General features: G+C 30.1%; 3 protein-coding genes across 3 annotated transcripts; all 3 read right to left on the bottom strand.

Moving 5' to 3' along the window:
• Positions 1-7500: 7500 nt before the first annotated feature.
• On the bottom strand, positions 7501-78893 carry LOC118202387 (cell adhesion molecule Dscam1-like). Its single transcript, XM_085819697.1, has 25 exons — positions 78632-78893; positions 73258-73536; positions 69897-70013; positions 67966-68136; positions 66138-66419; positions 64201-64320; positions 63313-63485; positions 62829-63102; positions 58344-58628; positions 58071-58190; positions 55579-55725; positions 54932-55138; positions 52483-52767; positions 47527-47802; positions 45601-45748; positions 38841-38989; positions 33724-33855; positions 32589-32759; positions 30289-30359; positions 26407-26647; positions 23176-23271; positions 20900-21082; positions 17902-18069; positions 16590-16795; positions 7501-14033 (listed from the first exon to the last, which is right to left on the bottom strand). Exons 1-25 carry the CDS (start codon positions 78720-78722, stop codon positions 13953-13955), a joined length of 4473 nt encoding a protein of 1490 aa, XP_085675823.1. The 5' UTR covers positions 78723-78893; the 3' UTR covers positions 7501-13952.
• A 7365-nt stretch (positions 78894-86258) lies between these two features.
• LOC118202390 (cell adhesion molecule Dscam2-like) lies at positions 86259-91385 on the bottom strand. Its single transcript, XM_035374567.2, has 4 exons — positions 91137-91385; positions 90283-90564; positions 89300-89416; positions 86259-86446 (listed from the first exon to the last, which is right to left on the bottom strand). The coding sequence occupies exons 1-4, from the start codon at positions 91222-91224 to the stop codon at positions 86259-86261; spliced, it is 675 nt and encodes a 224-aa protein (XP_035230458.2). The 5' UTR covers positions 91225-91385.
• Positions 91386-97860: 6475 nt separating this feature from the next.
• LOC118202391 (cell adhesion molecule Dscam2-like) lies at positions 97861-104251 on the bottom strand. Its single transcript, XM_035374568.2, has 3 exons — positions 103794-104251; positions 100090-100206; positions 97861-99093 (listed from the first exon to the last, which is right to left on the bottom strand). Exons 1-3 carry the CDS (start codon positions 104086-104088, stop codon positions 98921-98923), a joined length of 585 nt encoding a protein of 194 aa, XP_035230459.2. The 5' UTR covers positions 104089-104251; the 3' UTR covers positions 97861-98920.
• Positions 104252-121067: the final 16816 nt, after the last annotated feature.

Raw genomic sequence — 121067 nt, 5'->3', positions numbered from 1 at the left:
TAGAAAATAATAGAATGCTGTGCTCTTGCGTATGAAGATACAGGTAAGGATATTTCCAAAGGTAGCACGAGGCAAGATCAATGCGTTTCGGATTCAGAATTGTTTCAGGTTCAACAAATGATGATCTATCTTTAAAAACACGCTGGCAAGATGCTGAGAGCGGAAGTAATTACGTTACTGTTATCAACAACTTTTTGTATCATAAAGATAAAATTTTAGGAGTAAGAGTTCGCCAATTAGTTGTTCCTAAAGAAAGAAGAAAACAAATTTTGGATTTAGCACATTCTAGCCTTATGGGGAAGTCACCTGAGAACCAAGAAGACAGCCGAACGATTGAGATATTTCTTTTATTAGTCTGAAATTAAGAAAGATGTAAATGAATATTGTTGTACTTCTTGTCAACTTCAAGCTAAAAAGCGTCCCTTTGATGAAGTTCCGATTACGCCAGTAACACGTCCTAACGAACCATTCCAGGTAATTAATGTGGATATTATAGGACCTCTAGAACCAAGCTGTCGAGGGTATAAATATGTCCTGTGCGCTCTTGATCAATGTACAAGATGGCCTGAAGCGGTACCATTGAACAATCTCAACGCCAAATCAACATGCGAGGCGTTGTTGCAAATTTTTACACGTACTGGAATCCCTCAGATTGTTGCTTCGGATCAAGGAACTAATTTTACTGTTTCGTTGGCTCAAGAATTTTTGAAAAGGATCGGATCATCTCCAAGGTTCTCAACCCCTCACCATCCGGGTTCAAATGGCCTTGCAGAAAGGTAATGATACATCATACCATCAGAGAATATTCAAAAGATTGGAAGAAACACTTACCATACTTACTTTGAGCCTATCGAGAAGTTCGTAATGCTACGACTGGTGTTAGTCCTTTCCAGATGCTTTATGGAAGACGCCCTAATGGCCCTTTGTCTATCTTGACGACGTCATGGACTGATGTAACTCTTGTTTCTCATGGACAATTAAGCTCAGTTACCCATTATCTGAATGATTTGAGGATAAAGTTAGAAAAAGCTGCTGAATACGCAGGACTTACAGCTGTTGGAAAGCAACAAGCTTATGCATTCTACCATAGTCGTGAGACTCGTCATAAAGAATTCAAGAAAGTTGACAGGTTTATAGTCTTAATACGTGATAGTCAAAACAAAGTTTATTCCAGATGGACGAGACTTGCTACGATCATCACAAAGCATGCTAATTACAGTTATACAGGCATTTGTACTGACAATTCTTCGAAGCACGTTCACGCAAACAAGATGCGAGAGTTCAAGACTGTGAATAATGTCAGTGTGATATATGATACAGACATTGATTTCGGTTCAAGAATTGTTGTTCCAATTAAAGCAGAAGAACACTACTCAGATGAAGAATGTGGTCTTACGCACCTTGAACCGTATATGAGGAAGGAACTTATTTAAATTTTAAGAAGGTATAAGAACCTAAGATCTGGTATTCCAAAAATTGCTAATGTTAGAGAACATAACATCAAACTAAAGCCTGGAAGTGTGACAAGGAAACCGTATCGGATACCCGAAGTTCTAAAAAATGAAGTTGTTAGCCAAATAGATGAGCTATTACTCCTAAAGCTAATCGTTGAATCAAAAAGTGAATATGTGCATCCAGTAGTTTGTGTGTCAACAAAATTGAAAGGTAACATGTGTAGGCTAAAAGACTATGCTGAGTTTTATACTGATGACGTGACTTAATGACGTGATTATATTTTCCAATTAGTCTGATTGAAAATCGATAATTTTTGAAACGTTATGAACTATGAGCTAGGAAACATGCTGACTATTTAAGTCTGAACATTTTTTTAGAAATAAAATGCTAAGCTTTTGTATTTTTTCTTCTAACGTTATGTAATATGTTTAATAATTTAGCCAGGGTTTACTAAAGTATTATGTTTAATTTTAACGATTGATTTGTATTGATTTGTTTATATGATTATGATTATATGAAAGATTTAGGTTTAAAGATATAAGTGTGAAAAGTTAATTGAACGATACATCTTGTAAATGATTAAGATTACTGAATTTATGTTGAAGTAACTTTAGTGTAAAATGGTAAGAATTGATTAATTAAGTTCGAAAATTTCATGAATGCTTGCTTTTTTTTTTTTTTTTTTTTTCAAGAAATGTTTATATGTGGATTTGACAGGTCATTAAAAGACGCAATCAAATCTTTTAGAAGGGAGGTATCATGATGTGATGACCATGCATGCGCAATTTAGCCGAACGGCGGGCAACGCCTCTCTCTCACGTGACTTAAATTAGAAAAGAAGAGACTGATAGCTGTGAAGTAAGGAAGGTAGCCCGCTGTACGCCAGCGTAATAATGATATACGTGGTTTCTTATTTTGTGTTAACTACTCGTTTTGTTTGTGTATTAATAAAGTGTTGGTGTCGTTAAATGTCTGGTTTTGTGTAATGCCCACATTACGCTAACATCTGCATTAAGAAGGACGAATATATCTAGAATCCACGCACGAATTAAAATGTATGGCAATATATTTTATAAAAAAAATTGAACTAATTGAATAGCCATTATTTGCTTGATGCGGAATGGTTTTAATGTAAAATTAAAGTTAGACTTTTTAGTTCGTAATATAAAAAAGTCTAATAGTGATAACAGTAAATAATTTCTTTTGTGATTTAACAGTGTTTTAATTTATAATTTTATGATGCTTGATAAGCTGAAAGATCTGTTATCGATTCTGTTAAACCTTCTCTAACTCCACCTTACACTGGTCCTCATGCCGTGGTTAAACGAATGGACAAAAATTTTATTATTGAGGTAACTAACAAAAAGATTGCAGTTTCAATCCATCGTTTAAAACCAGCATATATGTTGTAAGAACGTATAGATTCACCTGTAATTCTTCAGTTTCCACAGGAAGTCTGCGAAGATTCAAAAATTGCTCTAAAACAAGTAGTTACCCCAGTGAACGTAGTATTAATTTTCCTGAAAAACTAATCATTGTAATACGATTAAAGTTTTCTCTTTTGGTTTGCTGAAAGTCATAGTATATAAATACTTGATTATTTTTTTTTGCATATGTATTGGGAGTTACATAAAATTCTTATTAAATTTCCATTATTTCTGTTTAACTAAGTTATTCATTGTATGGGTATATATTTCAATTAGAATTTAAGTGCATCATTACTATTTATATATTTTGTATTTCTTTTCTTGTACGTACATTTTTAAGTATAACTTTTATGTGAATGTGTATATCTGGGGATATACTCTGCGGCAGTCTGATGTTCGGCTGCGTGCGCCGCCAGACCACGTCGTGTTGTGTACGTAAAAACTGCCAGCGCGACGGTGAACTTGCCCACTTCGCGTTTAGCTCGAGTGTAGGATGTACGAATTTTTTTGTAGAAGTTTTCTGTTATGTTCTGATAGTTGTGTTAAAATATGATGTGTGTGAATAAAGATATGTTTAGCGAAGCGGAATCATGTCTTTGAAGGATATACATCAAGCCATAACCCATGCACCATAAATCCATTAAATCTTAAGAAGTACGATATTGAAATTTTCTTTATATCTCCATGGGTAGACAGGTGACTAGCCGTTTCTTCCACCCATTTTATTGGTGCTGTTAGATGCTAGCTACGAAATCCTTCCCAAAATCTCAGACCGCATCCCAGCCAGTTTATCTCCACTGGTCCCTAGAGTTGGAAATGCAGCTGTTCTCCTTTTTCAACAACTGAATATGAATTGTGTTAGAGCTGGTATCTGCTAGCTACGGAATCCTTCCCAAAGTACCTGAGCTCATCCGCGCCGGCTTATCTCTACTGGTCCCCAAGAGTTAGAAATGCAACTGTTCTCTTCTTTAACAACTTTGGATATGAATTTTGTTGGAGCTTTTCTGAGTGGTTCCTGGTAGACCTGCTTTTTTTTTTTTGTTTTGTTTTCAACCAGTAGTAACAGATAAGGGATCGTTTGGCGCTTCTTTCTCTTCCCGCACCCTGGTTGGAGCCAGCCGACACCATGCATTTTCCCGTTGTATAGATAAATTATGTTTTCTTTATTAGGACTAAAAATATTATAATAGTCGAGTAAGAAAGTTGTTTCTTTAAATGGCTAGTTCATAGCTACTGGCTAATGTTTGTAATAGCTCATAATCGTTAGTTCAGATTAAAAGTGTGCAATAATTTCCTTGTTGGAATTGACTGGTAAATGATAAAGCAGCTATTTTGAAGTAATTGTAAATCATTTTGTTTATGATAATTAACCGAATTATCAGCCCAGAGAATGATATTTTCTTTACATTATTTAGAGTTGAAGTGCTTTTTAGTAAATAAACTACGTGGCTGATTTAAACTAATGAGTTAGTCTTATTATTTTTGTTCATTGCCACCATTCACGTTTACTGACCAGGGCTGTTTCAGCGGCTTTATGACACAACGCAAATATTTAGTTATGATACTTGCTTGTCTAAGTTATTTCAGTTTAATCTCTTTTGTAGGCTCTGTTGATAGGATTCTTGATATAAAAACTAGAATTTCATTTAAAAATAGAACTTTGTGAAAAAAGTAATAGTATAATTATATCTTTTTGTTTTACAGGTTTTATATTTAGAAAACTAAACTTTGGTACCGAAAGAAAACAGTGGTACCACAAAACATTAGTGTGAGAAAACAATACCTGTAAAATCTCATAATGAATAGTGAAGTTCTGGTGTCCACCACGCTATCATCTATCACCTGTTTTATTTGCAGTGATGCTTTGCAAGACTCTTGTTTTTTCTCAGAGATCATTTGCGGCAAACGATGTATCATGTTGAATGTGCTTATAGTGTCATTTGGTGTCTGTGCGGCTTCTTAAGGCGGAAGTAGGTAAATCTGAGGACCTGGTTGTTAGCAAACTTGTATAAAACTCAGTATTTGTCAATATCATTCCAGCTTTGTACCTTGACTTTCATGATAATTTTTTTCTCGACTACTAGCTCCTTACCTATATGATTGTAAAACAGCTGTTGGAAAATTCAATCGTATTCCCTCTTCAACATACGGCATGGTGCTTTCCATTTGTTATGCTGTGCATGAAGATACTTGCTCCTCTAGTTAACATTATTTTAAAGTATGGATTATTTCTTCATATTGCATATTTTTTCATAGCAGTTGCCTTGTGAATGCATCTAGAGCTTCGCCAGTTGTGTCTGTTTGTACAACTGGTGTGATTGTAATAATATGTCTCTGTTGATGATGCTACTTTTACTAGCTGGGCGTTTATAGTAATTAACCGAATTGCTGGGGCTATTGCTGGGGAGGAGATGCAATTTAATGTGAAGTTTATGTAATTGTGATCGGAGAGATTTCATTTTTCGTCTATTATATAGTTTTGAATGAGTTTGTTCACTTGGTGTATTTAAATGGTAAAATCTGTCCCTAGGTAAACCTATAAATGCTTTCAAAACATTTATCCAAAGGCAACGGAATTTGCATATCAAAATAATGAAAATATAGCAAAACCTGAACTCCCTGGGCCGAGATCTTTAAAATATTGTCATAATTCTCCAAATCTGCAAATGAATACAGCAATATCTAGCACCAAATCAGCAAAAGAAAATTATCATTATTCAGTTCCAAGAAGATCTATAACCTCAATATATCAAAATATTCAACCTAACCTCTCTGAAGTATGAGCTGTTGATCCGAACTATGAACAGAGGATTGGAACTATGAACTTCAGCTCAATACAGATAATGAAATTTCTTGATGTAACCCAGTCCGTTAATCTCGTTAGACTCTAAACAAGACTCAATATATAGCAAAGTTTTACATCTAGAATAAAGTAATGCGCAAATATTTATATGGCTAATGTAATTTAATTGTTAATATTTTATTAATTGTATATACTATGTTGTTACTTATAAGTTATATATCGTAGTCGTATTTATTATGTACTGCACTATTTGTTAATCCAACTTTGTATCCATTATAGGCTTTATTATACCTCAAATTTATGAAAGAAATTTCAATCATTTCCCTGCAATTTCCCACGAGATAAGTTAAGTATCCGCGAATAAGTCTGTTTTTATTGTGACTCATCTCACTTGTCTGACAGTAACATCAGAACAAGCCCACGAAATTCAGCGTGATAAGGAGTGAAAGATAGCGTCTGTCCTTGTCAGAAGCTTTGATCACCATGCATGTGACTCTGCGACTTTGCTCAGTACCGCCTCCAGTTTTGATGGCGAACACCCCGGGGGGGGGACTAATTAGTTTCATCCGGCTGATTATATCTAATCCTATGCAATTATCCCAAATATTTGGTACTATTACCTACCGATAACCAGTGATACTGCCACCAGTAAAAACACGCACTCATGAAAACTTTCACCTACTTTATCTTTTTCACATACTGTTGTACATTTAATTCCCATATCGGCTGTTCATAACGGATGAAACTGACTGCGTATAAATTGCAGATTTGGCAACAATTATAACCTAATAATCGAGTTGTTCGTAAGGCATTGTCTGCATACATTCTCGACAGTATCGATAATGAGGATCAATTTCTTCAGAAAATCGTACATCTATTATTCGACTGCCCATGTATATGATTTCCTTGATGAAACATTCCCACATACTTGGAATAGTAAAAGTGAATTAGTGACATCCCCACGCCGTTCTCCGGACGTCATAACGCTAGGCTTTCTTTTCTGGGGATATTTGACGAATCTAGTTTATGCTACAGAGATTCTCAGTATCGAAGATTTAAAAATTCCAATAACCATAGAAGTAGCTACTGCGACTCCTAAAATGATTAATAACGTCTGGAAGTAAATAGAAAACAGACTTTATATTCTCTGAGGAACTAATGATGGCCATGTTGAAGTTTATTAATGTAAAATTCTTTGAAATAATAAAATGTTTTGACAGTCCTTTTTCCCTATCTCTTATTCCGTATTGTTTAAAACATATTTTATCCAGCCAATAAATTGTAGACATCCTGTACATACATAAGCATAGTTTTACAATATAACGCAATAACATATCAGTTTTCAGTTTTCTATATTATATGAAAATTTAATTTGAAAAAAAAAAAAAAACTTAGGAGAATGATCGTCTGACAAATGGTGAGGGATAATGGTTTATTTAATTATGGCAAAACACACTAGATCAATCTACCTAAGGGGAGGGATGCCTTCGTGGAGTACTTTCTAAGGGGAACTGTATCGTATACACATAAGGAAAACCACGAGAACGCCCATGCAGCCAGCCCGTTCGCGGGATTCGGACCGAACTACCAGTGCTCAGCGACTTTACCGCTCAGCCGCTGGTGGGCGAGGGATAATGGAGAAGAATAGTTTGAAGAAACGATGAAAGTAACAAGATAATATATTGTGACAATGAAAATCAATTTGAATAATATAATAGAGTTTTTTTATAAAAACTTGCTTTATTTCTCAATGTTTTAAATTCATTGCATTGTTAAATGTGTGAGGATTAATGTATACTTACGAAGAGACATACGACAAGAAAAAATCGTATTTATTTTACAAAACAACTGAAAGTTTACAAGCTCAGAAGGACTATATAATGCACTTATTTACAATATCCTCACAAGCATTATGCCAACACCAACTGAACCAATTTGAGCATTTTCAAAGCGATTACTTTTCTAGAGTGATATGTTATGAAAAAAAAATTATATAATACGTGCAAGTTATACAGAAAATAAATCAACTATTCAATAAAATTCTAGTACTTGGAATATTTCATGCATCTGAACCTAGATAACGTTTTTCCTTTCAGCAAAAAATATGAATAGTTCACATACATTTTTCTATTTCTGATAAGATAAACTCATATTTATAGTAGTATCATATCTTTTTAATTCAATGCAGAGTTATTATCCTAAAAAATAAACGCGCTTGCAGTTATGTATTTAAAACAGTGTTCAATATTCTAACAGATAGTCCTGAGATATTGAAATGAAATAAACGCTCCTAGAAAAATCGAAAATTTTAAATTAAAATTCTGAAAGAATGATTGGTTTAAAATGTGTATGCTCAAGTATCCTCATCGGTATGAGTAGAAGGGGAAGGAAAAAATAATCTTCTATGCACAAAAAGATTATTAATTGCAATAAATAGAGGTAATATATTTAATCACTTTTGAATAACGTACTATAGTTGCAAAAATTACTTTTAAATATTCTTATAGTCAGCTTAGCCACCATGATTCTTATTGTAACTTATCGGACAAATTTAGAAAGTAATATAGAAGATGATAATTGAATAAAAAGTATTTTATAATGTTTGCAGTAATTGTATTTGGATAGCAAATATTGAAACAAAATATCTTGATGTTTGAAATAATATAATATTTTAATATTGCAAATAATGAAACATAATGCTTTAATGTAAAAAAATAAAATTGGTTTTGAAAACTGTAGCATGACACATAAAAAATAAACACAATCAAATCATATTTAACTCATATTTTACAAAACGATACGCATATCATTTACAGTAGAAATATGGAAGCGAAATATTAATACATAAAATCCATGTTGTTTTACCGTTTTATTCCTTTCGAGAGCTCCGAACAGCTACTTTTGATATTAATGTAGAAATCCATGGTTATTCTCATACATCTTTTGTAAAAGAATTGCCTTTCTTTAGTATAAAATAGTAAGTGCATTTACATGTATTTTTTAATTTAAAAACTACATAAAAATTGAAAGAAGCTAATAAAATATTTGCAAAATTAAAATAATTTTTGGATATTCAGAAGCAAGACAGTTTGATGAATAATGTATAGTATCACATACTTAAAAATTACAAGATAATTTACTCTCGACTGTTTCAAATCGAAAGGCGTTAACCTTTTCCTGGGGGCTGGGACATATATTTCCCTCTCAATCATTACTTTAAACATATCGCAAGAAATTTCAGTAAACTATGGAGATTTAAAATTTACTCCCTCATAAGTGTAAGACCCTGTCGATTGGTTTTTTGCTCTTTCCTCTTAAAACAGATGATTAAATGGATACATAAATACATAAAATAATAAAATACATAAAACATTGGTCTTCATAGCCCACGGGAAAATGTTTTATATACAAATTTTAGAAATAATTCTTTTATTAACTGCCTTTCAATTAATTAACTATTTTCAGTTCTCATAACAACATTAATTATGTCTAATATAAAGCTGCAATCATATTTCAATTATCCTCATCTATTTGCATCAATCGTACCTAGAGACATACAAATAAGTACATATTTAATGTTTTCTTTGAAAGTTTCATGTTCTCGTTTAGTAAACAAATATACTCAGTTGAAATACAAATTATATTCACTCTATAATCATAAACATAACATAATTATATTGATCAATATTTAGGAAAACTATGAATTAATTAGTCACGCTAAATTCCCTTTCATCCTTAAGTAATACAGAATTAAAAGCCGAACTACCAGTGATTATATAATTATGACATTTACTATTTCATATAAATATAAATTACATAATAAGTAATGAAATAGTATTTTTACTTAGCTGCTCTCCTAATTAATTGCTAGTATTTCTATTATTATCTCTGTAGTTTGATACACATCATGATGCAAATTCTGCTAAAAATCCAATGAAAACATGGAATACATGTAACTAAAAATTATGTGATGGATGATAAAGGCTAATTATTATCATAAAAACATATCAATATTGTAATTTAAAATTTTGTTTTCCTTCCTCAGCTAAAATGGAGAAATATATTTATGAACACCTTTATAAAACAGCTATGATTCCACAAATTTTCTCAGTTGACTTTGTTTGATGTATAGGAATAAGATAAAATGACATGTTACCGTCGTTGAAAATCTACAATAATGTTACTTTTCAATTTATTACATTTACAAAAATATAAATCACTTAAATACTAGAATTTATCAAAGTATTTCAGCTTTATGATTTGTTCAAATTTTATTGCTTTTAATTATTAAATTAACTGCATTTTTACATAGCATACGCATTCAGTTATTTCGAAGTTTAAAAAAAAATATTACTATATTTCAAGTAATTTTTTTCCAGGCATATTAACAAACTGAAGTTCAATTTCAAAACATCACCACGTAGCACATTCCACAAAATTTCACCTAATTTTAAGTACGTTGATTGGGAAATATTAACATAGGTAAAATTCTTTTTAAATCACAAATAATTTCACAACTTTTGTAATCAGATATCCAAGATTGAGCAAGCATAATTAAATTAACATTAATCATTTAAAATCCTTATAAAAATATGGAAAACATTAAAATGCACCAGTTACTTATGAGCAATATATAAGAGTTCAAAACACAACTATATGAGTATATTAAAATAGTTTTGATAATAACTAATAACATTTAAATATATTTAATAGACATAAATATGATTTTCAATAAAAGATTTATAGAATAATGATCGCAATGTTTTAAAGCATATTTTTGTCTTATTTTAAAATAGAAAAGCTTAACTTCTTAGAACTGGAAAAAATATAAATTTTTTTATGATAAATAAATAATCTTTCTTTACAGCGGAACAATTATTTTTGCTATAATTTCATTGTGACTATGTATGCCAATGATGCATACACTGTAACAGCTTGTTTTAGAAAGAAATATTCTATAAGTACTTTAAATTTATTGAATTAGTATCTTAGAAGTTGCATATTGCAGAAACATTTCATATGTATACTGCCATAAGGTGCACATCTAAGTGATTTGCAGTAAGACTTTATCATTCACTTCAAAAGATTGTGTGGATGTGAATGCTTCCTGTTCTTGATAACGAAATATAATGCGAATGAAAATATTAATAGCGTACCTTACACGCGTAATCATAAAATATACGAAAATTATATAAACACATAATCATAATATAAGTTAACAAAATCATTTCAACATTTACGGTGTAACTGCTCTTCCACAATACCTTTTTATACATTTTTAACGAAGTATATCCATGGGCAGATTTCAATCTTTTTGATTACAGATTAAAATCAGTTATCTAACTTATTTTATGTCATAATTGCTTCATTTCTATCAGTTTCAATTGTTACTCAGTTTACGCCTTAGAGATCCTATTATTAGGAGTAATGTAGTAATTACAGTGAATAAACTTCGTAATATGATATTCTATTGCAGATTACATTCCTTAACATTAAAAAATGATTGTGATTCGTATTACGTTTCGTAACATTAAAATGTAAATTCCATCTCTTGTTACCATTATACATCTCTATATTCACCAGTCTACAAAAATGAAAACATTAAATATTCTTGTTGTGATTATATGCAATATAATAATGCTTCACTGTGTAGGTACAATTGTACTAGATATTACTTTTTTATTCTGTGTGACTGATGATCTCATCTATTTACAAAAGATGAAATTTAGTTTCCAAATCACATATCATGGCGCTGATTTTTATCACTTCTTGTTGACACAATCCTCAGATTGTCAACGCAAGTTTTAAAGTTATTTGGTCTCAATATACATAACATGCAGAAAATTTTCCGTAACACAAGTTAAACATCGGGTAAATTTTTCATTTTTTTCTGTTTCAGTACAGAATTTGGCGAATGTAATAAATCCATTCTACTACATTATTGTTTCATTTTCAAAAATCTCTAGTATGGCGCACATGCATGGGCAGCATCTATTCAAATTGCATAGGTAACAGACACACTTAACACAGTTGCTCTCTTTATAAGGAAACCAGACTCATCAGATAAAAGTGTGGGGGCTCATACTGATAATAGCTTTTATAGAAATATATCTGTATAAATTTCGGACTTCAATAACTATACGAAGAAAATAAAAATCGCGTCTGGAAAATAGGATATACTGAACATGATTTATATAACAAAACGTATTTCATTGCAAAATTACATAAAAAAGCTTCTGAATTTTAGTGTTAGTATACTGAATAAAAAAATCACGGAATTCAAGTTACATTTTTAAAATTTCTAGAGTAATATTAGTGTAAACGAATCTAACTAAGAAGACTTTAAAAACACCCGTTAATAGAAACGTTCTGACGGGAGAAAGGTTAGATATTTAAAACAGCATTAGGATAGCTCATATGAATCATTGAGGTAAATTAATGTTATTTTAGATAAGTGAAACAAATTTTTTAAAAATATTCTTTTTGTGTTTATTTCGAAAACAGTTGAAATGAAAAGAACTTTGGTTTAATAACATTGTTCTCGAGAACTCTGAGCTTGGTTTTCAACTGTTAACTGTTCAAATAATTAGACAGATTTACTCACATAGCATATCAATAATTTTTTGTAAGTGCTCGCTCATATGAATGAAACTCGTTCTATATACCTTCTGTAAAGTGAATAAATTTTTCTGGAATGCTTCATAGTTAATCACAATGCCTGATACTCCGATATTAAAATAAAACAATTTCAAACTCGGTGACGGATAAACTGTTATACTCCAAAAAAAATGCGAAAACAAGACAGGCATTAACTCATAAGCAAATTAAAGAAAATTGTCTGTTCTAATACTTACAGACGGTACAGTAGTTAGGAGAGCCTACTGCGATACAGAAAGGCCCGAGTTCGAATTCCGGAGAAGGCATGGCTGTAATTGTCCGTCCCTTCACAGAAGGTAACGGTGCACCTATTAGATGCTTCCGCTATAAAGTGGCCACCACTTCCGGCCTTAGTAGTGTCCAAGCCTCATCCGGCTAAGTGCCCGCCAATGGGAAGAAAAATTCTAATACTTAAGGAATTTTATTCTGTATTCCTTTTTTCAATTTCTGTTATTAGTTTAATAAAAAATACTGTTCATTATCGTATCATATAATCCCATTTATGTTTCATATTTACTAGCATATTAAGTGTTTTAAATTTAAATATTAAATGAGGTGGCATGCTTAATATTTTGCAAAGCTTAGTTTTATTCTTATTTAATTACTCTAATTTTTATATTTTTTATATTAACCTCATTTCAGTTCATTCATTTTTGTATTTATTTGCACTTTAGCAGATCGTGTTATTCTTTTATTGGACAAATTCATTAATACATATAAAGTATTTGTTTAATCAATCAGTTATTTTTATGTAAATTCGCATCTGCACTTTCTAGCTTTCGTTACTAGAATGCAATTTAGCTTAAGATTAAAATTCTGAATGCAAACGGTATTTAGAAAGCATAGATTGACAACATCTGAGCTCTGTTGACCACAATAACTCTCTCGATACATTATATCATAAGCTGCTCTCCAGCCAATTTCATTTACAATTCAGTGTTAGAGAAAATATATTTTAGTGGAGTCTGAGTTTGGTAAATATTATTTTTTTGTCACTTACATAAGTTTTGTTACTTTAAAACTTCATAAGTATAGGAGGGCAGTTTGTTGAGTTTTAGTTTGTAGAGCAAATAATTCTTCAACCGCTGTTTATCCGTATATGTTCGTTAATTCAGTACATAAATTAATTTCTAATGACGATAATTCGTGCACGCAAGTTTAGGCACTGTAAAGAAGCTAAGTTAATTATTACACATGTGTCTAGCAAGTATTTGACTTAGAAATATAAAAAGTGAAATATCTACATAAATTGCAAAACGTTTTCCACCAGAATTAAAAAATAAAAATAAAAATTATGTACCTCCTTTAAATTCAGTCTGATTTAAATGTATCTGTCATTTAATGGCTCACAGGAAAATATAACCAGCCTGCCTTTGAAATGTCAGTAAAAGCTATTATCAGCATGGTATATTCCAAACGCGAGCATCATTTATAATAGCTATTAGTTCCTTACAATTTATTGTAAAGTTTACTCGTTATCGAAGTTCTCAGCAACTGACAACGATGGCGGGAAAAGAATCACGCATAATTTTTATAAGGTTTTTCAGTGATTTCTTGTCCTTAGAGGAAGCACCAAAAGTATCAAAAACTAATGATGATTCCCACATTTTTCACTGAGGACTGTCATAGATATGAGATTCTCGCTGCTTTTTTAGGGATCCCGGCTTCGGTAATGGTCTGTCTTTCATATTCTGCAATATAAATTAGTATGTTAAATATAATTAGTATGATAAATACATTGCTGTTTATATTTCGGAACATACATGCTTATTTTATGCAATGGTTATGAATATTACATCTATCAAACTATCACTTAAAAGATCAATGGAAAACTGGTACAATAAATCTCTGTTTAACTGAGTTACGTGTAGTAGAAGTATGACTTGATCGAAAAGGTGTAGTAAACTAAAAGTCGCGGAAATAAGTAAACAGTCATCAATAGCCTTTTAAGAGAATTTTTCTACGGCCTAATTGTTTAGAAATAAAGAAACAATCTCAGCATATTTTGTGCAAAAATAGTGAAGATGGCTTTCAAATATGTATCTTTATTGGTTAATTAGATTAATTAAAATTTACCTGAACTATGATTTCTAAGTAACGATCCAAGATGGTAGTATTAAAGATTTTAATAAATTTTTAAGTATGCTTTTGAGGAAATACCCTAAAGTGAATTTTTGCAGTTCACAAATCACTGTTGCTAATGATATTTTACAAAGAGGATTCCTAAGAGAAAGACGTCTGGTTATTAATAGCATAATAATAGTTTTTCTTTGATTTTATGGTTTTGTAATACGTAGACGTCTTTTGGAAATATTCAAGCATTTAAAATACGGTACAATTAATTTTCCTCATATTTATGTTCAACTTTATTAATAGAAAGCAAGTTTAATACTTAAAAATTTATTATTGTAAATTATAATAATATAAACATAAACTATATTAAAAAGTTATGGTAATAAAAAATTAAAATAAATTATAATAAATATTAATATTTATTTTTTAATTAAGTATAGCTGCATATGCTTTACATAATTTAAATGAAAATAAAAAGCTTAAAAGAGACATTTTGAATTACATAAATGCATTCAAACAGAATATTGCTCTCGTGAATGATGTATGCAAAGATGAGTTTCTTCTGTTCTACCCTTTTCGAAGTGGAAAGATTCCAACCATGAATTATCCAGGGAAATATGGATGCTTTTCTCTTATAGGGAGCGGATTCAGGAAGGTATGTTTGTATGTATGTGTATATACGTGAGCTTGTACACTCATATATACATATTTACGTACATATAATATTGTGAAAGAATGGTATCACGACGTCTTAACGACGCCTAAATGTTCGCAAAATTCCACTATTTTGCAACAATTGTGAAAATATCGTTATTATCTATGAGCTTGTGTTACATATTGATTTATGCAAAAGAATAAGCTTTATAATTAATATATTTTCCTTCTTTTTTTTAAAATTTTGTATTCCTTGTATTTTTCTAAAGTTTAAATATTTTATCATTTCCTGAAAACCAGAAGATAATACAGTTTTTTCTCTTTAGACTAAATATGCATAATTAATAATAGCCTTAATTATTTTAAGTACTTTAAACTATATTTTTTGAATAACTTAAATTCTAAGTTACGATTATTTAAGTATTAAAACTCAATTAGACACTAAAAGTAAAGATATGTGGGTAAAAAAGAGCGTTTCTGATAATAGCATTATCACATTTATTTCTGTTAAATCTCAGAGACATTGAAAATTACCGCTGTCATGATAAATTAGGAAGCGGTTCTTAAGGTAACATAATCAGTATTTTGCCTGAACTCAATAAATTTATTCGCGTTTCACAGTAAAAAATATAACCATTAACTTCTATATCTCCAAGATATGCAAATGAAAGCCTGTATAAAGTAGTTAATAAATATGATCAAAAATATTTCATACAAAAATATACTTAAATCTAATAACTTCCCTTGTTCATATCTAAAATGAAATAATAACCTAACAAACAACATACATGACAGCACTATTTAAGAAGAAACATGAACTAGCAGTGTTTGAATGTATTAATAGTAGAAGGAAGGTAACAGAACTAAAATTTCTAATTAATAAAAAAATATTTGCCCTTTTTAAATAGTAAGCATTTAAAAGTGCAATAATTATGGATTGCTGTATTTGCTAGTGATGCTGATGTTTCTTAACACCATTTCTTTCGATCATATGTAAATGAATTTACTTACTATTAGTTTCTACATTTTAGAATAGTGATAGATTACAGTGATCATTTCATGCACTTTTTATAATCAATAACTTTTCTTTTGATACTGTACATAAATAATTAAAGCTGTAATTTAAGCAGAAATAATTATGCTTTAATGTTATGTTTCAACACGTGGTTTGAAAAGAAAATTACTTTAGTTCACGTCATAATCATTTTTTGTTCGTTTATGAACTTTTAATTTTTTCTTTTCTTCTTTACCCCATTTTCGTTTAGAAATATGAGAAATCATTTGTAATTATGAGAAATGTATTATTATCCTTATCGAGAAATTTACATCGTTTACATCTGATAAGAAACATATTAAACAAGATTTAAATTACCCTGCATTTCTATACCATATTTTTTAATTCTTCAGCCTTAAATTAATATTTTACAAACAGATAATTCCCGAAGCTTGTCTTTGTTGTTGAATTATAAATAATTATATATATGTATATGGGTGTGTAAGTATGTATAATACATATATACCTGTGGTAAGAAAGACTTCATCTCCTGATTGGGGTCGTCCTTGCCCCCTCCTTCTGAGATATCATCTCCCATGGGCACAGTCGCATACGGCGTGGGGAAGTTTATTAAGGCGGGATCATGATAGGCTGGCAGAGACCGCGTCTTGTCGATGTCCACGTATCGCTGCGTTGCTGCGGCATAGATGTACCGCTTATCCTCTTGAATGGCTAAAAACGTTTAATGTAATATATAGAAATATGTTAATCTATTTTTGTAAGCAAATGAACGAGCAGTTTATAAATAATATTAAAACTAGTAGGAAAACTAGACCAAAAGGTTAAATATGCAAGCTACTGGAACTATACTTTATTCTAGTTAAATGCGAAATTTATTTAAATGTGATGTTCATACTTACGATACTGATTTTATAAGATTATACGAAATTTATTCTATAGGCTTCAATGCAATAAAAGGAAAGAAAATTTATTTCATTAAAATATTGCTGTCTTCACTTTAAAAGAAACGACTTAATATTGACGAATCATTCAATTTGTAAATCGAAACACTGAAATAATCGCATAGTTTCTTTACACCAATGGTTGCGATAAAGCGCTTATTTCCATCATGAGATCAAAAAGGCCACTACTCAGACGGATCATGCTATAATGAGAGCCTGCCGAAGAAACCTACTTCGCTGTCAGTCATTCTCTTCGAAGGTATAACCGCATCACCTAGATCTATACTATCATTGGCCCAAGAAAGGGGATTCCTCTCTCGGTGTCCCTAAGACCTCACTCTTCTCTCGGAGTCCCTATCATCCTCTTCATCGATAGATAATACATACCTCCAGCGGAGAAAGTTGGAAAGAGTATCTAGGAAAGTTGTTTTTTCTTTATGCATTGGATTAGAGCATATCCTATTCAATAATGAACCACGGTTTCTCTTGTTTGCAATGACTTGAGAATTCACGTTTGTAGAATTTGTCAGTGCTTTCCGTTACTTAGCAGAATTTTGTATCATTATCAATTACTTGCTCTAAACAGATGATTTCGATTCCATTTTTAATTCACGTTTATTATTCGCGTACTAACAGTTTCCTGAAAGTTCATATCACATAAAAATTTCACATAAACGGAGAAAGAAAAACATAAAAGATCATATACGATAAACTAAATCTTTATATAAATTTAAATAATCTCAAAAGGAAACAATTTTGATGAAATAAAATTGTAATCATAGTGCTGAATGTTCAATATGTACAGAATACATATGAAATAGGGTGATGTTTGATACATAACAACATTAAGGAAGAGCATTATAAAAAATGGCTAACCTCTTTCTAGATTTCTTCTAGATTTCGCTTTAAGAACCCATATACAGACTGCAACAATAACAACCGTCACAGCCAAAAGTGACGCAGCCACTGGTATAAGTAAGGACATATCCAACATCAAAGGATCTTCTTTTGCGCCAGCAAGCAAAACTACATTATCGGTGCCAGCTTCGGAAAAGCATAATAAATAAAATGTTATTTATCATATATAAATAAACATGATAAAGATATAAATGAAGGCATAAACTATTTGTGAATAATTCCTTTTGCGCAAAAAAATGAGCGGCGGTAATACAATATTTAATTAGATAGCAAAATAATAGAATTCAAATGTTTATCTTTCAATACTTGGTTTCGTTGTTTAAATCCGCAGGCGAAAATTGCAATTAAAAATCTCTAACTCGAATAATTGTATGAATAATATAGTATGTATGAGAGCACTAGATAATGAGGTAAAATACATCATCTTAAACATAAATTGGAATACATTACAAATTAATTGTCAATTTATAAAATAATTTTGATTTTCGTTCAAATGAATATTTTTAATAATCTAATTAGCAATGAAGTTAACAGACGTTATTAAAAAGTAAAATCATGTTTTTATCAAAATTAATCATAAAATATAAATATTAAAGTTATAAACTTCAGCTGAATATTTAATGAAAACTGATTCGAACATTTAAATTAACTAAAAATACAATAAGCATTTCAAGTAAAAATGTTCTAAACGTTATGATATTGCAAAATGTTAAGCATTCAAAAGATATAAAGATATTACAAAAGTATATTATTCAATTTTAGATTACTACAAAGTTAACATGAACTGTTCTACATTTGAATTTCACTAACATAAAATTTCACTTTCATTCTATATATGAATTCTATGGAATAGCATTATTAAAATTGGTCAGAACCGTATAATTAAAAATCAGATATAGAAGAAGGCGATTGATTCATAACAAACTAGAAACACACAAATGCTGTTAAGATAAACATTTAAACTACAGCCTTACTCTCTATTACAGTGTATACTAGATATCTAAATGCATAAGAAGGTTTGCAGTTATCAATAGATCATCTGTGCTATCAGGATCATACAATAGAAATTTATCATTCCAAAATAAATCTACTGATTCAATCCAAATCGCTGAGTATCAGCTACTTCAAAAACCTGAAGAAGGACGAAAAAGACACAGCGTTGTTCTTAGTAGCGATATGTAAATATAATGCATTGCTTAGTTTTAAAATTAGCTAAGACTGTATCACATGCAGAGTATGGAAATTAAATTGTGATACTCTATTTTTAAACCTTTTATAAGATTATGGATATTTTGAAAATTCATTTATCAGGTAGATGATAAAAAATTAATCAGATTATTTTCAATGCTGCATTTTATATAATTCTGTCGAAAACAGCTCATCACTCTATGATAGCGCAATTTCACATGTGTTAGAGGCTAACCAAAGTTTCTGTCTCGAATGCAATCATTTTCCCAATTTTTAAATTTGTTCCCTCTAACTTCATTCTCAAATAAGAATTGTCTCCCAGATGCAAATACTTTTCCTAAACTGAAGAATTCGAAAGAATTATAAAAATCAGGTCCAGAAATATATCAGAAGTAAATTATTTTAAGTTCTTTCCTTTTGTTATTGGATCCACCGTTTTCAGGAGAATCGCATTTTAAATAATAATTGTGTGTGTAAATTGTATGAAATTTTTCTTCTAATCGTTTAAGTGCTTATTGTATATTTCACAGAATATAGCTCAATATTATAGACTACTGGTATACTTTTGTACTATATTAGAAGGCCGTTTTTCTTGACACTTCCTCCATTTATGATAAAATTTTTAACCTATATCGGAGAAACTCATTTAGCTTTGGGGTGAATTAATTCGTGTTTAATACTGGTCTGCCCTTAAAAAACAAACAACTACATGGTTTAAACATACAAAAGATGCTTACTCTTAATATAAGAGTAGATGCTAATAACAGATGGAGTCCTGAAATTGTATTGTATTCTATTATTGTATTCAGGTTAATAATATCCATTTACTTAATCTATATTTTTATGTATTTGTTTTGCATTCATAAATTTTGGTATTGTTCATACTGAAATGTCAAATGCAAATGTTTGGACGAATTGTCCTTTAAAAGCGTTTTTGGACATTAAATGATAATAATTCATTCTCTTGCATATATAATTCTTCTATCATAAAAGGCTATCATTTTTATATATAAGTATCATTTTTATATGCAAAGTTATTATTTTTACTATATACAAGTTCGATTCCAGGCATGGGCGACACAAATTGCCTACGGCGCCGATTTTTACAGGAGGCTTGTTGAAACAATCTTCAAAATGGAATAACTAAGTTAAGGTTTTGTTTTGCTTTGAAGTATTATTTTATATGCATTACTTCTGTAAAATTAAGACACATATGGCATCCAAACCCATGGCATTCATCCAAAGCCATTCTATAAAAACATTAAAACTTAAAAAAATATTTTGGTGATTAAATTCTTAAAAGTGCAAAAATTAGTATTCAAAAAGGTACTTAAAAAAGGAAAACTCTTAAATTCTTTACATAGATTTAAAAATAGCAAACTCTCTATTCTTTTTTACTGCCAAAAAAGCATTTAAAGTTCGAATGTATTAAGGAAAACTATTAATGTTTCATGTCTGAAAAAAATAATTAAATCCGTTTACTAAAAATGCAATATATATTGCCAAATGCCATACATGTTTATCAATGATAGCACGAAAAATCATCGCCATAAAAGCTAACCTATACTGTTTACAAATTTAACAAATGAAGAGCTATTTTAATAAAATCTTCCAAGAAGAAATATAATTGATGATGGCGTTGGCCTCGTCTCACAGAATTTGCTGCAATATCGTCATTATAATCGTAACATTTATTCGTATGTTAATAGAATTTCATAACGTATCAGTGAAAATAATGGCACAAAAACGCGACAACGAGTTAATTTACCGTAAGTCTTTACAGTGACGACGTCACTAGGATCTCCCTCACCGTAGTCGCTATTGGCTGTTACATACAGCTGATAGAAGGCACCTCCATGTAGGCCTGTCAATGTGTACGAATTCTCGTTGGCTGACGTCACTGCCACGCGTTGCCACCCTTCACCCTTTTTCCGGTAGTGAATGGCATGACCTGTGTGGGGAGAGAGGAAATTAAAAAATGAAACTTTGCACAGATCGGGTGGACTAATTGAGAGCATCCCCAAACGGATCGCTGACACCACAATGACAGTAACTGTATAGTACTCTTTTTTATCATTCAACGACCTTCAACTAAGAATAATATTTTCATGCAACAAAATTGTGTCTAGAAGATTCAGAAATATTATATGGTCACGTCTTTCGAAGGGATTAATTAAAGTAATCATTAAATATATAATATACAATTTTCTGTAAAAAAATAACAATAAGTTATTCTGTTTTCGTAATCAATGACACAATTAAATCCTTATATTTAATTATTAAAGTCAATAATCCTAACTGCAGTCATGAAAAAAAGAAAATACATTTCACATGCAAAATGTTAGGTAATAAAATTCAGATTTTTTTTCCATACAGATTAGTTTTCTATTCTGATAGACCAGAATTCAGTCAGTAAAATAATCTAATACATAAAAATTGAATGCTATGTTCTTGCTTTCTAAGATATGAATAACAGTAATTTATATGAGAAGATTTTCAGGGAATTTGTCATAGAGTTATTTGTTTAACTGGATATTCATTTTAATCTCAAAATTCAATTAAATGCATACAGTACCATCTGAATCAAAACTTGTTAGAATTTTATAGAACCAAAAAAAATCATATAACTCTTTCAATACTGAAATTCTTAACTGGCAATTAAGTAATATTGTAATTTACGTATTACATGATATTTGAATCGAAAAGATCTTCTACAGCTACAGAAAAAACTACGGTACCTATCAACACTCACTAATGTAAAACGAAGTTGAAGAATGTATAAATTCATTTAACTCTTACGAACTATTTAGTTCAAAAAGTAAAAGCTTAGTACTGAAATTTTCTTCTTAACACTACAGTTTTCCTGAAACATATTGCTTATTTTTTTGTTAAACTATGTTAAGATTAACTTAAAACTTGCTATAGAAAAGACTGAATACGTCAGTTAAATTTTAACATTTCTTGCATTCTTCTACTTCTATTTTTATTTCTGTCATTCTGCAAGTGGAAATTTCTGATAATGAACAATGAAGCATAGCTTTCGCTTTACACATATAAAAAAATTGCCACTGTACACAAATTGCAGCCAACATTACTATTGCAGGTAACTTCATTGGTTCAAAAACTATACGTTACTCAGTTAAGCGTTAATTTCTGCAGCTTCAACTGTCGAAGCATAAATGAGCTACATCGAATCTATTCACAAAAATGAGAGGTAAAAGATAAAATTCTCTGAGTTCTAAACTGAGAAGTGTTTAGAAAACAATCCGTTTTGAAATTTTTCCTAAAATCATTCATAAATCAATGTTCATAAAAATTGCATTTTATCTAAATCTTATTGGATGTAATAAATAAGCTAGATTGGGAAAAGAGCAACTGACTCCACATTGTATAGCTATGTTCCTTTATGGAGAGTTGCTATAATTCATTTTCATATCTAGCGATTTAGAAATTTCTCTGTGAAGTCTAACTATTCCGTATCAAACTGAACATTTCAGATATGCAGGAGAGCCCATTGTTATAATCCGTTACTTTAAAACAGGCATTTAAAGGTCGTTGTCACCCTCTCTACATTTGAGATAGTAATGCCTGTCGTCATCAGCTTACAGTATTGATCTTTTGCACCTCATTTGAATCTGTAGTTCAAGTCAACCTTCATTCGCGCTTTTTTTACGAAGCGAAACATAGTAAAGAAAAAAATGGGCCATTCAAATTATCAGTTGTAGTTGTTCCCATGGTTACGAGGCAAGACAGGAAAATAACCTTAAAGTTCCTATTTTAAAGTAAACGAATATAGTACTTAAATTTTTTTCACATTATCATTTAAAACATAAAATTTTTTGAATTTCTAATTAAACATAAAAAGGTAGAGCAAAATAAAAAATATGAAACAAACATTCTTAAGTTTTATGGAAGCAGAATTAAAAAACATTTTCACAACCTTGATAGAAATCTTCAGACATAATTTTCTCGATTTGTACTGATTTATAAATATTTGATTGATTTGATTGATTTCTAATTTATAAATATTTAAAGTCTACTAACCTGATATCGGACTCTTAGTGTCAGCTGACCGCCACTGTATTTTGATAGATGTCTCTGATGTTGCTACCACAAAAACTATTGGTGCTGGTGGAAGGTCTGAAAGTAAAGACACGTGATTAGTGCTGCGAATAATGAATATTGTAACATTTCATGTAACATGGATTTCATGGTTTCATCCCGACTGCCTCTTGCCGACTGTGAAGCAAGTGGGTGGCGCCATTATGGTTTGGGGTGCGATATCTTAGCACAGTCTTGGGCCACTTGTTATTATGCATGGGAGGATCACATCCAATCACTGTCTAAGCCTTCTAGGGGAACACGTCCAGACTGTATTCCCTGGTGAGCGGACGCTTTTTCAAGACGCCAACGCCCCTTATGCATATTTAAGAATGGTTCGAAGAGAATTACGATGCAATTGAACATTTCGCTTGGCCCCCTCAGTCTCCGGACATGAATATTATTGAACATTTATGGGCATATTTGGAGTCCAAACTTCGTTCCCATTTTCCACCTCCATCCGGACTTTGCGAATTAGAGACCGCTCTGCAAGAGGAATGGCTTAATATTTCTTTAAATTTTGTCCAAGACCTTTATGCAACTATCCCACGTCGCATTCAATCTGTACTTCAGTCAAAGGGTGGTCTAACCCCCTATTAATAAAGATTTTCCATTATTTCACAGGTGTTCGTATTATTTTGTCCTCCATCTGTATTTCCATTTCGCTCAGCTCCGTGATTGGAAACCATTTTAGCGGCGCACTCACTCATAATAATGTCATTTTATTCTATTAGAGCGAATATCCAGACGCATGAAAATCGGTTATAACGAACTATATGAGTAGTTCAAACTATATGAGTAGTACAAACTATATGAGTTCAAACTATATGAGTAGTACAAAAACGTTCAGTAGAACGTTTTTGTATTTTTCGTTTTATTTCCAGAATTTCGGCAAGTTTTAAGAAAAACATTCTTAACCCTTAAAATCATCCACTTTTAAGATGTTAAAATCCACATTCCATTTGTAAAAAAAAACACCACCCACACCTTTACACTGGTTTTCTTTATGTTGAACTCTATTTTTTTTTTTTTTTTTGTATTTTAAAAAAACATTATGTGAAACACTATTCTAAACTAACACTAGTCTAGGAGAACGTGAATGCAATACGCCAATCCTAGGGAACCATACGGCGTTCTCTGTATGTGGTGCATTTGACCATTAATCCAAAGGTCATAAGTAGGTTTGTAGAGACATTAGATATTTTTTGGAAGCAAGAGAGATGAAAATTAGCAACCGCCTTTCCAGGGAATCGAACCACGCACCTCTGGAATACCAGCCCAGCGTGCAGACCACCACACCACGAAGGCTCGCTAAGAAGGCGGGAGAAATACCTTATAGGTTCTTCGATTTCCTTCAAATTCTTTGACTGACTTATCAAACAAACCTCTGTTCAAGACTCGATACTGTGATGGTAATTTTTAATTCTTCGCTATTCAAGAAGAAAGAAGAAATAGTGATTATTAAGAGTTCGAGACTGAATATAAATGTTATTCAAGTTCTTTCCTCCGAATGGTGGTTTTGATTTGACAGACATAGGATAGTCTTTGTTATTGAATCTTTCCTTTGCAAGCATACATATCTCAAGTAAAACTTAAAGGTAAATTCATCAATAATTTTTGTTATTCGTTTACATACAAATATAAAAACACTTTTTTATAATTTTGTGACATAGTCTACTTATCAAAATGGATACAGCGAAGAACCGAATATAACGAATCAAACTTCCAGTTCCAAGTTCGTTATAGCGGGGTTCGACTGTAAGTCTCACATCACTGCTGTTTGGCAAACAGCTGAATAAATTGGACTATTTAAAAGCTATAATGCATATTTAATAGTTTAAACATTATTAAATTTTTAAATAATATGTCTAATTTGTATAAAATGATAAAAATTAAGCTTTATTGTAATTTCTGAAAAAAGTTTCTAATCCCATAATTTATGCACCTGCTCCAGAATTGTTACGTTTTATAATGAAATTTTGAATATTTTCATTTGTTTTAACACTGTTGCGAAAGTAATGCGACGTTAATTCTCATGCCTTCTTTATTAAACCAGTAAAATATTTTAAGCAATTTCAGGCTTTAAGCTGTAAAAAAAAATCTGTGAATTATCAAGAGATTTCATCAGCACAGAAAGGATATTATTATTAGAACCTCAGACTTAATTGTTTTGTTTCAAAAGTGCATAAAAAGTTCTTGAACTGAATAAATTATCAAGTCAAATAACGTTTTGGTTGAGCTCAGTCTTTAGTTAGAATTTTAACTTCATAATCGTAATTAAACGATATTTTTGTGTAAATGTTTAGCATTTAATTCAGTAAATTAATCCCACAAAATATAGTGTTGCACAGATTGATTAAAAACATAATAGAATGAGTTACTGTAAGCTTCTCACCACTTGCTTTATTACTTTCATGTTATTATTCATGTTACCGCGGAGTTAAAGCATGGCTTAGTTAAAAAATTACTTAAACAAGTTCAAAGTGTTTTAGGTGGTATATTTATTTGCTTATATGCATTATTTGATTTGTAATGTATAAAAATTAGTAACAGTTAATTATCTCTATAAAAATTTGAAACAGTTAGTTATTTCTATATACTATTCATATAAGATGCCAGCGTACTTTCCTTCAGCTAGATAAAATTGTTCTTAACATCCAGGAATTTCAGACTAATTATAAAACTTCAGCCATTAGCACTTTAATACTGATGCTAACAAATTATTAATTTGATGAAAAAAGTGTTCAATAAAAAGTCTTTCATATATATATATATATATACTGCTGGAATGTGAAAAGTGTGCTGTGTATTTGGCGGGATTCGAACGTCGTATCTCTCGAATAGGCGTCGAGTGTGCTATGAACAATGAAGTTACACAATGAAGGCATGCGGAAAGGAGGAAGAAAATATCGTATAAAATATTCCATATACCCTGTTTTACCGGTCTATTCCATATACCCTGTTTTACTAAGATGACATCAGAAACGCATTCATGATTTAATATTTTTCCTTCTGGCCCTAAACTACTACATTAGTATTTGTAAACTGCAATCTTACATTTTCAGTTACATTTATTCACAAATTTAAAATTACATTTAATAACCTGCTCCAAAGTTCATATTTTGGGTTCTTAAAATGTTCAGTAAAGTAAAATGTTAGATATTTAACACTTACCTCCTCCAAGCGTTCTAACGATAACATCTTGAGAAGGTGGTCCACTTCCCGCAGAGTTAAATGCTTTTACAATGATACTATATTCCGTGTCTTTACGAAGACTAGTGATCATATGCTCCTGAACTCCACCAGGAATGTAATCAACTGTCTTGAAAGAATAAGGGTGGTTTGAATCGTGCATAATTTTATAGCCCACATAGTAGCCTTTCAATTTACCATTCCATTCGCTTTTCGGAGGAGCCTTCAATAAAATCAAAGGTAATCAAAAACTTTAAATCTTTCAGAAGAAAAATAAATAAAACATAGGGTTTAACTGAATAGAAAGAACAAGTGGGATGGGTATTCAAAAATTTTATTTTAACCATTACAAGCTTATAATCTGTATGAGACATCGCAAATGAGTAACAGCGTAAGTCGTTGTATGTAAACTTTGATGTAGCATTGCTGAAAAATGATACAGAAAAAATGCCCATGCTTCGGTCGGAATAGCGGTGGGAAGAGAACACTGAGGGAGCCTTGCTTACTACAGTTCCCTATAGCACAAGCAAATTCTGAAATTTATAAAGAATTCATTTCTTAAATACTCAACAAAACATTAATCAAAAAGTAATGAATAATTGAAATCACGATACGGGAAGGCGCAAGATTATAACATGACGAGATAGTCATGGACATAGCAAAGTCAGGAAAAGTAGCAGAAATGACGAAACGTGGGTTACTATGCATACAAGTTTCGGTTAGTTTCCTGAATTCTTAGTCTAAAATGTTGCAAGGTTTTCTCTAACTAACTAACTTTCTCTTCTAAGAGTTTTCTCAAAAATACATCAGCCATCAAAATATGATATGCCCATGTATAACCGTTTTGCATAATTTCAAATATTGACTTGGATTATTAAGCGATCATATTAAGCGGTGGTTATTGTATTTCAGTTTTGAAATCCTACAATAAAAAATTACTAATTTTTAGCTTAAAATGATTTTATTTCAGATTATAATATCATTATTTACTGAAAACAAACATCAAATTTATTTAGATATATATCAAAATTACTTTTCAAAACACTGAAAAATTTGTAAATACAAATTTTATAAAACAGGGAACAAAATTTAGATAATTATTAATGACCTGGATTATTGATTAGGGCAAGAAATGAGGGCTGTTTCGTGAAAGTTTGGTTTTATGTGATTGCGGCAAAGCCTCGAGGGCTATCTGCCTAAAGGAAGGGATGCCTTCGTGGAGAATTCCCTCAGGGAAAATAGCTCGAATGTACGTTACACAGAAGGAAAACCACGAAAATGCACATATAGACAGACCGTTCATACGATTCGAAACTTGCACTGAACTAACAGTGTTCAGCGACTTTACCGTTCGGCTACTGGTGGGACGTCTCATGAAGGATACTCTAAGACGTTTTAGCGTTACATCTGAAAACAAATCGTGTAAATATTCATACAGTCCCTTTTTGCCTAAATTAGAATCCGGGCTGAGCTATCGCTGTTGAGTGGTTTTATCCAGGTAGCCAATGGAGGATTTGATTTTTATGAAATACTTTTAATAGATGAGATCAGATGCTCATAAAATATTTCTCCTTCATTTAATTTTTTATTAATTAATAAAATACAAACGAATAATATCCTTTATACAAAAGGATTCATTTTGTGTTCACAAGAGGATACAAAACAATGCACAATAAAATACAAAAATATTAAATAAAAATACAAAAGAATTTTAATTCACAATAAAATACAAAAGAATCCATTTTGTGTTCACAAGAAGCTCTCAGCTTCAAAGAAACTACTGGAAAGAGCAAATTTAATAAATTCTATACAAATTTACCTTTCTCTTGTTTCTTTCTCCAAAATTTATTCTATTTTGGCTAATGAAATTTGAAATTTCTATTATAAAAATGGGAGCAACATAGAATGTCTGAATATTTTAGAATATATATTTGATTTCATGTTAACATATACAAGGTTTAGCTTATGCCAATTTTTGAAGAGTTTGAATTCTTACTAGTAATAAAAAATTTGGGCTTAGTTGTCGTATGAAACATAGCCAAATATTTATAGTTGTGAAACTGAATGTATACCGCAATTATCGCCACTTAATGTTATCTTACTGATAATTTCTAGAAATAATTATGCACTAACAATTATAACATGAAATAAAAAGCTTGTCTAACAACTCAGTTGTTCATATAACTATGTATATGAAGTCGTAATTATTTCTCTACTTAAAACTATATTCATCATAGACTGATCTGTATTTTTCTAAGCATATTTTTGATTAATTTATCGTATTCATACTGCATTTTCAAGCCGGGCAATTGAAGATGAATTCACTATAAAAAATGTTTAAAGCGTTGCATATTCAATAACTTGTCAGATTGTCGACTCGACACTTTGTAATTTCTTCTTTAGTTTGATTACTTACTAGAATAAGACGAATCGAGGACTATCAATGTCAGGAAAGGGATCATTGAGAATTCGTTAAGGGAAACTAGCTAGCAGTCACATTACACAGAGGGAAACCCTCAAATTTTTATACAGTCAGCTCGTTCACAGATTTCAATCCATTTACTTAATCCAGTGTTTGATAAACCAGACAAAATCACAGGAAATGAATTTATTCAAATGAATTGAATGCATGAATTCATTCAAATGAATTCATGCAAATAATTCTGCACCATTTCTCATGCATCGCTATTGAGACTCACCATTATACCGAAACTTCATTTTACTCATTTTACGACATCGTTTTCTCAACTCTAGTGATGATACGCTGCAGAATTGCTTCTTTATCAGCATCATACCAATTGAGAAGCCATGTATCGATACATACTCGTACTTCTTTCATTTCAGATATCAGATGGCTGTGTATTCTTTTGCACATGTTGTGTCAACTGCAGTTCGTCATGAATAGTGTTATTGGACTAATCTAACATTAATATCTTGTACCACTGCCACCTTTTTTACTATGATGCACCGCTCTCCCAGTATTACGTTCTCTGTAACTGGCATGTGAGCTTAGTTCGAACTACTTACTTAGTTACTTGGCTAGTCTGAGCTACTTGGAGACTATCGTGTCTCTTCCGCTTTGGAAATTATCTACTACTTTTCTAGGCAGCTGAGCAGAAATCAAGTCTTTCTCTGTTCGTTAGTAATCGGCATGTCTTAATCAGTTAGCATCCATAAATCGTGTGTTATTCTGACATCTAAATTATCAATCTATGGCAACAATCTTTACATATCTTTCAAAATTTTAAGTCTTTTTCTTTTTGATACCTTATTTGGTTATTACGTGCACACTTTTTATCACGGGCATTAGCAAACAGGCGTTTTAAAGTTATTTAACTTCTGAATCTTCCTGAGTATATAATCATTTTGCAATTCCCCTTTTCAAACTGATAACAAAAAGCTAATAAAACATTACAGTAACTGATTTTCTAACTATGCAATAGCAGCGTTACGTATTCTCTCATTCTGATAACTTTAATGGCGATCATATTAAGCGGTGGTTATTGTATTTCAGTTTTGAAATCCTACAATAAAAAATTACTAATTTTTAGCTTAAAATGATTTTATTTCAGATTATAATATCATTATTTACTGAAAACAAACATCAAATTTATTTAGATATATATCAAAATTACTTTTCAAAACACTGAAAAATTTGTAAATACAAATTTTATAAAACAGGGAACAAAATTTAGATAATTATTAATCCAAAATCAGTATTTAATTCAAAATTTAATTTAACTTGCGTTTAATAATTAATATTTTTAAGCATACAGTTTTGTTATATATAGTAGGAAGAATGTCAGCCAACATATTACTCAGATATTAGCATTTAAAATGAAGCAAAGAACTAGATTTACATACCTTCCATGTGACAAGCAAAGAAGCAGCTCCTTTGACATCTACATTCACATCCATTGGTGCACCTGAGGGTTCTGCAAAACATATCAGAAACTGTGTACGCGGCTATAATATATTTATTATTTAGGCTAAGTATTTCCATAATCTATATTTTACCTAGAAAAATTTGTACGCAAATAGATGCAAGGTACGTTTCAATCTCACAAGTGAACACTGCTTAAATATGAATCAAAATCTTGATTAAATATATTTATTTAAATGAACTAATGTTGTTTAATAGTTATACTTCTCGTTAGTATATTTAATAAAATAACTAGTATAACAACATTCCAAATAATTATAAGCCGCATAAATCAATGGCATGTATTTAAATTATATGGCAAATATATACCTTTTATCCTCAGAATTTGACACTAATTTGTTATTTAAACTGATGCCCGAAAATAGATGTTAACGCTCTTGCAGAGCACATAAGTATAAAATAATACTTTACATATGATAAAGTATAAGTTGGTACTCAAAGAAAGTATATCGGAGTTTAAATACTTTAAAATTTGAACTTAGCTATGTATTTCTCAATTCCAAAGTTCCTTGAAATAAACTAAAGTGTTTTATAGACACAGTTTCAATTCAGTATATGAAACGATTTCTTAAACCTGAGTTCATTAGGAATCTGGAATTTCCTCACAGGAAAAATTTTTATTGCAAACACTGCAATAATTATATCCTTGTTGAACAGTCCTCTCCTGGTTTCATGTATTTACTTATCTAGTGCTTGATAAGCCAGTAGATACTGTGGGAAATGAATTCATTCTAATGCATAGCAACTACCTCTGCATCACAGCCATGCATTGCTAATCCAGACTTATCATTACCCCATCATTATCCATAAATTTAATTTTACTCAAAATGGTACAGATCTCTCAACTGCGTGAAAAAATGCTTATTTCTCGAAATTATGCCAATGGAGAAGCTTTTCGCAAGCATTGGTGCATCTTTCTTTCCTTTAAGTTATCAAATACTTACTTGTTTTCGTGCACATGCTTTTTCAAACTAATGAATAAGGTGATTAGCCTTAATCCAACATTAATTTCCAGTACAAGTGCTATCATTTTAACTGTGATGCATCGCTTTCTTAATATCACGCTCATCATAACTTCAGGGCAGTCTTTTATGATTGTTGATATGATGAATGAGGATAATTGTCCATACTTAGTAACAGCGGCTTTCTCCGTAATTTCATATATTTATGTGCAACTTACATGACTATAGTCGTATTAAATTCTCATCCGAGATGAAGCTACATTGGTTTAAAAATTTTTAAAGCGAAACTTTCGCAGTATTTAATTGCTTGTTGTTTGATGCGTTGTTGGAAGAGCACTTATCTTGTTAAAATATATTCCAACTTTATTTACTATTCACCATGTTCCTATGCGTACCTACACCTTTTATTAGTACACCAGCACCACTGGCTTGCGTACCTGATAATGATATCAGTAATACATATGATTTTTAATGCAACATTTTCGATTATCTGCTGAACTAAAATCTAATTTTTATATGACTCATGTATAGTTAAGTTTTATCTCTTAGCAAGCTATTCACATAATGAGTCAAAAGCAAGTAGTTTAATGCCATTATGTGTAACATTCGTAAAAATATTCAAAAGCAAATTTACTGGCTTAGGTAATTTTTATTCAATTAAAATTCAATTAAATTAAAAATTAATTGAATTGAAACAATTAAAATGTTTAGATGATTATGGCAAAGCACACTACAGCTATCTGCTTAAGGGAAGGGATGCCTTCGTGAAGGACTTTTTAAAGCGATACCCGCTCATATACATATTTCACATGGAGATAACCACGAAAAAACCCATTCAACTAGCCCGTTCGTCTTGAATCGAACCCAGGTCGGAAATACCAGTAATCAGCGATTTTACCGCTCGGTTGCTGGTGGGCCAAATAAAATAAATTGCTCATTTTGGTAGTTAAAATTTTGTATTCTAAATTTTTTATTAAATGTGTAACTAGTTGTGCGTCTATTCAGCTTTTCATGGAAAGGTATGAAAATGTTTTCACTGAACACTCTGAAATCTGAAGTGCTTATCTTGAATAAATATTAAAGTAAATAAAAGTAGGTGCTATCTTTATTTCCAAAAATTCCTTTATATGGAAACATGCGAAATAGGCAAATTGAAAAGGCGTTTGATAGGGTATTTACCTATGAAAACCTTAATCTACTTTCGACTCTCTGTGGACATTCATAAATGATTATAACCAGAATTATAAAGGCATATTCACCTTCTTCTCCAGTGGAAAAGGAAACCGTATCCGATGGTTCTCCCCTCCCTACCGTATTCTCAGCTACGATTGCCAAACCATAATTTGTTCCTGGATGAAGATCCTTTATCAAGGCTGAAGTCTGAGCACTTGTTACAACTTTTTCCTCAAGTCGATGTCGACCACCAGAGGCTAATGGAAAAAAAATCGATTAAAAACCAAACATATTTCTTTTGCAACATTTTATAAATATCTCAAAGATTCAATATAAAGCTAAGGCCCGAAACGTTGTTAAAGGTTATTAATAGCATAAGCTTTAAAATAAATATTTTTCCACAAGTGGCACTAAATTAATCATGTTTGATGATTTGCGTTTTAACTTAACCCGCTATCTACCTAGGCGCGAAATTTCATTTCACTCTGTCAGTTGACAGGTAGCTATGCTTTTAAGTATCCAATAAACAAACTTAAGTTAATATTTCACTTATAACTAAAATGTTTTGTTATACATATTATCAGTATTATATTCTTCAAATATTTTTACTTATTAAAGAAGAGAGTCCGGATGTTTATAAAAACCATCGTAGATTAGTATCTTGTCAGCCTAGCCTAATGCTTAAGTTTTCAATAACTGTAAATTAGTATCTCGTATTATGAAGATTGCTTATCATGGAATACAATATCTTTTTCAAATAGTCTTAATATAGATATCATTACAACAAATGCTTAAAATGCGACTTTGTTTAATTATTACAGTCAAGAAAGGATTAATATAAGATAAAAATAAACTGATTGTAAATATTATTTATTAAACAGAAAGAACAACAGAACACTGGTTTTAAGCACGCAAGTGAACAACAGAAAATTTTGCTTAGCAAGGGGGAGAAAAATATATATTTTCCAGAAACGTATTGTGATATAAACGAAAAAGAAGACTGGGATAAATTGCCTTTATATGTTACCCATTTTGAAATCTCTTAAAAATGGAAATAAATATATTACCGTAAGAAGACAATTCATTAAATTAATGTGCTTCTTTAATACCAAATATTATATTTTTTTATAAATACGAAAATGAAATAATTTTAGATAAAATTACATTTCTTTGAACACTCTAAATGTTAAAATACTTATATACACATACATACAAACTTACCTGCATCTCTCCAGTACTGCAAGACATACTTCGTGATGGGACTGTTTCCTGTGTAAGGTGGAGACCAAGATACACTGACGCTTCGACTCCACACTTCTTGTACTTTCAAGTCTAGAGGGGTGGCTGGAACCTCTGTTGATTAAAGTTTAATTGCAAAATAAGTGAGAGATTATTATAAAAATTTCATTATCAAACGGAAACATTATTATTTATCTGGAATTTTATCATTAATATATCATAAATTAATATCTCATATATTATAAATTTCATTGTAAAAGCATTATAGAAAATTGCTTACATTGGCCATAAATCCTCTCATAAATTAGTTATTCAAATATCATTCATATACCTAGGCGTAATAAATTTAAAATTCATTAAGAGAGATTTTCATTTGTTAAATATAAGTGAAATAAATTTTTATATGTAGTATTTATTTTCTAAATACTACTTTACACCGTTAAGGGGAATTTACTGATTTTCTCAAAACATGTTTTAATCTGCAAAATGAGTTTAAAAATTTAATGTCCAGTCTTTATACACAAAAATTATACAAATTTGCTTTTCGATTTGATGTATTTAAGAAATAAAACTTAAGTGTATATGAATAATGAAATGCCCATATAAATATGAAGAAGTGAAAAAAAAAAGTAAGAGCTATAAAAAAAAAGAAAGAAAGAAATAAGAAAAGAAAAGAAAAAGAAATCGGTATGATAATTGAAAGTAGTATAGTATCGACCAATTTTACTTTTTGAAATCTGATGTCATTGATTCTCCGATGCATTTAATTCACTGACAAACGCCTTCATGATTGTTTTTCTTTATCTCTCTTCACAATGTCTGTTACCTGTATCTTTAGAAAAAATAAATTTATACAAAATTAAATTTATAATTGTACACAGCTCCAGAATAACTGATGACATCACAGAATAACTGATGATATATCTAACATTTGGCTTTGAAAACGTTTTGGAAATAAGAAATATATGATTGATTCTTTAACGAACGTTTAAGAAAATAACCCGCAAATCATCCTTAAAGCGACTGCTCCAGATTATATACCATTTTAACCTTGTGTGAATGTGGTCATCTTACATAAGGAATGAAATGTATGATTATTTCTGTTATCAGAAGCACTGGTCGTCTTAGGGAGATACCAGTGTTTCTGAAAGGGTTCACTGCAATTATATATTATTTCTAAAAGACAAAATTTGCGTTTAAATTTTCTGGATGTAATTTTCAATTTGAATCTTCCAATGACTGATGTTAAAAGAACTAGTTTCCGTTAATATTCCTCTGCTGAACTGGCCACCAAAGCCTGAGCGGTAAACTCGCTGAACATTGATATTTGACAAGGCGAACGAGCTGACTACATGAGATTCTCGTGATTTTCCTAATGTATAACATGGATATGAACCAGTTCCCGATAAAGTACTCCACAAAGGTGTTTCTTCCTTTAAGGAGATAGGCCAAATGTGCTTTCGTATAATTCAATAAATTCAAATTCTCTGAAGTATTATGTAGCTGATCTTCATCATAATTAACAAATTGACTTTCAAATAATTGACTACACGCTGTACATTAAAATGTTAACAGCTTTTTAAGAATAAACGGAACTTCAAAACATATAATTTTCACTAAAAGAATGTAATATTAACAAACTTGAAAGAAAATTATTGGACAACTAATAAAACCATTTTTAAAGAGATAATCTCATACAGTACAGAGCTTCCTTTTTCTAAACTTTTTTAGAATATATTTTTCATTAAAATTATCAATAAAACTTTATAAAATAATATTAATTTATTTATGACCTTTATTAGTTAACTATGTAAGTTTAAAACTTCTTCTAAGTGCTATAAGTTACATTCATTTTCTACTCATTTTCAGTTTTCCAAATGTTCAAGTTTCCTACTCACTTTTTCAGAAAAAATGCATTAACGAATTCAAAAATATGAATTATAAAAATTCATCTTTCCTTCTTGAGCTCACAAACCATTATGCGAATATGCACTTATATATTTGAAAGCCTAAAAAACGTATGCCTACGATTTTATCGTCATTTGTAGGAACATTTTCGACGACGATGTTTTTAAACTGCGAAAAAAAAGTTATTGAATCGCATTTTTTTCCGACGACGAAATTTTGTACCAGGATGTTTTAGAACTGGGAAGTTTGCTTTTTGCTTTCTTTTCTCTCAAGATGTTTTCTATCACAACGTTTTCGCCTTGCGACATTTTCGTCCGCAATGTTTTTGCTGTGGTGTTTTCTGCTTTAACCAATTACACGACTAAAATGCACTAGTTTCTTTTAATACTGATAAAAACAATAAAAAAATAATCTTAATTAAATTAGTTAAGCTGACCTGAGTGGTTAAAAATGGTAATGATCGCAAAGGGTATTAAAACATCGAATAGCAAACTATCTGCAAAAATAAAATGCCCTTGAAACGGCTGTTGCGTAATTTGCTACAATATTGCAGCTTGTAGTTGTATTAGTAGTAAGTTGCTATTTTTATATAATTGCGGAATATATGGCTCTGTTTTTGATTTACATGCTAAAATGCTCTGCGGTAACTGCAACGTTAGTTAGGAACCAAATGTGGTATAAATAAGTACGAAAATTTTTGAGCTAAATTAATATTAGGTTATCTAAAATGCAAAGAAACCTCTAATGGCAGTCATTTCCCGTAGACGACCATCTCTTACCACTATTACTTATTTCTTAAAATGCGTATAAAAGCAAGAAAGACGATGTTGAATACTCATCTTAATAAGGTGATCACCTTATAAGGTATTTCTCCCGCCTTCTTAGCTAGACTTCGTGGTGTAGTGGTCTGCACGCTCAGGGCGTAATTAAGAGAACTGCGGTTCGATTCCCGGCGAAGGCGTTGCTAATTTTTGCAACTTGCCTGCTTCCAAAAATACCTAATGTCTATACAACCTTCTGAGAAGTCTGTCATGAAAAAGTTTTCATCTTCGCAGAATTTTACTTGTTGCCTGCATATTGTTACTATATATTGTGCCTGTTAATGGTATTGTGCGCAGGGATCCGTATTTATTAAATGGTATTGTGAGCAGGGATCCGTATTTATTAAATGGTATTGTGAGCAGGGAACCGTATTTATTAAATGGTCTTTTTTGTAGTGGAATTAAGATTATCAAAGAAAAATAAGAATAAACAGCGTTTCGACCAGCCACATTTTTTCATTTCTTAATAATTTTATGTTTGTTTAATTTTATCTTATTAACTGTCTCTCAGTTGAGAGATATTACATATATTATGAATACATACTTAAGACTAGCATCATACAAGGCTTGCTGCTGATCATATATATTTCTGTCTTTTAAATTTTATTTTTCCATGCACAGTTTTCATATTTGACCCAAATTTTTGCCACATTTATTATATTTTAATAAAAATATTTACTAAGGTATTTTTATTTTATTTTATTTTCAATCTTTGGCAGTCTAGGGACAGAATGTATTATTAAATTTGTAAATATATACAGGTAATTTAACTTACTCTTTTTTTTTTATTGATAATAACATAAATACGTTTGATCTCTTAAATTCTCTTACAGAGGTAAGAAAGAAAGGCAGGCTATAAAGCTTAATAAAACTACTCTTAATGCTCAAGTTAGAGGAAATCGCTTAACATTTTAAAACAAATAACAGTGAAACTAAAATTTGGCTTTATAAAATTGAAACAATTCATCCTGTTTTTAATTACGGTTCAGGATGAAAATCACCAAAGTTAAAAATAATATCTTGACCAGCGTTCTCGTAGAATAATCCGAATTTAGAAAACATGAACATTTAATTCTACAGTCAAAGCAGAAAAATGTTATAAAATTGAGGACATTAAGATATATTTAAAAATGGCAATAACTACCTTAATTCATTATAAAACGCAGTTTATAGGTATCCTGAACAAATTGCTGTCACAATTATACTTTCTAGAGACGCCCAATGAAACTAAAAAATAAATTACAATAGTTTATTTAAATGATTTGATAAATTATCGTGTGTATGGGAAATGGTATAATGGGTTTTATTTCTGACAGAAACGAATTATTTCGACTTAATTTTGTAAGTTATAGATTACTTTGACGATAAGAAAATGGTTTTTAATCCCATTCAAAACTTAAACAGCAGTATATACACAAAATAGAAATGAAGCTGAAATTAAAAATTGAAAATTAAGTCACCGTTTTGCTTGATGACAAAATTTACAGAGCTCTTCTTAGTAAATATTTTCAAGAAGCACTTTAAAAGTTCAGTAATAAATGCGGTTTTAGCCATTACTGAATCAATAAGTGCTAAAAACAGCCACTCATTTTCACAATTGTTCTCTAAATTTTTTTTTAGATGGCTTGAACTGCCTCAGTAATAGGCAGGGAAAAGTGACTTAAATTAGTAAATTCGATTTTGAACATCTGCAAATTTTATGTCTAAAAAAATCTGAATTTTAATATTTATTGAAGCATAAGAAATATATTAATAATTAGAATTTACACTGTTCGGGAGCAATCTAAAAAGATTTTATTTATATAAAATGTTTCCACCTACAATATTGACATTAGTTTATAAGATATTTCTCCCGCCTTCTTAGCATGCCATCATAGTGTAGTGGTCTGCACGATGGGCGTGTATTCCAGAGGTCCGTGGTTCGATTCCCGGCGAGGGCGTTGCTCATTTTTCACATCACCTGCTTCCAAAAAAATATACCTAATGCCTCTATGAGTTATATAAAATTTTCTACCTTATTGTAAGAAAATATACCTAATGCCTCTATGAGTTATATAAAATTTTCTACCTTATTGTAAGAAAATTTTCAGTTCGTGGTACATATCTAGTATAAAAATTTAAGAAAATAAAGCCTTCAATCACTTTTTTGAACGCAGTTTGGAAGAAAAATTTTAAAAATAATGTGAAAGAGTTAATAATAATAAATAAATATAATTCAATAAAATCTAGTTATTTTAAAATATAGAATGTACTTGTAAATAATCCGTCAGATTCAGAATTTTTATTAGACACAATAACATATACTATGTTACACGGCAGTTTCATTTTATTAAGATCAAGTATTTAAAAGAAATTGAAGTCTATACATACCCATAACTAAAAGTTTGATGCTTCTTTCATCTTTACCGTATGGATTCTCCGTCAAACAAGTGTATAATTGACCATCAGTCCGATCTGCTTCCCGAAGGACCAGTTCTGATTTTAAACCCTTCGGCGTTAATGTTTCAAATATTTCGTATCTGAAATCAACAAAAAATAGAATGCAAAACCTTTTGCTTAATAAAACAAAAGGAAAAAGCTTTTATCTGCGCAGATTTTACAACTACGTCATGAAAGCTATATGAAAATTAAACAAAATTTTCCAATAAACCAGGAGTTATTAAGTACACCTTTGGGCACCATGAATCTAAAAATTAAAAGTAAAAAGTTTTAATATATCTGTGGGATGGCATCGTTCATTATAATCAGATGACGCGACAAGCTGTGAAAATAAATCTTTTACTTTTTCGATGATGGAAGTCAGACGATTCCGTCATTAAGACGATGACGCGATTCAAAGATGTTTGCTTATAAAATACGATTCCTTCTCTTCATTTATAAATAGTCTCATCTATTTCCTTCTCCGTATGTAATTACTTTGTAGTTTGTAGCAAGTATTCATGTTTCATTAAATATTCAAGTTTTACATAAATCGGACTAGTTTATTAGCCCCTAGACAGCCACCTAAGAAGTAAGTTTACAAACATCATATTCCTAGACAGTAAGTACCAATTCTACAGATTTGGATGCTCAGGCCGCGATGAGCCTAGGAAGAAGCATTATGAATATTACAAAATAAGAGATGTAAGTCTTGTTTCGATTATTTCCACATTGTTACTTCTAAGAATAGTGTTCTTTGATACTGTGAATTAAGATGACTCACCTTAAATTATATTCCTAGAATTTCAAATTCTTTAAAGACTGGGCCTACTAAGTCAATTAAACTTTTACATCAAACTGTGTTTGGAACTTTGGGTGATTGAAAAAATAGAGCTAGATTGCGTAACTTTTGTGGTTTTCCATCTGATTTTAATATTGAAGAAACAAAACAAAAATTACTTAAAACTCTTACTGCAAATGATTTTATTTCTGTGTGTAATTTGTTACATCTTAATTATGATTCAAATCCTGATAAAAACTGTGATTTAATATTGAATAGTCTTTGTGATTTTAAGCTTTTAAAATCCGAAAGTGATGACGATGAGGAGTTATCTGAAAACGAAAGTGTTTATGATTCTGATAGAAATGATGATATTAAGTCTGTTCGGTCAGAATCACCTCCCATAAATAACTCAGCGGATGAAAACATTATAATGCCTAGCAATTTTTCCCTACATTTTCGTGATATCTTAGAAACTGTTTCTGAATTTAATGGCACTGATACATATCCAGTTGAATCCTTCATTGGTGATTTAGAAGAATCTTTTAAATTATTTAAGTTATCGGAATTACAGAAAATTGTGTTTGCTAAAAAATTGCTTACTGGTTCTGCTAAAGTATTTATTAGGTAGGGTATAATATCATGGGACAAATTAAAAGAAAATCTTTTATCTGAATTTAGTTCTAAAATAAACAGTGCACAACTTCATAATTTGTTACAAAAACGACACTTGAAACCTGGTGAATCACTTTCCGAATATTTAATTGCCATGCGTGAAATAGCCAGTCTCGGTTCTGTTAACGATTCATCAATTCTTGATTATGTAATCAATGGGATACCAGATCAGAGTAGTAACAAAATTGTTTTGTACGGTTGTAAAACTATTTCTGAATTCAAAGAGAAATTAAAAATTTATGAGAAAATTTGCGTTCCAGATACGAAGAATAAGGGTTATTCAAGTAATAAGACACAAAAGAATACACGCGCTATACCTAGTAAGATTAAAGAGCCAAGGTGTTATAATTGCGGAAGTTTAGGTCATAAATCGAATTCGTGTCACAATAAGAGTAAAGGATTTAAGTGTTTTAAATGCGATTTGTTTGGACACAAAGCCGTAAATTGTTCGAAAACATCATCTAAAAATATCCAAGATGCCAAAGCTGTTACTCCAATAACTCAGACTTGTCAGAAAGAAATGCATAGAACTGTTAATTTGGGTAATTTGCAGATTGATGCTTTAATAGATACTGGTAGTCAAGTAACGCTAATCCGAGAAGATATACATAAGAAGATAAGTTGTCCTGAACTTAAGTCGGCAGAGCTACAGTTAACGGAATTTGGCAACAAACCTATAGAGAGATTTGAAGGTGAATTCCAAATTGATGGTTCTTCATTTAGATCAAATATTTGTTTTATCGCAGAAAGCATCTGAGAATGATTCTGAAGAGCAAAAAAAAATACTTATTGCAATGGAAATGGTTCTGAAGAAAGATTTGAAAAAGTTGTTAATTATGGTTTTTTACTTCCAAACCCAGAAACTGATCCTGTTAGTATAGTTCCTGTTACAGTACAGAATGTGACCAAACTGGATACCTCATCCACAGTTAAAGCAAGTGGCATTGATTTCCTGATTGTGAATTCTGACGACGTCCCGAGTGATGCAGATTCTGATGTAAGTGAAAATGATGCTATTAAAGATAAATTTGAATTAGTGCAAAAACGAAACTCAAGCACAATACAATTAGCTTCGAAGCCAACGAGGAGAAACGCCACTGCAGAAGGAGATTCTGAAGAGAAGAATTTCCGCGAAGAAAAGTTATTTGCTAAAGGTAATGAATCAAATGCGAATTCTACTAGAACAATTTCAGTAAAATACCTTGGAATAGAGAAGCAAAAGAAGCCACCGGAGACGAAGAAACTACAGAGACCACCGAAGAAGAGAAGATTGAAAAGCAGAAGTCAGGCAGAAAACCTGATTACAACGACGCTGATATGGAAAGCAGAGACGAAACAAAAGAAATTAAAGAAGGTAAGAAAAAAGAAGCGAAAAAAACAGATTCAGAAGATATAGGAAGAAACCCGAAAGGCTTTGACAATGAAATACCGATTTTGATGATTTCTGATTATAGACTTTTTCCCAAGTTGACAAATTTCTCACGATTTGACTAATGGACTAATATTTTAAAGACGTGAACTAATTTAAGAAGACTGAAGATGATGTCTAAGGATGAAATATATGAAGGAAGACGGCTTAAAGAAGATGATTTTGAAAAGACACATTAGAATGACGGATCTTGAAGATATCTAAGACGCATTCAGAAGACGTATCCAGACGGTATCTAAGAAGACGCATTCAGAAGACGTATCCAGACGGTATCTAACAAGACCCATTCAGAAGACGTATTCAGACGATGTTTAAGAAGACGTAAATACGAAGACGAATCCAGATGAATTGTTCCAGACAACATCAAAGGAAGACGTGTTTGTGAAATGTATGTATGTATTCAGATAGACTGTTAAAGATGAACGAGCACTGAAAGAGCGTTTAAGAAGAGCTAACGCCGTTATTTCTGAAGATGTTAAGATGATGAGAAAAGATGGCTGAAATAAACCATTTAAGACGACTTTTCTCTCAATAGTAACTAAAAACTTTTTTTTTTGTTTTTGTTTTTTAATTTTATTTTTCAGATCCCTAGATGAGATGGTGGTGCTACGAGAATGCGAGGCCGCATTCCATCAGGATGGACAAGCAGTTGTGGGATGGCATCGTTCATTATAATCAGATGACGCGACAAGCTGTGAAAATAAATCTTTTACTTTTTCGATGATGGAAGTCAGACGATTACGTCATTAAGACGATGACGCGATTCAAAGATGTTTGCTTATAAAATACGATTCCTTCTCTTCATTTGTAAATAGTCTCATCTATTTCCTTCTCCGTATGTAATTACTTTGTAGTTTGTAGCAACTATTCATGTTTCATTAAATATTCAAGTTTTACATAAATCGGACTAGTTTATTAGCCCCTAGGCAGCCACTTAAGAAGTAAGTTTACAAACATCATATTCCTAGACAGTAAGTGCCAATTCTACATATCTGACTTTAAAACAATCTGGTGAATTCAATAAGACTTATCTGCTAATAATACTTTTTTCAGTAAGATAATTTCAAAACCTGACCATCTGAACCTTTATAAAACTAAAACCCTGAAAGAAATAACTGAAAAAAAATTCGCATCAAATTAATAGAATGTATATTACTTTTGTGTTTACGCCTTTATTTGTATAAACTTTGGGCTCATAGAGTGTTATAACATGTTGGAGAATAAAGTTAGAGCAAGATTATTAAACTTTTATTCAGATGTTTAGTTACAGTTAAACTACTTGGAAAGTAGTCCCTCCAGTGCTGTTTCCTCAATGTTTGTTAATGTAGTGAAAAAAACTTAAATTAAAAAGAAATTCAAAATTACCGCTCAGCTTGTGCTTGATTAAAAGACTACATATATAATTAATATTCTGCATAAGTAATTGACGGTGTTATACGATGATATACAGAACAATCCGAAGTGGAGGCAAAATGAAGCACAGTCACAAGCTACTATGAGAAAAACAAAATTCTTTCAGAATGGCTATTTATATTTAAAAAATAGACATGAAGGAATTTTAAATTAGTTTATTTAATGTACATGCATATTTACTTACATACTGTCTCGAAATATGCGTGAAGATTATAAATGCCTTATTTTTATCATTTTCAGAAAATATTCAAAATCGTGAAAAAGGTTGGCAGAATGTATTCATTTTAATATTGCTCATATATTCCTTTTTACATATTTATTACAATTAGTTATAATTAACGAATAGCTTAATATGAAAATATTTGGTTTTGAATAGGATTACATTAAAATTCTTCAATATTGAATACAAAGTTAAATTTTAGAAAAAGCCCTTAAATTGCATTGAGCTTACTATTCGTTCTCCATTTATGGTTGTTAGTCATGTAATGTTTAAGCTTCGGAACATTTGTAATTATATTTTGTGTCCGATTTCGCCAAGAAAAGTTCTTTGCTTTATTCCCCTATGATATACAGTAAATATCAGCAGAGCTGGATTTAACCTTTAAGCAAAATAAGCACGTGCTTAGGTCATCAAGGAAAGGAGGCACAACAAAAAATTTCCATTACCGGTTTTACACGGAATGGTGTTAAAATTAAAACTTACAGGAAAGAAATGGGGGGGAAACAGGTGTAAATGTACATGGGGGCACCAAAATCTTTTAAGTGCTTTGGGCCACTAAAAGTCTTAATCGGGCCTTGAATATGAGTGAATAATCCTACATGGAGATAATTCATTTTCCCAGACAGCGATGCGTTTCTTTTCAATTTGAGAGTTGAAACGTTTTCGCATAATTAATTTCCCATGCTTTATAAAAAACATTTCAGTTTACTTATTTTTTCTTAACTAAGCTTTTTCTTTATAACTTTTCTTTTTCCCCTTTTCAGGAATTCGAGGTAAAGTGTATTTCATTATTTTCATGGATTGTATAGTCATTGTTATTATCATATGGTTGCCACCAACCTAGTAGAGCCCTTCATTTCTCAGTGATTTGTTGATGAGCGAGAAAGAGTGTTTAATAGAAAGTGGTTTCTCTTGCCCCTTCCCTGTAATATTTAAAGTAATTTGCTCAATTCGCAGTTTTTTCAAAACTCGATTCATTTGATTTTTTTTATCGTATAGTGCTTGCAGACATATGACTTTAAGGAATGATTAGATCGGATTCCTAAATCAAATAAATGTTCAAATGAATTAAATAGAATCTCACATAAAAACGTTATAAAGATTCTTATGTTCTTATGTTCATTTTCTTATGTTCAAAGACCATGATTTTCTTTCTTTGTAAATTTTTACGCATTCCGTAGAACAAAAATTATAAAATAATATTTATAATAAAACTGCTCTGAGCCCTACAATTTTAATAAAATGCAATAAAAAAAGAAAATTTCTTTTCTTTTTTTATGATAATATCTTTGATCATATGCTACTAAAATAAAATCAGAGGGCTCCAACATACAAATTATACTATAACTTTAAAACAAATTTCAAGAGCAATGGAAGCATGATGTATGATAATGATTTCGGTAAAGTCACTTATATTTATCTTTGACAGTTTGTTGTCAGTAATCCTAGATTTCTTCCATATTTTATTGCAGTCTGAAGCAACTGCGTCTTTATTTAATTTGTAGCTTACCTGAACATCTGTCACTATTTATAAATACATATTTGAACAACTTCATATCAGTTACTACATTACATTGTATTTCTAGAAAGCTAAACGCCCACCAGCGGCCGAGCGGTAAAGACGCTGAACACTGGTAGTTCGGTCCGAGGTTCGAATCCCGCGAACGGGCTGGCTGCATGGGCGTTTTCGTGGTTTTCCCCATGTGTAACGTGTATACGAGCCAGTTTCCCTTAGAAAGTCCTCCACGAAAGGCATCCCTCCTCTTAGGCAGATAGCCCTCGTGTGCTTTGCCATAATTAAATACACCAACACCTAGAAAGCTAAACCTGCAAATTTACCCAGATAAAAATTTAAAAAAACAGTGCTTGTTCATACGTGGTTCATACGTGGTTACAGTGCTTGTTCATACGTGGATAATGCAAAAGTTGGAAATTTGGTCAAATATTTGTTTATCTGTTTCTTAAAGTTCATTAAAGCGTGATTCTTTATGGAAAACATGTATACAGATACTCAAACGACATACTGAGATTTTCTATACTTTACTTCGAGAACTTATAAAGATCAAAACCTATGGACGAAAACATATCGAGGTACAAATGAAAAGCCAAACTATGCAGTGTTTTTCCTACCGTAAATAACATAAAGAAAAGGAAAGTAATATCCTTACAAGAATTGTAATATAAAGCCCGTTACCTGCCACCGTTAATTTTTCTTAGTTCTTTGCCATCTCTTTTCCAGATAACAGATAATGGTTGATCTCCTACAGCTTCGCAACGTAGACTGGCGCTATCGCCTTTCTTTACTGTAACTACTGTGAATTTCTCATCAAAGCGAGCGGGAACTGGAATAAAAAAAAACATAATTAGAATTACGTATTTCCTTTTCCTCTTTCAATTTATTTAATCAAGCAACAGCTAACTATTACGATCTAATGTACGTTATCACAGTCCTCTTATTGCATTTAGAAAAATTTGAATTATTATTATCTTTATTAATTTGTACACGTATGTGTCAATTGCAACATAATTTCATACGATGCATTGTCCTATGACAAGAACAAATGGTTAGAAGTTATTGAGCCTTTTTGAACTATCTATAATTTTTAAAATTATTTAAATAAAACTTTTTTATTGAATTTATGCTGCGAGAAATGAAAATTTATTTTCTATTTGTTTTTCTTAGAGACCGAAAGGTTTTGATTGATTCACAAAAGAAATTAGATGTTTATGGACATAAAAAAATTGCTTAGATATATTTTATGCTATATACGTCAACAAATATTTTTTGAAACTATAAAATACTTCAACATTTTATAAAGAAAAACTATATCATTTTTCCTTGATTTTATGATTTAAATATAATGCTTTTTATACTCTTATATATTGAGTGAAATTATTTAGTCGCTATTACAATGCAAAGAAGAAATGCAAAAAATCGATTTTGTATGAAGAATGAAACTGATAATCATAAACCTTAAAAATATATTAGAGAAAAAAGAAACTTCAAAATAACGCTTAAGTGTGAAAAGCACGAAATATAACAAGGAAACCAACTTTAAGCAATGCATATTGCAAACCTTAAAAGGAAAATTTACTCAGTTATTACAAGATATTTCATTATTACAAGAACTTAGAAAAAGTGGAAATGTTTTAACTTGACCTATCAGTTATGAAGCATGCAAACGCGCTAACTAAGCTTTGACAAAAAATAAAGAAAGATTTAAGACACAAATTCAAATCCTGAAAGAAAACTGTATGTCAGATATAAAAAAAAACATTTAATATTATTTTAATATTTTATATACCAATTCATTACAGCACCTGAAAACCAATAAAATAAATAATGAATCAATTTTGATACAACATATTATATATAAATAATTAATAAATTGCTTTAATAAATATAATTTTCATATTACTTAAATAATATTAGAAATTATCAAAGCAGAGGAAAGATGTATCAAACATTTTACGAGAATATTTCAGTAGTATTCAAAGACAGAATTTATTAATTTAAAAATAATTATCAATCAAATAATTATTAATGTATCATTTATAATTAAATGATTTTAATGCATCTTTTATAATCAAACAATAAATTAAATAAATATAATTTGCTTCTTCAGCATTCCTTTTATTAGATTTTTTCCTTTTGTGGCACAATATTTTTCGTACTGGATCTAAGTGTGTAAGATTTTATATATCGATACATATTCATTAAAATGCGTATTCCATGAATGTTGTTACAAATCTACTAAACAGTTCTATTATAAGCATATACGAGCTTAAAACGGCTAACAAATCTCTCAAGATCGCAAACGGCTGATCACAAAATTATTTCAATTTGTAGCATGATTCGGTTAAAAATCACGTCTGTATCTACATGGATGATATATTTGAATGCAAAGCACACGGTTTAATTTCATATCGTGTGAGACGAGAGCGGAAAATTATTTCTGGCAAAAGAAAAACTATTTTATTTTCATCAAATGGTATTCTGTTTTCCTGAGAGCATGTGAGTGCAGTTTTCGACACTCCCTTTCCATGAAGACGGCAATCACCATTTATAATGCTAAGAAAGAAGACGGCCGCGAAATGAATGGAGACCACATGGTTTTACCATTAACGATCATTTTTATTTCTTTCATAAGAGTTTCTCCAACTCCGTTCTGTGCCGTGCATCTGTACGATCCTACGTCCGCTTCATTCAGGATGTTGATGCTGAGAGTGCCGTTGCCCCGAACGACCACTCGTCCCGCGTCACTATGAATGACGTCACTGCCCTTATACCATGTAATCTGAGGAGGGGGTAAGCCAGCAGCTGAGCACGGTAGACTCACGCTTGAACCGTAGACACCTGTAATATCATTGGGTATATTCAACCAGGAAGGAGGTGCTGAAAAGATATTTAAAAATTACACAATACCCCAACACACACAATATAAAGTTTAATATACAAAAGTGACTTTACATGTACTTCGCACCCATGGATTTTTAATTTTGACAAGCAGAAATGAAACATAAAATAAAATTTAAAGTCATACATCATATATTTTAAAAATGAATCAACTTCTTAGAATAATTGGTATAAAACAATTCTTTTAATCGAAAAAATATTAAATTACCTATGGTCCAGAAAAATGCTAAAAAAATCTACATTCCAATCTTCTGTTTCATATCAGATTTAACCTCAGATTTATTTTCCTCCTATGAGGATATATCAAGGATGCTGTGAGGATGCCACTTATCTCAAAATTTACCCAGGTTACAAGCAAATACTCAAATACTCAACCATCTGTGCGATTTTTATTCCAACATCAGGTTTAAAATTATATGTATTATGATAGAGTACTCATGGGCTTTATCCCTAAACGGAAGGATGCGTTCGTTGAAGATGTTGTATGGAAACTGGCTCATATCCCCGTTACACATGAGAAAAAACAAAAACAAAAAAAAACTTCCTTTCAGCCAACATTTCCTCCAGTATTTGAACTTAAGTCGCACTATCACTGTTCAGCAATTTCACTTCTTGATCACTGAAAATGCAAAGTCTGTAGAATCAGTTAGAAACCTGTTTATCATTACTATATAAAGCTAATAAAAAGTAATTTTATTTCTCGCAATACGCAAATAAAATGACTGATAGTTGTTGATTGACTACTGTAGTCAATAAAGTAAATTATTATTGATTTTGGGCCCTTCAAACACCTAGCTGTATAGTTGCTGAACACTGGTAGTTCCGCTCGAGCTCGAATCCCTACTCATATGCAGACGGCATTCCAGTTGTTTTGCTTAAATCAATTAAACTCAACCTTATTGATTTTCTAAGTTTCTCATCCAAGCAAAATTATTATTTTCCTAGTGTAACTACTTGCATTGCTAAATATTTCTTTGTATTTTTTAGACTAAATTATCCTTTTTTAATAAATAATTACATCCTTTTTTGACTTACAGCTAATATGATCAAGATATTTCTTCATAAGAAACTAATTAATGTTTCACGAAGCAAATCACAGAGAGATAAATAGGATTAGAAAGATAATCTCAATAATTTCGCTTTCCTGTTATAAGGTATTTCTTTCACCTTCCTATCGTGCCTTCGTGGTGTAGTAGGCAGCACACTGAACCGGTATTTCAGAGGTCTGCGGTTCGATTCCCGGCGAAGGCGGTTGCTAATTTTTGACCTTTCCTTCTCCAAAAAATATCTAATGTCTCTACACTGCAATTCATATATTCCTGCGCTTAATACATGAAAGGTGAAATTTGTAGAGCCATTCGGCTTATTTCGGAGTAGAAACATGATGATGAAGTCAATGATGTCCTAGCAGGAATTCGAACCAAGATCTTCCGAATGCCAGCCGGACAGGCTTTCTAATTGCACCACAAAGATTTGCTGTGAGGAAGGAGAAATTTAAGAAATACTAAATTAGCGTCCATTACATTTTTTAGTTCAAGAGCAGAGTTTATTAGGCTTTCCGATGCAGAAACTGAAAAGTCTGTAATGTCCTCACCAGAACTCCGGAACGTCCGACCGCTAGTCACGCAGTAAGGAAGCAAAAAATTCCTTACAAAATGTGAATATGAGTTTTTTTTTTTTTTTTTTTTTTTTTTTTGTACTTTAGAAAATCTTGCAGGAAGGCATACATTTTAAGGCTGAGTTCCCTCGCGTAGTTGCATGTAATTTACCAACTAAACAACCAAATCTGGAATAACGACATGCACGAGTACTTTAAAACAATTTAGAACAGTTTGTTTTCAAGTATAAAAAAGGGCTGTATATAAAAAATGAAAAAGAGATTTTTTATTTAGCTTTCATATTTATTTTATTAGAAAAAACACCGCTTTAATAGAATTATAAATACTCTTCATGTATGTTATGACGCATAATGCAAGTGTAAAGGTAAATAACATTAAACAATTATTAAGTAAGATTTAATAATTATTAATTTAACAATTATTAAGTAAGACTAACATATTTTAAACTTTTAATTCAGTACGTTTATGATATAATTCCATGAATGAAAAGTTTTTCATACAAGCTGTGGTTACATAACGGCTAAATATTTGGATATTATACAGATAGCCTTTTGACTAATTTGTATCTAGAAATACTAAGGAGTACAGAATATAAAAGCAATTACTATATAAAGCTATGTGCATGAGCGTATTATTTAAAATTTAGATAAGGAATTTTCTAAAGGACATTGGCAAAATAGTTAAAATTATACTTTATTATTTATTATATATTTTTAACTAATAAACACTTATGCAGAAAGTTCTCTCTTCTCAGCTTTTTCATTTGTTTCTGATGCATCGTTCATATTATGCATTATACCTTAAATAATGATTTTACGTGCTTAGTTGCATAACGCTTCTCTAAATACTTACTAGACATTTATAGTTATATAAAAGGAGAAGTTAGATCCCCATCTAATATCGTTTCACGACTTGTTTTTAAAACAATAATAGGAAACGTTTTGAAACACTTTTTATGGAATTAAAATAAAAATTAAACTACATCTGAGATTAATGTTTTACTATTCTATTGATAAAAGTTTCTCTTTTATCTATATTCCTCCCCATAGTAAGACATGTTTCTTGAAATCTCCATTATTTTATAAATGTAATATAATTTACATTATTGTTTTCCTTAAGAACGTCTGTAATGAACAGGTAAATAAAAATGCTTATACTATGGTTCGCTTACTTGCTTATTCTTTATAATGATCTTACAAAAGATCCACGAAATTGCAATCGACTCGACATTCTTTTGAATCATAAGAAATCAAGATACACATCAAAAGTCGCGAATCAACTTTTCGGATTGAATTAAACTCATACCAATATATCAATTATTGCCCTTAAAAGGTTTTAATATACACACACAATATTATATCAGAAACCTAACTGATAAATATAACTTTTTTCTCTGCCAATGATTATGACTTTCACTAAATTGTAAATGAAAGTTATTATTACTATTTTCAAAATTCTATACATAATCAGAAACTACCCTCGACAGTATACTGATTAATGGAGAGCGGCTGCTAATTCGATCGTGAATTCGACTCCAAAGAAAAATACTTTTGTGTTGTTTTCTCTATCTCGAGGATACAATATCGGCTTCTGCCATCCCCGACATATGTTCTTCTTCGGCAAATATTCGTCCTCTAGGGAAGGATTAATAAAACATTAGAATGCAAAAGGACGGCATAAATCAATCACAACCCTCAAATTTTTCTGAAATATTTAAATAAATAATTATCAACTATCAAAATAATTAAAAACTAATTAAATGTTGTTTTTAGAGATTACATCGAAATGACAAATTTATTTTGCTGTTATAATTTAAAAACAATATTCTTTGGCAATGAATGAGAAATATTTTCATACAGGCCATACAAGTACACAACATGTATTTTTAGGCAAATGTAGCAGAACTGATACATATGTATCAGTTGCATGCATGGGGTTTTAAAATTGAAAAGATAAAACCTAAATTTATTTTTAAAAAATTAAAAAATACGCATTGCAATAATTAGAAATAAACTTTCGATTATAGGAAGACTTTCTAGCGCGAATGTTTTAAAATTCTCGTACTTTTTATTAAAGCATTGTATTTATTTAGGAATAATTTTTGCATATACTTCTAAACTAATTTTAAAAATAAGAGAAATTTTTCATTTTATTTTATCAAAATGTTGTTATGATACAATTCAAATATTCATTAGGGAAATTTCGCTCGTGATATACTTTTAAGTTTAAATCTAAAAATGCTAATTTTAACATCATTTTCAATAATAATTCAATATTAAGACAGTCTTCAATAACAATAACAACAACAAAATTACAGCTTAATTCAATAAATAATAGATGTAGTTATTAAACGCTCTTAAATCTGCAACTTTTCCTCTTTTCATGAAGTTATGGTATGGTGTAAATAAAACAATTTAAATTTTTGCCGCAACATTTCTTTGCTATGAATTAATATTTCTTAAACTAACTATACGTTCTTGTATTATAACAGTTTATAGGTCTTCCTATTGCCTAGTCAGTTAATATTCTTTGCTTAAGCAATCACTCCTTGTGAAAATAGGAATTTTCTTCCATTTGATTTATGCTTAATAGAGTGTGTTCAGTATCGCCAAGGTACCAAAGTGTAAAATGACAAAGATATTCTAACATTTTTTTCAATGTTGTTGCGCTCGTTCGTATTGTTATTCTGTAATATTTGCTGATTACTGAGAACCTGTAAAAGTTGCTTAATTATCACTGTTAATAGCTTCCATGGGAATTTTTATAGGTATTAATTATACACAAATATTAATTCTTATTAAAAAGCTAAACTGTGAATCTACTTCATGTATATCTTTGTATTAATGGGTGAATTATACGAATGGCATATCCTTTCATGTCATACATACTATATATACTATGACAGACAAATCCATCCTTAACAATGGCATCATCATTGACACGGTCAGCAATGTCGCAACCGGAATGAGCACATGATTTTTTGAAAAGCTTTCAATACGTTTAACTGCAATAAATGTCACATATAAATATCAAAAATTACCTTCAACTACAAGGTGAGCTGTATGACTAGAAGTTCCAACCGAATTTTTCGCCGTGCATGTATAATTTCCAGCATCATTTGCTTTTATATTATTCACAGTGAGCATGGAAAAATCATCTTGCATGGATACTTTTTGCCCAGCTGAATTTTTTTCTATTAAAATTCTATTCTTAAACCACTGGAATTCAACAGGCTTTCTCCCGTGAACAACGTTGCATAAAACTTTGGCGCTTGAACCTTCTGCTAATCGTAGAGGAAACATAAATGGTTGAATCTCGGGAAGACCTAAAATATGTATATAAATTGTCAATGAACATAAATGAAGGCAAATACAAAACAATAATACTCTATATCGTTGTTAGTTTGGTTATTTTATAGTTTTATTGTAAAATTGAATATGAAACAAGAGTAGAGACGCTATCAAAAGCATGAAATAAGAAAGAATATTATCAGTCATAAAAAGAAATACTTTCATTGCTATATTGCGTTGTTTATATATCTGCTAATTATTCCCGATTCTGTGAAATATTTATTTGTTACTGCCAGCGTTTATAAATTATATACTAAAAATTATTAAGGCAACTAATAATGTAAAAATGCGCATAATATCAAAATTTATGTGTCAAAATAATAAACGAAAATTTATATAATAAAACTTAAAATAAAAACTAATTTCAGTTATCTACCACATTAAGCCATCGCAAGTACTAGCAGTGATCGCCGGAGACGGTAACGTAGTTAGTGACCCTAAATGCTATACCAAAGGGTCCGGGTCCAAATTTTGGAGAAGACTAGATGTAAATTTTCTGTCCCTTCATAGGAGAAACTGTGACCCACCTATTAGGTGCCTCCATAATAAAGTGACTACCGCTTCCGCGCTAAGTCGTGGCTAGCGCCCGCCACTGAGGGGGGGGGGGTGATCTAAAATCTTTCAAATTTTATATTACACATAAAGGAGCGGTGGTTTTTTTTTTTTTTTTTTTTTTTTTTATTTACGCACGCACACGATTCGAGAACATTTGGGCTAATGCCTCTATTATTTTTAGCCGAAAATATTTGAAAAGCAGCGTATCTTTAGAATTTCGGATAGACAGTCTCGCGCGCTGGAGATAAATGTGTTTTAATTTTTTTTTTCGTACAGTTTTGACATTGCTCTCTTTGCAATCATTAAGTTTGTTAATCAAAAATTCGTTAAAAAGTTTACAAAATAAACAGTAATACAAATTATAGGTGGGAGGACTACATTATTCAGAATTTGATGGCTCTAGGTACCTTTTCTTTTTTACCACGCGAGAAACATACATTCATGCAGATTCTTCGTTATTCAATTTCTTTAAATATAATATTGGCGATAATAATAGTTGGCAATAATTTGAAAAGTGAAATGGACATTTATAGTGAAGGGATCAAAATGCCGTTTCGAGACTTAATAGCCCTCCTGGACAAACGCTCCTTTGGGCTAAAAAAAACTTCACAGAAGTGAGGGAACTCTTAAATACTTTTATTTCTAACATTATGTAATGAATTAATCATTTTCACTAGTGCTATTTTTATTATACTTTACTATTTACATATCTTCGACATCACAACTGTTATATTTTCCAAATTTGCACTTTTTTATAACATACACTTCGAAACGTGTTACAGCATTACCTCTTAATATGTTACAAATAATGTACGCCAAGCTTTTTTTTTTTTTTTCATTTGCGTAATAGTTAATTTACTGAATAACACTAGATTGTTTTTTTCTTTACAAGAATTCTTGCGATATTTTGAGAATTTTAGAGTTGCGTTTTGCTTTCGTTACAAACACAATAAAAATATACACTCTATATATGAATTTAAGCAATAAAGCTCAATCATTCTTTAATTCATCTGTAAATTATATTATAAATAATGAAACTGTTATTTAAATTATTTATTTTTAAAAAGTTACCAAAAACCTTATCTATTCTTTTCACATCGGTTTCTTTTCCACTCAGTTATATTGATTATGTTATTTGTTTCCTCACTTGCTATGCAATATTTGCTTACTAAGGAACATTTGCTGCTTTTTTTAATTTTTGATGATGGTGAAGAGTTACAGCACTGACCCTACACAACTGAAAATCCATGAAAAAATGAAGGCAAAATATTATATCTCCAGACAGATGACATGTAACCAAAATTAGATACATTTCGTATTTACATTAAACTTAATGAACTACTTGAAATAATATGCTGCTGAACAAAAATTACTCTATAGTTCAGCAAATCATATGCAAAGTGTAAACGAAGTCTGGAAAAATATGTCGTTATATTTCTGAAAGAAATGAAAATACAAACGGAATACAGGAAATCCTATACCTATGTTTTAAAACTTTTAATAATGAAATATTAATAGGAGGTAAATTAAAATTGTAACAGACAAACTATATTAATAGTATACTTAATGGAAAAAACAGCTTACCTTCTTCAGCAGTATCACATGAAGCATGATGAACGCAAGTAAAAATCATCACAAGCACATAAATTCCACCGTAGCAGGAAATGCATCTTTTTGAAACGAACGGAATAATTTCACACACAAATTGCTCTAACATAATGCGTTGTTTCAGTATCAAAATGCTAGAAATATGAATTAATTTATCATGCTTCCCGTACATTTTCTGGCATCAGGATACTTTACAAGAGAAATGACGTACAGAAGCAAACACATCCGAATACCAACACCATGGATGTAATAGTGTCTTGAACAAGCTGCAAGCGCCATGCAGTGACAGAAATTGTTACTAAAACGTTATGTGTTCTTAAAATTCAAAAGCATTCATATGATGATATATCAACTCTTTTTATTATATTTTTAACATATAATTGTAGTCTTAGAAACAGATACATGGTTCATTGCATAGAAAATATTATAATACCTATCAGTCAATATTTTATGCTTAATAAGCACAAATATGATAATAAAAGAAAAAAGCACTCAAGTGTATCAACATTTTATTCATAGTTTATAAACAAATTTATAATAAAAATATTTGTACACAGAAACAAAAAACATGAAAAGAATAAACAAACTAAATATGGAAACATATTTGAAAAAAAAAAAGTTACCTTGGACGGAGATAGCCACTACCTTCTCTAAATTGTCACCCACATCATTTTTAGCTTCACATTTATATTCTCCTTCATCATCTGCTTCTAAAGCAGTAAATATAAGAGATCCATTAGTTGAAGTTATCAAGAGATGTTCCGTTCCGCCTGAAACAGCAAAAATTGCAATTTTATATCCCTAAATATTAACACTTCTAAGAAACGTAAACCAAGAAAAATGATTAATTTATACACAATTCTATATTCCGATTTTTTATTAATTTTGTACATAAATAAATATTTAGACATACACTCATATAATATAATATTTTAACATTTTATATTAATCTAAAACTTAATAACTCTTTTTTATATATATTTCTCACTTCTAAACATGTATCAGAAATAGTTCTAATTGGTTTAGTTTATGAGATTACGGCAAAGCCTCGAGGATTATCTGCCTAAGGAAGGGATGCCTTCGTGGAGGACTTTCTAAGGGAAACTAGCTCGTATTCACGTTACATATGAGAAAAACAACGAAAACGCCCGTGCAGCAGCCCTATTCGCGAGATTCAGTCCTCAGACCAAACTACCAGTGTTCAGCGACTTTAGTGCTCGGCCGCTGATGAGCCTCTTCTAATTGGAGAAGGTTTTATTTTCCCGTTTTAGATGTAATTAGATTAGAAATCATTTCTTCTGCTCTAAGTTAGTTACTATCAAATTAAAGATACTTAAATCGTTAATATAACAAAACTGGTTTACATTATTATTTTCCTACAAAATATACTTGAACACGTTTTCAAAATGATTTTTATCTTGACCTACGTTAAAAGTTTAAACATTAAAAAGGAAACAGATGGCATGTTTTTAGTCCAAAGGGACAATTTGCCCTACAGAACTATTAATTTCGTTTGGCATTTTGCGTCAATTCCCGATAACCGTTGTTTCACTTTCCAAATTGTTGCCACAAAATATTATCGCGCTATATTATATTTAAAAATATTAAATAATGAAAATCTACATAAATGTATGTATGTTTCTCGCATTGTGATAAAACAACGGTACCTAGAGCCATCAAAATTTGAATAACGTAATCTTCCAAAGAATATGGGCATGCGGAAGCCCTAATTTGAAGTTGAAATTTCTTTAATTATCGATTTCTTATTTTGTAACGAATTTTTGAATAAAAAGCTAAATCATCAGATTTCAAAGCGAGCAGTGGCAACACTGTAAGAAGAAAAAAAAATTATTTCCATCGCGCGAGACTTTGTATCGGAAATTCTAAAGATATGCTCATTTTAAAATTATTTTGCGATACTCCTGTTCAAATGAGCTTTATCGTTTAAGTACAAAGAACATGATATTTAATAACTGAAAGTGTAGAGACATTAGGATTTTTTTTTTGGGGGGGGGGAGCAGCAGATACGAAAATGAGCAACGCCCTCACCGGGACTCGAACCACGGACCCCTCGAATAGGCGTCGAAGGTGTTGACCACTGCACCACGAAGGCATGCTAAGAAAGCGGAAGAAATACCTTATATACACCCCCATTTTAAAGAGCGACTGGAGATTAGGGGACCCAATCGCCAAATCCTGGTGATGGAGAATTATCATCCACCACCTTTCAGTTCGGGCGCCACTGTAGAGACATTAGTTTATTTCAAAGCTGGAGACATAAAAAATGAGCAATGCCCTCGCAATGGACTCGAAAGAAATAGTTTTCATTATCTATTATTTTATGACACCCACAAAACAGGCTTGTATTCTTAATTTTATTTTGCAGTACGTAATTTGTAAAACCATACCGAAAATAATATTAGTATATAACATGGATTTGGCGGTTGGGTCCTCTAATCCCCAGTCGCCCTATAAAAGGGGGAGTATATAAGGTACTTCTTCCGCCTTCTTAGCATGCCTTCGTAGTGAAGTGGTGAGCACGTTCGCCGCTTATTCAAGAGGTCCGTGGTTCGATTCCTGGCGAGGGCATTGCTCATTCTTCAAGTCTCCTGCTTCCAAAAAATCCTAATGTCCCTACAAATTTAATGAAGTTAAGTAAAACCTTCATAATTTTCTTTTTAAATTAAGACGATAAATAATGGCTAATTTTATTAGTTGACAGCTTATCTAATAAGAGCAATCCAAATTATCAAGTTTTTTAACCTTCTTAATACAATCGAACCTCCCGTTTTCAGACACATAATGGTCCATTTTTCAGGAGGTGATCGCTAATGGAGTGCTTTGGTCTTTAGTTCGATGGTACAGGGATTCAAAAACTATCTATGAATGGAAAGTGTTCGTATAGTGGAGTGTCTTTTAATGGAACTTTGATTGTATTGAAATTACATAACTGATGACAAAAAATACACTCTAATTCTTAGATATATAATATATTATAAAATACATTATAAAGTTATTTTATAAAAATATTTTTCTATGTGTTTGAAAACGTTTGGTGATTTATATTGGAATTAAGCTTTGAGATGATAAAAATAAATGAAATTAAAAATTTTACTTCTCAGTTTTTTCCATGTTAGTGTAGGCGGTGGATAGCCTGTAGCAAAACAGTCCAAAGCTGCAGATTTTCCAAGAAGCCCTTCGAAGCTAGTAGGTTCCTTGACCCATTTTGGAGGAGCTAAAAAATAAAATAACCCTTCAAATAAGGCACGCTTGTCATAGTTCAATACATTTATTCAGATAATCATGAAAACAATTGAAAGAAATTAAAAGCATTAACAATAAATCTAAGTATTTGGGCAAAATGCGAAACCGAAATAAACACTCTTACCTTTTACAACAAGAGGTACACTGTAGCTATCTTTACTAATAGAATTTTGAACTTGACAAGTAAAATTTCCACTGCTATATCCAGTAAGTTTTTTTACGGTCAAAAATGAGACTTCTTTTAAGCTATTAATTTCAAAAAGTGAGTTACTTTTTATTTCCACACCATTTTTATACCACTTAAAATGCAGCGGACTATCACCTTTACTGACGACGCACCCGAGCTTGGCTTGTCCACCTTCTGTCAAATGGTCTGGAACTGTAAATGGCTGAATTTTGGGCTCTTCACCTAGATGTAAAAATCTTTATTAGATACGAATTTTGCAATGAAAAATTATAAAAAACTGATAATTTTAGATGAAATAAAATCTTATAGTAAGAGGGAAGTATCGTGGTTTTTAAATATAACTGATGTCAGAAATAATATAAAAATCAAAAATATTAATTAATGTAGTTTTATTAGTAAGTTATTCAGCATCTATCTACAGTAATGTTTGAGCCCAGCACCTTTCAAATTGTAGAAAAATCGTAGAATTTGACAATAATTTCAGTATTGAACATTAAAGACAATTTCGTATTATAAAACAAAACTAAAATTTGCATGAGTTCAAATTAAATCCAACCTAAAATTTAGAAAGGATTAGAATTTAGAAATAAGAAATTGAAACTGAAAGATATCGAAATATATAAATTTATCCTAGATTTTAAACTTAAACTTTATTGCGAGAAATGATGTCTAAAACTCTAATGAAAGTTTTGTCCAATAACTTACTGTTTTATCGTCCAGCTTTACTATATATTATCTTATATAAAGCTTTTAAAATACGTAAAACCTTTTTATTAACTTCTTTAATTACTTAATATCGCTTAGCCTCATTTTATACTAATTATTGTTCGACATTTTGGTCCAGCCATAATTCATTTAGAGAACTCTTTGTTGTTCTAATGAATTAAAAAATTATCAGAAACGAAGCACTTTATTATTATTATTATTATTGGCAGATTTACTTTTTTTACAGGTAATAACAATTTAAAGTACTTTCTTTCTAGAAGTCTTTATAATTCGAAATATTTGGGGCTTAAATTTCTTTCATGCTTGCTATAAATTTTCTGTTACAGTGATTGGATATCTTCAGCAAAATTATATATAAATTTAAATACCAGATTTTTAAGTTTTAATGAATTGCAGGAATTTATAAACTATCTTAATTAATTTCGAAAAATAGAAATATCCATTTCATGGAAAATAGTTGCTCTTTTTCGATTAATCGTTTCTTATTTATTACAGTGTACAACTATACTTATAGGAGTCCTTAAATCTGGATATTCGATTTTCCAGACAAAGCGAACTTTTCTTATTAAATAAGTTATAATTTTAGTTCATATTAAAATACTTGGTTAAAGCCTTGAGTAACAGAATTTTTGTAAAACTCACTTTTTATTAGCTAATATTAGAAGATCGTTATAAAAATAACGTAAATAAAATGACATCATATTATATAAAATATATTTCTACTGTTGGTTTTAAATGGAAATATTTTAATCAGAGTCACAGAAGCTTAAAATGTTTCATGAAATTTATGGAAAAAGCACATTGAATTCCTTTCTTCTAAATGTGAAAAAAATATTAGTGGCTTTCACCGAATCGACAAAAATACTTTTGGAGTAAACTACGATGTTAAGAAACTGATGTAAAGCAGTATATTGTACCTTTCATTTCGTACGGCTGTCGTGCTTGGGGACATGTTCTTGCCAAGAAGGTTAACAAAAGAAATTTAAGAAAGATTGAACGGAGAATTTTTCTTCGTATTATTAGTGGTTATAGAACCTTAAGCTATGAGGCAACTTTTGTTCTTGCAGGAGTTCCGCCTATTGATTTTGAAATTGCATATAAGAATAATATTTTCGAGTCATTGGCAACTGATACTTTGGAAGACTGTATTAATGGAATTGTCCCCTTCACTTATCTTCCTCATCCCACTACTTTAGAGCCCATAAATTTCTGCGATTATAAAGAGACTGCTGAAATGAGTTTTCATATGGTTTTCTTTACAGATGGCAGCAAGATGAACAACAAGGTTGGCCTTGCATTTGTTATTTTTGAAGGCCATTCCGAAGTTTGTTTCTTTTAGACACCGTCTACAGAATGAATGCACAATTTTTCAAGCAGAACGTCTGTGCTTTTATCTTGCCGTCAAATGGATCAAGGATAATGGGACAACATCCTCAAGGTATCTTATTTGCTTTGATTCTCTTTCTTCTCTTCAATTTTTGAACAGTATTAACAGCTGCTACAAATTAGTTATCGAAACCCTAGTAACTGTTAGTTCACTTAGAAATAGAAGAATTGATATCCGCTTTGCTTATGTGCGTGCTCATCATGGTTTCTATGGAAATGAAAGAGCTGATTTCTTAGCTAAAGATGCCTTACATTTACCCATTGATATGAACATTAGCATTCCAAAGAGCTTTTGGAAGTCTTTTCATTATAATGAAATGGCTTATTCCACATAGCTGAAAGCTTCTTATAAGAAGCTTTCAGCTATGTGGAATGAGGAATATATTTCATCTTGTAATGCTGAGGTCACCAAACAGTTCTTTCCTTCTATTTACCATAGACTGCATTCCGAGTCTTTCCTCTCTATAAATTTTAAAGTGTCTCAATTTTTATCTGGTCACGGTAAATTTGCAAGTTACCTGTTTCGTTTTAATCTAAGAGTAAACAATTTATATGAATGTTCGAAAAGAGTACCTCAGGATGTGGAACATTTGATTTTCTCATGCCCTACATTTGATGGCCCTAGATTATGATTACATAACGATTTGAAAATGTTCGGAGTGACTTGGTCATTGAATTTATCTGTTTTCGTGAAGTACAGACTGCTGTTCTCTGCTTTTGTTCATTTTATTTATGCATGTGGCTTTTAATGTTTTACTTAACTTACTTCTGTAAGCCCCGTGTTGTACACATTTGGTGCACGGGGAGTCTGTATGTTTTCAAAGAAAAAAATGAGGAATGAGAAATCTTTCTCCCCTTTAGAACTAATATGACAGAGTATTACTTATTTAGGAACAATGATGTCTTGTAAATTAAATTAAGGTATCAATATCTTTTATAATCTAAATGTATTGGAAAAGATGAACATGGAGTAAAAACTTGATGTCAAAAACTAAGGGAAAATATGCAGTTTTATATCATGATGTGGACAACAAGCTAATCTAAATTACGCATTAAAATATTATTTTAAAAATTTATTCATTATGATCAAAAATGAGACATAACAAGGAACCATAATGTAACATGTTTTTATAATTTATCTCAATGAATTAAAAATATATTTTAGTCACACTGTTTATATTCATTTTACAACAAATAAACTTGCTTGAGTTCTATGCCGCTTTATTGAAGCTTCATTCAAGTTTTGTAACCTCATCTCAGTGAATGTGTTGTTCGAATTACTTTATTTTGTTTGGACTATATAGAAAGAGAATTTATTCAGAAGTATGGTGTATATTTTCACATATTTACAGTTCAACTTTAATAGAGACAAGGTGACTGGACAACGGTAGATCTAATAACAGTTTCAAATAATGATTTGAAAATGTCCGAACCAAAGGTAAAATTTATATAATTTAGAAAGATAACATAGCTCTTAGAATTAAATATAAAGTTTCTCTCGAATGTCTTGAAAATTAATTAGAAGTTTATTACAATGCTACATAATTTATTCAGTGATAATACATGATATGTTAAGGTCTTAAACAAATTTTTTGGTTTTCCGTATTACGTAACTTTCAATTTTTAAGTTAATAGCACAAAACTCGACGACTGTCGGGTCGCTATTTGTTTCTCTATTCATCTTATGACACTGCAATTCAAATTAAGAAAGTGGTGAAAATGATTTTAATTTTTATTTTATTATATAATTAAACCTCGTGACTTTTAAATGCGATATTTTTTTGCTACCGTATCAGAAGATATATAAAAGACTTTTTTCTCTCAGGTATTTCAAAAAATATAAACAAAATATAATTTATTTAGGGTTTTATACTATTTTGATGGAATTCTTTTTGTTAAAACTAATTATTTATTTTAAACTTGAAAGAATTTTTGATTCAGGCATAAAACAATTATTAAACTAAAACATTTAAAAATTGATATTGATGACATTTTAGAGGTATAGTAATTTATTCCACTACTTAAAGTTACTACAGTAAAATAAAAACAAACTACAAACAATAAAACAAACTACAGTAAAATAAAAACAAAATATTTCATATGCAGTAAGGAAGACAATAGATGGATATTCTATTTTTTGAAGTTTTCCAGTTTAATAAATTAATTTTGATACGAAATGCACTGTAATGTAATATAATGAACACACAAATATACTTTTCATAAGATGGGCATGTTTCAAATTAGAAACAAAAATGAAAATAAGAAAAAACAAACAATTTACTGTGAGGAATAATCTAAAATGACACTCACCAGAAGATAGGACACAGGTTTGTAGAAATGAAAGCATTATATAGATTTCCAGGAGACGTTTCGTCTTGCTCATATTCAATCTGGCCGAAATATAAAACGTTATTGCATACAAAGCACACATTTCAAACGATACATGACGCTTTCGAAAGCACACTGGAAGTTGTTTTACAGATTCAAAGTATAAATACGTCTTTTGCACAAAATGGAGATCAAAATGAGAGTAAAGTTTAACGAAACATAGGAAACTAGCGCCACATGTTGACGGAAAATCATACTATTTGAAAGCATTTATTCGCCAAATATATATACCATATATAATAAATTTTTCAGTACAAACTTCTTTATTAACGCATGGAATGCAGCTTAGAATGATTTACATGAAGGTCATTAAATATTTAACTGCTCTGAATTAACTACAGAAAGTGTAATATGAAACAATTGAAATCTAAGAATGCAAGTTTCATAGAAAATGAGATTTTATTACGGCACTCTTTTTTAATTTTATCTTACCATGCACAATGAGATTTGCTGCTTTCCGCAGTCTTTCTCCAATACCATTTCCAGCTTCACAAATATATTTACCAGCGTTTTCTGTGTTTACTTGATGAAATGTTAAATTGCCATCGTTTTGATTTCTTAAAATAATAGTCTTTTCTCCTAAAAATAAAGATCAAACTAAAAATACAATTAATTTGACATCATACAAAATTTGTGGCTTATAATTTAAAATTTTTTAAAATATTTTAAGCAATTATCATTTCAAGCTTTGAATGAATTATGATAAGAAAGATACTTTTATTTCAAATCCTCAAGATTCACCTTCATGAACGGAGAAAAATGCATCTAATATCTTAATTTCTACGACATAAATTATTTACAGGATTTACACAAAATAAAATAAATATATTAAAAAATTATTCGAAGTGTAACTTTTAATACAGCTTTACAAGTAACAAAAAATATTCTCATGTTTCCAGTGATAGTATGACTAAGAACATTTTGAAAATATAAATAATAATAAAATAAGTGATAATTTCTCAGTTTAGGAAAATATAAAAGGTATCATCTATATGGAAATAAAAAATGTAAGTGGTAATTTTTCATTTTAGGAAAATACCAAACGCATCATATTTATGAAAATAAAATTAAAAAAAATGAGTGCACACGTATAGTTCCAGTTTGTTATTTATGAGCTTAATTAATAAATTTAGAAAGATCTTGTATGTATGGAAATATATAGCATATATAAATTTTATATTCCTTTTAATACGCAGATAAAAAAGGTGTTCGGACAAAAATAAGCTAAAAATTATATAAAAACCTTCATCTTAAATTTCAAATCAATGAATCCTAAAGAGCAAATTCTTCTTACCTTCCCATTTCTTCCAGGTGTATGTGGGCGGAGGTGACCCATCAGCTACACATGTTAAAATAGCAGTTTTCCCTTCTATAATTTCAATATCTACAGGTTCCAAAACCCAACGAGAAGGCGCTATATATAATATTTGTACTGTTATTTCTTCAGTTTGCATACATCCATTGAAAAGATTAAATACTTGAAAATACGTACAAAATTCTTAAATTAATAAATGATAACTCTGAAATTCAAAATTAAATTATCTATATATAATAATACATTTTTGTATAAACTGCTAGCTTAAAAACACTCATTTTAATAAAAGTAGCTTACTTGAACTAGCTTAAACACATTTCCAAATCTACACAGCAATTTATTCCGATTTGTTTACTTGTTTGTTTAGTTAATTATTAACGAGGTATATTTACCTAACGCAAATATTCGTAGTAATATGCATTCGTAGAGAACTTTTTAATGAAATTGATTCGCACACAGTCATGGGGAAAACATGAAACAGCCAGGGTAGTCAACCCATTCCTCAGAATTTGAATGCGGGCTGAATTACAAGTATTCAGTGAGCTTAACAATTTGGTCAATGATGTGCCCTTTATTTCAAAGAATTATTACAAAATAGTTCCATTCATATTATTACTAGGGAAATTTATTTACTTAAAAAACGGAAATATACATCATCTAACTTTAATTTTAAAAGATTATTTTATAGAACATAATTTAAGTATAATAAATGTTTTTTCATTTAATACTTCTTAACATTAAATCACTCTTTCTAAATTTTTAACATAATATTAATTTTAATTTATTCAACGCCAATTTTTTGCAAGCATATGTAAATTTACCTCAACTTCATATTATTTATTTATGTGCAAATATTAAACAATCAGGTATATTTGAAATAAACTAATGCATTTAATAAAATTTATAAAATTGGTTAAAACATTAATCCTGAAGCAAATTTTAACTTTTTACGCGGTGTCTTCTCATTACTTTTCCGCTGAAAGACTCAATGTTCATTTATAGAAAATTTAACCCAAAGTGTTACTGTACAAGATACTGAAAACAGTAACAAAATTAATCCCTGTTTTTAATTAATTTTCACAATCTTATTTAAAGTAAATGATATCAAATGATTTTCTATAACTGAATATGCACTTTCAGTAGTAAATATAAGAAGTGGAATCAATTTGCTGCACAAACTTTCAGTTTTACTTTTAAAGATCATTTAACCATTTATATGACGACATGAGCATTGATTCGTAATGATCGTATGATGCGTTTATCGTAATGATACATGTAAAAAAATTCATGTTTTTATACTTTTAGTATCATATACTTAATTTAAATGTTTAAGAAAAACGGAACAAACTACGGAAATGGAAAACAACTGAAAAATATTCATTCTGTTTCCCTATGAGAAATAAACTACATAATACAGTTTAAAAAGTTTTGATTAAATAAAATTAGAGGTAAAACGGATATAAATCAATTTTAAAAATTTCCATTTCACTACTAAATAAAAAACTTCCGCGCTTTAAAATGTAAGGAATGAATAAAAAATATTTTACAGTGACATTCGGTATTTGTTAAAAAAGAGAATTTAGTTTCTTTTGGTTAACTACCCTTTTCAGATCCAGCACCCTCTGATGGATCATTATATTATCTATATGATTATTGTATAATGAAAACAATGTTATTTTAATAAAATTCTACTATTCATTAAAATACACAGCAATAGCATGCTTTATAGAACCGTAAACATTCCGACATTTTCTCAGTAAATCAAATAAATATCGCAATCAAGTACATAATAAGAAATTTTTAGAAAATTACTTTGGTAGCCTTCTGTAGAATGCTTTTATAACAATGATAAAAGATTTAAAAGTATATGTAAGTATTTCTATAACTCAAAACGAATTTTTATACTGAAAACTTACCTTCCACCACCAAAACTGCTGAATGTTCATCTCTTGCAAAACTATTTGTAACAGAACACGTGTAATTTCCGGAATCTTTTGGATTTACGGGTTCAATGGTGATAACTGAAATATCATCCATAGTTTTTATTTTTACGTTATTTGATTTAGATATTTCTCTGCCATCTTTAAGCCACTTAAATTTCAAAGGCGGTGTGCCTTGTTGTAGTATGCAAGCCACAGAAGCTTTTTCCTTTATCTCTACCATTGTTGGAAATATGAAAGGGAGTACTTTTGGAGCATCTGTAAAGAAGTAAGCAAAATTTTTATTTCTTAAAAAGAATTTTATTCCTTTTTAGAAGTTTTTAATTTCAGTGTTTTCAAAGTATACCATAAAAAGCTAATTTAAAAACAAGCCCTAAATCATAATTTGCTTTATGAAATTGAAAACTGACTTTTTATATAAATATATAATTAAGTCATTCCCGAAATTAATTATTCATTTTTAAGCATTACATTAAATAATTAAGTGCAATAATTTTCATAAATTTATTATTTATTTTTCTTATTATGCGATCTTTCCGAATAGATTTTTCAAGAAAAATTATTCTAGTAATTCCTTAGTTTGAAATTGTTTACATCGAAATTTTGAAGCTTAAAATACATGAAAATTAAATATACTAATCTTCCTTTTCAAGAATAACAATTTAAATAAAATATTTAAAGTATTTAAGAAAGGAAACCTTCAAAATAAATGACGAGATCATGAAAGCAAAATTAAAAGCATTATTCATTAAATTATGTGCTTTATCCCCATAATTGGATAAATTGAAACGAAATGTGATATTGATTGAATTATGCAAAATTTAAAAATTTTCAAATAATTAATAACATTTAGAAGCAATATATTGAATACAAGTTACTTACCAGAGCCAAGTAAAGAGCTGAAGAAGTCGAACATAAGATAAAGTTGTAAGACTTTTCCTATCAGCGAACACTTTTCCATAGCTTTATGCCGGTGTTTATGTCATTCGGAAACTGAAAATATATTCTAGAAACCTCGGAAAAATTTTCAAAATAAGACTGCGTTATAAGGTAACAAGTCTTCTGTTGTCATTCTGGAATTAGCGAGACACAGCAAACGCAGCGTCATTTAAAGTAGAGCAACCATTTAGAAAAGGTTTCGACTGGAAACATAGCGCCACATCTCGGCAATATTACTAACTATTTTAGACAAGAAAATAAAAATGAGTTTCGTTTAATAATTTAAAATTAATGACAGCTTAGAGTTTTGTGTAATTCACATTAATTATGTTTCCTTTGTCTTTCGTAAACAAGAAACATAAAACCTATTAAAACTGTGGAATTACATCTATATCAATAATAAAACATTACGTCAAAAGAATTTATGAAACAATTCCGAGCGTGTAACACGTATAAAATAAATTTTGCGGGTTTTATAATATTTACTTACGCAAATAACATTGCAGTTAACCTATTATTCACAATGAACTCTAGGTCATTCAAGCATCATTCCGTTGAGCCAAGTCACTCTTGAAATTATAAATTTTGCATACTGACCCAGAATATAAGTATATACATATTACGTTAAGGTGCCAGTGTGTTCACTGATCGAAAATAAATGCACAACATATAATTAATATAAATCATAAGAACAATTACTGGCCCCCATAGAAATGTTTTAAGTTTTTAAGTCCAACATATTTTTATTTAACATTTCAGACATTTATTTATATTCAAATAATTATGAAGAATATAATGTCAATAATTTTATTAACTGTATAAAAACAGAGCTGATACGATGAAAAATACAGTAACCTGAGTTTACCGTGGACTATTAAAGATACTTTCTTTCTCAACTGATCTCCAACTTCGCTGGTAATTTCACATAGATATGACCCTTCGTCATCTTTCAAAACAGGATTCAATAACAACGTGCCATTAGAACTGGGCATAGTTTCTTCATTAAACATATGATGCTTTTTGTTGAAAGAGGATTCTAAAACATAGATATTCATAAAACAGTTAAAAGCTAAAATTTCATAACATGAAAACAACAGAAAATTAAATGAATAATAATTGAAAATTAAATAATTTTGAGTTTCGTTTTGGTTCTTCTAGAAAAACACTTTTAAAATAAAAAAGAAAGTTTAATGCTTATAAAAACTGAATCATGAATAAGAAGACAGGCATAAAATAAAATGTACTGATAAAACAGCAAAATGTCGGCAAAAAAATACATCTCGGGTATGTGCAAAAGTTCTATACTTTTATAAATTCAAATTACGATAGGATAACTTATGTTATAGATGCTGCAGCTATGACTGGAATCTTTGGCGAAAAAAGAGTGGAGATGTATAGTATACATTGCGTTTGTTCGAGGTATTCATCCTTTTGAAGCTTTAAAATCGCGAATCAGAAGTCCATTAGACATACGTGTTTACAATACGAATTTAATAAAAGCAGCACTTCAGCCTCAGATTGCTGTCTCATATGCAAAGTGGAGTCGATTGTAGCATATATCGTCTTAGCATATATCGTAGCGAATCTCTCGGACAAAGAAAGAAGTTTCAAAATGCAGCTGCGTTCTGATCGTACATCAGCGAATATGAAAGATGTTCTGGATCAAGTTATTATTCACTATAAACTGCTCTCGAACTAACAGAAATGTAGTTGGTACACAGAACAACAGTTAAAACAAGGATACTAGCTCTTGGATTCATCAGGAAGTTCAATTTGTTGTTTCCAACAGCTGTCTGCACTAAAGAAATGAAGAAAGTTGGTACCAGCATTTGTTTGCCTTTTCATTAAAATGAATTAACCACTTTTCAGACTAGCTGTAACGTAGATAGGAAGTGAGTTCTGAATCGTAATGCTAAATTTTCAAGGATTGTTTGCCAAAATGAAGTCATCTTAGGGATAATTTTATCGCAAAAGGCTTTGTTAAGTAGTTGGTGGAATATAAAGAGAAAATTGATTGGACTGAGCTAACATCTGATTGAATGTTAAATGCTAACCTCTACTTCGAGACTGAAAGGAAAACTGACATTAAAATTGCTAGGACTTGACAGCCGATTAAGTGTTACCTTTCAGCATGCTAACGCCAGACCTCATGCTGCTTTTATCACCCGGCAAAAATTACCAGACTCTTATTGGAGTCAATGATTTTTTTTACCATTAAAGGATATTTTCGATATTGTGAAGAACATGAAAACTACATTGCAAGATCTTTCGACTGTAAAATAGGTAAGAAAATAAAATCAGAGTAGATAAGCATATCAGATATAAATAAACGTATCAGCATATCAAATATAATAAACAGGTAAAGTATAACTTAAATAAAGATGTGAATAAAGTGAAATGATATCCATTTTATTTTTCTGGGTTCTCTGACGTTCGTTTTCTTATAAGACGAATAGGAAATCTACAAACACCTAACAATCTATGCACAGAAAACAGACATTTACCGAGGAGAAATTCTTCAAAAAAAGGTATTACATAAGTATAATGAAGCGACATTTGCAGAGATTGTGTGTATTATTGGTTAAATAAATCCAAAGCAATATTTATAAACTATGAAAACGTGTAGTTTTTAAATATACTCACACTGATGAAGTATGTTCATAATATTTCAAAATATTTTAACTTAGTATGCACATATCTTATATACTTTAAAAAATTCAGTTATGCACAGTTTTTAATTAGAAATATTCATTTAAAAAATTTCATTTTCCTGCGTATTTGCATGATAACATTTACCTGATCTTTTCCAAATTATTTGAGGTTCGGGTTTTCCTCCAGCGTAGCAGTTGAAAGTTACACTTAGGCCTTCAATTGTTTCAATATTTTCTGGCTCCTTAATCCAATAAGGTGGAGCTAAGAGAGAAGTTCAACAACATATATTTTAAATAAGAGAAGAAATAAAGTTAAATGTCTAACACTATTTATATAAGATTGCTTTTCTAAATTTAGCAAAAACCTCGCGTTTCTTATTTATTTCATGAAGGATAAGGAATATACATCTAAGATTGTCTATTAGAATTATAATTTCTATTCTGAATATTAAAATTCAGAACAGAAAGAACAGTTTAGACACTGGTAGTTCAGCTGTTCGTTATAAGATTGAAAGATGGTGGATGCATATGTCTGAAGCGAAAACCTTTTTCAAAGCTTTTAAACAAAATTAGTCTTCCTTAACAGAAAAAGGACTTCCTTTATAAAAAAATTTTAAAAAATGTGCACTTAAAAATTTGATTTTCATATAACAATTCCAGCAGAGCGCATCTGTGTGACTGAAAAACAAACTAAGAAAATTTAACGGTTATATCATATCGAAAGTATTATTTCACTCTCGTATGCCTTCAGAAAATTTTCAGTTATTTTTTATCAAATGTTTGTTTACTAAACAGAGGTCTCTCCTTCATGTTTTGAACTAAAAGATAATCTATCCTTTTTTGCATTTGATCTTACAATTCTAATATAAAATGTCTTGTACCAACAGAAGGTTTTGAGATTATGTATTAGGAAATGAGATCAAAATTTACAAAATATAGGATCTCAAAAGATTAATGCATGAGACAAATTACATAAAATTTGTACTTTTACCTTCGAAATTTATTTTGTGTTTTGCTTTCAACTGCTCATATTTAAATTATCTTAAGATTTCTTCGAGTATCCCCGCCCTTCTGTAACTAATTTTATCGTCCGAAAAAATAGATGGGAAAGTTGAACTATTTAATGTCAGAATAGTGCGGTTACAATAAGAACATAACAAATGAAAAATAATTATATTTAAACTACTTGTAAATCTTACAATACTATTTCTTTAAAAGAAACCTATATTCCAATAATAATATAATAATATAACGTTACAATATTTGATCTATATTTAGCAGATATCTAACTCTGCGTCCAGCTCAGTTACCTTGCAAAGCCCGAGAAGAGCCTTCATCAATTAATCTTGACTACAGTTCTTAACAGGGACATCGAAGGAACGAAGGAGGAGGGAGCGAATAAAAGACCACAATTTCGAAAGAACGAGTACATCAGTAATAGATAAAGCTAAGATAAACGTAAATAAGAGAAGTAAGATGAAATCTCTTGTTTGACAGTTTCTTAAATGTGAGAACACCTGAACGTCCAAGAACCTTAATGAAGAAACTGTGCGAAATATGTATCGAGTAATAAATGCGAGAAAAATAAAATGGATGAAAGACTAATACAAAAGTACAAATTGAATACACTGAAGAAAAATAATCAAAGGAATACATTTTACCAATAATATACCTTCAGAGGGGAAATTGTGTGAATATTTTAATAATGCTTTAAACCTGCTGCTAAAAAGCTAGGGAGGAAACTATGCGAAGAAATACGGCAATGGCTTAAACTTCAAAAACAATTTGTTTTGGTTTTTCCTTGTAACTTGCATGTACGTATATCTAAAATGTTTTTCATTGTTTACTGCTGGAAAACAATTATAACTGAACACTTAATTTTGAAAGCAGTCTTAAGCCATGACATTTTTATGTTTGTGGTGAAATTAAAATTTTTATTAAAAATTTTTAAAGAAAAAAACATACAAAGTTTGGGATAATATACGTACATAAATTTAAAAAATTAAAATTACTTAATTAATTTACGTAAATTAATTTTATGAAGAAAGAAGAAACAGGTGCTTCTAATCGCAAAATTTTTAACTTAAACAATCTTGCTTAAATCATCGAGTTATTCAGCTTTCTCAAAAAATGCAAGAATATATAATGCGTCTATTCAAAGCAATATTTGAGGGCTGGAGATGAAGGAACTACTCCACTAAGCAACACAGCTCATTTCCAGCTGTATGGATTTGAATATCACCCAACTCAGTGATGGTAACAGAATTTAAAAACCAGAATACTAGACACTTTTCTCTATCTTGTTCATTAATGTTGTTTCTAGCGATAGCATTATCTAATACCATTCTGTTTTGCTCATTAAAGCTGTACTACTTAAATAATAGCAATCTTGCTGCTGCATTTCTCATACTATTTAAAGATACATCGATGAACGTTACTAATTCCTTTACTATTCACGTGAAATAAGATTTTACACTGATAACTAAATAATCATTTTATCGTACTGAGGGGCTATTAATTTCGTATAGCATATTTCGTTAACTAGGCTTGTTTGCAATGGATATGGTTTGTTAATGTGTTCACATAGCCATCCAAAAAATCCCAGTTCATTTCTATCACCTCAAAATAATTCGCAATAACAACTCATGAAATATATATATATGTGTGTGTGTGTATTTAATTATAATATTCCAAGAATGCCAAAGTTATTAGTCAGCTGTTTTCAGTTTATTTGATCTGATCCTCTATGCTTCTGACTTTAAGAATTTTTCAAGTGAAGGATTTACAGAGCTTGTCCTGATAATTTGGTAACGCTGTAAGATAAACGTAACATCAGTCTCGGCCAGTTGAATATTACAGTTATGTAAAGAATTAAATTTGTGATCTACCAAACAATGTAGCATATTAAACAGTTCAATCCCATGGGATTAAAGAGGTTCACTTCTTATGCTTGCACTGTTTTTTCAGTATCTTATACAGTTTTTTAGCATTTAAAACACAAGCTGTCTCTCGATTAAGATATAAACAGAAATGGTTTAATTACTATTTCCAATACATACAGTAATTTTGATAAATTAGGGAACTAGTAGTTTTCAACAAGGCTGTTGAAAGGATCAAGTAAGTTTCTAAAAGACGAATTCAAAATAACAGAAATAATTATCTCTAACAAGCAAGTACTATAGATAATTTTAATTTTAATTTCCAGCTCTAAGAACCATAAATACTAGACAAATACAGGGTTAAATTCAAAATTATTCCTCAAGATTAATTCTAAGGCCTCCATATGGTGTAGTGGTTAGGGGAGACCTGACTGCGATACCGAAGGGACCGGGTTGGAATTCCGGAGAAGGCATGTATGTAAAATTGTCTGTTCCTTCTGAGGTGATAACGGTGGCTGCCTATTTCAGAAATTGTATACTTTTGTAGAATATGTATTTGAGAACTAAGGATGACGAAAAATAACGCAATGTAAAAGTTGTTCGAAATTTATGATTCTATGTACTTACCTGTTACAATAAGAAAGGCAGAATAACTACTTGTTCCGTAAGAATTACTAACTACACAAGTGTAATTCCCTGCGGAAGAAGCTGTAACTGGATCAATGGCCAGACTAGAAAATTTTTCGTTTGTCGATGTATCTTTAGAATAATTTTTGATTAAATATCCATTTTTATACCATTTGAAGGTAAAAGGAGCTTGACCTCTCATTACAGAGCAAAAGAAACTAGCACTGTCTCCTATTTTCAGTTTAGGCAATATTTGAAAAGGCTGAATTTCTGGAGCATCTGAAAAGGAAAAAAAATCTTTCTAAGATCAAATGATTCACTATAAAGAAATACGTAATTATTAAAAACTATTAATTTTCATTTGATAATATTTATCGCATATGATATCATAAAAATTATCATTTTCTTCGCTTGCGTCGTTAGAATGCTTCAAACTAGTTTTTTAGCCTACATAAAATGTTTCACTGCTTACTGTAATTATTCCTTTTCCTCTTTGTTCCAGGGAAGGAAACATATGAGTGAAGGTGTAACTCTTTACTTCCATGCAATACAAACCTATTTATCTTACCCATTTATCTCACCATTAGAATATTTGATTTTATACGAAAATTTTAGTAGATATCACAATAAGAATGCGATATTTTTCCTGTGACCAGTAATAAAAATTCGATTTTAAGGAGATATTAAGCGTTAATTTATAATTAACCCTTTAACAAATATCTAGTATACATTTTTTGATTTGACAAAAATAAGGGTTTACACATATTACTCTTTATTACACAAACAGTAAAACTATTTTTTCCAACATAACGGTAGAAACTAAGATGCCAGACTATCGAAATTCAGTTCTATGCTTCAAGCTATAAACAATGTAAATCATCAGATTAATAACGAAGTACGAAGAAGAGCTGCTACTTAGAGATAAAAAATTCGAATTAAGCTAAGAATAACATCTCTTGTTTTAGGTATATGAAACATCTCTTGAAAAAGGAAGAATAAAACCACTTGCAGAACTTGCAGATGAGCCTGAGACAAAATAGTAAAAGGCAAAGTGTTTTCTAGTGTGGAAAATTCAGTCAGTCAAATTATAAACTTTTATTCTTTCGATGTAAAGAATGATTTTGATAAGCTTAAATTATTTAAAATTCAAGCGTATATTTCAAGACTCCGTGTAAAGTAAATTCGAAAATTTTAACGATGTCATATCATTTGAAACTCCAGATTAAACTTAAGATAAGGACAGATATTTAGATTAACCAGCACATTGAAAATTGATATTATATACATTTAATGAAAGTGAAAACAAATTACCTTATAGTACGGAAACAAAATGAAGCTCAAGAAATACGAAAAATTGCAATTCAATACTTTATTTAAAGCATTATCCATCTTAAGGAAATACTTTTAGGAAGCATTAAAGGAAAAGCAAAATTTTCAGTAAAACGTCTGTCGGAACATTTTGGTACATTAAAATGTAACAAAATGAATTCAAAATTTTTTCTATGGAGATATGTGATCTGTGAATACTTTATTTAGATTTTATCTCAAAAACAATTTAGGCAAAATTAAAATTCTCATATACAAAGAGATGATAATATCAGTGGCAAAAGTATTCTTATTTTTAATTTTTAAATTAGGTAAGAATCCAATCTCCCAGTTTTTTATAAAAGCATGCCTTAAATGGTTTTCTCTTCAACTGTAAAATAGTTCTCCTTATGTACTTCTATTAACGCTTGTTCAAGATATATATATACAGGGTAAGGCAATTGAAAGTGGCCCGGAGTTCCAGGTTACAAGGAAACACAGCAAAGGAAATGCAGTATTAACCTAACTATAGCAGATGTTGAAATTGACCACGATTCATCCCTTGGCATTTTTGGACTCTGTTCAGCAAGTTACTGAAGGCAGATCGAAGTTGGACTTCAGGAATTGCTGCAATCTCATCCGAAACGGTCTGCTGCAGTTCTTGAAGATTCTGAAGATTGTTGCAATGCACTTTAGACTTGAGGGGTCCCCACAAAAAGTAATCGCACACTGACAGACCAGGTGACCTTGGTGGTCAGAAAGGGCCGAGACCAAACGGACTTGTGCTAACAACTTTGTCAGGCGTGAAAAGTGTGTAAATGTGATCCAGGTGCGGCCGGCTGTATGAGAAGTTGCTCCATCCTGTTGGAAGTAACTATAGGTCTTTCTCTCCTCCGTTAATGTTGCCACAAATGATTAAAAATAGTGGAAATGCAACACTCCGAATTCAGCGTCTGATGAAAGAAGATGGAACTAATAATGCGGTGTCCAGACACTGCACACCAGACCCCAATCTTCTGATGGTGTTTGGTGGAAGGTATGCGGATTCTCCACTGCCCACAACCTGTGATTCTGTGAGTTGACACTTAGGTGAAACCAGGCGTCGTCAGAAATAAAGAAAAGATCCATATCGAAGGCATTCATTGTTATCTCAGGGACCGCCACTCACAAAAGTGGAGGCGCTGAGAAATATCTGGCTGGTTTTAATGCATGAGCAACGCACAATCTGTAGGAATGCTTTTTCAGGTGAAGTATTCGTCCGCATGATCAACGTGAAATGTCGGTCTCTTTCGACAGGCGTTGGGTTGATTTGGTTGGACTCTGAAGCGTTTACTACTAAATTGTAGTCACATTTCCTGGTGTTCGGAGACGTTTCGGAATGTTTTTTGACTTGTTCAAAACAGATCCCGTCTGACGCCAATTTCAGACTAATAGCTGCCTGGCACTTTGAGACCATTAAACATATGTGCAAACAACTGACCACATTGTTTACACGACTTAAAATGCAACTTTCCACAACGAACACCCTGTTCTGCACTGTATCATCTTCACCTTTGCACTGCTCAATTCACATTGACACAGTCCACATTAAGCTCTGAACTAGTCTGGATATCATGATGTGTGTGCATGTGATGTGCGCGTCACGTTGTATGGTTATATGCATACATTCACGTCCAATCGCATCCACTCGTTCGGGCTACTTTTGTATACTTTCCTTTGATATGTTTCTTTATAACTTGGAATTCTGTTTTCCGGGCCGCTTTTATTTGATTCACCCTATATAATGTTGTTTGAAATTTAACATTTAAAATAGAAAAAAAAAAGTGAGACATCATGTTTATCTGTTCTCCTTAATTTAGAAAATGTTGAAAATAGTACATCTACAGTGTAGTGGAATTTTAAGTTATATAAAAGAAAGCTCACATAAAGGATAAAAAAATTTCTGCGCAAATTAAAATTATTTTTAATAAATTGAATGTGAGGGAGAACTTTTTACATGAGACCAATGAAAAAATTAATAACTTTCAGACTAACTGAATTATACAAATGAGAAAGACAGAGACAGAATATGTGAAAAACTCTGTAATCCAAGAAAGATTACGCATAAAAATATCAAAGACAAATATTTCAATCAAAGAAATCACAAATTAAAGTGGTATTTCAACTGAAATTACTCTTCTGCTCGCTAATATGAAGAGTGGTTCGTTAGTTGACATATCATGACAAAGCATGTGAGCGCTGTCTGTCCGATGTAGAAGATTCATGAAGGACGATTGTAGTCATAGAGGATTCATGCCTTATAAGTGTTTAATGGTCTCTAGGGATGGCTTATAAGTGTTTAATGTTCGAATTAAACGTAGTACAAGCACAAAAATCTATTCAATCAAGTTCGCTCAAGATGAAGATGACACGAGAGAAACTATCGGTGTTCATCATTCGTACCACTAAGCCACTAATGGGCTTCTGTGAATAATGTCTATTAATAAATAAGGGCATGTCTTTAAAACTACATATACGTGTTTCGATAGATTGGCTGACGTTTCCAGGGAGTTCAGTTAGTTGAAATAATAATACAATAGAATCTTTTTTTTCCTGAAGAAATTTGCTTGGCGATATACAAAACAGAAAAATGACAAGGAATTTCAGAACTGAAAACTTCAATTTGAAAATCAGATTTAAATCTAAAATCTAGTAAATGAAAACCAGTTGAGTTTTATTGCAGTATTCAATATTTAATTTGACAAAAAATCCCTTACTGAGACAAAAGGCAAAACGTAACATTATGAATTTCTCGAACTCCCTAGCTGTAATAAAAGACATTTTATTGAAAAATTGAATACTTTTATTTGAATTTCTTTATGGAACATTTACATTATTTCGGTTAAAATTATGTGGAATAGAGTTTTAATTAATACGCAATTAAAAACGTTTTATGATAAACCACTGAAATTTTGTAATATGCGTTTTAATTTTTTATTATAAAAACGCATTACATATGGTAAATTTCAGCTATTTTTGATAAAAGTAATTCCCTGATATATAATACATAAATGCAAAACAAAAAGAAATTACTCATTACTTAATATATGATTAAATACATAATATAAAAAATTAACTGGAGAGCTAGAGTCGTTTAATATTTCATTGCGAAATTAGCACTCGATTGCTCATTTTGCTATCTTTTAAAATAGAAAACTATGAAATACCTGTAATTACATCTGAAATTACTGGCAACAATGGTATGTAATGTACAGAACAATGTTAATTTACTAAAATTTACTAAAAAATATACCCCGAAAAAAGCTGTGTCTTAACAACAGCTTATACTTTTACATTTACCAAAATACAGCTATTCGTCATTAAATACATACGCACGCATCTTCGCATCATTAAGGATAAATCTTGTTAAATTATTCCAGTTTTGGATGTTCACTGTTCACGATAGCGCAAATTTTACCTATTAATTGATTTATTTTCTTTTCTGTTAGATGTATAATTGATATTTATTATACAGAATTAAATAGCAGCTCCAGTAAAATTTTATTTAGTCGATATTTATTCCGCTGCATATATACGATATATCTTAAATAACACTATTTTAAATTTATTAATCAAAGCAAATGAAAAAGGGTAGCATTTCACGTATACAGGTACCTATGGTGTTCCTGAACTGTCTATTGATAATTACGAGGTTTACTATTCCCAAATATTTCGATATATTAATTAATGAGTATATTTAATACATATTATTAAAACTTGGGTAACATACTTAACGACTGCAAAACTTCCCCTTTTTTATGCAACAAAATATTCGTTATTTATTATTTATAAATATAGTGTCAAGAGGATATTAACAACGATTTATACTATTAAGAACTGTAGAAATATACATAGAATAGCATAAAAATGTGCTAATATATTGCACAATTACGTAAGTATATAGTTACGTAAAATATCTAACATTAACCATTTAGAAATTACACTTATTAAAACTTAATAATACGTATAAAAAGGTTAGAGCATTTTACATATCATTTTTAAAACAAAATTTTTGAAAATAAACACTTACCATTGCCTTCAGCAAAATATGGAGTAACTGTCGCAGAAAATGTTATCAAAATCTTGAATACAGCATTCGTAAATCTTCGGGTTGGTTTCATAATGCGAAACTGAGGGTCAGATAGGGAAGAATTATCACTGAAGTATACCCAGCTATTGATAATACATAATTCTGTAATACGATACACATGAAAACAAGTATGTAATCACGCAAAGGATCTTACAGGGTATGCTGCATAAATGGCGATGCACTACAATGTTTCACACAAAGTGTCGAACAGCCGATTAATCCGCGTACAACTAGCGCCACATTTAGGCCAAAATAAGAAGTATTTTTTGTATAAAAAGTTTTTTTTGACAAAGATAAAGTTCTTAAGAACTATCTAATGCTGATAATTCAACACAAAACATAAATCTGATTTCATAACGCATAGCAAACACAAGTGAACTTCTTAAATGTATCACACTTAAGATAAGTTAATCACACGAACAAATACCGCATTTCGAATAAGTATTATACAATGAATTTATCACACTGGGAAAAATTGCTAAGTTTTGTGTAAAGTGAAGGTAATGTATGTAATACAATAAACACACAAAAATTATGTATTTTTAACTATTCTTGTTACTGAACAGAATATTTTTAGCATATATTAAAAATACTTGATTTCAATATTTATGTACTGGATAAATAACGTATTATATACATAAGAAATTAAAATCATTTTATTATAATATTAATTGAGGTTCATTAATATGAAAGCTTTATAATAAATTTCACTATTGACTATTAGGTATCAGACAACAACAAGCTCACCAATTACAGTTAAGGAAACTTTTTTATTTAATTCATTTCCCACTCCATTTCTGGCATAACATATATAAGTTCCACCGTCTTCACTCTGGACGTCTGATATGATAAAATCTCCTTTTCCTTGTATTTCATGTCGACTGTATAATTTTAAGCTACTTTCCTGTCCATCTAAAAAAGAACATATTTTATTACATATTTACTATAAAAGGAATTTCGTATTTGCCACATATATTAAATGTTTTGTGGAGAGAATAACTTCTTATTGATTTTTATACAAATATTACATAATTCACAAATAAAAATTTCAATTTAAGTTGTAGAGTCATTAGGTTATTTTGAAGCAGAAGACGTGAAAAATCTACAATGCCTACCCAAGTCGAAGTCGAATCGCGGACCTCTCGAATTCGCGTCGAGTATGCTTCCAATTAAATCACAAAAGCATGTGGAAAGGAGGGAGAAAATACCTTATAAAATAAATCTTAAAACATCAGAAAAGGCAAGTAAATTACATTACCAACTGTAAAAGAGTAACAACGAAATACTTGTAACTAAAGAGAAAGAAATTAAATGTCGCTATATCACACATATGTGACAAAAATCATACAATAGTTTATCATCAGAAAACAAAAACATAAAAAATAAGATCATGCTATCTATAAAATGCGAATACAGGTTCGATAGTTTTATATTCACCGCTTTATAGATCGAAGTATGCATGCATATATACAGAAGAAAGCATTTACAGAAGTCGTACACTATCACTAGTTATGTTGCTAGTCGTAAGATCCTTAAATTTTAAACCACAAGCAAGTACTGTCTTTTTACTGAAGCCATTCACTTCGCCTCTCAGTAATCAAACTCCTTTATGCAACCACCCAAATAACATGTAACTCAACTTATCACATTTCTCTTCCGAGATGTATTTTATTGCTTATAACAAAACCATTTATTTTTTAATTTCTGTTCACTAAATAGCAGTCTAAAAGATTGAGATAATACCCTAAGGTGAATTCTCTTACCCCACTCTCTTTCCACACGCAATCTAGTGAGTTTTCTAAGCAGCAGCAATTCTTAGAGAAGGACTGTGTTTTAATAAATGGCATCTAGCTTTCTTTCTCAAAGTATTGAGTATTCTTGGAATTGCCGAGTTTCAGGATTTCGAATTGTTTTCTCTTCTTTGGCTTAAATATTGCTACTTAAATCAATTTAAAAATATGAATATGAGTTGCACCATGGTAAAGTTTAATCACGGTTTCAGAATTTTTTATTTCTAATTCTGTATGTAAATCGATTTTTTTCTCACGTTTTTGATGAAATAGAAGGTACAATATAAAGAACTTTAAGATAAAATATAAAGATCAAGTTGTAAGGATTTTAAATTTTACTAATGTTAATTTTATTTTAAAACTTTACTGTCCCCTCTTATTTTCCACTTCCGGCGAAAATAAACGGGGTTAATTTTAGTTATGCAAATTGAGCTTGCAAACTGTTAAGTATTTAAATTGTGGTTTTTAGCCAAGAAGGAGTTAGAGAGAGAGACTTCTTGCCACCTTACTTCACGCGCGCTTTTCAGTCAGTTGCTATCCGCTTTTAAGGCCAGAAGTTTACTCCTCTTGATACTGAAAATGCTTTAATTTAGTTTTCCCGCATTCTGGGTACTATATACGTAAAGGTTAAAAGGTCAATCTTAGCCTTACTAGTCCGTAACGTATTTGAGTTTAAGCTCTTATTTAAATTTAGTTAGTTTGTAGTTCTTATCTTTACGCTTCAGACCATACGTACTGGTCTTTGTATCCCGAAGTGCGGGAGCAGCTGTAAACTGTGAAGAATAAATGGTAGTTAAACCTTTCTCACTTGTGTTGTATCTTCTATACCTTTAGGAACATAGTTTTGAGTAAAGTCCCTGTTCTTACTCAGGACTCTAGGTATGTCTGCAAAGGCAATCAGAAGAAACATTAGTCCTGATAATGTGAGTAAATAAACTATACCTTTCTTCTGCTACATTAAATTCGGATTCAATGGAAGATCAATTGAATTTTTAACTTTGCTTTAAAACTCAGATGCTTGGTATATCATATATTTAATTAAATCTGAGAGTGAAGTACCATCGAGGCTTCAACATACATGTTCGGAGTTTTAATACGCAATCATGCACATTTTTATCACAGAGAAAATCTTACTATAAAATAAATATTTTTCTAATATTTGAACCTTCTTTACTAAGAATTAATAAACGAGAAGCAAAAGGGTTAGTTTATTTTCGAATGATTTCAGTGTTGTATTTATTTACTAATGCAATGTTAAAATCATTTACTTCTTTATTTCTCTTCTTTCGACAGCAAAACTGAGAAAGTTGCAACCCGTTTTTGAAATTATCTGTTTATATCAACTTTAAGCTTTGATATTTAGATATATAAAACTATGAAAGACGAATATGGAGGACAGATATTCAATTTCGTGCGCAAGAAAATTATTCGATTTATATAAAATATGCTTGAATTGCAATGAAAAGTAAACTTAAGTTAATCTGTAAGCTCTCAATGCATGAATTTAACATTAGAAAAATGTTTACAATTTTTTCTGTTGCCATGCATCGCATTATGGTTCTTTGTTTGTTTTTCTAAAGAGAAAACGAAATTGCGATTGCATTACCTAACGATGACAAAATACGCGAGAGATACTAGCTTAAGAGATTGAACTACTTTATGGTAGCATTTCTGAATGAAATCAGTTAACGTTTGCTTCACGCATGTAAAAACAGCAAAATTGGATGCATCCAGTCCACTTATTCCCTCCCCTCCCCCAACAAGGAAACCTCAAAGAACCACTAGTGTTATACTAAGTTGCGTATAAAGGAAGACGAAGAAGATTTCTATACTTAATTGTACCCAAATAATGATATAAATGTTTTAATTAAGTATTGTAATCAAATGTTTATGAAATTACCATGAATTTAATTTACCTGATAATCTGGTCCATTGTATAACAGGGGGTGGAAAACCACGTGCACTGCAAAAAAATGTAACCTTTTCACCAAGTCTGACTTCTCGGTCAATAGGTTCAACAATCCATTGAACCGGTGCTGAAATAAATATGAATTTATTATAAATTCTGCTATAAAGAATTTATTTAACAAGTTACAAAATATATTTATCAGGAAGAACTATTTTAAGAAATTTTTTATCCCTCCTTAAAGAGTCAGAATCAATATATGTTATCAATTACTACTCCTGATATAAGTAAAAGATATTACGGAATTATTTTCGGAGATCTTTAGTCTACCGACACTGATCTTTTTCTATAGCTGAGAAAAGTTTGTAAATAAATACTTATTATGGTGAGCAGAATCTGTCCTAAGACATAATAATATTTATTTTAATCCTATAATTGTAGCCTTTTTCATAAAAACATTTTAACTTTAATTCTGAAAAGATTTCCATTTTATTTCAAGCTCTTTCACATTTTAAATCTAGATTAATAAAGGATGTAGGAATTATGTTATAATTAATTTATTATATATATTTTACTTAAAACTCATGAGGCATTGATACATTGAAAAATTCATTTTAAAGCATTTATTCCACTTTCACTACTTACATCTTAGAGTATTTAATATTTCTGAAAGCCAAAGTAAGAACTGTACTTTATATTAATTATTTATGCACATAGGAAAGGATAGGTTTCGTAGATAAACCAATTACGCATCAAAAAATAATGTACTGTTCTTTAAATGTACACCTACCGTCAGGAAAGAGTATTGGTGTATGCCAATATTTTTACCTCATCAATTTTTGTTGCTGTCTTCTATTTAAAGTATACAAAGGTCAACTAATTTTATTAAATGGCTCTAAAATTCAAATAATATATCAAACTGGAAAAGCAGAGTTCCAGCTATTCTTGTATTGGATGATGTCTACAGAAATTGACATTTCGATTACTATAAAACCTACTGTATGGGAATTACTTGTTCCTTTCTTATTATTCGGAATTCTTTTTTTTTATTAGGTATTGAGTGAAGATGTATACTTTGAACATTATGTTACATAAATTCGAAGACTATAAGAAATATTTTTCAACTTTGTTACGTCTAAAGATCTTTTCTCAGATTACAAATATGTTGCAAGTGACTGCTTTTATTTAACTTAGTAATGCAATATAAATACTTGATTGTTTATGTTCGAGGCTTACGAATATACTATAGTTATACAAGCTAGATACAACTCAATGATAAGAATTATAAAATATTCAGTAGGAAAATTTCGCTTTTAGATTTTTATAGACTTTATATTTGTTAGACTTTATTTGCATTTTCAAGCCCTTTATTGTAGCGAAATATCCTTGAATTCTATGCTATCTCTATAGGCCAAATTTTCTACTCTCATATTTGCAACTAGTGATTAATAATTATTCTACAACTATCATTATTAGAATATTGACAGAAACGTATATATCCCCGCTAAACTGGTAAACAGATAATAAATAACAAGGAAAACATATACACTTATAAAAATTTTATAATTATTAAACTGTTTATTCGTATAGTAGAAGAAAGTTTTGGGGAAAAACTTAGAATATTTATATCCTAAAAACGTAATCTTATACCAGAATAGTAGAAAAAACGAAGTAATCTTATACTTAAAAATATAATATTGAATTTCTCGTGTCTGTATGTTTAAGTAATAACTAGTGCAATATTTCTTCAGATAGTCAAAAATAATTAGAAAAAAATTCAGTATTTCATGATTATCATGCAAATATAAGTTTTACTTCTTCCCGGTTTGGAAGTTTCCATTTTACGATTTAAAATTACAGTTTTAGTTTAGCTATATCTCATTAATATATAACATATTTTCTAAAAGCAACCATTGAGGAACTTGTGAGTTTTTAAAAATTTGACATAAACATTAAATTTTCTGTTCAGAATATAGAATGCAGAAATAATTGGATATTAACGAAGTTAAAAATTCTAATTAGAATTTCATTTTCTATTTTTGTGATGATGATATTGAAAGGCCCTGATACTCGCCTTATATATAATAGCAAAATATACTCTAGCAGTCCGAGAATACTTTTTAAGATTAAAAAAAGATGGCTCAAAATTTCTCAGTCACCTGTATGTCACCTGAAATTCAAAATGAGTTCATTGTAATTTTACACTGATTTCCATTTTCTCTAAATGAGAGTGTGTATTAGGATTTTAAACCATATTCTCATATTTTATGATCAACCTGAATATTTTTCGTTGACTGTGTGGGTTCTTGTCAAACATTTACTATGTTTAAATAAGAATAGTTGGCAGTTATATATGTTTATAAACAAATGTCTAGAAGAATTTTTAAAATATGTATTAATATTTCACATTTTATTATATATTTGCAATTTTTAATTACCTTACTTGAAGACAATATTAGTACTTTTACAATGAGAATTATAATTTTTTATCACACCGCATGCATTCAATATAACAACTAATGTGTACATGAATGAAAAGCATACTTTCATACTAACTAAGAAGAAAATTTTTCTAGTCAGAAATTATCATATTCCTCCAATCCAGGTTTTAGAATTTACGAGTATTTCAGTTGAATGGGAGTTTATTCTTGATTATATGCCCTTAAAATTAAAAATATTTTTCAGCTTTGTTTCTGTTAAAAGCAAAAAGATAATTCATTTACTTACCTTCAACTAATAAGAGAGCTGTGTAATTTAGTACGGTGTTTGCATTTTCAGCCACACAAGTATAATTTCCTGAATCTTGAGAAGAAACTGCTTTTATTTTTAACAGGGAGAAATCTGCGTGTTTGGCTATTTCAACTCTATTTTGTTTCATGACTGGAACACCATTTTTATACCATTTGAAAGTGAAAGACTTGTCTTCAGTTGTCACAGCACAAATGACTTTGGTTGATTCTCCTTCACGAATTTTTGGAGGAAAAATGAATGGTTGAATTTTATCTGCATTACCTAAAATATAATATTATAAAACACATTACAAAATGTCCTGTTTTACACTAAAATCACTAAAATATTCACTAACTTTAGTTTTAAGAGGATTAGATTATCTATTAATAATTAAAGCATATTGAAAACTTACATTGCATAAAAGTTCTAAAATTTTTGATACAAAAGTCTTGTTAGATTCTAAAGAAAAATATGCTTAGTGTAATTAACATTTCCCTGAGGTAAAATTTATATTGTACTAAGAAATCATTTTAGGATATAGAGAAACCTCAGTCCACAGAAATACAGAAAGTCCAGAAAAATATTTAAATATTTAATATAAATACAAAATACATGTAAAATATTACTTACCAGCAGTGTTCTGAGTTAATGAACCGTATATCATAAAAGGTATGATGAACGGCCATGAAAGCAGTTTCATGTGAAGTCCATTCATTTTCGATGCATGCAAGCATCACGGCATGCAGTTTCGTATTTTTTACTGACACGTTACTTTTCAAGCATAAAACACTAGTATGGAACAGAAATAAGAAACAGAATATTATTTTGAGGTTAACATTCAGTACAGACTCTGCACGTTTAAGCACTCAGCTTACAATGGCGATTATGAAAACTTGATTTGAAGCAATACTGTACAACTAGCGCCACATACAGGAATAAAAAGGAAATGTTCTTTCAAAAATAATCATGTAAATGCAATACAAGTATGTTTGATTAAGAAATGCATGATGAAAATATACTAGATAAAAGCAAAAACAAATTTATGTTAACATATGAACACTTGAATAAAATATTTTCAAGAAACAAATCTTATGGTGTAAGTAAGAGAAAAATAAAAACACATGTGGGTATGAATTGCTTATTATTTAATTACTCTACCATGAACTACAATTTGAAAAACGCTCTTCAGTGGAGCTCCAACACCATTATTTGCTTCACAAATATATTTTCCATCGTGAACTTTAAGTACAGGTTGCAGGATTAGCGATCCAACTGAATAAGAATTTCTAGTTGTTTTTTCCTCATTCAATAAGTCCTTTGCATTTTCATCTAAAAAATATAGGTAATATAATAATAAAAATCTAAAATTTACACGAATACAAAGAAATGCAGTTTCAGAGCAAAGTAAATGTGATGCAATAATACTGACGTCCAGATATGTTGCTTATTATGGACTACTATAAAATCTGACGTTCACATCTTGATAGAGAAAGGAAAACTTCTAACTTCAGTTAACTGTTATTAATTTTATCTTAAAAATTATCATAGAAATTTTCAGCTGTTTGAGTTTACTGAGTTTTCGTTTGAGGGCTTAATTCAACTGCCAGCAAAAAAAATTCAGTTTATTTTTTAATTTGATACTGTGTTTTGAATCAGCATTCTCTTAAAAGAAAGGGTTTCAATTTCTATTTTTGAATATGTATAGAATGTTGTAAAATCTGCAATAAATACACAGATAAAAAGTCTGTAAAAATTTCCGCAAATTACTTAGTATTAGTTTACCTAATAGTATCAATTAATGTAGACGAAAATAATCGGATACTATAAATTCAAAACATTACACTACGAGCTGCATATAATTTAATTTTGTGTATTTTAGTTCTGTTTTAAATTTTAAAATAGGATTTGCACTTTACGCGCTTACTGTTCCTTTTAAGCATGAAAATTACCTATCAGTGTTGAAATGTTATTCCATTTCTGATTCTAAACAAAGATTCCATACTTGTGAACACGGTTTTAAAAGTTTGGTTAAAAATGTAAACGCTTAGACTGTTATTTCAAGGATCACGTGCAAAAATAAAATACTAATATTTCAAGGTATTTCAAAATTTTGAGAATATTTAAATTTAGAAAAATTTAAAAATATATTTAGATAATTCTAGATTTATTTGAAGTTTTGTTCTTTAAAATAATAGTATTCTTGCAACGTGTTACAGCATAAATATTTCTAAATAGAAGCTGTAAAGCCTTATTTATCAATATTTCAGTTCATAGGACTTTTTTCGAATTCCTTATAAATTAAATGGATAAAAATAATACTACCGGATAAACTTGATATCAATACTAAATGCCATAGAGCATTTTTTTAAATAAGAGTATGCAAGAGAAGAGCCGAAATCGCAATATTTCTGTAACGGCCTTTTGGTATACAACTGCATTTACTAATTAAATTTAAATTGACTGTGGTCATGATAGGTGGCGTGCTGTCACCTGTAGGGTAGTCAAGGCTCTTGCCAACGACAGGCGCAATCTCGCTCTTCTTGCCATGATGAATTTTGTGGGCCTTTTTTGATGTTATTGTCAGACTAGTGAGATAAGTCACAACAACAAAAAATTGGATAAATTGATTTAAATATTTAAAATTCATATTGTTACATCCCTAATTACATATTACATTTATTGGCCTAGAAGTTTAGGCCTCATGATTTATTGTTTTTTCTAAGTCACGAAAATCAGGAAAAATAATTTAAAAAATACTTCTAGAATTTTATAAACTTCCATCTCTTTGTTAGATGTCTTTACTGCTGTTTATGTATTGCTACATGTAGCCGAATCCACGTATCTGTATTTCAGGCTGCTCACATAACAATATAATATAAATTCTTTATCGAAATTCTTTTACCGTATCACAAGATAAGAAGATGCAAATATTCTGAGATGAATAATAAAGAAATATTATTTAAAATTATTTAAAATTCATAACAAAATTTTTCAAAAATATTCCGCAAGCTTCCAGTTTAGAAGAATTCATATTGAAACAGCAATTTTATAAATTCATATTTCTGGCTAGGCAGCTACAACATCGCCTAAAATAGTTAGGTTCGAACGTTATATTTTTATTTTGTTGATCGCTAATTATTTAGTATTTTAATATTTCAACACTAGATTTGCAATCATTCTTATACAACATAAAAGTTATTGATAATTCATAAATTTCTAGAGATTTTTGCAGAATTCTTATGATTTCTGTTATCCGTATACTTTTGGTATGGACTTTCGGTACTCTGGTAAAGGTAAAACCAGACTTAAACATACGTCTTACGTCTACTTAAACAGAAATCAAGCATTACTTCAACTCTTTTTAAAAAACAAGTAAAACAAACTCTGAAAATAAAAGAATGAAGGTACGGATCTATCCATTCCGCTATTAGAATATCCTACTATTAATAGAAAGGGTATACTAAGTTGATGAAAATAATCTATCAAAAGTCTTCTGTAAATGTGGTAAAATGTTTACATCTAGTCACGAGCACTGCAAGATCTTTGATATATTATTTTGTATGAGTAGTCAGAACATAAGTATTCATCTTTTAGCATTAGCAAGAGCAGCCATCATTCGAACGATTAATGAAAGAATTTAGGAAAATATTAAAAAGAAAAGCATGAAAAGTCCTTTTTCATATTAAAATGCAATTTGTAGCATTACATCGTAATTTTAGTTTCTTAACATCTGCAAGTTTTATGTGTTTACATATTTTATACGGTCTAGCAAAACGGAATTTTTTCAAAACACATTTTGGAAATTTAGTTTTAACTGTATCTAAATGTGACAGGGTATATGGTCTCATCACAATAAGATCAGTTTCGCCAAACAAAATTAACGGAGTCTGACTAAAGACTGTAGGTATCACAGTTGATCATGATTAAAACTCTTGACTGCAGAGAGGAGGACTAAGCTTTTATTTCACAAAGTGAGCTTGCGATTTTCACATATGATGCATTAGTTCGGTCAGTCTAGCAGTTTAAACTATTACATTTATTTGATTTTCCCTTCCTATATTATATGCTTTTCAAATATTAATTTCAAATATTAAATAATTCATTTGCGTTACCCTGAATTTGAAACAAACTGAAAAAAAGTGATAGAAACTGCTATCTGTCGAATGAAATAACAGAAATTACCTTCTCTTCTAATTGATATAGTGGGAGCTGGATATCCGCTAGCTGAACATGTTATATTAATTCTTTGCCCTTCTATAACTTCTGAATTTTCTGCTTCGGTTATCCATTGAGGTGGCGCTAAAAATATTATTAAATTACTAACAGACAAAGTAATCTAAATTCACATTGTCTTTTAACCATGTAGTTTATACAGAAAGTGAACACACATATTTTTGAAGTATATTTATATAATATGAAACTAATCATTCTAAACTTTTATAAATACGTGAAAATAAAATTTTCAAAATTTAAACCGTATTGAAAACTCAGCTTACTTCAGTCAATATTTTATATGAAGTAGCTTGTAAACGGAATTTTGATTAATTCCTACTTTCATAATTTAATATCTTAGTAACAACATATAGGTGCGATTGTTGTTCAAAGAAGATTTCAAAAATTAAATAATTCTTCTAGCATTTGAAATCAGAAATATTTACAATAATGAAAACGATTAAAATAATTCGGTTAATTTAGGTTAAAAGTTAAAGAGAAAAAGTATAATATCAAATAAGTAAGAAACAAGGAAAAGGTTTTATATATCTATGTATTAAAATAAGGCTTAAAAAGGTAAAATAAGAATATCGTTCATATATATTTCTTTAGTAAACGTTTTAAGTGATGATATGCAAAATATTTTTAGGAATATGTCGTTTAATTAAGCATTTGTATAACAGGCAGTAATTAAATTAAATTAATTAATTGTAGTTTGTAAATACACATTAAAATACCGGATCTTTTATGTTATGCTTATGAAGACTATTCCGAATATATAAAACAAGCCATATACGTAGTTATTTATTTTAAGAAACCTGATTATGTTATAGCTATTTAAGCATCTATTTCATAACATATTTCTTTTTCTGTTAGTAAAACAATACGTAAAATTTAGAAACAAAAGTCAAATGCATCTAAATGAACTAATAAAGTTAAAAAATTAATATTACCTCGTACGAAGAGAAATGCGGAATAGTTGTCGTGACTAGCAGAACTCTTGGCAACACAGGTATAGTTACCAATTGAAGTTTCTTCCACTGAGTTAATTACAAGTGTTGAAAAAATATCGCTAGAGTCAATATTTACATTCCCGTAGCTTTTTAAGGGGTGGTTATCTTTATACCATTCGTAAGAAACAGTTGACTCTCCTCTCATAATCATACATATAACACTGGCTTTATCTCCCAGCTGTACATTTTGAGGAAATTGGAAAGGTTGTATCCTTGGTACTTCTAGACAGAAAAAAAAAAAACTGAGAAAGATTTTATAAACGATTAATCATTTATAAATTGATACTAAAATATTATTTATATATATGTATGAATACCTAAATTGCTGAGCTTCTTTTTTGTTTGAGAATTTATTGCTGTACACTTAGAAGCATTTAATGCTAAATAAATGGGCTAGAATTTTTATAGATGTTTTGAGCTTACAAAGTAAAGTTGAGCATTACATTTTTATACATAACTTTAAAAAATTAAATATAAGAAGGTTACCTTTATTTTTTTATATTTATAACGACTTTTACTGAATATACCACAATAATTTCTATGCCACACACGTCTTTAAGCATTTTACGGGAGTTTTCTGAGGGTCTTTTATACAGGAAACTTTTGAAGTAATCTTCTTAAACATTATTAAGCAAATATTTGCATGGACTATATGTTATTAATGCTCAGACTGAGAACAAAATTCCTTCTTATTGTGCAAGAAATACTGTAACACTGTAAGTTGCATAAATTATGTAGCATAAATCTTTCCAACTAAAAAAAAATCACACAGAAATTTTAAATTTTGAACTTACCTGAAGATAATGCTGAACCAAAGCGAAACGTTAGCAGCAAAGTTGAAACAATCTCAAAGGTATAAAACTGCCGAAAAAGATTATTCATATTTTATGTTTACTGAACAACCGGCAATATACAGAGTAACAATCAATTAATATTATTCATATTAATCAAAACAGGAGCAATAATATGGTGCACTTATGCCTTCTGAAACCGCTACAGAACTCTGAAATAAATAACAGTTATACTTTTAAGAGCAACTTTTGTGTGTTGATCATCATTGCTATGATGGCGTTTTAAGAATAGTTTTATACGCGAACAACTAGCGCCACACAATGGAGAAAAAATGAGTGAAATCACACATGTAGAAATCTTGATATACTTTAAATAAACGTAAATTAGATAGCTGCCTAAGATACTCTTATACATTATAATATTAAATGTTAAATTTACATTTCCAATTTAAATAAGTTACTTGGATGGTATGACCCAAGCACAATAACTAGTACGCACAAAACTATGTGTATAAATTAATAAGTAGGTGTTAAGCTTTCATTTCTTCCATGTTTCGGGCATAAATTTAAGAATATATTCTGGAAGATAATAAGCATTAGAAAAGGTGTATCTACTACTTGTGGTTCGCATATACTATATTAGTATAGAACATTTAATGACGTTCATACAACATAGGATTCAAATGCCAAAATATTATTCTGTCATTTCAGGTATGTCACAGTACAGAATGATAGTTTAAAAAGTTCATATACGTCAAATTATATTTAAAAAATATAATTCGGTTTTTTGACTTTTCCAGAATGTTTAATTTTCTCATTCTTTGAAATGTTTTGTATATGAAAACACTAATGCAGAACAACCATAACGAAAACGTATCATAAAAATTATCCAAAGTTTGGCCCAAGGTTTTCAAAATTAAATGCCTTCCTCAAGCGCATTACCAAAAAGGTTCATACATATATAGCATTTAAAATATAAAAATGTTTCATTTTTGAAGGCATAATTAAAAATAAATTAATTGTTTTTAAGGTAATAATATATTTGAAATTCAGTACAGCATGAAAACAAAAATACAATTTTCAATGCATTAGGCCACCAAGCGATGCTCCAAACTTCGCTCAACATCAGAACAAATAGTCAACGTTTTTCATTTTACGGCATTAAAAACAAAAATATATTTTATGCATTTCGACAGAAAAAGTAGGATAATTAATCACTGGCAAATTTGCTAGTAGTTTGATGTAACGTAAAGAGTTTTTATGCTTAAAACTTTTTATTCTTCTTAATGCGAGCTTAATAATCGAAAATATCGTCCATCTTTGAAATATGATATTATGTTAGTTCTTCAAAGAAATTGCAGACAATTTTTAACAATGAAAGTTGTTTATTCTACATATAGATGATATGTAAAAAAATTAGCCAATCTTTCCTCAATAGGAAATATTCATTCATACATGCGCTTGACATTTAGCGGGACCACTCCCAAACCATAGATCCACATTTTGTGTTTTATATACATGCATTTTCTTTGTTATTTTGCGACACCTACGTTAATAGAGACAGGTGCACCAAGTATGACATTAATGTATAAGAATTATAACATAGAAGAATGGAACTGGAACTAGTTTCATGTTGAGGATAATCATACATAATTGTAGATAGAACTGTTCGCTATTAAAATACTTCTACAACATTTTATTGATGCACTGAAAAATATTAGTGTACTCAAAACAAAGTGTTACACAATTTGAATTACATTACCTTATAAATCTACGTGCATGTATAAAGATATAATTAATCCTATATTTTTTCATTGTTACTATAAATTCAACCAGAGCTACACTTACTTTCGGTCAGCTTTAGAGCCATTTTTTTCACAAACTCATTTAAGGAAATAAATTTAATTTAATAACAAAGAATTTATGAAATTGAATTTAAATACAATATCAAATATGAAAGTCATACACTTTACGTAAAGTTAGCACTTTTAAGAGCCATTAAAATCGATGTATGCGAAAATATTCCTACCATGAACAGTGATGGAAAATGTTTTCCTTAAAGGTTCTCCAGCTCCATTATCTACTTCACAGAGGTACTTGCCTTCATATTCTTTAAGCGTCGGATTAAAAGTGAGCGTACCATTTATCGAAGTTCTTAAGATGTTATAATTAGCACCATTAGAGTTGGTTATTCCTGAGAAAGAAAGTATTTGAGTGTAAAGAAGCGTTCCGAATTCTCCTTAACTAGTTATGAGAATGTTATTTAATAAAATTTTAAATTCTGCTGAAATCAAAATTGAATTTAAATAAAATTATACTTCAAAATAAATCTGATTAAAGTTTTGATTCCACAATATTTTACAACAGATTTTTTGTAGTTTATAATAACTGCTATCAGTAAATAAAATTTTAATTAAAAGCGTGACATGTATACCAAAACAATTAACACAAAATTTAGTATTAACATAGAATGCTATTTATTTACTTCAAAAATATACTTATTTGAACAAAAAATGTGAGAACTATTTCACTTAATTTGCACAATTAACATCAGTTACATTTCTTAATTAATGAGATTTAAATTAGATTAAAATGACTAAAAGTTATCAACTCATTTCCATCAAAATTAAATGATTTCCTAAAGTGGTAAAATGCCTTTTATTTTTCTGTACAATCAGAAGTATACACAGATTAAATTGGTATTTTTTTGCCGTTGTAGGAGAACACGCGGCAAATAACTTTCTCTAGAACAATACATGCCAGTTTGATACTTCTAGCAAGTATTCTACATATTTCCGTCATTATCTGATTACAACTGTTGTAAAAAACTTTTAGACATAAAAAGTATATCTGTTACGTTAATTATTTCGACAAGCAAAGAAACGAAATAGAATGAAGGTACTTTAAAAAGGTTTTTTAAGAACATTTTCTTTGAAATAAGAACGCTCTTATAAGAGGTAAAAACTACTCATTTCAGTTAACAGCGAGACTAAAAGGCAATGTTGTCAACTTTATTTTGCCTCAGAAATTTATTTGGCGAGTGTTATTATACAATGGAAAAGATCCAAAATTTTAATTGCATTTTTCAACGACATCTTTATTATATTTCTTAGAAAATTATGCACCAAATTAATTTAAATAATAGTTAAACAATATTCTAAGAATAAAAAGGATTTCGCAATGAAATATAGCCTTAGGGCACTGAGAAAAAACTCTCAAAAGCTTGGAAAATGTGTAACTTCTAAATTGGCTAATAATTGATTGGCCGTTTGTTTGCTTTTATTACACATTGTAAACAATTTTACATTGAGTCAAATACTTTTTGACTTCTGCAATAATATTATCACATTCATTTTTATCCAATTTTTATTAACTCAGCTTTAGATAATGCCGCTCAACCGGTATAGTAGTTAGCGTTGCTAACTGCCATCCTGAAGGGCCCGAGTTCGAATCCCGGAGAAGGCATGGATGTTTGCAAATGCAATAGTGTCGGTGCGGCAAGGTGGCACTCTAAATATGCGGCAAGCTGCCTCTTGTGCTGTTTGGTAGGAGGGGGGAAGAAGACCATCGAAAATTCAGGAAGAGCTGAATATTGTCCAGCTCAGCAAATTTTATTACCATCTGACAAGAAACTTCCACTTAAAATTAAGAAATTTTAATAATACTGAATTCAGAATATGTCATTATGATTTTAAAGATATTAACAACAAAAAGAGGTCAATGGCCCTTTTGACGTCTTGGGTTTTTCTTCCACTGTTTTATGTCATTTATTTACTATTCTAAGTGCTAAAGTTTATAAACACACACGTATATATATATATTAAAAACATTATATGTGTTACTCTATTTATTTTGTGCTCACTTTAGAAACTTTTAATTTGTTATAGATGAGTTATGACACTGAGCCTAAGCAACCCGGTGTGTCCAAACACCGTTTCACCGAGCTGAGCAGAAAAATAGATTTCATGAAATTTTTCAATCAATTCAAAGTAACTGTAACACAGTGCACTTGCATTAATAGATAACCGCTTTTTATTATTTAGAATTCGGTTTTCTTCTCTGAATTATTTACAATCGTGAAAGCAGATAATGTAGCAAATTCAAGTTTTTAAAAAATTTCCTAACAGGTTTATCACTATTAAAATGAAAAATAACTAAAATGAAATGCTGTTCGCGAAAACCTTTACTGAATTTTTTGCACTGCTGATTAATTATTTGTTAAAGTAATTTTAATCTTTTAAATTAATAAAATGTTATACGGATAAATTTCATATACACTTTCTTAAGGTGTGTGTGTATGTGTATGTGATTATGACAAAGCCTCGAGGGCTGCCTAAAGGAAGGGATGCCTTGGTGGAGGATTTTCTAAGGGAAATTGGCTCGTATACACGTTACACACTTTCTTAAGGAATGGAATAAAAGATTAATTATGTATTTTATATGCAAACAAATTATTTTGAGTACGAACATCTAAGAATTACTAATACTTTAGTTAATTATTGATTGCGAGCGTTAATAACCAAAAATGATTAAAATTTTTTAAAAAAGTTAATTTCAAATATTTTCAAAGAAACAGATTTTTCAAAGGATAAATATTAAATATAAATCAGTTAATTAGATTAATAGACAAGTAGCAATGACGGCTATTAAAATATGTTTGAAACTCAGTTATTTTACTTTACTTAAATAACATATTCAGATATGTGCTTATGCATAACTTGTGTTAGAGTATATGAAAAATTATAAATTTTCTATATAGTGTTTGACTTTTGTGTTATTTTATGTCTGAATGTAAGATTTCTGATAAGCACATGTCTCCATAAATATAATTAAGCAATTAATGTCTAAAATAAATAAAATTATTAATTTACCAATTTTTTTCCAAGTAATTTTAGGAAGAGGAAAACCATTTGCCAAGCATGTAAATGACGTAATCAGTCCTTCGACTGTTTCTTGATCTTCCGGCTCCGTAATCCATGATGGAGGAGCTAAGAAAATTTAAACTTATGGCGTTCAGGTAAATTTAGCAAGAACAGAAAATATAACATTTACTAGCATGAAGCCTAAATATTCTACTGGTATTATTGAAATATATTGAAAATATTATTAAGGTTTTAATCTTGTAGTAATTTTATATACTAGCAGAAACAAAACTAGTGCATATATTAGAAACACCATAGAATTTAAATTATCCAAATTTACGATTTTCTACTCATAAATATCAAAATTAAAAATTTTCAATAAATTCATCATTATAATCACCAAAAGAACATTATATTTTCAAGATTTAAAAAACCTTAAAATTTTCTATTAATTTTATGACAAGTACATATTGTATAAACAAGTACATATTGTACAAGTATAAACAATTTGAGAAATATCCAATTTAAACATATTAAATTGTTGTAATATTTATATTAGAATGCATATTTTATATATTTCAAGCAAATAGACTCTGTTGAATAAAACGACACTCTGTAACTAAAAATTAAAGCATACTGATTAAATCAAATGCTTTTATCTAGATATTGAAACATATTGATTAAATATTATCGCTTACCTCTTATACTCAAAAAAGCAGAATAAGAATTCTTTCCGAAGGCATTACTGACTGTGCAGGAATAGTTTCCTCTTGATTGTTTAACAACCGGATCTATGATAAGACTTGAAACTTTTTCTAACGTATTTATAGTGGCACCTTCTTTCAAAACGTTTCCATTTTTATGCCATATAAATTTAAAAGGTGGTTTACCTTTCATGACAGTACAGGCAACACTTAAAGTATGTCCTATTTTAACATTTTCTGGAAAGTTAAATGGTTGTATCAAAGGAGCATCTGAAATAGACGAAATTTTGCTCAGCTTTTCTTCACACCATTTAGCACATGGAATGCATCTACAAATTATGTTTTAAAGTTTTGTACATAAATATGCACAAATATTCTCAAAAGAAGATAAAAAGGAATTTTAAATAATCAGTAATAATAGTAATAGCTTACCATTGCAGTATCCTGACTTCAAGAGCATACACAAACCAGTTATTATTGATGAAATGAAGATCCAGTTCATTTGAATATAGGACATAATCACGTCTACTGACTAAGTTCATTACGTTGAAAATGTTCTACGTAAAACGATTAGATGTAACAACATTAAGACATTTAAACACTACACTAGGGGAACAGCAAGTGATTACAATGGCGAATACTGTCATCTAGTTGAAGCCAAAAGCTTCAGATGAAACTGGCATACCACGAACAACTAGCGCCACATACTGGATAATAAAAAAATTAAAAATGAAAGAATACTTGCAAACTTCAAAATAATTCAAATATGATCGTGCTTCATTGGAGCAGTTAGTTTATTTTAACGTCTTTTCATTAAAATAAACTGAACTGAACTCTCATAAACTTAAATAACGGTTGTTATTAATATAAATTCAAACTTTGTGCACTATATATGTAAATAGCACTAAAAAGGTGAATATATTAATTTCAGGTTAGTTAAATTTGCCTTTCATTGCTTGTAATTAACTGATAGTATAATGCAAGATATATATATATATATAACTACAGCTAAGTAAAAGGCAGGAAAGGAAAAAAAATTGCAGATGCGAAATTAAATTTTGGCATAAGATAAAACACTGTTGCATTCAATATTTTATAGCATATGTAAAAGCAGTGTTTATAATGTAAAGTAACATAAACTTTGTAGAAGTATGTATTTCGTATAAGAATGCCATGCTATTAAGATCTGTTTAAAGTAACATCAAAACAAAAATATTCGAAAATAATGTATGAAGATTTCTTTACTAAAATTATGAAAGGAAAATACTAAAAACTACGGTTTAAAAATTTTTATTAGGACTTATTACATGAAAGTAGCAGTAGATTAATGCCTCATAGTGTATAAAATATAAATCATAGAATGACAACAAGTTTCATTTTCGGAGAATTTTAAGACTGTATTCTCAATTTGCTACAAGCATAACGGAACGCTTAAGAGCGAATTTATTATCTTGGAACAGAAGAAATATGTACTTTTAACTGACATTCCATTTTAATAACGCTGTTGAATATTGTAATACAGATACACAGACGACTCGCTATTTTTAACGAAACACAAATAGAAGGCACAGGCTTTATGAAATTGCCGATAAGAAAAAAATTATGGAAAGGATAACACATACCAAAATATATAAAAATTTTTACACAATTTCATTACTTCAGTCAAGTAATATAAAACCTCAATAATTACACGTTTCAACTGATTTTTAATTCTGAACGCAATGCGAATTTTGCAGCATTAGCTGAAACAAAAGAGTCAAGGGAAACATCTGTTATAGATTTTAATGCAAAATATTTCATATACTGTAATATATGCAGCTAAAACCTTTTTCTGTTTCCATATAGTAAACCCTCAGTCATACAAACGAATGGCAATTAGTTTAATAAACTCTAAACAAACTGTCTTACAGAATTCTGTTTTGCTGATAGAAAACTCACATTATTGCAAAATTAAACTAGATTCATATTTACCCTTTATTGTAAGTATTTGGATTTTTTTGTTTTCACTTTTAGAGTAAATATTTGAATTTAACTATTTCAGAATGGTATAATAATATTATCTTATAATTGAAATATATAAAACTGAAAAACTAGCGGATTATTGTGAACTGAACAAATGAAAATTAGTCTTTCATATTTCCGTGAATTTAATATTTAATTGCCAAATGATTAATGTCTTTTTTTTTTCAAAACTTTAAATATTATTCTTGGATCAAATCTTTTAGAGCCTACCATGCACAACAAGTACTGCGGTTTTTCGAAGAGACTCTCCAATTCCATTTTCAACTTCACATTCGTAGCTGCCATCATCTAGTTTGGACACAAACTGAAACATCAAAGTGCCATTTGTAGAAATTTTTTGAAAGGCTTTTGGTTTTTGATAATCCTGTGTATCTGAAATCAAATAAAATATGCAAGGATAAAAAGCACTCTTAATAAAATCTGAGTATTATTTCTCTTAACTTGTTCATTAAATCTGAATTTTTTATCAATTTTCACGTAGTCTAAAAAATAAATTTTATAATTTTTCTTATTTTGTGTACATTCATAATAAAAGCATATCTTTACTTATAAGTGAACACATTTTAATAAGACATATTTAGGTTTAAATATGTTATTAAATGAGATAATTAATATTAGTAACCTTCCTTCAATAAGTCTTATTACTGTGCGCATGATTTTGACAATGTCAAAATTTCGGCACTTCAAAATCAAATTCTTCAGACATTTCGATTTAAGCGATGTTTAATGAGTGTAGGTAAGGTATGAAAAAGCGTCGGTAAATTTTTCATTTTTTGTTTAAAATAATTTCTTGCCCTATGATTCTTCTCTAATGTGCTCTAATAAACAGGAGTGTTTGTTTTAAGAATTTTTCCAATAGAACGGTTTTAAATAAATTTTAAATATATATTAAAATATTTAGAAACATTTAAATGATAGTGAAGAACAAAAAATATTAAATTAAATGTTATTAATTATGAGTGACAGTTCTTAATAATAAAAAAATTGCAACTGTTTTTTATGCAAAAAAGAATGGGACGAGCTTATTTCAAAGGGAAAGTAAGCTTACACTATTTTTAAAGCAGTCCTTCAAATTACAATGTGAAACCTGAGTGTAAATACTTTCAGTGTTTCTGAAGAAACTTACTTCCTTATCGCTCCATTTTAGAAATGCTAGTAAATGAGACTTAATCATAAATCAAATGGGATTATTGATTACTGAATACAAATTAATTTCATGATACTTATTTTGACCCGTAATGTCCGCAGCGCATGGTTGTTTTAATCATTCATGCTTTCCGGATTGGGAAAAAATTGCCTCATTGTACATGTTATCTAAATCACGATAAATTATAAAATCTTTTCAATGTTAATTGATTATATATTCACCTAGTTTTCTCCACGTGATCGTGGGCAGAGAAGAGCCATTCACAAAGCAAAATAAACTCGCTGTACTTCCTTCTAAAGTTTCAACGTCTTGAGGTTCTTTTACCCAAGTTGGTGGAGCTAATATAAATGAAAAATTAAATTAGATATGAAATCACTGTTTACATATCCAAAGCATTGAAGTAAGACTATCTAAACAAAACTGTTTTTGAATCCATTAAATCATTCACTCTGATTCAAAATTAAAGAAACCTATAATTTTATATTCATCATATGTAGAACTAAATATAGAAAAAGTAATTAAAAAATTTTCTAACAACTTCAAAGAAATTTCTTGTTAAGAGTAAATTTTCCATCCTTTACCTTAGACCATATCGAATTTTTACGCATCTGAACCATGTCAGTTATTCTATGTTAATTTTTTATTCGATATTTCTGAATCAGTAATTTATCTTACTCACATTGTTTCGGCAGAATAGTTTTTCAAAAAAGCTTAGAATTATTTCTCACGCATTTACTTTAATCTTGTCATGATAGTAGGATTTTAAAAGCTAAGGTAAGAGGAAATATTCTGAGATACGATAGTTAACTTTATGAAATATGTTTGAAATTTAAATTTTCTTTTCATGCATAGACATCATAAAAATGATATTTAATTTAAAGGGACATCGTGATTAACGCTGTAACGAGATGCATTATACATGCAATATTTACACTCATGATACTGGAACGAATCGCTCAAAACACGACAGGATATCAGAGAAAAACCTTTTAAAATGCGCAGTGCATCTGATGAGTGTAGTCAAAAATATTTATTGCATCACGTTAATATTATAACATGTCAAATTTTCAGACTAAATTTTGTCTCTGTTACAGACTGATATTTTGTTTAAGCATTCTTAAAACAGAAAATAAGATTGTAGAGACATTAGTTATTTTTTGGAAGCAAGCAAAATGAAAAATGAGCAGTCGCTTTCGCCGAGAATCGAACCACGGACCTCTGGAATACCGACCCAGCGTGCAGAACCATTATACCACGAAAGCAGGGTAGGAATGCGAAGAAATACCTTTTAAACGTAGAGGGATAATGGTTTAGGTGCGGAAGGATACTGCAAATTCGTTGCCGAAATTAAATCATTTTTGCATTTTTGGAACGCTTCGCGAGATTCTGTGGTCCAGGTTATAACACGTGTATCGGTTCTCTTACTTCCATTCTTATAAGATAATGCCATTATTGCGATCTTTTAAGAGAATGCAGTTCCTAAAAAATCACGAACTTATGTTAATTTTATTGTGAAATAGTGTACATCTGATTTTCTTAAAAAAACTTGCAATTCTTTGAACTTGTTAAATTCAAGATTAAATTAGATGTTTTTAACCCTAATATGACATCTATGACATAAGATTTTACCTTTAATACTTTAAAATGTTTCTCGTGTTCTTGATTAACATGTCTATTTATACTTCTTTTCAGTTAGTCGGAATTCCAGATATTTTCAGTTTTCTTCTCAATAACCTCATATCATATCATTTGGTTTCATTTTCTTCTTATTCAGGACACAAATTTCAAATCACAAAGATATTTATGAAATTTGCACTTGCATTTATCAGTTTCCGTAGATCTACGTATACTCTGCAGATTTGACAGATTTTATTTGTTATTAATCTGCTTATAATACAATTCTTCCCCAAAAGTTCGATTCTTATACCTCTACCAGATTTAATGATTTCTTATGTTTTACAGACAAATATAACATTTTAAACAGACTTTAATTGATTTATTCAATTTACTTTTACTACAAAGATATTATCACCAATTTGTAATTCTTATTATGAAACATACTTCAAGCCTAAACTTATACGAGGGCTATCCAGAAAGTAGATTACGTTTTGGAATAAAAAAATAAACAGAGTATAAGAAACAAATTTTATTATATACAGATGAAAGCCACACTCAAATACTACTTTTCTACATAGTCACCATACAAATTAAGGCATTTATCGTAGCGATGTACGAGCTTGGAAATTCCTTCGTCGAAAAATTCGGCCGCCTGCGCCTTCAACCACTTCGTTACCTCTTCTTGCCTTCCATCTTGCACAAAACTTGTGGTAACCAAGCTTTTCGCTGATGATTTCGTGCAACAAACTTCGCGAAATTTGTGGAAAACTCAAAGAAAGTTCCGTTATTGTGAAATTTCGATTTTCACGGACTTTAGCATCGACTTTTTCGAGAAGTTCGGCGGTCACTATGCTGGGTCTCCCACTTCGATCTTCGTCGTGAACATTGGTTCGGCCATTTTGAAATCTTATGACCCACTGACGCACTCCACCTTCAGTGATAATGTTGTCCCCATACACTTCACGAAGCTGCCGATAGATTTCTATCGGTTTACAGTTTTTTGCAGTCAGAAACCTTATTACTGAGCGCACCTCGCAGCTCGCGGGATTTTCAATTAACGCAGACATTTCAAACCATCACAGTATCTGAACGGAGCACAGCACGAACCTCTCACTAGCACGGCTAGATGCAGACTGAGCTGCGCAACGCTCTGACCCCAAGATGGCCGCGCTAGCCCCGCCCCTAGCGGACACAGACGGAAACGTAATCTACTTCCTGGATGGCCCTCGTATGTTTGAGCTGAAACTCATTCGATATCATGAACAGAGTCATTAGAGTTGATTCTTGTAATAAAAGTTACCAGTATTAGATTTATGCTTAGACAGCTTATAAGCTAGAAATATTGAACTAGAAAGGCAAAGGCTAGAAATATTAGACAATTCAGCAACTTTGCTTGCAACTTGACGCACAAGATCAAATATATAAATATAAACGATATTAAATGAAATTCCATGCTTTCGTACATAGGCGTACTTTCATTAAACAGTTAACGGAACCTGATCAAACAGAAAATTACCTTAAAATGTTCATTTTTTACAACAAATCAATTAAATCAATGACAAGTATCACCTTATGTTACCATGAAAATACACGGTGCATTATCAATAATATATATATCTGTTAAATAAGATTTTACTCTGAAAGTCTTTTTCATTGCTCTTTAGAATATTTATTACAAATTCAAAACATTTTTTGAATCACCGAGTAAATATTTTTCTCCTAAAGTAATTAAAACTCCTAATTTTTATTGATTTCTTATATTAGATCTATGTTTTTACTAATATCTGAAATATTTAAAATTATGGAACAAGTGATGACCTAATGTGAATGCTGATTCCTTTCGGATATCTAATATGTGACTTGATCAGTTTTGTTCTATCACACCGAAAATTATTATGTAATGAATATGAGATCTAGAATTCTACAGGCTCAGAAAAGGACATCCTCTGCTTAATTTGCATGTCAAACCAAACAAGAAGAACATTATACGTTTTATCATTTATTAAGCCAGTTAAGAATTTAAATTTCTAAACAAAACAAAAGTGAAAATCTTATTAATTTAAATTTGAATAAAAATGAGCAGTTATCACTCACGTGAGCATGTGAGTTTCATAAAAATTAATACTAAATCGGTGTTTCGGTTAGGTTGTTATAAAAAAGTTCATTTTTATCATAAAGAAGAATTAATTTCACAGCGGCATTTTTCGGCTTGAAATTTCCTATACATAAATCATCTTTCTTGTTAATATTTAAATACAAGTATGACGATGAGAATTAAACTTAATATTTAAAGTTTTTGCAAGCATACCTCTCACTTTCAAATATGCAGTGAACTCATCTTGTCCATCTTTACTGTGCAGAATGCAAGTGTAGTTTCCAGCCGAATTTTCTTCTACTGGTTCTATAATTAAATTAGATATTTTGTTGCTAGAAATAATACTGACTGAAGATGATTTCTTCATCGGATTTCCGTCTTTAAACCAACTGAATGTAAATGGTCCGTTGCCTCGCATAACTGTACATGTTATGCTTGCAGTGTCTCCTCTTTTAATTTGCGAAGGGAATTGAAATGGCTGGATTTTTGGAGCATCTAAAAAAAACATTCTTTGTAATATGTCGTCATATCAAATTATTCTATATAGTACTTTATTACTTAAAAATTAAATTAAGCATTTTATGACGTCTATATTTTTTCACACTTCATTTTTAGCCTTATGACAGTTATTTAACATAATCTTTGCGAATAAAATGCATAATTATAATTTAAAATCCTCTTTAATGAAATTAGGAAATATATGAATATTTCAATGTAATTAGAATGTTTAACCACTTAGCAACGAGTTATGATTTGGTCTAAAAATCTCTTTTATACTTTTTAATTTTGATTTGAACAATAAAAATGACATAAATATTCACTAAAAATTACTTTTCTCCTCATTATACAGTATTTTATGAGACTGTTAATAGTTATCATAAAACAATTTTAATTTTGCGGTCGTATACACTAAATGAGAAAAAAATAATATTCTTCTACAAAATAGTCATCCGAGTATTTATATTTTTAAATCAAAACATTTATTGTTAGGTTACCACCTGAATTTTTTAAAACTTATTTTAATAAGATTTCTATTCCTTATCGTACTTTTATAATTCATAACATCGATCATAATATAATAATAATTGAAACTAATGTTAATTTTAGTTTTACTCATTCTTAAACTACAATATAACAACTAATACTTTTTAAACATATAATAAATTTCTAGGTAATAATTACACAAACAAGCAACTTGATTTATATTCTGTAACATTTCAGCAATATGCACAGATTCCTAATGCATATGATGAGACATAATGGAATGCAATCAAATGTGGAAATTATATATCTCGTCATCTTTTTAATAATATACTTCATATAAAGCCTTTAAAAGAAAATTAAATTTTGAAGAAAGTTGTAAAAAGTAACTTACCATTAGATGTAGCGAGATGAACTAAGCACGTTAGGAACGTCGAGTTATAACGAACGTCGAGTTATATGCAGCTGAGCAGTTCACGACACTATTTAATAAAGTTCAAAAGATGAAGACATTTCGTAAAGAAGAAAATGCCTTCCGTTACTAATTATTAGTAGCAAAGACAAAACATTAAGTAATATTATCGCTTTTTATTATTGTTTTAACAAACATATATTTCTCAATTGCAAAGTGTGAAAATAATCTGCACAGTATAACACCACACTCTAAAAGACATGTCTAAAAAATTACGTTAATTTTTCTTCAGATGAGCACTTTTATTCAGTACCATTCTTGTACAAAATTTTGTTATTGTACAACGTCTTCCACATATCTGTTACTGTGCTGGAAACTGGCGAGAATTCAATATGTGGACAACGCTAAAAATGTTACGAAGCATACATGAACAACTAGCGCCACATTCAGGGCAAAACACGAAACATAATTTGCTAGAATTAGGACTCATACACGTGTTTTTATTAGTAATAATTATTAGAAATGTTAATAATATTTATTTGCATTGCTGGAAAATACTTTTAATTTGTGACTGGTGTAAAATATTTATGCTTTTTATCAAGAAGAAATACTCTTGTAACCAGTTATATTAACACACTCATTTCAGTTTCAAATTCAAGTATTTATGGAAAACTCCGCATTTCATTCTATCCCTTGTACAGATATCACATTGTAAATAACTTAATATATTTTAAAATTCATATTAAAGTAACCATATTGCAGGAATACTTTGAAAATCGTCAGTATGTTACGAAACATATATGACATAGGTGGTACAATAAACTGCTGAGAACACTAGTTACAAGAAATATAATGATACAATGGTTTCATTTATGCTTCTTAAAGAATGGGACGTAAAATTACCATAGACAGTAACAGATATAATTTTACGAAGTGGAGTTCCGACTCCATTGTCAGCTTTGCAAGAGTATTTTCCTTCGTGGACTTTAAGCAGAGGACTGAACACTAGAGTTCCATTTATATTATTATGAATACCATTCGAAGTTCCACGATCTGTAAAAGAAAACATTATAAATTAATACTTTGCTTATTGACACTGTGGGATTTAAAAAGCTATTTTTATTTCAGTAAAGTTTTATGCCCATTCGCATATAGTTTTTTACTATAGTTCTACGGTATTTCATAAGCATTTTTTCGTAAATCATCAAGAAATATAAAGTAAATTTTGAGTTGATTGCTTCCAGTCAAGTATACTGCATACATGGTAATTACAACGTTTTAGTCAATGTGATTAATACCAGATAAAATGTTAAGGTATTTAAAATTGGTATCAGTAACAATAAAATGTTTATTAGAGTAAATATATTAATATCAAATAAGAAGCCAAGTAAACATTCAAAATTCTTTTAAATTCAATATGAAGATGATAAGGCCTCGCGGAAATCATTAGTTCTGAGTGTTATCGTGGAAATAACTAGTTCTGAATGTTATCGCATATATCTCATTTTATCTTTAAAATCATCAGGCGATCAATAATCATGAGTTCTGCATCAGAATAAACATCCGGAGGCTGCAGATCAGCTATACGTACACATTTATTTGTTAATTGATTCTTTTGAATTTATTTGTTAATTGATTTTGATTTGATTCTGTATTAAATGCTACTTCTCATATTATATTGTGAACTGCATGTTAGACAATTATGTAATGTAGCTTTAGTAACTTAAAATCAGTTTAAATCTTTACCTTCTCTTCTGAAATATATTTGTGGTGATGGGAATCCAGCAGCACTACAGATCACTCTTACGGATTGCCCTTCAGTAGCTTCGATGCCATATGGCTCTTTTACCCATGATGGTGGAGCTAGATTGATATTTGGAAATATAAGTGGCTATCGAATTTATGTATATATATATATATATATATATAATTTTTTTTCAAATGTTTTAACAATCGTACTTTAGATAAAAACGAAGGATAAGTCTATTATGTAAAACTATCAAAGTTATTGAAATATCTTTAAATAATAATCAAAATTACCGATTCCCAGGTTATCGAACTTAATATGATAGAACGAATAATCGAGTTATAAAACTTATCATAAAACTGAAGTATTTATTACAATCAAAATAAAAAACGAAAACTCGAGATCACAGCATTTCGAAATGCAACATAATTCAAAGAACTCATTGTTAAGACAAAATTATACAAATCAGTAAAAAAGGAAATAGATTATTGCCCTCTACTTAGGCCAAATAACTGAATTTTGTTTCCTAGTAAAAGGCCCTCCCATCGGAGGAAACACAAATTTTAGAAAGAGCTACATAAATGCTTAGTGCCACACATCGAAATATGCAGCTGAGCAGTTCACGACACTATTTAATAAAGTTCAAAAGATGAAGACATTTCGTAAAGAAGAAAATGCCTTCCATTACTAATTATTAGTAGCAAAGACAAAACATTAAGTAATATTATCGCTTTTTATTATTGTTTTAACAAACATATATTTCTCAATTGCAAAGTGTGAAAATAGTGTAATCTTTTTTTTTAAATTTGGAAACCAAACCCTATTCTTTTCAGCAGTTCTTTAGTTTATGTAACACAAATTAAGATAACACGGTATATTATAGGAAGCTAGATATTGCTGCACGAAAGTTATCTGTAATTTGTTCTAAAGGAAATAAAGTACATGTTATTTACTTACCTTTAACGGAGAGGAAAGCAGAATAATTGTCACTTCCATAGGGACTGTTCACAGAACATGTGTAATTTCCTACAGACGCTTCTTCAACAGGATCAAGGAGAAGAGTAGAAAATTTCTCATTAGATTCAACGCTTATTCCCTTGGTTTCTTTTAGTGAATGACCATTTTTGTACCACTTGTAAGAAACAGGTGAGTGTCCCCGCATTATCAAACACTGAACACTTGTTTTATCTCCTATTTGTATGTGCTTTGGAAACTGAAATGGCTGAATTTTTGGAGATTCTGAAAGAAATTCTTAGAATCAACATAACTGCATAACAGAAATTATAAAAAGGAAAGTTTTTATTGTGCAACTATAAAAAAATATTACTAAGTTATGTTTAATTAATAACATTTTCAGCGATGTTTAACATATTTTATCTTATAACAGATATTTTAATTCTATGAAAACTAACAATATACTTTCTGTTTCAAGATGCTTAATTTATTTTCTTCTTTCTTTACAAACAAAAAATAATGCGGTTGATATATGAGAATTGCTTAGAGTAATAACTTCATAAATTATTTCTAAAAGAAACCTAATTAAATATGAGTTTATTAATTTATGATATGCAGTTAATTGAAATTGAGTTTATATTTTGTTTAAATATGAACGAAATAAGAAAAATCTTTGGCATCTAGTAACTGTTGCTTCTGGGAATAAGGGTTAAAAAAATAACAGCATAAAATAACTGTTTAAGATCTTGATGGACCTATGCCCAACTCGGAAATCTTTAATTAATACTTATCCTGTCTTAACAGTTTTTGATCCACAACAACAATTAAAGGTATCCAAACACATTCGAAGAATATTTTCTTTCAAGAAATATAGTATAGGTATATAATAAACACTTTTTTAGCTTATTCTTTACAAAAGAAATTATGGAACATTCAGATTTAATATATTTCGATGTTATTTCTATCCTGCAAAAATATTAAATATAGGGGAAATTATAAGTGAATTTAAAAACAAATTGAAACGTCCTCTATGGAAAACCATGTAGAGACATTAGGTACTTTTTGAAAGTAGAAGCGATGAAAAATGAGCAACGCCCTCGCCGGAAATCGAACCACGGACCTCTAGAATAAGTGTCCAGCGTGCTGACCACTACACTACGAAAGCATACTAAGAAGGCTGGAGAAATACTTTATATACCCCCCTTTTAACCCTTTGAGGGGCGGTATATAAAATAATTTAAACTGTAAAATTTTGCATGAACTATAACTTATGGACCCTAAGGACACAAAATTGAGACTTAAAAAAAATCTAAAGCGAAATCCTGAATTTTGAGAGCCGGTATATATTTTATACCGGCGCCCCTCTAGGACATTTTTTTTCCAGGTAGTCGCCAACTGTAAATCTTTGTTTTTTAAATTAATTTTGGGTACTTTTGATGTGCGTCTGTAGTGATGAGCGCTTGAATATAGTTATGTAAGTCTAAAGAAATTTTTTTTTAAATTTCAGCAGAAATTTAAAATTTTAAAAATAAAATTTATGTTTTTATGCACTTTGATGATGCAACCCAGCTGAACATACTTATGTAAAATATGAGTAAAAAGCTTTTCAACTTGATTTAAATTCAATATTATTTTATAAAAAAATTTAGCAAATATAACACTGCATGTGTAAACCGTATCATGCTGTAACTGAACTAGTATAATATTACAAGCAGATGTAACTCAGCCGAAAATTAAAAAAATTGAAAAATGAAGCACTACGACCGACTCAGCTGAGAAAGCATGTTGCATTTTTGAAGTTATATTTTATGCTTTAGATAATATGTGAAAAAAACCATGCTTCATACTATGATACGAAGAATCGCCCGCCCCCTCCACGCACACACACTTTAGATCATCAAGGACCGTAAGGGTCCCTTTTTTATTTTTTGTAAATATAGGTTGTAATATATCTTTTTGTTCAGGAAGAAACGCCATTAAACAATTTTATTATTTGATACACCTCAAAGCTCTTATTCTGATTTTCAATCCCTTTCGCTTCATAGGGGCTCCTTTTCAACTTTTGGATAAATTTTAGTTTGCATTTAAAACGGAGCTTAGAAATATTTTTCCTCCTTTCACGAACTGAAAATTTATTTCCGAAACAACCTATTTGTATCAACCAGAGTGCAAATTTCTCTTGTGTTCTCTAGTCTTTCATCTGAAATTAACAAAGAATTAAAAAGAATTTCCCTAAAGAATAAAGGCATGCTTTCAAACCAGTAGTTTTTGTGATTACACTATGAGATGGACCTTAAGTACGTTTCCATTTTAAGTGAGCTTTCCCTTTGTGCGATCTTATCACATTTCACAAAGGGAAGAAGGCGTGACTCCCGAATGACAAATTGGTTGTCAATCACCTCTTTTCTTACATTCTAGGATTTTGGAAAACAAGAAGCAACAGGTGACTTTTGGGGGCTACCATGCCACGTTTAACCCCCACAATTTTGTAAAGTTTTGACCCCAGACGGCAATTTTGAAATCAATGAGTCTTTCTCTTGGGAAAGAGATAAGTGCTGAAATAAAAATTTTAGCTAAACACAGATGAATGAAACTTGAGCTGAGTACACAAATAATAAATTAAACTAATACACTTGTATTCAGTCCTAGCGCAGAGTCAGTAAACTCCCCAGTCCTCCATGATCATAATATTTAATCATAAACGACTTATAAGTTAATCATGAAAAATTATTACGTCATAAACTGTTATAATAATAAAGAAATTCTGTCATGTCACAGAGTAGAAAAGGAGAAGACTGGTGCTGCCATCTATTGGCGTGGTACCCTCAGTGTGGGCGCCGGTATATATTATATACCGGTTTTAAAATCGTATAAATAATCTTCTGTTAATTATCACTTCTGACTGAAATGAAGTAAATATATAAGATTCAGCATGTGTACGTCATATATTTGCAGATTTTGAATTTTTTCTTTCCCTCCAATAGAATTTATCAATCTTCCAACATGATACCTTGGAACGAGGTATATTAATTTTATAATTGTAAAATATTGAGCATTCATAGGGTGATGTTGCCATTTAGAATCGAAAGAAAGTACTAGACACTTACGATTATAGCTTTTGGTGTAGTAAAATTAGCATTTTTTCGGAGGTTAAAAAATTGACAAACAACCGGTATATATTATATACCGGTGCCCTTCAGAGGGTTAAAGGGAGACTGGGGTTTTCAGTGGACCCAATAGTCAAATCCTAGGTGTGGAGAATCATCATCCACCACCCTTTTAGTTCGGACGCCACTGTAGAGACATTAAGTAATTTCGAAGTAGGAGAGATGAAAAATAAGCAACGCCCTTGCCGGGAATCGAACCACGGACCTGTGGAATACGCGCCCAGCGTGCAGATTACTACGCTGAACTACTACGCAGTTCTACTACGCAGATTACGAAAGCATGCTAAGAAGGCGGGAGAAATATTTTATAACTATTGAATTACATAAGAAAGGTCGTGCATTAATAAATTGTATGCTTTTATCTAGAGAATGATATATAATTTTAAGTATTTATTAAAAGGTGAAAATGTCTCAATTTATAGAAGTTTTTTATGGGATTTTCAATAAATTCGCGATATCGTTGTTTTATTAACAAATCACAATTTCAAAAATATTTAGAACATAAATATTAAGTCACTTATTTTATTAACAGAGCCTCCCAATTTAAAAATATTTATAATATAAAGATTCTGTTACATCATTCTCAAGAAACTATTTATAGATTAAGTACCCAATATTTCATAAAAATAAAAAACAGTAATTTGATTTTTCTTTCATCAAGTAAGAAAGTTTGAGATAAAACATCAAAATCTCAGCCACATACCTAAAACTCCCCATATCTATAAGTTACACCTTTTTTGCTCAACTTTATCTGTTTGGTTTTATTTAAAAAGCGTATTTGTTTTTGTGGCAATTTTTAGTCTGGGCAGTGAGTGACATTTCGATTCACATATTTACTCCATGTCGAGCTTACTAAAACCTTGGGTTGCATGTTCACAATATTGTGTACCTATTCAATGTAAAATATCTTGTAAGCCTCTAAGCATTGTGTTAAATTGTATAACAGCCATGTATGCCCCCCAATTTAAGAGTTTGTAATTCCACAAACACATCCATCGGTATAAATTTCGACAAAATGCCATTAAAACTTCCGTCTTCATTTTGCGTCTTTCCCTGTAAGCGAATTTATGAGAGTTTCTGCTGATTTAGAATCATAACTATTCAGACTTCAAAATATTAATAACATTCTTTGGCAGTCCTTTGGATTTGTTTGTGTACATTCTTCAAGCTCGCAGATATTTACACCAGTTGTCTAGTCCTACTACTCAGTTGTCATGCGTAGGCAGTTTTGCATTAGAGCAGGTGTGAAAAAAATAGACAAATCATCGCACTATTTCTGATTACAGTTGCACAGTAATTTTGATGTTAGTTAATAAACACATCCGTTAGTCAGCGACGTTGACATGTCCACCAAGATCTTTTTGTTTCCTTTTCAATTTTCTCAGCCTGGAACAAACGGCGCTTCTGTATACGGATGATCTATGCTTTCACATTTGGTGACACTATTTACAGTTTACATATCTTTCACATCATAAATCGCTTTCAAAAATATCTCCTGCTGATGAGCAATTTTTTAACTTTGGTTCACTCGATATAAAAATTGCTTTAAATGGCATATTTTCAAATTCCTTCCCAATACGTTTTATAAATTTATTCCTTACACTTTTACAAGTGCGGCTTTGATTTTTTATCACCCATTTCTAGACTTTAACACAAGTGTCATTAAAATAATCAAAGAATAAGATAAAACTAATTGCAATATATAATGTTTTGAGACAAAGTCAGACCTTAGCGAGATATTTTGAGCATGTAAAAAATAACAGTATTGCATAAGATTCTTTTCATTTCCTCTTTTTCAAAGCCTTTTAAATTATATTTCAAGAAAAACTGTGAATGCTCATTTTCGACATTTTTCTGCTTTTTGAAAGCTGATTTCTGGTTCTGGTGATTTAAATGCCCACTTTCGGTTTTTGCTCATCAGTAGAAGATTATGAATGAAATCTTTAATTTGAATTTATCTTTAATTATTTATGAAATCTTTAATACTTCAGTTTCTAACTAACATAGAAACAAAAAGAAACCAGTTCCGGAAATCCAAATAAACAATCTCTCTAATGAATGAATAAAAGGAAATTGGCATTTTGGGTCAAAATCGGCATTTTCAAAAAATTCTAAATGCTGATAGATATAATTCTTTTTTTTTATGTTTCACACCAGAGAATATTATGTATGGTGTGTGTGTGTGTGTGTGTACACAAGAAGGAGAAGAAGTTCAAATTATTCAAAAATTTCATTTAGTATTATGTCATTTAAAATGCTTGAATCTTCATAAAAGAATAAACAAATATGTTAAAGATACAATTATAACTATAATTAGGTAAATTAATGGTACAATAATAAAATACAAAAGCAGATGCTCGATCAATTGGGAAATAATTTTAAAAACTGTTGGAAATAAATATTATTATTGTTAAACTAAAATATAATTTCTCTTTTAATTCTCTTAATTGTATATTACTATGTCTGAGATATTTGTATTTACTGTTTAGTTTTCTGTGGAAGTGTATTATCATTATAAATGATAAATGCATTTTTTACTGTTTTTAACTAAACAGTCGTTAAAAATAATCAAGACTCAGTTAATAACACTTTCGGTTAATTTGAAAGAAAAAATACATATTCAACTTTCATTTAAAGTTAAAATAAAAAAAGAGAATAAATATTTTAGGAAATAAAATTTTTGTAAATTATGAATTGGAAGTTATATCGGAGATTTCTCATTGTTGCGATTTATGTTCAATTTGTTTTGCAATTAAATAAATGAAGTCGGAAAAAAGTGTTACACGGTAACATACGTCTAAAATTTTTAAAGCTGAATTAGAACAAACGCTCAGTCTAAATAATTGCATAATGTTTACATATTGATAAATATGAAGGATTTTTATCATATTTATTTAGATTTAGCGGTCTAGATGCACGAAGAATAGGGAAACATTTATTTCATAACAAGAAGGTAAGATTTTCAGAGATTTAAGTTACGAAAAACTCCCGAAATTGGAAATATGTATTCATTAACTTATATCTATAATTAAATTAATTTAAAAATATCGATTAAAAATTCATAGTGTGAAAAGCACACATAACATGGTAAATAAATGAAAACAACTTACCTTTCGAAGCTGAGCATACAACGGCAGAGAATAGTAGACTGCTACAAAGACTCGCAAATAATTTTGCAAGCCATTTAGAATGCGATTTCATTTTCTATCCAGTCTTCTGCTTTAATCAGAATATATATAAATACATATTTTAAATAACATTATTAGCTCACTTATTTTGTGACGTAGATATCTTAGCGTAAAAAACACACCAACGCTTTGACTTACATTCTCAGCGTTGTTACTTAGTATGGTGCCGTACGAGCAGCGCCACATATTGGGATAAATAGGAAGTAGTAAATGAAAAACTGATTTCCCATTTAATTGAACAACATCTTTTAAATATGCAGTTGTAATTTAAAGAAACTGTTATTAATTTCCATTCTACTAATTTTTAACACAAGATTATTTTTTTACAAACGTAACCTTAACTATTTTCTTGGAAGCTTTACTCTATAGAAGTGTACGAAACCCAAAGGCAAGAAGGCACAATTTTATAAAAATAACTCCAAGAAATATCGTTTAACATATTTTAAAAATACATACAGACAGTGATCTAAATTCATCACCAAATTAATTTGAAGTTGTATGAATGACAGAAAACATGTTATTTACAAATCATACCGAAACATTTTTAATGCGACATTTCCCTTTTCTTCTACACATGTGTTTCAAAAAGGTTTCATAATTAAATTCTTTCATCTGCTCGTCGTAGATTAACGGGTCCATTTCTAGAAACAGATGAAATGAGTCGGGCTATTATGACTATCATAACTGTGGGGATATAACATCTCTTAGCGAAAATATACGAAATTTATATAAGCTCTTTGCAAATAGTGGTCCAACCAGTAAGTTGTTTCTCACACTACTAAAGATATTTTAACCCAGAAATATTTCATGCTTCAATTTTTTATTTATTTAGATCTTTTATACTTTTACTCGGTTTGCAAAATGCAGAGTTTATCCTGGAAAGAATAAAAAAGGCTGTCCAAATTATATGACTTAAAGCAATCACACTCGATAAAATTTGTGTTGATTTTCGGAGCAGTATAAGACAGAATTTCATGAAATACAAAGTTTCGGATTTTCGAACTTCGAAAATTCTATTTAAAAGCAATGCTTTTAAGTTACTGCGTTTTCTCATATTAAAAAAACGAAACTGAATAACTATTTTAAGTATTTTTCACTTTTTAATCTGTCGTCTAATTTGTCTAAAAACTTAAAACAAACCGTTTTTAGAGACTCTTCAGCTTAATCCACATGACAGATTACTAATAATAAAATTTGACAATTGAATACAATTAAGACAATTCATTGACCATAAAAATATCATGATTTTTTAAATGGCTACAGTTATCTTCACCAAATGTTGAAAATACTAAGTATAATTGAGTACTTAATATTCTTAAAACTAAATACTCGATATGGAAAAATCAGACTTACAAAAATTGCAATAAATAATAACAGCACTATTTCCTGTTCATTAGAGTATTAAGTACGAATTTAGTAATCATATTTAACACATCCAGATGACACATAATATTGATATACTAAATAAAGCAGTCAGTGATGTAAACTAAAGGCACAGAAAGAATGGTTTAGTTTCCTTTGGAAAGATAACTCCATAAAGAAACCAAGAAACAGTAATATTTTCTTTGGAATAGCGTAAAGTATATAGCTTGGGAAATACAATAAAATAGTTTGGAAATCACATTTATTGTAGCAAAACCTTTAAGAAAAAACATAATATAAATATGTAATGTTCACATTATATTATCAAATACACAACTAGGTTTTGATATAATACTTTACGAAAGAACATTAGTATGCAATAAATCTCTTTCTGTGAAATTTCAAGCGCATAGATAAATTATTACTTCCCTTTTACTTAAGTATTTAACACCAAAACTAATCAATTAATTAATAACAATATTTAGTTACCGCATGTCATAAAAAGTAACCGCAGAAACGTGGTAATTAAGTTGAACACTAATTTCAATTTTAAAATTAGTGCAATACCCACAAGCACATATTACATAAGTTTGCACACGTTACATCTGTTAGGTAGATAAATATTTCGTATTCAAGATTTTTTGTAAATCTATCACCATATTTTTACCAAAAAAAGAAATGCTTAATCTCTGAGATCAAGGAAGAGAAACATCTTTACCCGAATTCAAAGGTCAGACAGTCTCAAGGCATAAATTAATTTATTATTCTAAAGAAACTGTAAGCATTAAATGAACTGGAAGGCAGAAAGCTTCAACAGAATTTAAATTCTCATATTTTACATATCAATTTTTTTCCGACCTTCACAGCCATACGAGCATTTCAGTTCAGATATCAATACTGTTTAAGATTAATTTCAAGAATTATTTTCGAAAATTGTTTTGAAAGAAATTTTTAACAGAAATATTCATATCGCCTTAGTTGAGAAAGTATACCTGCCATCATTAACACGTAGTTTAATGTAAATTTCGAGACATAAAATGAATGGAAAACATCAGTATAGAACATATTTAATTTTAATTAATATCAAGCAAATAATAATGAAATATGTGTTGATTTCGATACACATTAAAAACGAAGGACCATAATTTCAATTAGTTTTATTGTACATTTCGAGAATGTCATCAGCTAACATCTGCTTAATCTTCCAATGAAAAAGCTATTTCCTCAGTATACATTTCAACAGAAATAGCTTACATACAGATTTGTTAGTTTTACTTATAAAAACTGCATTCACATACTTTTGCGGGTACGTATATCAACGTAGTTTCATTGGAAAAAATTGCAAGAAAGTACAAGTATATGCTGAAATTTATGAGACTTCTTTTCTAACAAGTATACTACTATCTCGATTATATGAGTGAATATAAGAAGCTATTTTAAAGATTTTTAAAGTAGACATTCCTTTAAGAATATACATTCCAAAAAAAATATTGTATCTTTTACATTGAATTTAATATACTAGTTCTAAGTCTCAAAATGTTTAACCTAAGTAAATGACAATCTGAGTAAAATTAAGAAATATGCATAATAAATAGCGAGTTATACATTTATTAAAAAGCTAGGTAAGAACAGCATTTGAGGCATAACAAAGCAGTTCGTTTAATAGCCAATGCAGAAACCGAGAAATCTGGTTTTGACATCTTTCTGAAACAAAATCTGTTCAAATCTTACTTGTGAAACCACTGCCTAATTAAAATATGAATTATCTACTTAAAAAACATCGTATTGTGTAAGTGATTATCTGATGTATGTATATCTAAAATAATTGAAGACATATCAATATAAAGCAAGTAGTACGTATCAATTAAAAGCAATAAATAAATTATAATATACTCAGTTGCTGAAAATTTTCTGTGATGGTAGCTCTTCTCTGGTTTGTATTCATCAGTAGATACTTTTAAAAAAATACAGCAAGTTATGAAACAAAGATGTAAATAAAATTTACCCACGAAACACAACATTATACATTCGAAGAATGATGTCACATGAACATATATTGTCCCAGAATCGGTTTTGGTTTGGTTTGATTTTATTAGATTACGGCAAAGCACTCAAGGGCTATCTGCCTTAAGGGAGGGATGCCTTCGTGGAGGATTTTCTAAGGGAAACTGGCTCGTATACACGTTACACATGGGGAAAACGACGAAAACGCCCATGCAGCCAGCCCGTTCGGTCCCAGTATCGAAAACTATTGAGTTGAATAATGTGTTTTTTACTATAAAATTTTGAACCAGAAGCCTTAAAAGATATGGAAAATATAATGAATCAGCTCAGGATTCTTAAATTATGAATCATAAAACAAATATCTTTTCTTTTAAAATACAATATAATCTATCAGATGAACAAAAAACGAGACCATATATGTAATAAAATTGCCGTTATATGATGGTAGAACAATATCATATACTCTTAAGACAATATTTCTTCTTAAATAAAGAGACAGTCTACCTAAAAATGGATTTTATAATTTTGTATTGGAAAAATGTTTAACTAACGTAAAATAAACAGTAAGCCGAACGATATACTGATATAAATGCACGAAAACATATAAAAATGTGTTATATTTGCAATAATGGGTGTTCGTCACTTCAAAGTGGTAACTACCTTCCCCTCATTTACGATAATAACGTGTGTCGTCATCATCCTCACAGAAGGAAATTAGGGAGATTTAATCAAATTACAAAATTCGACCATCTTCTGCGGCAATCGTTAATTTGGTTTTGAGGCAAACCAGAAATGAGAAACGGCCTTGAAGTACCTTATCTAAAGTAACCGACTGTAACATTATCCACTCATAATAAAAGATTACACTAAATTCAGACTCGCAGAAAAGGCGAACAGTTTTACGAAAACAAAAGTAATCTTCATAAAATAAAGATAAATAATGCTTTAATAATTTCACATACTTTGTGAAATGTCTTCAGATTCTAAATTAATTTGCATTCAGTTCGAAAAATATTTTAATTATGTCCATAAATATGAGGTATAGAAAACGATAAATATATCTCGATTTAAAACATTTCGGCGTAACTAAACATGGAGTATTTAAATAACTATTCGTACATAATTCGTATATGCATTCGTGTATACGTTTTTTTTTTAAATATATCCTGCATATTCGCAAGCGATCATCACACTAAGAAATCTAAACAGAAGTACCCTAGACAAGGTAGAGACATCACAAAGTTTCCTTCCAACCTTATATTGATGAATGAAATATAGGAAATACTTTTTTTTTTTTTTTTTTTTTTGTTTAGTGTTTCTAAGCACAAATCTTTTCTTTCCAAATATTCAGCATTGTGAATACGTCTTAAATATATAAGCATTATAAACACTTTACACTACGAATAGTTATAATCATTAATGGACAGTTAAATAACATAAAAGACCAATACTACCGTATACTGTCAGTGTTACTGTTTTCTTAAGAGATGCACCAGCTCCATTTTCAGCTGTACATTCATATACTCCTTCATGTATTTTTAGAACTGGTTTGAATTTTAATGTACCATTTATTGTGTCCTGTATAAGATGAATGCCATGCTCTTTTTTCGAACCTAAAACACAAATTTTTATAAAGATTTTAACAAAGAAATAATTATTAATCTTACTATCGTTACTACTCATATATTTATTAAAACAAATAGCATATTTTAAACTAATATCTATCATTTGTTATCAAAAAGCTATAGAAGAGCAAAAATGATGTCAAGCCTAAAAAATGGTAAACGAAGCAATAAGACCTTGTAATGACTGTTCGATAACACAGGATACATAACAGACACAGGAAAATAGCTAACAAATAATTAAATAAAAGATAAAAAGGGATTTATGGATATGATAAAAGGGGATATATATTCTTAATTATTTAATAATAGCATCAGTAACTGAAAACGATCATACTAACAATTAATTTTGTTTCTTTGATTAAAAAAGCATAATTTTATATACTTGTACTATTGAAGAAATATGTTAAAAAGTTTTCAGAACACTATCAGATACTAAACAAATTCGTTTTCTTAACAGAAATAGCAAGTGATCACGTAGATAGTATCACGAATGAATTTTGGAAAATCATTGTTACATAAATGCTTTTGATTCTTATACTTATTTTGCATTTTAAACTAGTTTAAAATGTAAAAATCAATTTTAACAACTATTTAAATGATATAACTTTTTAAATTGAAAACACTTATATTTTCAATAACATTTAATTGTTTAATTTAATTAAATTTCCTAATTTTTAATTAATTTTATACATGAATTAAATTAAGAAAGATTCTTAAAAATATATTAGAGTATTACAGAGGTCTACATAATTAATATTAAAGATTTAGCTCATAGAACTTTGGGTCAGCTGTCAGTATTTGAATTAGATATATATAGGATGGTTCAGTAAATCGGTTGCAAACTTTCAGGAGAGAAATAGTACGCCTAGACAATGGAAACTCATATAACAATGCATGGTCGAAACGCTTTCCTCTAGCGGTAGTGACAATACAAAACACAAGAAAGGAAGGACACGAACAGGATGAGAAAAACATGTTTATTATGCTTAGTACAGTAGAAACCAAGAAATAAGAATACAGACAGACAACGATTATCATCAAAGAAAGTGTTCGAAATCATGATCGCGGACAGATTATGCAAGTCTTATATCTCTGCCGCATGGAAGATCTGGTGTTCTGGAAAATACTGGGCGTATCTCGGACTTTTCCAGAAGTACCACGATGCGTACGATAAGTTTCTCAGCACTGTTAACGGTAGCCTTCATACACCAGTGCCTTGACGAATCCCCAGAATAAGTAGTCAATGCAAGTGAGGTCAGGAGATCTTGTTGGACCATGCACCGGACCACCGGTTTTCTTTGGGGCGTAACTTAGAGTGCCGACCCCATGTCGAGAGCTTAATTTCGAACACATGTTTTGATGGCGATCGTATATTTTTGCTCTTATTTCATAGTTTCCGCTGCACTAAGCATAATGAACATATATTCTCACCCTGTTCGTGTCCTTTCTTTCTTGTGCTTTGTCTCATCACTACCGCACCAGGAAAACGTTTTCAACCATGCAATTGCTGTACTTTTCCATGGTCTAGGTGTACTCTATATCTCATGAAAGTTTGTAATAGATTTGCCGAAACACCCTGCATAAGCTCCAATCTGAGACAAGATCATTGACATGCATTCAAAACACAACATTGCTTTCAAAGAGGAAAGTGAGAAACGATATTTCTTGTATTTGACGTTTAAATAATAAGTAAAATACACCTCCAGATAATGCAAAGTTTTTTTACATGTTGGACGATTCAACTGTGGCTAAACGGCTTTGTTTTGAAAATTATGTTCGTGATAAATCAAAATAGGAAAAATTTTAAAATTTAATTGCAAAAACGGATCTTAACTTGAAGTATTTCTTGAACTCTTATAATATCTACTCACAAGCTCGTCAATTAAGTTTTTCGGAACTTGATTAGAAAATATAAATACTATGTGGATATCCAGTAATGTGTCATACCTCGTTTAAAAATATCGAAGTTTTAGTCGAAGTAAATTATTTGTTTTCTTACATAATCGTACAAATAAATAACTTTAAAATATGCAAATAAATTGCAATT

The sequence above is a fragment of the Stegodyphus dumicola genome, chromosome 6 (assembly GCF_044657685.1).
Source record: "Stegodyphus dumicola isolate Sdum_Otavi_A_Nest chromosome 6, ASM4465768v1".
Taxonomy (NCBI): domain Eukaryota; kingdom Metazoa; phylum Arthropoda; class Arachnida; order Araneae; family Eresidae; genus Stegodyphus; species Stegodyphus dumicola.
Note: the sequence above shows the minus strand (reverse complement) of the source record. Positions and strands in the feature narration are given on the sequence as shown.

Coding starts and splice junctions, on each gene's coding strand:
- LOC118202387 (XM_085819697.1), bottom strand. CDS start 78,722: ATGAAACCAACCCGAAGATTTACGAATGCTGTATTCAAGATTTTGATA. Junction 64,321..66,137: donor AGCAGTTTTGGTGGTGGAAG/GTAAGTTTTCAG, acceptor TATTATATATAG/CGCCTTCTCGTTGGGTTTTG. Junction 18,070..20,899: donor CGTCACTGTAAAGACTTACG/GTAAATTAACTC, acceptor GCTTTTCCGAAG/CTGGCACCGATAATGTAGTT.
- LOC118202390 (XM_035374567.2), bottom strand. CDS start 91,224: ATGAATAATCTTTTTCGGCAGTTTTATACCTTTGAGATTGTTTCAACT. Junction 90,565..91,136: donor TGGTTCAGCATTATCTTCAG/GTAAGTTCAAAA, acceptor TTTTCTGTCTAG/AAGTACCAAGGATACAACCT. Junction 89,417..90,282: donor CGCATTTCTCTTCGTACGAG/GTAATATTAATT, acceptor TAATATTTTTAG/CGCCACCTCAATGGATAACC.
- LOC118202391 (XM_035374568.2), bottom strand. CDS start 104,088: ATGTTTTTTTTAGATGCTCCAAAAATCCAGCCATTTCAATTCCCTTCG. Junction 100,207..103,793: donor TGCATATTTGAAAGTGAGAG/GTATGCTTGCAA, acceptor CATTTATATTAG/CTCCACCAACTTGGGTAAAA. Junction 99,094..100,089: donor GATCACGTGGAGAAAACTAG/GTGAATATATAA, acceptor ATTTGATTTCAG/ATACACAGGATTATCAAAAA.